The following is a 134425-nucleotide window of genomic DNA, read 5'->3' on the forward strand; positions in this document are numbered from 1 at the left end:
GTTCGTGCCTGATTATATCAGATAATCAGGCACAAACAATGCAGGATTATTGGTTCACCTTTTTTATTAAACTGATTATATTGCTTAGATTGCAGGTTTATAGTGTGAACCTCATACCACTGAAAGGAACAGCATTGATAGAAAATGTGACATATGTCTACACTGAAGATTTCATATTGAGCTCAGAAGATACTGAAAATGAGTTCAGAGAGTGACAAATTCTTCAGGCGAGTGTGTGTCTGTAAGTGAGAGAAAGTCAGAAAGAGGTAGAGAAACAGGTAGAGAAAGCTGTTGCCTTCTTTCAGCTCTGTCTATCTGAACGAGATTCATGGAATCATAACTTGATCCAGACTTGTTTGTAAAATAATGAAGATAAGTAGATGCCTCCAGTGAAATCTTTTTTTACCTAAACTGTCAATTCTGACTTTGAATAGTTAATAGTTAACTAAATGAATAGTTAACAATAACTACACAATCCATGTTGTCTTGGTCTTGACTCTCTTTGGTCTCGGTCTTGTCTCGGTGTGGAACATAGCGGTCTCAATGGGAAAACAGCGCATCCTCACAGAACAATATCATTTTTTATTACGCGCCTAAATTCAAATGCAACTATTGTAACATTTTCTTAACAGACACTGCCAGCACGTCACAGTCTACACAAATCATACACATCGCATACACAAGTTGAAAAACTTTTGACATGGGTGGCATCACAGACATCTGCAAAAAACATCTGCACGGATTTCTAATGCACTTTTGTGCCTGTCTGTATGCCTATTTTGTAGAAAAGTAAGATAATTGCCAACTAGACTAATTGCAAAATCATCGACTAGCTCTGCGTTTTGTGTCGTCAAATCTCCTAGAATGAAGAATGTCGTGTGTGCACACAGTCGTCTGTTCTGGGGGGGAGCTACATCACTACTATGGAGCCCCTGTACCATGAAATGTGTGCACAAGTTAGTGAAAGTGAAGTGATTGTCATTGTGAAACACTGCAGCACAGCACATGGTGACACTATGAAATGTGTCCTCTGCCTTTAAGCCATAACCTAAGTGAGAAGTGGGTAGCCATGAAAGGTCCCTGGGGAGCAGTGTGTGATGATGGTACCTTCACCAGCGGCACATTGGCAGTTTGGGATAAAACAACTTTCTATACCAGAATGTGTGGGCGCAAGTTTAGAACATTTATTTAATGTTTCTAAAGCTGACCCCTCATAACCCAAAATGGCTTAATATGATTCTAACGTCTTCTTTTTAAAAACACAATTCTCTGCACTTTGTGAACATCCACCTACAACAATGCATGTTCCCAGGACCTTGTAATTGTTCCTGGATGAAGTCAATAACATGACCTATGTCTGTGTAGACCTTCCGTCGACTCAGCCTGTTATCTTTCAGTATGCACAGAAAACGAGAAAAGTTTTCTCAGAAAACGAGAAAACTTTGTGTTTGTGTGCAAGAGCAGCAGTAATTTCATTGTATGACATTCCAAAAGGTAAATTAAACTTGATTAGCTGAGAGCTCTCCATCATTTAGAGATGTAAATGAACTTAGGGTAAATTATTTTAAATTATTTGTGCATAAATAATTTGTTCACCATAGTTCATGGTACTTTAAGGGCTCTGTACACTACCATTTGTTAAGTCTGTGAACCAGCATCAGTGAACCAGCACTGACTTACTAATATTTATTTGACAAATTCGCTAGAAGATAATGTATTTAAGAGTGAGAACCAAATGTCCATTGTCTTCAATTCAAAACAAGGGATCAATACATATTCATAGCGTACCCAAGGCCTCTGTCCCTGGTGTAAGAGACTTACAGTTTTTCTCAAATGCTAAAACACATTTCATAAACGTTTCCTCCATGTTCCCCAATGTCTAAACACAACATCCTTTTCTAAAGCTAGATAAACACAACCACACCTTCTCACTTCGAGACTCAAACTTTCACACCAAAAGAGCAGCTCGAAGCTTTCAAAAGTGTAAACACTATACACATCATTACACACTACAGCAAAACAATTGAAAACACAATGCTCAATTTGTGAGAAGGTTCTTTGTTTCATAACTGCCAATGCAAATTTTTAGAAACTTTACAGCAACGGAACTTCTGAGATCTCTAGAGGATTAGGCATTTAGATTTGTGAGTTTCATATGAAGAGTATAAATCTATAGAAAATTCTGCATGTACACTACTGTAACACAACTCAATGCAAAAACAGAATCTATTGCACACAACAGTACTCTTGAAAACATGATCAGTGTGTGAAATTTTTTTATTTACTTTATTCACACCACCCACACACCACAATCACTGTCGCTTAGCTGCATCAGGCCACATCACAGGCTATATTATCTCTTGCCAGGCACCGCGGGAAAAAACGCCCTGGAATGGCCTCCATGTGGATGTCAACACAGGCCAGCTCCATTGCCCTTAGGAGGTTCTCTCTAGTGTATGGTTGTCTGTCATAAACCTTCCATCGTCATGATTAGAAGAGCTCCTTTATAGGGTTCAGGAAAGGGGAGTAGGGTGGCAGACAGACTTTTAAAAAGTGGTTACTGTTGGTGGTGAACCACTCTCTGATTTGGTTTGTTCTGTGGAAGCGGACATTGTCCCAAATGATCACATAGGATGGTGTTGTTGGTGGTCAAGGAGGATGTCTTTTAGCTCCTCTAAGAAGTGAGGAGATGTTGGGTGTTGTAAGACCCAAGGACAGCATGCAGGTGGACAAGCCGCTCGAACCCATGGCCGCACAAAGAGTAATATTACCCCCCTCCCGTTGGCCAGGAACCTCAGTGATTGCTCTTTGACCAATGATGTTATGGCCTCTTTGCCTTCGTTTCTGCAGGTTGAAGCCAGAATCATCCAGGAAGAGGAACTCATGAGGTCTGGCCATTGCGTCCAACTGTAAAATCCTCTGTGAAAATGTGAAAGTGCACAGGTGTTCAGTCCAGCACAGTATTGTCCAGAAGTAATGTAGGCCACTGAGGGACACAGTATGTCCACTAACTTTGCTGTGAACATGGTTGTATACTTACTTGTACATACTCGTAACGCAGGTCTTTGTGTCGCGCAGAGTTGCGCTCCAAGGGAACCTTATAGACCTGTTTCATCCGCATATTTTGGCGCCAGAGAACTCGGTCTATTGTAGCCAAGCTGACATCAATGACTTTGTCTCTGATCTCCCAGAGTATGATGAGGTTGTTCTCACAAACCAAATCCACAATGAGGGTAAATTGTGCCGCTGTAAATATGGCAACCCTCCCATCTCTATGTGGCATTCTTTCAACTCTAAAGAAAAAACTTGCGTTGTCAATTGACATGTTTTACAATAACAACAGATTTGAAACCAACAGACCACTTTCACAGGTTTGTAAAACTGTATTGTGACAAAGAAAGCAATAGAGTACAATACCTGTTATGTTGTCCGAATACCCTGATAATGGTGGCCACGATGAACCTACCTGCTTCAGCCATTGTCATGCCATGGACAATGACATGGTCAATGACCATTGCTCGGGTCTCGTCCGTAATGATGGTGCGAGGTTGTCTTGCTCTCCCTCCTGGAACTTCTCCTCTCCCTTTTCCGCCCTTTTATACATGTGGTCAAAGCATTAGCAACAAGGGTCTTCAATTTTGAGTCGTTGTGTGTAATGAATGACGCCGGGTGTGTTCATTGTGTTCAAATATTGCTGACTGTGGCAAGAATGTTGCATCATATGAGCTTTCATTTGAGAATATGAGCAGAGTTCTTTTGCAACTTGTGTTTTAGCAAGGAAAAATGTGTTTAGATTTATGAGAATGTGTCAGGATTGCCTGCAGCTGGGCTCCACACCGGAACCCAATCCTGACGCCCCATAAATGCCGGAAGTTTCCGCCCGTTCGGGGTCGCTGGCATTTTCGTGGACTCTCTGCACGAACTTGACCTGGTTTAGTTTCATGTGTTTTTGAGTTCTGGCAATCGCCACACGCCTACGGGTTAGTTTATGTTCTTTATTTAAGTTAAATTCGTTTTCGGCCACCGCGCCAGTCTTTATTTGTATTTCTTTGTTTATTGTTAATAAAACCCCGTTCCCAGCATGTCAGACCTCTGCGCTTCCTTCCCCCGTAAGTCCGTAGTCGTGACAGAATGCCAGCGACCCACCCAAAAGCGCAGAGGTAGAAAGCAGAGGAGAAGAAACGCCGCGAAGGACGCAGCCCGGCGCGGCGAACGCGGACGCCAGGGGAGAGACGCGCCGCCCGTTCTGGTGGAGCGTTTTCTCCCCGAGAAGCCGTGGTACGCGGCGCCGCGTGATGACGTCACCCCCGGGAAACTCCGCGAAACCCGGAAGCGACAACGTCGGCGGGTGAGGGGGCGGAGCGAGGACGTTGGCGTCGGCAGCAGCGAGGAAGTGACGTGGGCAGCGAGCGCAGAAGATGCGACCCCCACGATCTTCGCCATGTCGAGCCAAGAACTCTGCGCTCTGCTGGCAAGGCTCCCCGTGGACGACACGGACGACGACGAGAGCACGGGAGACGAGAGTTGGGCTCCGCCCATCGCACCAGTCTGCGATCGTCGCAAGGTCCGTGGGGACCCACGTCACTTCCAGGGGGGTGAGAAGCGGCAACAACAACGGCGGCGTTCCTCCAGCGAGGAGGTGGGCAGCCTCCAGCCCGAATGGCCAGAGTACTGCCCATGGGAGCTTATCGCGCCATGGGTCCAGGATGTCTGCAGGGTGGACGACCCTTGGAGTCACCGGTGGGAGGACACGGATGACGAAAGCGATGATGACGTGGATTTTCGGTGGGCGGTCGGTGCCGGGATGGCTCCGCCCAGCGTGCGCGTCCGAGATCATTGCGGCGTCCGTGATGACCCATGTGACTTCCGGGGGTACGAGGTGGACACGGACGACGACCAGGATGACGCCATTTGGGCAGTCGGTGCCGGGATGGCTCCGCCCATCGCGCCCATCCAGGATCGTCACGAGGTCCGTGGAGACCCACGTCCCTCCCAGCAGTGTGAGGAAAGCTGGTGGAAGAGGGCGACGGGAGGTCGCCAGCCAGCAACTGCGCTGCCGGGACTGCCTCGCAGGGAATCCTCCATTCCTGCTCCAGTCGCCGACCCGCCTTCCCTCTGCCCGGACGTTCCCCAGCAAAATGGCAGCGCAGCACCAGCGTCCACACCTGCTGGAGAAGACGTCCACCCCCCTCCACACCACACACCTACCACCATCTCCAGCGACGTGCCCAGCCCCGTGTGGGACCGCCCAATTGTCCCGGGACCCTTCAGTGGGGCAGCAGACACAGACGAGATCACTACCATCCTCACGTGTCTGACTGGATCAGCATGGGGCTGGAGCACAACCCTCTGGCAGCAGGGAGAGACAGACAGGAGTTTTCGGGACTTCCAACAGAGACTGAGGGCGGAGTTTGATCGGCCTGAGCCAGGGATCGAACTCTGCCCCTCCACCACATCCAGTGCCAGTCAGGATCCGGGGCAAGAAGACCCAGCCCTGGTGGGCGACGAGAAGGTCGCTCCTCCCGAGATCCTGGCTGTGCCCCCTGAGGAGGTCCCGGAGAGCCCAGAGAGGGAGCCAGACGACCCTCTCTTCTGTCTGTCTCTGTCTGTGTGTGTCTGTGTGGCATATGTGTCCGTATGTCGCCCCCACTTCCCCTCTTTGTGTCCACCAGATGGCGACCCAGCCGCGGAGCCGAACCCCAGGGAGGAGGTTCCTGACCCGAATGTGCTGGTCCAAGGCGAGGTGGACAAGCCCCAAGGTACCCCTAAGTCCAGCCGGGGGGGGCGCTCCCCCAAAGAATTTTTTGGGGGGGTGCAGTTCGGGTTGGGGACTCCTCCTGAGGGGAGGGGAGGTGGGGAAGCGATGGAGCTGGGTCCTCCGGTAGCCAGTGAGGAGGGCGGGCCAGGCATGGGCCTGCGTCTGCCTCCAGAGGGGTGGAGCGCCATAGAGCCCCCGGGTAGGCATGAGGACCCAGCTGGGACAGGCAGGAAGAGGGCCTGCTTGTCCCAACGGACGCAGAAGGGGCTAGCCGGATGGTCTGGCAATGCCCCCCCCTTGGCACCAGGGCCGTGCAGCGAGAGGGGCTGCATAGTCCCAGAAGGCACCAGCCTGGGGTGCCTGGAACAGTCGCCGGAGGCTCTGGGACAATCTCCCTGCGCGGTGCAGGGGGTGACACAAGAAGTGTCAGAGGGGACGTGTGGAGACAGGGCCCACATGTACCCAGATGGATCGGCCCTGATTATTGTGTGCAGGTACGGGAGTCCGGGGCCGCCATGCGGGACCACGCCGGGGGAGCCAGGCCGAGGGTCCGGGGCCGCCACGCGGGACCACGCCGGGGAGCCAGGCCGAGGGTCCGGGGCCGCCACGCGGGACCACGCCGGGGAGCCAGGCCGAGGGTCCGGGGCCGCCATGCGGGACCACGCCGGGGAGCCAGGCCGAGGGTCCGGGGCCGCCAAGCGGGACCACGCCGGGGAGCCAGGCCGAGGGTCCGGGGCCGCCAAGCGGGACCACGCCGGGGAGCCAGGCCGAGGGTCCGGGGCCGCCAAGCGGGACCACGCCGGGGAGCCAGGCCGAGGGTCCGGGGCCGCCACGTCTGACCACGCCGGGGAGCCAGCTCGAGGCACCGGGGCCGCCACGCCTGACCCCGCCGGGGAGCCAGCCCGAGGGACCGGGGCCGCCACGCCTGACCCCGCCGGGGAGCCAGCCCGAGGGACCGGGGCCGCCACGCCTGACCCCGCCGGGGAGCCAGCCCGAGGGACCGGGGCCGCCACGCCTGACCCCGCCGGGGAGCCAGCCCGAGGGACCGGGGCCGCCACGCCTGACCCCGCCGGGGAGCCAGCCCGAGGGACCGGGGCCGCCACGCCTGACCACGCCGGGGAGCCAGCCCGAGGGACCGGGTCCTCCAAGGGGAGGATACAGCAGGGCAGGAGCCCTGTGGTTGCCGCCGTCCGCCCCGCCGCCTCCACTGATGGTACTGTTGGGGCTCCGAGGACGTAGCCCTTGGAGGGGGGGCTCTGTCAGGATTGCCTGCAGCTGGGCTCCACACCGGAACCCAATCCTGACGCCCCATAAATGCCGGAAGTTTCCGCCCGTTCGGGGTCGCTGGCATTTTCGTGGACTCTCTGCACGAACTTGACCTGGTTTAGTTTCATGTGTTTTTGAGTTCTGGCAATCGCCACACGCCTACGGGTTAGTTTATGTTCTTTATTTAAGTTAAATTCGTTTTCGGCCACCGCGCCAGTCTTTATTTGTATTTCTTTGTTTATTGTTAATAAAACCCCGTTCCCAGCATGTCAGACCTCTGCGCTTCCTTCCCCCGTAAGTCCGTAGTCGTGACAGAATGGAGGATTGTGTTTAGTGAATTGTGTCTTCATGTGAAATGTATTTATGATATTGGAAAATGATGGCTAGATTTAGTAAATGTGTTTAGACAACTGGTCATTGGTTTAGAGGATTGGCTTTTGTGTTTTAGCGTTTGAGGAAAAACTGTAATATGAACATTTTTCTGGTACACTTTTGCATGACAAGGTCTGATAAAAGGATTAATGAGAATATTATTTTTCCTTCAGGTCTCGTAACTATGACAAATGTGGAGGATTTTAAATAAGAGATATATATGGACAATATAATTGAAAAGATGATTGGAATTATATTGAGTTATGACACTTTCTTGATCTTGATACGTGTGTAATGTGCTACACTGTGGTTTTTAAACCAATAGTAACCGTCCACATTCTTAACTTCAGGTGGGCAAAAGAGTGAAGGATTCCGCTGTTACAGCCGGGCTGCTGTGTGTCTGGGGCTGCTGGCTTTGGCCCTGTTGGGCGTCACCGCAGGTCTCTGTATAAAGCCTGAAGATTTACTCGCCAACTACTCAGTCCAGCTAGAGACCAACTACTCAAGCCTGGTTAAAGAGAGAGACCAGTTATCCAGTCTAAGAAGCAGGTTAGAAGCTAAAGTCACCCAACTTGGTGAGCAAAAATCTTTTTTACATTTAAACTCTACAAGGGTGTCTTCTTGTGTTTGAAGATTGATCTTGGAGGAGCGTGACGTACCTGGTTAGGATGCTTCATGTTCATGGCCGGAATCTGTTGAAGGAGGTTGCTGCAGTTCTCAATCCTGTTGCTTCAGCATCTCTTCACAGAATCTTTTTTATTCCAGACTTAAATGAATCAGGCTCAGCTGATCATTAATAGACTAATAATAAACAAAGCAGGGTGAACGTGGGATTAAATTGAAACGTTCAGGCAGGAGGTTAAGAAAGAGTTCTGAGGTGAGAAATATTTGCAAAGAAATATTTGCTGATAATTGCACTGAAATGTGTCATTACAGAACAACCACTTGAGTTGAAGTGTCTAATTTTCTTTTCTGTTACTAAAGTCACGTGATGTGATCCATACATGATGTTGACGGTGGTGATGCTTTTTATCACCATGTTTTTTTTGTGTGTGTGTGTGTGTGTGTGTGTGTGTGTGTGTATATATATATATATATAAATAAAATTTCATGATGAATCTACACTTTTTTTAACAGAGGAAGAACTAAACAGATTAAATTGTCCAATTTTCATCTCTGCTACTAAAGATGTGTGGAATGCGAGCAGAAAGTATTGTAGAGAGAAAGGAGGAGACCTGGTGGTAATAAACAGTAGAGAGAAGCAGGTGAGAGTGGACATGGACACGAGACAAACATGACACTTTTTCATATCATCCTGACTGTTAGTATTTATGATTCAGGATGCCATTACTAAGATGGGATGGAACGGATGGATCGGCCTCAGTGACGAATCTGAAGAGGGAACGTGGATATGGGTGGATGGAACCACACTGACTGTAAAGTAAGATTCTTTTCCTCTTTCTGTTTAAACAAAATTGATATACTGTTTTATATATATTAATATACTGTTTTTAGATATTAGGATAAAGGACAGCCCAACAATAAGAATGAAGACTGATGTTTCATTCCAAAAAAGACAACATGCTGTTAACCTGGCAGGATTACCCATGTTCTAGCAAACACCTTGCCTTCTGTGAGCTTTTCAGTAGGGCATAAGAAGATTAATGATTGTCACGGCCAATACTCCTCTAGCACACCAGAGAGCGCCAGACCAGTCAGAATCGGAAGTGAGAGCAGGCAGCGCCATCGTCTGCTGAAAGAAATCCAGACCCGGCCAACATCAGGGGCAAGCGCTCGAGTGACATTGTCAACATTGACTCGTCTGCCTCGAGCCCAACCATGTGGAAACCATGATATTCTACCTAACCACAACTCCCCATGACCCCATAGTGTTAGGTTACCCATGGCTGACCACCCACGAGCCCCACATTGACTGGACCATGGGCACCATCAAACAGTGGGGAATGCATCCACCACCAATCCTGTCAGGCCACCGCATTGGGTTCACACACATAGCAACAGTGAGACTTGGCTACACCCCTCAACCCATGCCAAGCTCCCTGCCTAGGCCCAAAACCGCAGTCCACGACTGCAACCACCATGCCCAGATTCCAGCTAAAGGCAGGACTGACCATACCCACGGGCCGCAATCTGCCCCCTATTCAATCCAGCCCCACGTCAACCATTCTTCCAGGTGCCACCATGGCCAAACCACGCCCACCGAACGTCTTTGATAAGGACAAGGTGGTGGAGTTGCCCCCCCATAGGCCTTATGACCTGGCGATCAACCCGCTCCTGATGCCTTACCACCACGAGGCCGGCTGTACTCGCTTTCGCTTCCGGAGCGAAAGGCGATGGACAAGTACATTACAGCATCCCTGGCTAGTGGCATAATCCGTCCTTCCACGTCTCCAGCCGCTGCCCCATTCTTTTTTGTGGGGAAGAAGGATGGGGGACTGCGACCATGCATCGATTACCGGAAACTGAACGCAGTAACCAAGAAGAACCGTTACCCCCTCCCACTCCTGACTACTGCATTTGAACTCCTGGCAGGAGCCACCGTCTTCACAAAACTGGACCTCCGAAATGCATACCACCTCTTTTGGTTACGGGAGAGGGACAAGTGGAAGACAGGCTTCATCACACCGTCGGGACACTACAAATATCTGTTCATGCACTTTGGCCTATCCAACAGCCCAGCTGCCTTCCAGGCGCTCGTCAATGACATCCTCAGGGACATGTTAGACCGGGTCATGTTCGTCTATCTAGACGACATCCTCATCTACTCACCCAACCTCTCGACCCACATCTCGACGTCACTGCCAAAACACCTCCAGCTCACCAGAGAGCACCAGACCAGCCGGGGAGACGTCAATGCAGTGAGGACAACTGTGGTGTAATATGGACATTTACATACATATTCTCCACTGCCAAGACGTTTTGTCATTACATGGACTGCTATGGCATGGTAATCATGGATGCATGGCTAACTCCATCTATCTCCGCCAAGGCTATAGAGCTAACAGGCCATGTAGCACATCGAGCTGACAGGACAACATTTACTTTTACATTTATGGCATTTACCAGATGCACTTATCCAGCTTCCAGTCTCTGGTGACCAGGCACTATCCGCCCAGCCTGCTGAGGTTCCACTCACACTCACACAGAAAGCAGCCAACCCTGACGGTAAGCTTATGGGAAAAGTAGCAGCATCGATGGAACTTCTGGTCCAGACCACTTTCTGACAGGATGGCGCCACTGCCCACCTCTGAAAAGTAATTTGAAGGCTTGAATGGGGTCAGGAGAAAGAGGCGTGAGGACAGCTTTGTGAGAGCAGTGAAGGGAGCAACCACTGTACTGAAGCCGTGGATGAAGCATCTATAGATGGGTTCGCAAACCTAAGAAACTGTTGCAGCTATGTGGATTGGGGCCATGAAGCCACTGCCTCCAGCTACATGGGCTCCATGGCCACACCCTGGGAAGGGATGGTAAAACCCAGAAAAGTGGTAAAGCGCTGGTGGAAGGTGTAATTCTCAAAGTTGGTCCATCACTTTTTGACCTATAAAGCCCTAAATGGTCTCACCCCACAGAACCTGAGTTTTATTTACGACCCGCCATGCCCCCTTCGATCAACAGGTGTGGGGTCTCTACTTGTACCCAAAGTACACAAGGTCACAGCTGGGAGCAGATCCTTCTCTTATAGAGCTCCACAGTTGTGGAACGGCTTGCCAGTTAGTGTCCAGGACTCTGACACAGTTTTAGTGTTTAAATCTAAACTGAAAACACATCTGTTTTCTCCGCCCTTCTGTTAAAGTCCTGGACACATTGTCAATTATTAAGTCCACTTTATCACACAGTCACCCTGTTAAGCACAGACAGTGTTAAATTCACCCTAGTTAGGCTGTCCTAGTTAGGGTACCAGGACGCTGTAGCACCAATATACCACTTGTAAGAATGGACATCGCGGGAGCCTGCTTTGTCTTGCATAACAGATGTCTGCAGGGGGAGGTGTAACATTCCTGTGTCGACGGTTGTGGGTGAAGATTCGACACCCCGGTTTTTACATGTCTTTTGTCCGACGTCAACGCGCGAAGTAGCAGCCGTCAGGACCGCCCACCCTCTTTGTCTTCACCAAATGGGAGGCACCGGGGGCGTGACATCAGAAACAACAGGTTCTGATTGGTCAGTGACAACTTCCTTTAGGCCAGTGACAACTTCCTGTAGGCCAGGGGTATAAAAGTCTGCGCACATGTGAAAAAGGGACTCTGGGCTCTCTTGCTCAGAGGGTTTTCCATCGGAAACCGGAAGGTTTCTGAGTCTTTCTCTCCTCCTCTTTTTCACTTCTCCCTCTTTACTCTTTCTTCTCATTTTTACTTTCTCTGTAACCTTGGTACCTTTTTACATTCAATATTCACATGTAACCACAATAATTATTTACCGGTGTTAATAAATTAGAAACTGTTCATTTTTAACCTCTATTGTGCCATGCCTCTTTCTGCCAGGTAACATCAAATTGGAGTGGTTGAATACAGTGCTTTGTGTGGAGGGAGAAAGAGTTTTTTCTACACACTCTTTCTCTTCTCCAACACCACATGGTCTTCATGGTCTTTTTTACAAATGGTGATCCCGACGTGATACCTTTGCTCGGATGTGGATCTGTGACCGTAAGTCTCTTTTATCTGAATTTTACTGCATAGGGAGGAATAGAATCTATGTGCTTTAATTGAAATAAAAAGGATCTACATATCCTAAAAAGCCCGGGACCGTAGAAACCGAGGCATTTCTAAATCCAGATCCAGTCCGACAAGGTATAAAATGAACATAGACTAATTACTGTATCACTTACAATGTGGTATGTAGATATGGCTGGCACAATAGATGAACCCACAAACCAAACTGTAACCAGTAATAACCAGGATTTGTGACATTTTAGATTACTGGTATTACATTGAACATCATAAACCATGTCCCACGGTGAACAATTTGATAATAACTGATCAGGGATTGGAAATTGCACTGTTAAACTTAATTGTTTTTATTTTAAATTCATGTTCAGTATGATCAACATGTTTAGGATCAGAATTTAAATTTATGTGAAACTGTTTCTCTCTCTGAACACCTCAACAATGCCATAATCTCAAATAATAGCTTTTAGTGATAAAGGTGTAATTCTCTAATCACATGGCAACAAGCGGGATTTTATTTGTGTTTATTTTTCCGGCCACTGTTGTTGATTGAACTTCGTTAAGCCGATGCAAATTCGCAGAGTTATGAATTCCCTAATAAAGGTGTAATTCTCCAATCACATGGCAACAAGCGGGACTTTTTTATTTATTTATTTGTATTTATTTTTCCGGCCACTGTTGTTGATTAAACTTCGTTAAGCCGATGCAAATTCGCAGAGTTATGAGTTCCCTAATAAAGGTGTAATTCTCCAATCACATGGCAACAAGCTGGACTTTTTTATTTATTTATTTGTATTTATTTTTCCGGCCACTGTTGTTGATTAGACTTGATAAGCCAGTGCAAATCTGCGGAGTTATGAATTCCCTGATATCATTTTAAGCCTCCCACTATATTTACATGTTTTTTGCATTACAGTATCTGATCATTGTTGTCATTTGTTTTTCTGGTTTGGTTTTAATGTACGATGAACACTGTTTTTCTACATGCACAATCTGTATGCAAACCTCATCACACTCCAGACAAAGAACCCAACCAAGTGTGAAAAGCCCTGGATCAAGTTGAATATTCTATGTATGCTGCTGTGTTTGATCTATGTCAAGAAGGCAGGTTTCCCTACAAGGGTGACCTCAGACGCCTGAGGATCACAAAGGACACAGAACCACAACTATCGGCTACATTTGAATTCCCGACTGACCAGGAAGCAAGCAGATACACAATCATGACCCAATTGTGATCCCCTTGGACCCTGAATACTCGAGTGCCCCAGGGGATCAACCGGCCATCTGTAAGAATGGACATCGCGGGAGCCTGCTTTGTCTTGCATAACAGATGTCTGCAGGGGGAAGTGTAACATTCCCGTGTCGACGGTTGTGGGTGAAGATTCGACACCCCGGTTTTTACATGCCTTTTGTCCGACGTCAACGCGCGAAGTAGCAGCCGTCAGGACCGCCCACCCTCTTTGTCTTCACCAAATGGGAGGCACCGGGGGCGTGACATCAGAAACAACAGGTTCTGATTGGTCAGTGACAACTTCCTGTAGGCCAGTGACAACTTCCTGTAGGCCAGTGACAACTTCCTGTAGGCCAGGGGTATAAAAGTCTGCGCACATGTGAAAAAGGGACTCTGGGCTCTCTTGCTCAGAGGTTTTTCCATCGGAAACCGGAAGGTTTCTGTGTCTTTCTCTCCTCCTCTTTTTCACTTCTCCCTCTTTACTCTTTCTTCTCATTTTTACTTTCTCTGTAACCTTGGTACCTTTTTACATTCAATATTCAATATGTAACCACAATAATTATTTACCGGTGTTAATAAATTAGAAACTGTTCATTTTTAACCTCTGTTGTGCCATGCCTCTTTCTGCCAGGTAACATCAAATTGGAGTGGTTGAATACAGTGCTTTGTGTGGAGGGAGAAAGAGTTTTTTCTACACACTCTATTCTCTTCTCCAACACCACATGGTCTTCATGGTCTTTTTTACACACTTTTCTGGTTTCTGGCAACTTCTTACTGAGGACTTAGCAAGAAACGAACCAGAGGGTCACCACAGTTACCAGCAGCATAACAACTAAAGCTTCAGGGATCCAAATGATCCATGATGCCGTTAGTGAGGCATTCCAGAGACATGTTGCGGTGAAGTGTGAAGGAGTGGTTGATGAAGTTCCACGCTGAAGTTCCCTATGCTTTTATGGGGTAGTGTCTATCTGGGGATTGGTTGACCTTTACAATAATCAACCTAGAAGTCAACCCAAAAGGCAGCCACACTCCATGCTGACACATACGGATTTGTAGAGAACTGTAGATAATGAACTGTACACAATACATTTTTTTGACAAGGAAAATACTTTATATTTTAGGTATAATATGAAAGATGAGCATCCATTTACCTGCTTATTTGGAAAAATAACTATAGACTGGGCAGGTCCATAATCCATACAGACATGGGGCAGTGGTGGCCTAGTGGTTAAGGAAGCGGTCCTGTAATCAGAAGGTTGCCGGTTCAAATCCCAATCTGCCAAGGTGCCACTGAACAAAACACCGTCCCCACACACTGCTCCCCAGGCGCCTTGCCATGGCTGCCCACTGCATCACTAAGGGTGATGGTTATCACAGTGACAATCACTTTCATGAACTGCAATATATACAGGTGCCAATACAATGTGTCTTTCCTTTATGATGGGAATAGCTGTAAAAGATCTATAGACAATGAACCATGTTGAGAGGCTGAATGCGACATCTAGTGTTTTTATTTATGTGCTGCAGCAACTGAAAAACCTACATGTTTGTTGAAGTTCACAGATATACATTACTTTGTCAAAGTGGACATTTCAACGTTTTTGTTTAATGAATAAGATCTGTTTGGTCTGTGGCAACATTTTGGGGAGTCAAATGCTGAGTATAAAAGAGTATCTCTTGAAGGCTGTGGTCTCTTCTTTTCCTCCTCCATCGTGGGCTCAGGGGTTCTCCCCCAGCTTCTGGGCCTTTCTCTCTCCCCCGTTTCCCTGCTTTCTCTCTCTTCCTCTTTTCTTTTTGGTTTTTCTGTAACGTTGGTACCGTTTTTACATACAATATTTACATGGACCTGCAATAGTAACCTATCTGTGTTAATAATTTAGAAATTATTGTGCCATGCCTTTTTATGTCCAGGTAACATCAGATGAGTTTAAATACAGTGATTTTTACAACTCATTTTAACAAGCTGGTCCTCTGTGTGCTCTGTACTCTCGTTCATTTTCATAAACTAATGCCTCGTGCTGCAAGTGGGCGTGGTTTCTAGCTTGTGAGGTGGATGTTTCTGCGCTAGGCTGGTATAATCAAAATCTCTTCCATTGGACCAATTTATTTCGCATACCGTTTATACCGCACAGGACTAGGAAGACCCAGGTTCAAACATTTTTGGTCAATATAAAATTTAACAGACAATACTGGATCATTTTCTAGTAAACAATATAATGCACATTCATTTCTAATGTATTATTTATTTATTAATATCTCTCTCGCATATATATCAATATATATTTTGAATAACACATTTTTTCCATTTCATTGTAGATTCTGGGATGCAGGGCAGCCCAATAATAGGGATGAACAGGATGAAGACTGTGTTGTATTTGAACCCAACAGACAGAATCCACTGTTATCCTGGCATGATTACCCATGTTTAAGCAGACAACATGCTATCTGTGAGAAATCAGCTTTTTTGTAAGGCTTTTATTTGAGCACCTTCAAATTAAAAGCACACAGTAACTTGAAAACGAACGTAATGTATCTCAGCAGGTGTGTGCTGGTTTAATATTTTAAAGCTTTGTTCTTAATTTCTGTTTTTCTGTCATTTCTATTGAAACAATTTCGCACAATCTAAATCTTAGTTGTTATTGCTTACTTGAAGCTTTTGATAAAAGTGTCTCCTGAATTAAGTCAATAAAGCCATTTCTTATAACTTTTTGGCAGAAAGTTGCAGGACCAGTTGAATTTCTCTCTGTCCCACAGAGAAAGTTTTTTTATTCAGAGGACATACATGTATTGTCACGTGACTCCGGTTGCATGACAGGTGAGAACTGCATGGTGCTCCGTCATTGTTTCTCGCGTCACAGACTCGGCTCAACCCAAGTTCACAAAAAGCGTAATGTAAGACGGGAAATTCCATATTCAAGGCATTTTGTGTTTTTTTTGTCTTTGGTGAAGAACCCCAACTTGTGTCTTTGTCAAACTGCGACCTCCCCCAAGCAAGAGCAGTCAAAAGGCAGCAAATGGCCTGAGGTGCCACGAAGGTAAAAGTCTTGTCGGGGGAGGATGACCACTCACCATCTTCCTGTATCTGTTTAGACAAGTCAGAGAGGTTTTGAGGTTTTTCTGCAACGTTGGTACCATTTTTACCAATCTTTGCATATAATTGCAATAGTAATCTACCTGTGATAATGAATTAGAAACTGTGCATGTATCGTCTATTGTGCCATGCCTCTTTATGTCCAGGTAACATCAGATTTTTTTACAGTAAGACGGATTCTTGGTCCCATTCCTCTCTGTCCATCTTCCCGAACTCTGTCTTTCTGGTACCTGGTTTTCTTACACGAGTGTCATCATCAGTGTTACAGCGTCTGCAACACCCAGTGATGGAAACTTTTTGTGCCGCACCACAATTGGGTCACTCTCTGCCTCTTCTCTGGTCCCCCCAGCGCGACATATGAAATCACTTATCAAAATAAATGCTTTGTAATCCAGGATGTATTTTCCACAAATGCCTCCTCATTATCATTTAAAGCCACACACACTTCCTGGGTAATTCTCATTGTGTGACTGGATCAAAGTGGCTGTAATTCTGGAATAAGACGGAATTTCGGAAAGAGACTACAGACACAGTATTAGGGGACCACTAAGACCGAGATAAAGACTTTTAATAATGAACCACCAACCTGGAGTACATGATCAGTGTCTTCTTCCTGTACGTATCAGAGCATGCTCACAGCACTGATCTAAAAAAAAAAAAAAGTGAAGTGATTGTCACATGTGATACACAGCAGCACAGCACACGGTGCACACAGTGAAATTTGTCCTCTGCATTTAACCCATCACCCTTAGTGAGCAGTGGGCAGCCATGACCGGCGCCCGGGGAGCAGTGTGTGGGGACGGTGCTTTGCTCAGTGGCACCTCAGTGGTACCTTCTGATTACGGGGCCGCTTCCTTAACCGCTAGGCCACCACTGCCCCCTGATGAGAACCAATCACATGTGGCCAGAATTACAACAGACAATATCAACTTCTTACTTTTGAGGTGTAAGTAAACGGAGGAGACCGGTGCAGGGACAGACTGTTCTTAAAAAAAATAAAAAGATTTTATATTGTAAATATGATCATGATGGATAGTGACATATATGGAAATACAACAACCAGCGACAAGAAGATGACTACTACATCTCAGCAGCCTGGTAAATTATGAATTCTCCCTCCCTCCCTTTATAAATGTGTAATCATGTTAGAAGATGCTGAAGAAGATAATTATTTTCATTAACTCAGTAAAACACAAGTAAAAAGAAGCCACCCAAAAAATTACTGTGAAAAAAAATGACTCGAGTACTGAAAAACTAATCCACACAGGAGTGTTACCTTAAATGTTGTCATCCACATGGAGGCGCAATCTGTACATACCTGTAGGTGGCGCTGTAACTCCCCGTTGTCCTTGTTTGGTAGCTAGTTCTCCTCCATGGTGAGTTAAACACGTCGTTATTCTCCAGTCTCGTCTTTTCATTAGAAATGTGCACCGTAGAGAGGATTTCCAGTAGTTGCTGCAGTGATTGTTGTACATGTTGTACACGCTTTGCCGTCCACACGGAGACATGGAATAGGGAAACTCACCCGTTTCAGAAAATAACCATTCTGGGTCCCTTGAAATGCTGTTTCCATCCAATCATTGTTGTTTCACCATCCACTCTCACAGGGATGGCATGGCAGCAGTTGATCCAAAATGCTTTTGAACAGAGCAACTGTGGAAATAAAACAGTGCGTTGTTCTCTTAGGCACAAAAAATGTACCAAAAATTAAGCCGTAGCCCAAAAGAGACCGCACCGTAAGGACCGCACCGTGGTATTCCTGTACCGTTGTACCCAATAAAGATGTTAGACAGTTTTATATTGAAGCTGAAGAATGCAGATTTTCATTACATTCTTCTGGCAAGTATGTCCCAGCACTTAAGTTCATTTAAAAACAGGCCATGAATTATGACCTTTTTCAGATTGCACCTCATTTTAGTCTGATAACGTGGAACACCGGATGAGCACGAATATTGGGTGGCAGTTGAAGATGGTAGGTGAGGGGAAGATGGCCGGCTGAGGATTTGAAGCGAAGCACCGCAGGTATCGTCCCAGCTGTTGGTTGGGTCTCTCCACCTTGGTCTGAGGGTGGTACCTTTTCACAGGAAACTGCAATAATAATTTACTGGTGTTAATAAATTAGAAACTGCTCATCCTTTTCACCTCTATTGTACCACGCTTCTTTCTGCCAGGTAACATCAAGTTGGAGTGGTTTGAATACAGTGCTTTTGTTGTAGAGAGAGTTTTTTGCTCTGTTCTCCCTGGTTTTTACACAGGGAACATGCAGACGGAACCTTGGATCGTTGGACATTGGACATTCATGCTCTATCTCCGTTGATGAAGGAGATTGGGTCCACACTTCAGGACACAATGTTTTAATTCCAAACACATCTTTAGAAGGCTTTGATCATGATTTTTAGTAATAAATATTGACAAAAATCTCTGCTCAAAAAAATCTAAAAAAAAAATAATCTCTACTCAACATCCCACTATGTTTCTAGTCTGGGTCCAGTTCTGTTTGGATCCTGCTCTGTTCAAAGTTGTTCAAGTTACGCCAAAGAACCCAATTTATTTCTGTTCTTCAATATGATCAATATTAAAGATGCTGTGCACCTGTACCTCCTGCTCTCCTTGTGGCATTTCAGTGGGTGTGTTGCATGATAAGAGAAGGGAGGAGACCTGGTGTTTGTAAAGAGCAGAGAGAAGCAGAGAATAGTAATGAAGTGAAAGTGAAGTGATGGTCACTGTGCTATATGGAGGACAGCTAGAGATGGGGATGAACATAAAATGCTTGCACATACATCACTTTTCCACAGTTTTGCGAGGAATTTGGCAGGAACTCATCATACTTTTGCTAACAGACTTGTGTGTTGTGCTGAATTATTCTATAAAATGTCATTTGCCAGAAACCCCTTCCTGTGTTTATCAGAGCATGTTCATAGCATGGCTTAGAACCCACAACCCTCAGCCCATCTATTGTTAGCAGTTAAACCAAGATGACACAGATATATAAATACTTCCTCCTTCCTACATCTTGCAGTGTTTCTGTATGTGCCGTGTTTCACAAGTGTTCATGGTTAAAAAATCTACGCAAGTAAGGATATGAACATGAATAACAAAATCTATGCAAATGTAACAGCCAGCAACCTGAGGACAACCACTGGAGCTCTGCAGTCTGGTAAATTCTACAGACTTTTCTTTCTGCCTCGGTTTCTTCTCAGCATATCAGATAATCAGGCACGAACAATGCAGGATTAATGATTTACCGTTTTATTAAAATGAATGAGGTTTATAGTGTGAGCCTGATACCACGGAAAGGAACAGCATTGATAGAAAATGTGACTAATGTCTACACTGAAGATTTCATATTGAGCACAGAAGATACTGAAAATGAGTTCAGAGAGTGACAAATTCTTCAGGCGAGTGTGTGTCTGTATGTGAGAGAAAGTCAGAAAGAGGTAGAGAAACAGGTAGAGAAAGCTGTTGCCTTCTTTCAGCTTTGTCTATCTGAACGTGGTTCATGGAATCATAACTTGATCCAGACTTGTTTGGAAAATAATGAAAATAAGTAGATGCCTCAAATTAAATCAATTTTTACCTTATTTTTAACTACACAGATCCATGTTCAACAGATTAAACAGGAACTTCCACTTTGGAGGAACTGGTTTATACTGAAGTGATATAGTTCTTGCGACCGGTTTTGGTCTCAATATTAATTTTTTTCTGGTCTCGACTCTATTTGGTCTCGGTTTTTCAAAGTGAAGTGATTGTCACTTGTGATACACAGCAGCACACCACACGCTGCATTTAAATAAGCAGTGGGCAGCCATGACAGGCGCCCGGGGAGCAGTGTGTGGGGACGGTGCTTTGTTCAGTGGCATCTCAGCGGCACCTTGGCAGATCGGGAATCGAACCAGCAACCTTCTGATTACAGGGCTGCTTCCGTAACCACTAGGCCACCCTGGTCTTGTCTTGATTTTGGACATAGCGGTCTCGATGGGAAAACAGAGCATCCTCACAGAACAATATCATTATTTATTATGTGTCTAAAGTCAAATGCAAGACTGCTTATCTGAAGTCTGGTTCCTGGCTTTTCTCTCTCTTCTTCTATCCCTCTTTCTTTTTTATTTGAGGTTTTTCTGCAACGTTGGTACCATTTTTAGATACGATCTTTACATGGAACTGCAATAGTAATCTACCTGTGATAATGAATTATAAACTGTTCATTCTTGTATCCTCTATTGTGCCAGGCCTCTTTATGTCCAGGTAACATCAGATTTATTTACAGTAAGACGTATACTTGTTCCCATTCCTCTGTCCATCTTCCCGAACTCTGTCTTTCTGGTACCTGGTTTTCTTACACGAGTGTCAACATCAGTGTTTCAGCATCTGCAACACTGACTGATGGAAACTTTTTGTGCCGCACCACAATTGGGTTACTTTCTGCCTCTTCTCTCTGGGTTTCTCTCGTCCCCCCAGCACGACGTATGAAATCACTTATCAAAAGAAATGCTTTGTAATCCAGGATTTATTTTCCACAAATGCCTCCTCATTATCATTTAAAGCCACACACACTTCCTGGGTAATTCTCATTGTGTGACTGGATCAAAGTGGCTGTAATTCTGGACCAAGACAGAATTTCGGAAAGAGACTTCAGATACAGTATTAGGGGACCACTAAGAGCGAGATAAAGACTTTTAATAATGAACCACCAACCTGGAGTACATGATCAGTGTCTTCTTCCTGTACGTATCAGAGCATGCTCACATCAGAATTTCTTGTGGTCTATTTAGCTTGTGTTTAATAATGGTTGAAGTAAGATAAGATAAGACAAGATAATATCTTATCTTATTTCTTGTAGTCTATTTAGCTTGTGTTTAATAAAGGTTGAAGTATCGATATGAAACGCTGGGTCTTCGATATTCTTTCTGTAACCATTGTTTTTAAGCAATGGAGACAGTCGCATCTCCCACCTGGCAAAGTACAGAAATATTCTTCATTTCAGGCGCAGAACAGGGAGATGGATTCCGCCGTTACAGGCTGGCTGCTGTGTGTCTGGGGCTGCTGGGTTTGGTCCTGTTAGGCGTCGCCGCATTTCTCTGTATCAAGTACAGGACAGAGAGGGACCAGGTACTCGACAGGTACACAGGCCTGCATGAAGATTTACTCGCCAACTACTCAAGCTGTGAAAAGCAGAAAGTCCAGCTAGAGACCAACTACTCAAGCCTGGTTAAAGAGAGAGACCAGTTATCCAGTCTAAGAAGCATGTTAGAAGCTAAAGTCACCCAACTTGGTGAGTAAAGTGCATTTTTACTTTAATTTTACTTCATTTAAATGACTTTAAATTGCTCTTAAAGGAACATAGTGGTTCCAAACCTCAAGTCAGGATGTTTTACTTTCATAGTTTTACTTAATCAGGCTCTAATGATCATAAATAAAGCAGGTTTATGGCGCGTTAATAAAAATATTCAGGTAGGAGCTTTTCAAGGAAGAGGATTGAGAACCATTGGTTTTGCTCTGTACTCTACTCCATGCCAGAATTGTCAGAACTACACAGCAATATGAACCTGTAGTCATTGTTCATTACAGAGAAACAATTTCAGGAGCTCAACTGTCGAATTTTCCAATCTGCTACTGAAGACATGTGGAATATGAGCAGAAAATATTGTAGAGAGAAGGGAGGAGACCTGGTGATGATAAAAAGTAAGGAGAAGCAGGTGAGTGTGTGAAAGGGAAAGAGAATACGAGAGAAACATGGTTCTGTTTGAAATAATCCTGACTATTAGCATTTCTGGTCCAGACCGTCCTTAATGAAATGAGGCTCAATGGATGGATCGGCCTTAGTGATGAATCGGAAGAGGGGAACTGGACATGGGTGGACACCACCACAGCTAACCAAACGTAAGACATACAGTTTCACCACGAATTCTCCCTCAAACTACGGAATCATCTGTGCTTTTTGAGTCATACAGGGCGGAATTTGTCCTGCATTTCATCTTGTCCACATTTTGTATGTGTCATGGGGTTAATTTTTTTAAGGTTCTAAGGAAATTTGAGTTGAAATGGAGTTCAAAAGGAAGCCAAGAATGTAGTGAAGATATTGCAGGAGTAATATGACGAGTACTGTGCAAACATTTCAGGTAGGGAGTATCTAAGAGTGTAAAACACACTCTTAAAAGGCGAACGTGGTAATAATGTTGATGTTGACATGTCGAGATGTTCTAGAAGACCTGGGTGTCGCTCTCTCCCAACTCTGTAAAGTAGTGAATGATGGATCTACAGATGGAGAACAATTTTGTGTTGCTGCTCAGCGAACAACAGGAGGACAGAAGTCTCTTTCTCTACACGCATCATGTCATTGTTTTATGAAAATAAGGAAATTATTCTGCAATAAACGCTTTAGGTAGATCAATATTTGATCAAAGTTTGCTTTCAGTTTGTATTGGTGTCTTTTGAACAGTGATGGACAAAAACATATATGACTATATTCCATATAATAATAGAGTAAAGTAAAATACGTTTTATTTTAGATTCTGGGATGAAGGGCAGCCTGACAATTGGGGTTCAGTGGATGAAGACTGCGCTGTATTTCATTCCAAAGATGACAACCCACCGTTAACCTGGCATGATCATGAATGTTCAAGCAAACACCTTGCAATCTGTGAGAAATCAGCTTTTCAGTAGCACTTTTATTTCAGGCTCTTCAAATGAAAATATACGTGTGTGTGTGTGTGTGTGTGTGCCTGTGTATAAAACATAAATTGATAATGTGTCTCAGCAGGTTTGTGATTATGATTTTATTTTAATTTCCAAAGCTTTTTATGTACTACTGAATAATTTTAACACACACCTAGGTCTCTAGTTCTTTTGAATTGTAATTGGTATTGCTTACTTGTAAGATGCTTTAGATAGAAATGTCTCCTAAATGAATGTATTATGAATGTATGAATGTCTGTGTTTTAGTTGAATGTTGCATAAGCATCTTTGTAAAATCTATTGTCTACACAAATGCTTTGAAATCTAGTCACTGTCAACTGCTGATCAAATCAACATCTGTAGTAAAGAACCAAGTGTCCCACACAGCCACTTAATCTGGACTTTAAACTGTTATTAAGGGAAATGAATGTGTTAGTTATGCAAACTGCATATTTATTTTACTTTGTGTTTTATATATCTGATGTTTAAGGGTGCAGTGGTACCCAGTAACATATTAGGCCCTGTTCATACGAGAACGCGAAAAACAGGTTTTTAAAAAATGTATCCACACAGGAGAGTTATCTGAAATGTTTTTATCCACATGGATGTGCACACATGTACATACCTGTAGGTGGCGCTGTAACTCCCCGCTGTCCTTGTTTTGTAGCTAGTTCTCCTCCGTGGTGAGTTAAACACGTCGTTGTTCTCCAGTCTCGTCTTTTCATTAGAAATGTGCACCGTAGAGAGGATTTCCTGTAGTTGCTGCAGTGATTGTTGTACATGTTGTACACGCTTTGCCGTCCACACGGAGACACGGAATAGGGAAACTCACCCGTTTCAGAAAATAACCATTCTGGGTCCCTTGAAATGCTGTTTCCATCCAATCATTGTTGTTTCACCATCCACTCTCACAGGGATGGCATGGCAGCAGTTGATCCAAAATGCTTTTGAACAGAGCAACTGTGGAAATAAAACAGTGCGTTGTTCTCTTTAGGCACAAAAAATGTACCAAAAATTAAGCCGTAGCCCAAAAGAGACCGCACCGTAAGGACCGCACCGTGGTATTCCTGTACCGTTGTACCCAATAAAGATGTTAGACAGTTTTATATTGAAGCTGAAGAATGCAGATTTTCATTACATTCTTCTGGCAAGTATGTCCCAGCACTTAAGTTCATTTAAAAACAGGCCATGAATTATGACCTTTTTCAGATTGCACCTCATTTTAGTCTGATAACGTGGAACACCGGATGAGCACGAATATTGGGTGGCAGTTGAAGATGGTAGGTGAGGGGAAGATGGCCGGCTGAGGATTTGAAGCGAAGCACCGCAGGTATCGTCCCAGCTGTTGGTTGGGTCTCTCCACCTTGGTCTGAGGGTGGTAGCCAGAGGAGAGACTGCAGGTTGAACCAATTAGGCGGCAGAATGCCTTCCACACACCTGAGACAAATTGGGGTCCACGATCGGAGACAACGTCCTGTCCCAATGAACCCATGAAGGACATCCTGGAACACGAGGTCAGCAGTTGTGTCTCTCATTTTGGTTTTCTCTATAACATCGGTACCTTTTTACATACAATATTCACAGGAAACTGCAATAATAATTTACTGGTGTTAATAAATTAGAAACTGCTCATCCTTTTAACCTCTATTGTACCACGCTTCTTTCTGCCAGGTAACATCAGGTTGGAGTGGTTTGAATACAGTGCTTTTGTTGTAGAGAGAGTTTTTTGCTCTGTTCTCCCTGGTTTTTACACAGGGAACATGCAGACGGAACCTTGGATCGTTGGACATTGGACATTCATGCTCTATCTCCGTTGATGAAGGAGATTGGGTCCACACTTCAGAACACAATGTTTTAATTCCAAACACATCTTTAGAAGGCTTTGATCATGATTTTTAGTAATAAATATTGACAAAAATCTCTGCTCAAAAAAATCTAAAAAAAAAAAATCTCTACTCAACATCCCACTATGTTTCTAGTCTGGGTCCAGCCTCTGTTTGGATCCTGCTCTGTTCAAAGTTGTTCAAGTTACGCCAAAGAACCCAATTTATTTCTGTTCTTCAATATGATCAATATTAAAGATGCTGTGCACCTGTACCTCCTGCTCTCCTTGTGGCATTTCAGTGGGTGTGTTGCATGATAAGAGAAGGGAGGAGACCTGGTGTTTGTAAAGAGCAGAGAGAAGCAGAGAATAGTAATGAAGTAAAAGGGAAGTGATGGTCACTGTGCTATATGAAGGACAGCTAGAGATGGGGATGAACATAAAATGCTTGCACATACATCACTTTTCCACAGTTTTGCGAGGAATTTGGCAGGAACTCATCATACTTTTGCTAACAGACTTGTGTGTTGTGCTGAATTATTCTATAAAATGTCATTTGCCAGAAACCCCTTCCTGTGTTTATCAGAGCATGTTCATAGCATGGCTTAGAACCCACAACCCTCAGCCCATCTATTGTTAGCAGTTAAACCAAGATGACACAGATATATAAATACTTCCTCCTTCCTACACCTTGCAAAGTGTTTCTGTATGTGCCGTGTTTCACAAGTGTTCATGGTTAAAAAATCTACGCAAGTAAGGATATGAACATGAATAACAAAATCTATGCAAATGTAACAGCCAGCAACCTGAGGACAACCACTGGAGCTCTGCAGTCTGGTAAATTCTACAGACTTTTCTTTCTGCCTCGGTTTCTTCTCAGCATATCAGATAATCAGGCACGAACAATGCAGGATTAATGATTTACCGTTTTATTAAAATGAATGAGGTTTATAGTGTGAGCCTGATACCACGGAAAGGAACAGCATTGATAGAAAATGTGACAAATGTCTACACTGAACATTTCATATTGAGCTCAGAAGATACTGAAAATGCGTTCAGAGAGTGACAAATTCTTCAGGCGAGTGTGTGTCTGTATGTGAGAGAAAGTCAGAAAGAGGTAGAGAAACAGGTAGAGAAAGCTGTTGCCTTCTTTCAGCTTTGTCTATCTGAACGTGGTTCATGGAATCATAACTTGATCCAGACTTGTTTGGAAAATAATGAAAATAAGTAGATGCCTCAAATGAAATCAATTTTTACCTTATTTTTAACTACACAGATCCATGTTCAACAGATTAAACAGGAACTTCCACTTTGGAGGAACTGGTTTATACTGAAGTGATATAGTTCTTGCGACCGGTTTTGGTCTCAATATTAATTTTTTTCTGGTCTCGACTCTATTTGGTCTCGGTTTTTCAAAGTGAACTGATTGTCACTTGTGATACACAGCAGCACACCACACGCTGCATTTAAATAAGCAGTGGGCAGCCATGACAGGCGCCCGGGGAGCAGTGTGTGGGGATGGTGCTTTGTTCAGTGGCATCTCAGCGGCACCTTGGCAGATCGGGAATCGAACCAGCAACCTTCTGATTACAGGGCTGCTTCCTTAACCACTAGGCCAACCTGGTCTTGTCTTGATTTTGGACATAGCGGTCTCGATGGGAAAACAGAGCATCCTCACAGAACAATATCATTATTTATTACATGTCTAAAGTCAAATGCAAGACTGCTTATCTGAAGTCTGGTTCCTGGCTTTTCTCTCTCTTCTTCTATCCCTCTTTCTTTTTTATTTGAGGTTTTTCTGCAACGTTGGTACCATTTTTAGATACGATCTTTACATGGAACTGCAATAGTAATCTACCTGTGATAATGAATTATAAACTGTTCATTCATGTATCCTCTATTGTGCCAGGCCTCTTTATGTCCAGGTAACATCAGATTTATTTACAGTAAGACGTATACTTGTTCCCATTCCTCTCTGTCCATCTTCCCGAACTCTGTCTTTCTGGTACCTGGTTTTCTTACTCGAGTGTCAACATCAGTGTTTCAGCATCTGCAACACTGACTGATGGAAACTTTTTGTGCCGCACCACAATTGGGTTACTCTCTTCCTCTTCTCTCTGGGTTTCTCTCGTCCCCCCAGCACGACGTATGAAATCACTTATCAAAAGAAATGCTTTGTAATCCAGGATTTATTTTCCACAAATGCCTCCTCATTATCATTTAAAGCCACACACACTTCCTGGGTAATTCTCATTGTGTGACTGGATCAAAGTGGCTGTAATTCTGGACCAAGACAGAATTTCGGAAAGAGACTTCAGATACAGTATTAGGGGACCACTAAGAGCGAGATAAAGACTTTTAATAATGAACCACCAACCTGGAGCACATGATCAGTGTCTTCTTCCTGTACGTATCAGAGCATGCTCACATCAGAATTTCTTGTGGTCTATTTAGCTTGTGTTTAATAATGGTTGAAGTAAGATAAGATAAGACAAGATAATATCTTATCTTATTTCTTGTAGTCTATTTAGCTTGTGTTTAATAAAGGTTGAAGTATCGATATGAAACGCTGGGTATTCGATATTCTTTCTGTAACCATTGTTTTTAAGCAATAGAGACAGTCGCATCTCCCACCTGGCAAAGTACAGAAATATTCTTCATTTCAGGCGCGGAACAGGGAGATGGATTCCGCCGTTACAGGCGGGCTGCTGTGTGTCTGGGGCTGCTGGGTTTGGTCCTGTTGGGCGTTGCCGCATTTCTCTGTATCAAGTACATGACAGAGAGGGACCAGATACTTGAGAGGTACACAGGCCTGCATGAAGATTTACTCGCCAACTACTCAAGCTGTGAAAAGCAGAAAGTCCAGCTAGAGACCAACTACTCAAGCCTGGTTAAAGAGAGAGACCAGCTATCCAGTCTAAGAAGCATGTTAGAAGCTAAAGTCACCCAACTTGGTGAGTAAAGTGCATTTTTACTTTAATTTTACTTCATTTAAATGACTTTAAATTGCTCTTAAAGGAACATAGTGGTTCCAAACCTCAAGTCAGGATGTTTTACTTTCATAGTTTTACTTAATCAGGCTCTAATGATCATAAATAAAGCAGGTTTATGGCGCGTTAATAAAAATATTCAGGTAGGAGCTTTTCAAGGATTGAGAACCCTTGGTTTTGCTCTGTACTCTACTCCATGCCGGAATTGTGAGAACTACACAGCAATATGAACCTGTAGTCATTGTTCATTACAGTGAAACAATTGTTGAATGTCCAGTGTACAGAGTTCAACTGTCGAATTTTCCAATCTGCTACTGAAGACACGTGGAATATGAGCAGAAAATATTGTAGAGAGAAGGGAGGAGACCTTGTGATGATAAAAAGTAAGGAGAAGCAGGTGAGCGTGTGAAAGGGAAAGAGAATACGAGAGAAACATGGTTCTGTTTGAAATAATCCTGACTATTAGCATTTCTGGTCCAGACCGTCCTTAATGAAATGAGGCTCAATGGATGGATCGGCCTTAGTGATGAATCTGAAGAGGGCAAGTGGACATGGGTGGACACCACCAGAGCTCACACTAGGTAAGATATACTTTCAGTTTCACCACAATTTCTCCCTCAAAGTACGGAATCATCTGTGCTTTTTGAGTCATACAGGGCGGAATTTGTCCTGCATTTCATCTTGTCCACATTTTGTATGTGTCATGGGATTAATTTTTTTAAGGTTCTAAGGAAATTTGAGTTGAAATGGAGTTCAAAAGGAAGCCAAGAATGTAGTGAAGATATTGCAGGAGTAATATGACGAGTACTGTGCAAACATTTCAGGTAGGGAGTATCTAAGAGTGTAAAACACACTCTTAAAAGGCGAACGTGGTAATAATGTTGATGTTGACATGTCGAGATGTTCTAGAAGACCTGGGTGTCGCTCTCTCCCAACTCTGTAAAGTTGTGAATGATGGATCTACAGATGGAGAACAATTTTGTGTTGCTGCTCAGCGAACAACAGGAGGACAGAAGTCTCTTTCTCTACACACATCATGTCATTGTTTTATGAAAATAAGGAAATTATTCTGCAATAAACGCTTTAGGTAGATCAATATTTGATCAAAGTTTGCTTTCAGTTTGTATTGGTGTCTTTTGAACAGTGATGGACAAAAACATATATGACTATATTCCATATAATAATAGAGTAAAGTAAAATACGTTTTATTTTAGATTCTGGGGAAAAAGGCAGCCTGACAATTGGGGTTCAGTGGATGAAGACTGCGCTGTATTTCATTCCAAAGATGACGACCCACTGTCAACCTGGCATGATCATAAATGTTCCCGCAAACACCTTGCAATCTGTGAGAAATCAGCTTTTCAGTAGCACTTTTATTTCAGCCTCTTCAAATGAAAATATACGTGTGTGTGTGTGTGTGTGTGTGTGTGTGTGTGCGTGTGTATAAAACATAAATTGATAATGTGTCTCAGCAGGTTTGTGATTATGATTTTATTTTAATTTCCAAAGCTTTTTTATATTATGTACTACTGAATAATTTTAACACACACCTAAATCTCTAGTTCTTTTGAATTGTAATTGGTATTGCTTACTTGTAAGATGCTTGTAAGATGCTTTAGATAGAAATGTCTCCTAAATGAATGTATTATGAATGTATGAATGTCTGTGTTTTAGTTGAATGTTGCATAAGCATCTTTGTAAAATCTATTGTCTACACAAATGCTTTGAAATCTAGTCACTGTCAACTGCTGATCAAATCAACATCTGTAGTAAAGAACCAAGTGTCCCACACAGCCACTTAATCTGGACTTTAAACTGTTATTAAGGGAAATGAATGTGTTAGTTATGCAAACTGCATATTTATTTTACTTTGTGTTTTATATATCTGATGTTTAAGGGTGCAGTGGTACCCAGTAACATATTAGGCCCTGTTCATACGAGAACGCGAAAAACAGGTTTTTAAAAAATGTATCCACACAGGAGAGTTATCTGAAATGTTTTTATCCACATGGATGTGCACACATGTACATACCTGTAGGTGGCGCTGTAACTCCCCGCTGTCCTTGTTTTGTAGCTAGTTCTCCTCCGTGGTGAGTTAAACACGTCGTTATTCTCCAGTCTCGTCTTTTCATTAGAAATGTGCACCGTAGAGAGGATTTCCTGTAGTTGCTGCAGTGATTGTTGTACATGTTGTACACGCTTTGCCATCCACACAGAGACACGGAATAGGGAAACTCACCCGTTTCAGAAAATAACCATTCTGGGTCCCTTGAAATGCTGTTTCCATCCAATCATTGTTGTTTCACCATCCACTCTCACAGGGATGGCATGGCAGCAGTTGATCCAAAATGCTTTTGAACAGAGCAACTGTGGAAAAAAAACAGTGCGTTGTTCTCTTTAGGCACAAAAAATGTACCAAAAATTAAGCCGTAGCCCAAAAGAGACCGCACCGTAAGGACCGCACCGTGGTATTCCTGTACCGTTGTACCCAATAAAGATGTTAGACAGTTTTATATTGAAGCTGAAGAATGCAGATTTTCATTACATTCTTCTGGCAAGTATGTCCCAGCACTTAAGTTCATTTAAAAACAGGCCATGAATTATGACCTTTTTCAGATTGCACCTCATTTTAGTCTGATAACGTGGAACACCGGATGAGCACGAATATTGGGTGGCAGTTGAAGATGGTAGGTGAGGGGAAGATGGCCGGCTGAGGATTTGAAGCGAAGCACCGCAGGTATCGTCCCAGCTGTTGGTTGGGTCTCTCCACCTTGGTCTGAGGGTGGTAGCCAGAGGAGAGACTGCAGGTTGAACCAATCAGGCGGCAGAATGCCTTCCACACACCTGAGACAAATTGGGGTCCACGATCGGAGACAACGTCCTGTCCCAATGAACCCATGAAGGACATCCTGGAACACGAGGTCAGCAGTTGTGTCTCTCATTTTGGTTTTCTCTATAACATCGGTACCTTTTTACATACAATATTCACAGGAAACTGCAATAATAATTTACTGGTGTTAATAAATTAGAAACTGCTCATCCTTTTCACCTCTATTGTGCCACGCTTCTTTCTGCCAGGTAACATCAGGTTGGAGTGGTTTGAATACAGTGCTTTTGTTGTAGAGAGAGTTTTTTGCTCTGTTCTACCTGGTTTTTACACAGGGAACATGCAGACGGAACCTTGGATCGTTGGACATTGGACATTCATGCTCTATCTCCGTTGATGAAGGAGATTGGGTCCACACTTCAGGACACAATGTTTTAATTCCAAACACATCTTTAGAAGGCTTTGATCATGATTTTTAGTAATAAATATTGACAAAAATCTCTGCTCAAAAAAATCTAAAAAAAAAAATCTCCACTCAACATCCCACTATGTTTCTAGTCTGGGTCCAGCCTCTGTTTGGATCCTGATCTGTTCAAAGTTGTTCAGTTTATGCCAAAGAGCCCGAGTTTATTTCTGTTCTTCAATATGATCAATATTAAAGATGCTGTGCACCTGTACCTCCTGCTCTCCTTGTGGCATTTCAGTGGGTGTGTTGCATGATAAGAGAAGGGAAGAGACTAGGGGTGTTGAATTTAATCGTATAATCAATGCATCGCGGTGCAGACGTGGACGATATTGCATCGATGCAGTGCAGAACATAATCGATTATATTATAATGGTGATTTTCTTGTTAAAAAGTAGTGCCGGTAGTGACTGTGGCGGCCTGAGTACAGCGCGGCTCCAGGTACGAGTTTCACGCTGCACGGTGTAAAACCCCACATGAAGACCATGTGGTGTGGGAGATGAGAATAGAGTGTGTAGAAAAAACTCTTTCTCCCTCCACACAAAGCACTGTATTCAACCACTCCAATTTGATGTTACCTGGCAGAAAGAGGCATGGCACAATAGAGGTTAAAAATGAACAGTTTCTAATTTATTAACACCGGTAAATAATTATTGTGGTTACATGTGAATATTGAATGTAAAAAGGTACCAAGGTTACAGAGAAAGTAAAAATGAGAAGAAAGAGTAAAGAGGGAGAAGAGAGAAAGAGGAGGAGAGAAAGACTCAGAAACCTTCCGGTTTCCGATGGAAAAAACCTCTGAGCAAGAGAGCCCAGAGTCCCATTTTCCACATGTGCGCAGACTTTTATACCCCTGGCCTACAGGAAGTTGTCACTGGCCTACAGGAAGTTGTCACTGGCCTACAGGAAGTTGTCACTGACCAATCAGAACCTGTTGTTTCTGATGTCACGCCCCCAGTGCCTCCCATTTGGTGAAGACAAAGAGGGTGGGCGGTCCTGACGGCTGATACTTCGCACGTTGATGTCAGACAAAAGACATGTAAAAACCGGGGTGTCGAATCTTCACCCACAACCGTCGACACAGGAATGTTACACCTCCCCCTGCAGACATCTGTTATGCAAGACGAAGCAGGCTCCCGCGATGTCCATTCTTACAGACGGCTGGTTGATCCCCTGGGGCACTCGAGTATTCAGGGTCCAAGGGGATCACAATTGGGTCATGATTGTGTATCTGCTTGCTTCCTGGTCAGTCGGGAATTCAAATGTAGCCGATAGTTGTGGTTCTGTGTCCTTTGTGATCCTCAGGCGTCTGAGGTCACCCTTGTAGGGAAACCTGCCTTCTTGACATAGATCAAACACAGCAGCATACATAGAATATTCAACTTGATCCAGGGCTTTTCACACTTGGTTGGGTTCTTTGTCTGGAGTGTGATGAGGTTTGCATACAGATTGTGCATGTAGAAAAACAGTGTTCATCGTACATTAAAACCAAACCAGAAAAACAAATGACAACAATGATCAGATACTGTAATGCAAAAAACATGTAAATATAGTGGGAGGCTTAAAATGATATCAGGGAATTCATAACTCTGCAGATTTGCACTGGCTTATCAAGTCTAATCAACAACAGTGGCCGGAAAAATAAATACAAATAAATAAATAAAAAAGTCCCGCTTGTTGCCATGTGATTGGAGAATTACACCTTTATTAGTGAATTCATAACTCTGCGAATTTGCACCGGCTAACGAAGTTCAATCAACAACAGTGGCCGGAAAAATAAACACAAATAAATAAATTAAAAAGTCCCGCTTGTTGCCATGTGATTGGAGAATTACACCTTTATTAGGGAATTCATAACTCTGCGAATTTGCATCGGCTTAACGAAGTTCAATCAACAACAGTGGCCGGAAAAATAAACACAAATAAAATCCCGCTTGTTGCCATGTGATTAGAGAATTACACCTTTATCACTAAAAGCTATTATTTGAGATTATGGCATTGTTGAGGTGTTCAGAGAGAGAAACAGTTTCACATAAATTTAAATTCTGATCCTAAACATGTTGATCATACTGAACATGAATTTAAAATAAAAACAATTAAGTTTAACAGTGCAATTTCCAATCCCTGATCAGTTATTATGAAATTGTTCACCGTGGGACATGGTTTATGATGTTCAATGTAATACCGGTAATCTAAAATGTCACAAATCCTGGTTATTACTGGTTACAGTTTGGTTTGTGGGTTCATCTATTGTGCCAGCCATATCTACATGCCACATTGTAAGTGATACAGTAATTAGTCTATGTTCATTTTATACCTTGTCGGACTGGATCTGGATTTAGAAATGCCTCGGTTTCTACGGTCCCGGGCTTTTTAGGATATGTAGATCCTTTTTATTTAAATTAAATCACGTAGATTCTATTCCTCCCTATGCAGTAAAATTCAGATAAAAGAGACTTACGGTCACAGATCCACATCCGAGCAAAGGTATCACGTCGGGGTCACCATTTGTAAAACCCCACATGAAGACCATGTGGTGTGGGAGATGAGAATAGAGTGTGTAGAAAAAACTCTTTCTCCCTCCACACAAAGCACTGTATTCAACCACTCCAATTTGATGTTACCTGGCAGAAAGAGGCATGGCACAACAGAGGTTAAAAATGAACAGTTTCTAATTTATTAACACCGGTAAATAATTATTGTGGTTACATGTGAATATTGAATGTAAAAAGGTACCAAGGTTACAGAGAAAGTAAAAATGAGAAGAAAGAGTAAAGAGGGAGAAGAGAGAAAGAGGAGGAGAGAAAGACTCAGAAACCTTCCGGTTTCCGATGGAAAAAACCTCTGAGCAAGAGAGCCCAGAGTCCCATTTTCCACATGTGCGCAGGCTTTTATACCCCTGGCCTACAGGAAGTTGTCACTGGCCTACAGGAAGTTGTCACTGACCAATCAGAACCTGTTGTTTCTGATGTCACGCCACCCCGGTGCCTCCCATTTGGTGAAGACAAAGAGGGTGGGCGGTCCTGACGGCTGATACTTCGCACGTTGACGTCGGACAAAAGACATGTAAAAACCGGGGTGTCGAATCTTCACCCACAACCGTCGACACAGGAATGTTACACCTCCCCCTGCAGACATCTGTTATGCAGGACAAAGCAGGCTCCCGTGATGTCCATTCTTACAACGGTGAGGCACCCGCTGGCCTTGTTCTCGCACCGCAGTCAAAGTTGAAACTTTATAGAATCCAAGCAGGCGAGTTTCCTTTCTGCCACTTCGAAACACACACACGAAGCTGGAACGGAGGAAAATCGGATCTACAAACCGACATTTTCGTCTTACCAGGAGTCTAGAAAAGCATGCTGACTTTTTGCACTGAGCCATGAAAAGCGGCTTTAGATTTTCTACAATGTGCAGAAAAGCGGTCTGTGTTCAGTCCGCACTCACCTGACGCCACGGACATCTTTACCAGGTGCTTTTCTGCCGTTTATGGCTTCAGTTTGTAACGGATTTCCTCCACTACACACAAATCAGAGAAATGCAGAGAAAGGTGTACATACAAGACTGTTACAAGGTGAGCGAGGACTAAACGGAGAGATTATCTGCTCATGGTTGCAAAGACCTTAACTCTGAAAACATTGTGTGACTGTGTAGAAAATGTATGGCATGCATCGTGATGCATCAATATCGAGGCACTGATAATCGTAATCGAATTAGCAGCGAATACTAATGAAGTAAAAGGGAAGTGATGGTCACTGTGCTCTATGAAGGACAGCTAGAGATGGGGATGAACATAAAATGCTTGCACATACATCACTTTTCCACGGTTTTGCGAGGAATTTGGCAGGAACTCATCATACTTTTGCTAACAGACTTGTGTGTTGTGCTGAATTATTCTATAAAATGTCATTTGCCAGAAACCCCTTCCTGTGTTTATCAGAGCATGTTCATAGCATGGCTTAGAACCCACAACCCTCAGCCCATCTATTGTTAGCAGTTAAACCAAGATGACACAGATATATAAATACTTCCTCCTTCCTACACCTTGCAAAGTTTATCTGTATGTGCCGTGTTTCGTAAGTGTTCATGGTTAAAAAATCTACGCAAGTAAGGATATGAACATGAATAACAAAATCTATGCAAATGTAACAGCCAGCAACCTGAGGACAACCACTGGAGCTCTGCAGTCTGGTAAATTCTACAGACTTTTCTTTCTGCCTCGGTCTCCTCTCAGCATATCAGATAATCAGGCACGAACAATGCAGGATTAATGATTTACCGTTTTATTAAAATGAATGAGGTTTATAGTGTGAGCCTGATACCACAGAAAGGAACAGCATTGATAGAAAATGTGACATATGTCGACACTGAACATTTCATATTGAGCTCAGAAGATACTGAAAATGCGTTCAGAGAGTGACAAATTCTTCAGGCGAGTGTGTGTCTGTATGTGAGAGAAAGTCAGAAAGAGGTAGAGAAACAGGTAGAGAAAGCTGTTGCCTTCTTTCAGCTTTGTCTATCTGAACGTGGTTCATGGAATCATAACTTGATCCAGACTTGTTTGGAAAATAATGAAAATAAGTAGATGCCTCAAATGAAATCAATTTTTACCTTATTTTTAACTACACAGATCCATGTTCAACAGATTAAACAGGAACTTCCACTTTGGAGGAACTGGTTTATACTGAAGTGATATAGTTCTTGCGACCGGTTTTGGTCTCAATATTAATTTTTTTCTGGTCTCGACTCTATTTGGTCTCGGTTTTTCAAAGTGAAGTGATTGTCACTTGTGATACACAGCAGCACTCCACACGCTGCATTTAAATAAGCAGTGGGCAGCCATGACAGGCGCCCGGGGAGCAGTGTGTGGGGATGGTGCTTTGTTCAGTGGCATCTCAGCGGCACCTTGGCAGATCGGGAATCGAACCAGCAACCTTCTGATTACAGGGCTGCTTCCGTAACCACTAGGCCACCCTGGTCTTGTCTTGATTTTGGACGTAGCGGTCTCGATGGGAAAACAGAGCATCCTCACAGAACAATATCATTATTTATTATGTGTCTAAAGTCAAATGCAAGACTGCTTCTCTGAAGTCTGGTTCCTGGCTTTTCTCTCTCTTCTTCTATCCCTCTTTCTTTTTTATTTGAGGTTTTTCTGCAACGTTGGTACCATTTTTAGATACGATCTTTACATGGAACTGCAATAGTAATCTACCTGTGATAATGAATTATAAACTGTTCATTCTTGTATCCTCTATTGTGCCAGGCCTCTTTATGTCCAGGTAACATCAGATTTATTTACAGTAAGACGTATACTTGTTCCCATTCCTCTGTCCATCTTCCCGAACTCTGTCTTTCTGGTACCTGGTTTTCTTACACGAGTGTCAACATCAGTGTTTCAGCATCTGCAACACTGACTGATGGAAACTTTTTGTGCCGCACCACAATTGGGTTACTCTCTTCCTCTTCTCTCTGGGTTTCTCTCGTCCCCCCAGCGCGACATATGAAATCACTTATCAAAAGAAATGCTTTGTAATCCAGGATTTATTTTCCACAAATGCCTCTTCATTATCATTTAAAGCCACACACACTTCCTGGGTAATTCTCATTGTGTGACTGGATCAAAGTGGCTGTAATTCTGGACCAAGACAGAATTTCGGAAAGAGACTTCAGATACAGTATTAGGGGACCACTAAGAGCGAGATAAAGACTTTTAATAATGAACCACCAACCTGGAGTACATGATCAGTGTCTTCTTCCTGTACGTATCAGAGCATGCTCACATCAGAATTTCTTGTGGTCTATTTAGCTTGTGTTTAATAATGGTTGAAGTAAGATAAGATAAGACAAGATAATATCTTATCTTATTTCTTGTAGTCTATTTAGCTTGTGTTTAATAAAGGTTGAAGTATCGATATGAAACGCTGGGTCTTCGATATTCTTTCTGTAACCATTGTTTTTAAGCAATGGAGACAGTCGCATCTGCCACCTGGCAAAGTAAAGAAATATTCTTCATTTCAGGCGCGGAACAGGGAGATGGATTCCGCCGTTACAGGCGGGCTGCTGTGTGTCTGGGGCTGCTGGGTTTGGTCCTGTTGGGCGTTGCCGCATTTCTCTGTATCAAGTACAGGACAGAGAGGGACCAGATACTTGAGAGGTACACAGGCCTGCATGAAGATTTACTCGCCAACTACTCAAGCTGTGAAAAGCAGAAAGTCCAGCTAGAGACCAACTACTCAAGCCTGGTTAAAGAGAGAGACCAGCTATCCAGTCTAAGAAGCATGTTAGAAGCTAAAGTCACCCAACTTGGTGAGTAAAGTGCAGGATGTTTTACTTTCAGAGTTTTACTTAATCAGGCTCTAATGATCATAAATAAAGCAGGTTTATGGCGCGTTAATAAAAATATTCAGGTAGGAGCTTTTCAAGGATTGAGAACCCTTGGTTTTGCTCTGTACTCTACTCCATGCCGGAATTGTGAGAACTACACAGCAATATGAACCTGTAGTCATTGTTCATTACAGAGAAACAATTGTTGAATGTCCAGTGTACAGAGTTCAACTGTCGAATTTTCCAATCTGCTACTAAAGACACGTGGAATATGAGCAGAAAATATTGTAGAGAGAAGGGAGGAGACCTTGTGATGATAAAAAGTAAGGAGAAGCAGGTGAGCGTGTGAAAGGGAAAGAGAATACGAGAGAAACATGGTTCTGTTTGAAATAATCCTGACTATTAGCATTTCTGGTCCAGACCGTCCTTAATGAAATGAGGCTCAATGGATGGATCGGCCTTAGTGATGAATCTGAAGAGGGCAAGTGGACATGGGTGGACACCACCAGAGCTCACACTAGGTAAGATATACTTTCAGTTTCACCACAATTTCTCCCTCAAAGTACGGAATCATCTGTGCTTTTTGAGTCATACAGGGCGGAATTTGTCCTGCATTTCATCTTGTCCACATTTTGTATGTGTCATGGGATTAATTTTTTTAAGGTTCTAAGGAAATTTGAGTTGAAATGGAGTTCAAAAGGAAGCCAAGAATGTAGTGAAGATATTGCAGGAGTAATATGACGAGTACTGTGCAAACATTTCAGGTAGGGAGTATCTAAGAGTGTAAAACACACTCTTAAAAGGCGAACGTGGTAATAATGTTGATGTTGACATGTCGAGATGTTCTAGAAGACCTGGGTGTCGCTCTCTCCCAACTCTGTAAAGTTGTGAATGATGGATCTACAGATGGAGAACAATTTTGTGTTGCTGCTCAGCGAACAACAGGAGGACAGAAGTCTCTTTCTCTACACGCATCATGTCATTGTTTTATGAAAATAAGGAAATTATTCTGCAATAAACGCTTTAGGTAGATCAATATTTGATCAAAGTTTGCTTTCAGTTTGTATTGGTGTCTTTTGAACAGTGATGGACAAAAACATATATGACTATATTCCATATAATAATAGAGTAAAGTAAAATACGTTTTATTTTAGATTCTGGGGAAAAAGGCAGCCTGACAATTGGGGTTCAGTGGATGAAGACTGCGCTGTATTTCATTCCAAAGATGACGACCCACTGTCAACCTGGCATGATCATAAATGTTCCCGCAAACACCTTGCAATCTGTGAGAAATCAGCTTTTCAGTAGCACTTTTATTTCAGGCTCTTCAAATGAAAATATACGTGTGTGTGTGTGTGTGTGTGTGTGTGTGTGTGCGTGTGCGTGTGTATAAAACATAAATTGATAATGTGTCTCAGCAGGTTTGTGATTATGATTTTATTTTAATTTCCAAAGCTTTTTTATATTATGTACTACTGAATAATTTTAACACACACCTAAATCTCTAGTTCTTTTGAATTGTAATTGGTATTGCTTACTTGTAAGATGCTTGTAAGATGCTTTAGATAGAAATGTCTCCTAAATGAATGTATTATGAATGTATGAATGTCTGTGTTTTAGTTGAATGTTGCATAAGCATCTTTGTAAAATCTATTGTCTACACAAAAGCTTTGAAATCTAGTCACTGTCAACTGCTGATCAAATCAACATCTGTAGTAAAGAACCAAGTGTCCCACACAGCCACTTAATCTGGACTTTAAACTGTTATTAAGGGAAATGAATGTGTTAGTTATGCAAACTGCATATTTATTTTACTTTGTGTTTTATATATCTGATGTTTAAGGGTGCAGTGGTACCCAGTAACATATTAGGCCCTGTTCATACGAGAACGCGAAAAACAGGTTTTTAAAAAATGTATCCACACAGGAGAGTTATCTGAAATGTTTTTATCCACATGGATGTGCACACATGTACATACCTGTAGGTGGCGCTGTAACTCCCCGCTGTCCTTGTTTTGTAGCTAGTTCTCCTCCGTGGTGAGTTAAACACGTCGTTGTTCTCCAGTCTCGTCTTTTCATTAGAAATGTGCACCGTAGAGAGGATTTCCTGTAGTTGCTGCAGTGATTGTTGTACATGTTGTACACGCTTTGCCATCCACACAGAGACACGGAATAGGGAAACTCACCCGTTTCAGAAAATAACCATTCTGGGTCCCTTGAAATGCTGTTTCCATCCAATCATTGTTGTTTCACCATCCACTCTCACAGGGATGGCATGGCAGCAGTTGATCCAAAATGCTTTTGAACAGAGCAACTGTGGAAAAAAAACAGTGCGTTGTTCTCTTAGGCACAAAAAATGTACCAAAAATTAAGCCGTAGCCCAAAAGAGACCGCACCGTAAGGACCGCACCGTGGTATTCCTGTACCGTTGTACCCAATAAAGATGTTAGACAGTTTTATATTGAAGCTGAAGAATGCAGATTTTCATTACATTCTTCTGGCAAGTATGTCCCAGCACTTAAGTTCATTTAAAAACAGGCCATGAATTATGACCTTTTTCAGATTGCACCTCATTTTAGTCTGATAACGTGGAACACCGGATGAGCACGAATATTGGGTGGCAGTTGAAGATGGTAGGTGAGGGGAAGATGGCCGGCTGAGGATTTGAAGCGAAGCACCGCAGGTATCGTCCCAGCTGTTGGTTGGGTCTCTCCACCTTGGTCTGAGGGTGGTACCTTTTCACAGGAAACTGCAATAATAATTTACTGGTGTTAATAAATTAGAAACTGCTCATCCTTTTCACCTCTATTGTGCCACGCTTCTTTCTGCCAGGTAACATCAGGTTGGAGTGGTTTGAATACAGTGCTTTTGTTGTAGAGAGAGTTTTTTGCTCTGTTCTCCCTGGTTTTTACACAGGGAACATGCAGACGGAACCTTGGATCGTTGGACATTGGACATTCATGCTCTATCTCCGTTGATGAAGGAGATTGGGTCCACACTTCAGGACACAATGTTTTAATTCCAAACACATCTTTAGAAGGCTTTGATCATGATTTTTAGTAATAAATATTGACAAAAATCTCTGCTCAAAAAAATCTAAAAAAAAAAATCTCCACTCAACATCCCACTATGTTTCTAGTCTGGGTCCAGCCTCTGTTTGGATCCTGATCTGTTCAAAGTTGTTCAGTTTATGCCAAAGAGCCCGAGTTTATTTCTGTTCTTCAATATGATCAATATTAAAGATGCTGTGCACCTGTACCTCCTGCTCTCCTTGTGGCATTTCAGTGGGTGTGTTGCATGATAAGAGAAGGGAAGAGACTAGGGGTGTTGAATTTAATCGTATAATCAATGCATCGCGGTGCAGACGTGGACGATATTGCATCGATGCAGTGCAGAACATAATCGATTATATTATAATGGTGATTTTCTTGTTAAAAAGTAGTGCCGGTAGTGACTGTGGCGGCCTGAGTACAGCGCGGCTCCAGGTACGAGTTTCACGCTGCACGGTGAGGCACCCGCCGGCCTTGTTCTCACACCGCGGTCAAAGTTGAAACTTTATAGAATCCAAGCAGGCGAGTTTTCTTTCTGCCACTTCGAAACACACACACACGAAGCTGGAACGGAGGAAAATCGGATCTACAAACCGACATTTTCGTCTTACCAGGAGTCTAGAAAAGCACGCTGACTTTTTCGCACTGAGCCATGAAAAGCGGCTTTAGATTTTCTACAATGTGCAGAAAAGCGGTCTGTGTTCAGTCCGCACTCACCTGACGCCACGGACATCTTTACCAGGTGCTTTTCTGCCGTTTATGGCTTCAGTTTGTAATGGATTTCCTCCACTACACACAAATCAGAGAAATGCAGAGAAAGGTGTACATACAAGACTGTTACAAGGTGAGCGAGGACTAAACGGAGAGATTTTCTGCTCATGGTTGCAAAGACCTTAACTCTGAAAACATTGTGTGACTGTGTAGAAAATATATGGCATGCATCGTGATGCATCAATATCGAGGCACTGATAATCGTAATCGAATTAGCAGAGAATACTAATGAAGTAAAAGGGAAGTGATGGTCACTGTGCTCTATGAAGGACAGCTAGAGATGGGGATGAACATAAAATGCTTGCACATACATCACTTTTCCACAGTTTTGCGAGGAATTTGGCAGGAACTCATCATACTTTTGCTAACAGACTTGTGTGTTGTGCTGAATTATTCTATAAAATGTCATTTGCCAGAAACCCCTTCCTGTGTTTATCAGAGCATGTTCATAGCATGGCTTAGAACCCACAACCCTCAGCCCATCTATTGTTAGCAGTTAAACCAAGATGACACAGATATATAAATACTTCCTCCTTCCTACACCTTGCAAAGTGTTTCTGTATGTGCCGTGTTTCACAAGTGTTCATGGTTAAAAAATCTACGCAAGTAAGGATATGAACATGAATAACAAAATCTATGCAAATGTAACAGCCAGCAACCTGAGGACAACCACTGGAGCTCTGCAGTCTGGTAAATTCTACAGACTTTTCTTTCTGCCTCGGTTTCTTCTCAGCATATCAGATAATCAGGCACGAACAATGCAGGATTAATGATTTACCGTTTTATTAAAATGAATGAGGTTTATAGTGTGAGCCTGATACCACGGAAAGGAACAGCATTGATAGAAAATGTGACTAATGTCTACACTGAAGATTTCATATTGAGCTCAGAAGATACTGAAAATGCGTTCAGAGAGTGACAAATTCTTCAGGCGAGTGTGTGTCTGTATGTGAGAGAAAGTCAGAAAGAGGTAGAGAAACAGGTAGAGAAAGCTGTTGCCTTCTTTCAGCTCTGTCTATCTGAACGTGGTTCATGGAATCATAACTTGATCCAGACTTGTTTGGAAAATAATGAAAATAAGTAGATGCCTCAAATGAAATCAATTTTTACCTTATTTTTAACTACACAGATCCATGTTCAACAGATTAAACAGGAACTTCCACTTTGGAGGAACTGGTTTATACTGAAGTGATATAGTTCTTGCGACCGGTTTTGGTCTCAATATTAATTTTTTTCTGGTCTCGACTCTATTTGGTCTCGGTTTTTCAAAGTGAAGTGATTGTCACTTGTGATACACAGCAGCACACCACACGCTGCATTTAAATAAGCAGTGGGCAGCCATGACAGGCGCCCGGGGAGCAGTGTGTGGGGACGGTGCTTTGTTCAGTGGCATCTCAGCGGCACCTTGGCAGATCGGGAATCGAACCAGCAACCTTCTGATTACAGGGCTGCTTCCTTAACCACTAGGCCAACCTGGTCTTGTCTTGATTTTGGACATAGCGGTCTCGATGGGAAAACAGAGCATCCTCACAGAACAATATCATTATTTATTACATGTCTAAAGTCAAATGCAAGACTGCTTATCTGAAGTCTGGTTCCTGGCTTTTCTCTCTCTTCTTCTATCCCTCTTTCTTTTTTATTTGAGGTTTTTCTGCAACGTTGGTACCATTTTTAGATACGATCTTTACATGGAACTGCAATAGTAATCTACCTGTGATAATGAATTATAAACTGTTCATTCTTGTATCCTCTATTGTGCCAGGCCTCTTTATGTCCAGGTAACATCAGATTTATTTACAGTAAGACGTATACTTGTTCCCATTCCTCTCTGTCCATCTTCCCGAACTCTGTCTTTCTGGTACCTGGTTTTCTTACACGAGTGTCAACATCAGTGTTTCAGCATCTGCAACACTGACTGATGGAAACTTTTTGTGCCGCACCACAATTGGGTTACTCTCTTCCTCTTCTCTCTGGGTTTCTCTCGTCCCCCCAGCGCGACATATGAAATCACTTATCAAAAGAAATGCTTTGTAATCCAGGATTTATTTTCCACAAATGCCTCCTCATTATCATTTAAAGCCACACACACTTCCTGGGTAATTCTCATTGTGTGACTGGATCAAAGTGGCTGTAATTCTGGACCAAGACAGAATTTCGGAAAGAGACTTCAGATACAGTATTAGGGGACCACTAAGAGCGAGATAAAGACTTTTAATAATGAACCACCAACCTGGAGCACATGATCAGTGTCTTCTTCCTGTACGTATCAGAGCATGCTCACATCAGAATTTCTTGTGGTCTATTTAGCTTGTGTTTAATAATGGTTGAAGTAAGATAAGATAAGACAAGATAATATCTTATCTTATTTCTTGTAGTCTATTTAGCTTGTGTTTAATAAAGGTTGAAGTATCGATATGAAACGCTGGGTATTCGATATTCTTTCTGTAACCATTGTTTTTAAGCAATAGAGACAGTCGCATCTCCCACCTGGCAAAGTACAGAAATATTCTTCATTTCAGGCGCGGAACAGGGAGATGGATTCCGCCGTTACAGGCGGGCTGCTGTGTGTCTGGGGCTGCTGGGTTTGGTCCTGTTGGGCGTTGCCGCATTTCTCTGTATCAAGTACATGACAGAGAGGGACCAGATACTTGAGAGGTACACAGGCCTGCATGAAGATTTACTCGCCAACTACTCAAGCTGTGAAAAGCAGAAAGTCCAGCTAGAGACCAACTACTCAAGCCTGGTTAAAGAGAGAGACCAGCTATCCAGTCTAAGAAGCATGTTAGAAGCTAAAGTCACCCAACTTGGTGAGTAAAGTGCAGGATGTTTTACTTTCAGAGTTTTACTTAATCAGGCTCTAATGATCATAAATAAAGCAGGTTTATGGCGCGTTAATAAAAATATTCAGGTAGGAGCTTTTCAAGGATTGAGAACCCTTGGTTTTGCTCTGTACTCTACTCCATGCCGGAATTGTGAGAACTACACAGCAATATGAACCTGTAGTCATTGTTCATTACAGAGAAACAATTGTTGAATGTCCAGTGTACAGAGTTCAACTGTCGAATTTTCCAATCTGCTACTGAAGACACGTGGAATATGAGCAGAAAATATTGTAGAGAGAAGGGAGGAGACCTTGTGATGATAAAAAGTAAGGAGAAGCAGGTGAGCGTGTGAAAGGGAAAGAGAATACGAGAGAAACATGGTTCTGTTTGAAATAATCCTGACTATTAACATTTCTGGTCCAGACCGTCCTTAATGAAATGAGGCTCAATGGATGGATCGGCCTTAGTGATGAATCTGAAGAGGGCAAGTGGACATGGGTGGACACCACCAGAGCTCACACTAGGTAAGATATACTTTCAGTTTCACCACAATTTCTCCCTCAAAGTACGGAATCATCTGTGCTTTTTGAGTCATACAGGGCGGAATTTGTCCTGCATTTCATCTTGTCCACATTTTGTATGTGTCATGGGGTTAATTTTTTTAAGGTTCTAAGGAAATTTGAGTTGAAATGGAGTTCAAAAGGAAGCCAAGAATGTAGTGAAGATATTGCAGGAGTAATATGACGAGTACTGTGCAAACATTTCAGGTAGGGAGTATCTAAGAGTGTAAAACACACTCTTAAAAGGCGAACGTGGTAATAATGTTGATGTTGACATGTCGAGATGTTCTAGAAGAACTGGGTGTCGCTCTCTCCCAACTCTGTAAAGTTGTGAATGATGGATCTACAGATGGAGAACAATTTTGTGTTGCTGCTCAGCGAACAACAGGAGGACAGAAGTCTCTTTCTCTACACGCATCATGTCATTGTTTTATGAAAATAAGGAAATTATTCTGCAATAAACGCTTTAGGTAGATCAATATTTGATCAAAGTTTGCTTTCAGTTTGTATTGGTGTCTTTTGAACAGTGATGGACAAAAACATATATGACTATATTCCATATAATAATAGAGTAAAGTAAAATATGTTTTATTTTAGATTCTGGGGAAAAAGGCAGCCTGACAATTGGGGTTCAGTGGATGAAGACTGCGCTGTATTTCATTCCAAAGATGACGACCCACTGTCAACCTGGCATGATCATAAATGTTCCCGCAAACACCTTGCAATCTGTGAGAAATCAGCTTTTCAGTAGCACTTTTATTTCAGCCTCTTCAAATGAAAATATACGTGTGTGTGTGTGTGTGTGTGTGTGTGTGTGTGTGCGTGTGCGTGTGTATAAAACATAAATTGATAATGTGTCTCAGCAGGTTTGTGATTATGATTTTATTTTAATTTCCAAAGCTTTTTTATATTATGTACTACTGAATAATTTTAACACACACCTAAATCTCTAGTTCTTTTGAATTGTAATTGGTATTGCTTACTTGTAAGATGCTTGTAAGATGCTTTAGATAGAAATGTCTCCTAAATGAATGTATTATGAATGTATGAATGTCTGTGTTTTAGTTGAATGTTGCATAAGCATCTTTGTAAAATCTATTGTCTACACAAATGCTTTGAAATCTAGTCACTGTCAACTGCTGATCAAATCAACATCTGTAGTAAAGAACCAAGTGTCCCACACAGCCACTTAATCTGGACTTTAAACTGTTATTAAGGGAAATGAATGTGTTAGTTATGCAAACTGCATATTTATTTTACTTTGTGTTTTATATATCTGATGTTTAAGGGTGCAGTGGTACCCAGTAACATATTAGGCCCTGTTCATACGAGAACGCGAAAAACAGGTTTTTAAAAAATGTATCCACACAGGAGAGTTATCTGAAATGTTTTTATCCACATGGATGTGCACACATGTACATACCTGTAGGTGGCGCTGTAACTCCCCGCTGTCCTTGTTTTGTAGCTAGTTCTCCTCCGTGGTGAGTTAAACACGTCGTTGTTCTCCAGTCTCGTCTTTTCATTAGAAATGTGCACCGTAGAGAGGATTTCCTGTAGTTGCTGCAGTGATTGTTGTACATGTTGTACACGCTTTGCCGTCCACACAGAGACACGGAATAGGGAAACTCACCCGTTTCAGAAAATAACCATTCTGGGTCCCTTGAAATGCTGTTTCCATCCAATCATTGTTGTTTCACCATCCACTCTCACAGGGATGGCATGGCAGCAGTTGATCCAAAATGCTTTTGAACAGAGCAACTGTGGAAAAAAAAACAGTGCGCTGTTCTCTTTAGGCACAAAAAATGTACCAAAAATTAAGCCGTAGCCCAAAAGAGACCGCACCGTAAGGACCGCACCGTGGTATTCCTGTACCGTTGTACCCAATAAAGATGTTAGACAGTTTTATATTGAAGCTGAAGAATGCAGATTTTCATTACATTCTTCTGGCAAGTATGTCCCAGCACTTAAGTTCATTTAAAAACAGGCCATGAATTATGACCTTTTTCAGATTGCACCTCATTTTAGTCTGATAACGTGGAACACCGGATGAGCACGAATATTGGGTGGCAGTTGAAGATGGTAGGTGAGGGGAAGATGGCCGGCTGAGGATTTGAAGCGAAGCACCGCAGGTATCGTCCCAGCTGTTGGTTGGGTCTCTCCACCTTGGTCTGAGGGTGGTAGCCAGAGGAGAGACTGCAGGTTGAACCAATGAGGCGGCAGAATGCCTTCCACACACCTGAGACAAATTGGGGTCCACGATCGGAGACAACGTCCTGTCCCAATGAACCCATGAAGGACATCCTGGAACACGAGGTCAGCAGTTGTGTCTCTCATTTTGGTTTTCTCTATAACATCGGTACCTTTTTACATACAATATTCACAGGAAACTGCAATAATAATTTACTGGTGTTAATAAATTAGAAACTGCTCATCCTTTTAACCTCTATTGTACCACGCTTCTTTCTGCCAGGTAACATCAAGTTGGAGTGGTTTGAATACAGTGCTTTTGTTGTAGAGAGAGTTTTTTGCTCTGTTCTACCTGGTTTTTACACAGGGAACATGCAGACGGAACCTTGGATCGTTGGACATTGGACATTCATGCTCTATCTCCGTTGATGAAGGAGATTGGGTCCACACTTCAGGACACAATGTTTTAATTCCAAACACATCTTTAGAAGGCTTTGATCATGATTTTTAGTAATAAATATTGACAAAAAACAGCCTCTGTTTGGATCCTGCTCTGTTCAAAGTTGTTCAGTTTATGCCAAAGAGCCCGAGTTTATTTCTGTTCTTCAATATGATCAATATTAAAGATGCTGTGCACCTGTACCTCCTGCTCTCCTTGTGGCATTTCAGTGGGTGTGTTGCATGATAAGAGAAGGGAAGAGACTAGGGGTGTTGAATTTAATCGTATAATCAATGCATCGCGGTGCAGACGTGGACGATATTGCATCGATGCAGTGCAGAACATAATCGATTATATTATAATGGTGATTTTCTTGTTAAAAAGTAGTGCCGGTAGTGACTGTGGCGGCCTGAGTACAGCGCGGCTCCAGGTACGAGTTTCACGCTGCACGGTGTAAAACCCCACATGAAGACCATGTGGTGTGGGAGATGAGAATAGAGTGTGTAGAAAAAACTCTTTCTCCCTCCACACAAAGCACTGTATTCAACCACTCCAATTTGATGTTACCTGGCAGAAAGAGGCATGGCACAATAGAGGTTAAAAATGAACAGTTTCTAATTTATTAACACCGGTAAATAATTATTGTGGTTACATGTGAATATTGAATGTAAAAAGGTACCAAGGTTACAGAGAAAGTAAAAATGAGAAGAAAGAGTAAAGAGGGAGAAGAGAGAAAGAGGAGGAGAGAAAGACTCAGAAACCTTCCGGTTTCCGATGGAAAAAACCTCTGAGCAAGAGAGCCCAGAGTCCCATTTTCCACATGTGCGCAGACTTTTATACCCCTGGCCTACAGGAAGTTGTCACTGGCCTACAGGAAGTTGTCACTGGCCTACAGGAAGTTGTCACTGACCAATCAGAACCTGTTGTTTCTGATGTCACGCCCCCAGTGCCTCCCATTTGGTGAAGACAAAGAGGGTGGGCGGTCCTGACGGCTGATACTTCGCACGTTGATGTCAGACAAAAGACATGTAAAAACCGGGGTGTCGAATCTTCACCCACAACCGTCGACACAGGAATGTTACACTTCCCCCTGCAGACATCTGTTATGCAAGACGAAGCAGGCTCCCGCGATGTCCATTCTTACAGACGGCTGGTTGATCCCCTGGGGCACTCGAGTATTCAGGGTCCAAGGGGATCACAATTGGGTCATGATTGTGTATCTGCTTGCTTCCTGGTCAGTCGGGAATTCAAATGTAGCCGATAGTTGTGGTTCTGTGTCCTTTGTGATCCTCAGGCGTCTGAGGTCACCCTTGTAGGGAAACCTGCCTTCTTGACATAGATCAAACACAGCAGCATACATAGAATATTCAACTTGATCCAGGGCTTTTCACACTTGGTTGGGTTCTTTGTCTGGAGTGTGATGAGGTTTGCATACAGATTGTGCATGTAGAAAAACAGTGTTCATCGTACATTAAAACCAAACCAGAAAAACAAATGACAACAATGATCAGATACTGTAATGCAAAAAACATGTAAATATAGTGGGAGGCTTAAAATGATATCAGGGAATTCATAACTCTGCAGATTTGCGCTGGCTTATCAAGTCTAATCAACAACAGTGGCCGGAAAAATAAATACAAATAAATAAATAAAAAAGTCCCGCTTGTTGCCATGTGATTGGAGAATTACACCTTTATTAGTGAATTCATAACTCTGCGAATTTGCACCGGCTAACGAAGTTCAATCAACAACAGTGGCCGGAAAAATAAACACAAATAAATAAATTAAAAAGTCCCGCTTGTTGCCATGTGATTGGAGAATTACACCTTTATTAGGGAATTCATAACTCTGCGAATTTGCATCGGCTTAACGAAGTTCAATCAACAACAGTGGCCGGAAAAATAAACACAAATAAAATCCCGCTTGTTGCCATGTGATTAGAGAATTACACCTTTATCACTAAAAGCTATTATTTGAGATTATGGCATTGTTGAGGTGTTCAGAGAGAGAAACAGTTTCACATAAATTTAAATTCTGATCCTAAACATGTTGATCATACTGAACATGAATTTAAAATAAAAACAATTAAGTTTAACAGTGCAATTTCCAATCCCTGATCAGTTATTATGAAATTGTTCACCGTGGGACATGGTTTATGATGTTCAATGTAATACCGGTAATCTAAAATGTCACAAATCCTGGTTATTACTGGTTACAGTTTGGTTTGTGGGTTCATCTATTGTGCCAGCCATATCTACATGCCACATTGTAAGTGATACAGTAATTAGTCTATGTTCATTTTATACCTTGTCGGACTGGATCTGGATTTAGAAATGCCTCGGTTTCTACGGTCCCGGGCTTTTTAGGATATGTAGATCCTTTTTATTTAAATTAAATCACGTAGATTCTATTCCTCCCTATGCAGTAAAATTCAGATAAAAGAGACTTACGGTCACAGATCCACATCCGAGCAAAGGTATCACGTCGGGGTCACCATGAAGACCATGTGGTGTGGGAGATGAGAATAGAGTGTGTAGAAAAAACTCTTTCTCCCTCCACACAAAGCACTGTATTCAACCACTCCAATTTGATGTTACCTGGCAGAAAGAGGCATGGCACAACAGAGGTTAAAAATGAACAGTTTCTAATTTATTAACACCGGTAAATAATTATTGTGGTTACATGTGAATATTGAATGTAAAAAGGTACCAAGGTTACAGAGAAAGTAAAAATGAGAAGAAAGAGTAAAGAGGGAGAAGAGAGAAAGAGGAGGAGAGAAAGACTCAGAAACCTTCCGGTTTCCGATGGAAAAAACCTCTGAGCAAGAGAGCCCAGAGTCCCATTTTCCACATGTGCGCAGGCTTTTATACCCCTGGCCTACAGGAAGTTGTCACTGGCCTACAGGAAGTTGTCACTGGCCTACAGGAAGTTGTCACTGACCAATCAGAACCTGTTGTTTCTGATGTCACGCCACCCCGGTGCCTCCCATTTGGTGAAGACAAAGAGGGTGGGCGGTCCTGACGGCTGATACTTCGCACGTTGACGTCGGACAAAAGGCATGTAAAAACCGGGGTGTCGAATCTTCACCCACAACCGTCGACACAGGAATGTTACACCTCCCCCTGCAGACATCTGTTATGCAGGACAAAGCAGGCTCCCGTGATGTCCATTCTTACAACGGTGAGGCACCCGCTGGCCTTGTTCTCGCACCGCAGTCAAAGTTGAAACTTTATAGAATCCAAGCAGGCGAGTTTCCTTTCTGCCACTTCGAAACACACACACGAAGCTGGAACGGAGGAAAATCGGATCTACAAACCGACATTTTCGTCTTATCAGGAGTCTAGAAAAGCATGCTGACTTTTTGCACTGAGCCATGAAAAGCGGCTTTAGATTTTCTACAATGTGCAGAAAAGCGGTCTGTGTTCAGTCCGCACTCACCTGACGCCACGGACATCTTTACCAGGTGCTTTTCTGCCGTTTATGGCTTCAGTTTGTAACGGATTTCCTCCACTACACACAAATCAGAGAAATGCAGAGAAAGGTGTACATACAAGACTGTTACAAGGTGAGCGAGGACTAAATGGAGAGATTTTCTGCTCATGGTTGCAAAGACCTTAACTCTGAAAACATTGTGTGACTGTGTAGAAAATGTATGGCATGCATCGTGATGCATCAATATCGAGGCACTGATAATCGTAATCGAATTAGCAGCGAATACTAATGAAGTAAAAGGGAAGTGATGGTCACTGTGCTCTATGAAGGACAGCTAGAGATGGGGATGAACATAAAATGCTTGCACATACATCACTTTTCCACGGTTTTGCGAGGAATTTGGCAGGAACTCATCATACTTTTGCTAACAGACTTGTGTGTTGTGCTGAATTATTCTATAAAATGTAATTTGCCAGAAACCCCTTCCTGTGTTTAGAGCATGTTCATAGCATGGCTTAGAACCCACAACCCTCAGCCCATCTATTGTTAGCAGTTAAACCAAGATGACACAGATATATAAATACTTCCTCCTTCCTACACCTTGCAAAGTGTTTCTGTATGTGCCGTGTTTCACAAGTGTTCATGGTTAAAAAATCTACGCAAGTAAGGATATGAACATGAATAACAAAATCTATGCAAATGTAACAGCCAGCAACCTGAGGACAACCACTGGAGCTCTGCGGTCTGGTAAATTCTACAGACTTTTCTTTCTGCCTTGGTTTCCTCTCAGCATATCAGATAATCAGGCACGAACAATGCAGGATTAATGATTTACCGTTTTATTAAAATGAATGAGGTTTATAGTGTGAGCCTGATACCACGGAAAGGAACAGCATTGATAGAAAATGTGACTAATGTCTACACTGAAGATTTCATATTGAGCTCAGAAGATACTGAAAATGCGTTCAGAGAGTGACAAATTCTTCAGGCGAGTGTGTGTCTGTATGTGAGAGAAAGTCAGAAAGAGGTAGAGAAACAGGTAGAGAAAGCTGTTGCCTTCTTTCAGCTCTGTCTATCTGAACGTGGTTCATGGAATCATAACTTGATCCAGACTTGTTTGGAAAATAATGAAAATAAGTAGATGCCTCAAATGAAATCAATTTTTACCTTATTTTTAACTACACAGATCCATGTTCAACAGATTAAACAGGAACTTCCACTTTGGAGGAACTGGTTTATACTGAAGTGATATAGTTCTTGCGACCGGTTTTGGTCTCAATATTAATTTTTTTCTGGTCTCGACTCTATTTGGTCTCGGTTTTTCAAAGTGAAGTGATTGTCACTTGTGATACACAGCAGCACACCACACGCTGCATTTAAATAAGCAGTGGGCAGCCATGACAGGCGCCCGGGGAGCAGTGTGTGGGGATGGTGCTTTGTTCAGTGGCATCTCAGCGGCACCTTGGCAGATCGGGAATCGAACCAGCAACCTTCTGATTACAGGGCTGCTTCCGTAACCACTAGGCCACCCTGGTCTTGTCTTGATTTTGGACATAGCGGTCTCGATGGGAAAACAGAGCATCCTCACAGAACAATATCATTATTTATTATGTGTCTAAAGTCAAATGCAAGACTGCTTCTCTGAAGTCTGGTTCCTGGCTTTTCTCTCTCTTCTTCTATCCCTCTTTCTTTTTTATTTGAGGTTTTTCTGCAACGTTGGTACCATTTTTAGATACGATCTTTACATGGAACTGCAATAGTAATCTACCTGTGATAATGAATTATAAACTGTTCATTCTTGTATCCTCTATTGTGCCAGGCCTCTTTATGTCCAGGTAACATCAGATTTATTTACAGTAAGACGTATACTTGTTCCCATTCCTCTGTCCATCTTCCCGAACTCTGTCTTTCTGGTACCTGGTTTTCTTACACGAGTGTCAACATCAGTGTTTCAGCATCTGCAACACTGACTGATGGAAACTTTTTGTGCCGCACCACAATTGGGTTACTCTCTGCCTCTTCTCTCTGGGTTTCTCTCGTCCCCCCACCGCGACATATGAAATCACTTATCAAAAGAAATTCTTTGTAATCCAGGATTTATTTTCCACAAATGCCTCCTCATTATCATTTAAAGCCACACACACTTCCTGGGTAATTCTCATTGTGTGACTGGATCAAAGTGGCTGTAATTCTGGACCAAGACAGAATTTCGGAAAGAGACTTCAGATACAGTATTAGGGGACCACTAAGAGCGAGATAAAGACTTTTAATAATGAACCACCAACCTGGAGTACATGATCAGTGTCATCTTCCTGTACGTATCAGAGCATGCTCACATCAGAATTTCTTGTGGTCTATTTAGCTTGTGTTTAATAATGGTTGAAGTAAGATAAGATAAGACAAGATAATATCTTATCTTATTTCTTGTAGTCTATTTAGCTTGTGTTTAATAAAGGTTGAAGTATCGATATGAAACGCTGGGTATTCGATATTCTTTCTGTAACCGTTGTTTTTAAGCAATGGAGACAGTCGCATCTCCCACCTGGCAAAGTACAGAAATATTCTTCATTTCAGGCGCGGAACAGGGAGATGGATTCCGCCGTTACAGGCGGGCTGCTGTGTGTCTGGGGCTGCTGGGTTTGGTCCTGTTGGGCGTCGCCGCATTTCTCTGTATCAAGTACAGAACAGAGAGGGACCAGATACTTGAGAGCTACACAGGCCTGCATGAAGATTTACTCGCCAACTACTCAAGCTGTGAAAAGCAGAAAGTCCAGCTAGAGACCAACTACTCAAGCCTGGTTAAAGAGAGAGACCAGTTATCCAGTCTAAGAAGCATGTTAGAAGCTAAAGTCACCCAACTTGGTGAGTAAAGTGCATTTTTAATTTTACTTCATTTAAATGACTTTAAATTGCTCTTAAAGGAACATAGTGGTTCCAAACCTCAAGTCAGGATGTTTTACTTTCAGAGTTTAACTTAATCAGGCTCTAATGATCATAAATAAAGCAGGTTTATGGCGCGTTAATAAAAATATTCAGGTAGGAGCTTTTCAAGGAAGAGGATTGAGAACCATTGGTTTTGCTCTGTACTCTACTCCATGCCGGAATTGTCAGAACTACACAGCAATATGAACCTGTAGTTGTTGTTCGTTACAGAGAAACAATTTCAGGAGTTCAACTGTCGAATTTTCCAATCTGCTACTGAAGACACGTGGAATATGAGCAGAAAATATTGTAGAGAGAAGGGAGGAGACCTTGTGATGATAAAAAGTAAGGAGAAGCAGGTGAGTGTGTGAAAGGGAAAGAGAATACGAGAGAAACATGGTTCTGTTTGAAATAATCCTGACTATTAGCATTTCTGGTCCAGACCGTCCTTAATGAAATGAGGCTCAATGGATGGATCGGCCTTAGTGATGAATCTGTAGAAGGGAAGTGGACATGGGTGGACACCACCACAGCTAACCAAACGTAAGACATACAGTTTCACCACGAATTCTCCCTCAAACTACGGAATCATCTGTTCTTTTTGAGTCATACAGGGCGGAATTTGTCCTGCATTTCATCTTGTCCACATTTTGTATGTGTCATGGGGTTAATTTTTTTAAGGTTCTAAGGAAATTTGAGTTGAAATGGAGTTCAAAAGGAAGCCAAGAATGTAGTGAAGATATTGCAGGAGTAATATGACGAGTACTGTGCAAACATTTCAGGTAGGGAGTATCTAAGAGTGTAAAACACACTCTTAAAAGGCGAACGTGGTAATAATGTTGATGTTGACATGTCGAGATGTTCTAGAAGACCTGGGTGTCGCTCTCTCCCAACTCTGTAAAGTAGTGAATGATGGATCTACAGATGGAGAACAATTTTGTGTTGCTGCTCAGCGAACAACAGGAGGACAGAAGTCTCTTTCTCTACACGCATCATGTCATTGTTTTATGAAAATAAGGAAATTATTCTGCAATAAACGCTTTAGGTAGATCAATATTTGATCAAAGTTTGCTTTCAGTTTGTATTGGTGTCTTTTGAACAGTGATGGACAAAAACATATATGACTATATTCCATATAATAATAGAGTAAAGTAAAATACGTTTTATTTTAGATTCTGGGATGAAGGGCAGCCTGACAATTGGGGTTCAGTGGATGAAGACTGCGCTGTATTTCATTCCAAAGATGACGACCCACCGTTAACCTGGCATGATCATAAATGTTCAAGCAAACACCTTGCAATCTGTGAGAAATCAGCTTTTCAGTAGCACTTTTATTTCAGGCTCTTCAAATGAAAATATACGTGTGTGTGTGTGTGTGTGTGTGTGTGTGTGCCTGTGTATAAAACATAAATTGATAATGTGTCTCAGCAGGTTTGTGATTATGATTTTATTTTAATTTCCAAAGCTTTTTATGTACTACTGAATAATTTTAACACACACCTAGGTCTCTAGTTCTTTTGAATTGTAATTGGTATTGCTTACTTGTAAGATGCTTTAGATAGAAATGTCTCCTAAATGAATGTATTATGAATGTATGAATGTCTGTGTTTTAGTTGAATGTTGCATAAGCATCTTTGTAAAATCTATTGTCTACACAAATGCTTTGAAATCTAGTCACTGTCAACTGCTGATCAAATCAACATCTGTAGTAAAGAACCAAGTGTCCCACACAGCCACTTAATCTGGACTTTAAACTGTTATTAAGGGAAATGAATGTGTTAGTTATGCAAACTGCATATTTATTTTACTTTGTGTTTTATATATCTGATGTTTAAGGGTGCAGTGGTACCCAGTAACATATTAGGCCCTGTTCATACGAGAACGCGAAAAACAGGTTTTTAAAAAATGTATCCACACAGGAGAGTTATCTGAAATGTTTTTATCCACATGGATGTGCACACATGTACATACCTGTAGGTGGCGCTGTAACTCCCCGCTGTCCTTGTTTTGTAGCTAGTTCTCCTCCGTGGTGAGTTAAACACGTCGTTGTTCTCCAGTCTCGTCTTTTCATTAGAAATGTGCACCGTAGAGAGGATTTCCTGTAGTTGCTGCAGTGATTGTTGTACATGTTGTACACGCTTTGCCGTCCACACAGAGACACGGAATAGGGAAACTCACCTGTTTCAGAAAATAACCATTCTGGGTCCCTTGAAATGCTGTTTCCATCCAATCATTGTTGTTTCACCATCCACTCTCACAGGGATGGCATGGCAGCAGTTGATCCAAAATGCTTTTGAACAGAGCAACTGTGGAAATAAAACAGTGCGCTGTTCTCTTTAGGCACAAAAAATGTACCAAAAATTAAGCCGTAGCCCAAAAGAGACCGCACCGTAAGGACCGCACCGTGGTATTCCTGTACCGTTGTACCCAATAAAGATGTTAGACAGTTTTATATTGAAGCTGAAGAATGCAGATTTTCATTACATTCTTCTGGCAAGTATGTCCCAGCACTTAAGTTCATTTAAAAACAGGCCATGAATTATGACCTTTTTCAGATTGCACCTCATTTTAGTCTGATAACGTGGAACACCGGATGAGCACGAATATTGGGTGGCAGTTGAAGATGGTAGGTGAGGGGAAGATGGCCGGCTGAAGATTTGAAGCAAAGCACCGCAGGTATCGTCCTGCGACTGCAGGTGGAACCAATGAGCCGGCAGAATGCCTTCCACACAGCTGAGACAAATTGGGGTCCACGATCGGAGACAATGTCCTGTCCCAATGAACCCATGAAGACGGATGACGTCCTGGAACACAAGGTCAGCAGTTGTGGCAGAGGAAGGTAGGCCGGACACGGTGGCCAGGTGGGCCACCTTGGAGAAGCGATCCACTATGGTCAGGATGGTGGTCATTCCGTTGGCTTTGAGGAGAACGGTGATGAAGTCCAAGGCGAGGTGGTTCCAGGGACAACGGGGAATTGGAAGAGAATGCAGGGGACCAGGGGGAGTGTTGGGATGGTTTTGATGGTCATTCCAGACCAGAAAGGATGCATCCACTTCCTCTGATGCATCCACTTTCACAACAAAAGTGAAGGTGTCAGGGGAAGTGAAGGGTCTGGATGTTGGAGGACAGGGGCGGTGGTGAAAAGATGGCACAGGGACTTGGAGGCATGGATGCCATCTGGTGTCATGTGAAAAGGGTGTGCTGAGGGTTTGGTGAGAGCAGTGAGTGGGGCTGCGACTGTACTGTAGCCATGGATGAAGTGACGGTAGAAATTTGCACACCCAAGAAACCGTTGTAGTTGTTCCAGCTTATTGGGCTCCATGGTCACATCCTGGGGCGAGATGGTAAAGCCCAGGAACATGGTGGAGCGGCAGTGACCGAGCGGCTGGCAGCTTCAGGAGTCACATTACTTCATCTCCGTGTTGCTCCCGGTCACATGGATGGAATCATGTGACAGATCTACAGTTTCTTATATGCAGAGATCCTTAATGAAAAGCACAGGAAACATACAGAGTTTGTGAATCAGAGTTTGCTGAGGCATTTGTACAAGACGGTCAATAAAGAGCAAAAAAAGGTTCACTACGATACTAAAAACAGTTGCTAATAAGCATATTCTTAATTTCGAGCAGGTGTAAGATGGGACGTCTTGACATTTCTGTGCCTTTGTTGTGCATGGAGATTCAACACCTCAGTTTTTGCATGTCTTTGTTGAACGGCATTGCAACATTTCAAGTTGGAGTGGTTTGAATACAGTGCTTTTGTGAGAGTTTTTTGCTCTGTTCTCCCCGTTTTTTACAAATGGTGACCCCCGACGTGATACCTTTATTCGGATGTGGATCTGCGTCTTTTTTATCTGAATTTTACTGCATAGCGAGGAATAGAATCTATATGCTTTAACTTAAATGAAAAGGATCGACATATCCTAAAAAAGCCAGGCAATGTGGCATGTAGATATGGCTGGCACAATAGATGAACTCACAAACCAAACTGTAACTAGTAATAACCAAGATTTGTGACATTTTAGATTACCGGTATTACATTGAACATCATAAACCATGTCCCACGGTGAACAATTTGATAATAACTGATAAGGGATTGGAAATTGCACTGTTAAAATTTACAGTTTAAATTCATGTTCAATTTGATCAACATGTACCAGGATCAGAATTTATATTTATGTGAAACTGTTTTTCTCTCTGAACATCTGCAGAGTTATGCATTCCCTAATAAAGGTGGAAATTCTCTAATCACATGGAAACAAGCGGGACATTTTTTATTCGTATTGATTTTCCCGCCACTGTTGTTCATTAGACTTAATAAGTCGATGCAAATTTGCAGAGTTATGAATTCCCTGTTAAGCTTCTTAGTATATTTACATGTCTTTGCATTACAATATCTGATCATTGTTGTCATTTATTTTTCTGGTTTGGTTTGAATGTTCAATGGACACTGTTTTTCTACAAGTACAATATGTATGACCTTTTGACTTCATCAGACTCCAAACAAAAAACCCCACCAAGTTTTCAGACTCCAGACAAAGAACCCAACCAAGTGTACAGAGCCTTTGATCAAGTTGAATATTCTATGTATGCTGATGTGTTTGATCTCTGTCAAGATGCCAGGTTTCCCTACAAGTGTGATCTCAGACACCTGAAGATCTTAAAGGACACAGAACCACGTCGCGGAGCCATGACATTTCTGCGCCTTTGTTGTGCATGGAGATTCAACACCTCAGTTTTTGCATGTCTTTGTTGAAAGGCATTGTAACATTTGCCGGCCCTCCCCCGAGCCAAACGTGTGAGGTGCTGGTCATCGGGACCGCCTACTCTCTTTGTCTTCACCAGACGGGAGGCACCGGGGGTGTGACGTCAGAAACAACAGGTTCTGGTTGGTCTGTGACAGCTTCCTGTAGGCCAGGTATATAAAGATCTGTTCACGTGTGGGGGAGTGGCACCTTATTTTCCCAGCTGTTTTCCATCGAAACAGGATTTTCCAGTTTTCGAGTCTTCTCTCTCCTCTCATTTTTCTCCTGGATCAGGTGATGTCTCGGTTCTGGCTGTACTGTCTTTTTCTATCTTTTCCTCCTCTCTCTCTCATTTTGGTTTTCTCTGTAACATTGGTACCTTCTTACATACAATATTCACATGTAACTGCAATAATAATTTACTGGTGTTAATAAACGGCTCATCCTTTTAACCTCTATTGTGCCATTCCTCTTTCTGCCAGGTAACATCAAGTTGGAGTGGTTTGAATACAGTGCTTTTGTGTGTAGAGAGAGTTTTTTGCTCTCTTCTCCCCAGTTTTTATACAGGGAACAGGCAGACGGAACCTTGGATCGTTAGACATTGGACATTCATATTCTATTTCTGTTGATGAAGGAGATTGGGTCCACACTTCAGGACACAATGTTTTAATTCCAGACACAACTTTAGAAGGCTTTGATGATTATTATTATTAGTAATAAATATTGAAAAAGAAATGATCTGCTGTGTCCTCTCTGTGTCCACCATTACCCTGTAATGACTTATGTAAATTATACTCAACATCCCACTATGTTTCTAGTCTGGGTCCAGTTCTGTTTGGATCCTGCTCTGTTCAAAGTTGTTCAGTTTATGCCAAAGAGCCCGAGTTTATTTCTGTTCTTCATTATGATCAATATTAAAGATGCTGTGCACCTGTACCTCCTGCTCTCCTTGAGGCATTTCAGTGGGTGTGTTGCATGATAAGAGAAGGGAGGAGACCTGGTGTTTGTAAAGAGCAGAGAAAAGCAGAGAATACTAATGAAGTGAAAGTGAAGTGATTGTCACTGTGCTATATGGAGGACAGCTAGAGATGGGGATGAACATAAAATGCTTGCACATACATCACTTTTCCACGGTTTGCGATGAATTTGGCAGGAACTCATCATACTCTTGCTAACAGACGTGTGTTGTGCTGAATTATTCTATAAAATGTAATTTGCCAGAAACTCCTTCCTGTGTTCATCAGAGCATGTTCATAGCATGGCTTAGAACCCACATCCCTCAGCCCATCTATTATTAGCAGTTAAACCAAGATGACCACAGACATAAATACTTCCTCCTTCCTACATCTTGCAAAGTGTTTCTGTATGTGCCGTGTTTCACAAGTGTTCATGGTTAAAAAAATCAACGCAAGTAAGGATATGAACATGAATAACAAAATCTATGCAAATGTAACAGCCAGCAACCTGAGGACAACCACTGGAGCTCTGCAGTCTGGTAAATTCTACAGACTTTTCTTTCTGCCTCGGTTTCCTCTCAGCATATCAGATAATCAGGCACAATACATTTTTATTAAAATGATTATATTGCTAAGATTGCAGGTTTATAGTGTGAGCCTGATACCACTGAAAGGAACAGCATTGATAGAAAATGTGCCCAATGTCTACACTGAACATTTCATATTGAGCTCAGAAGATACTGAAAATGCGTTCAGAGAGTGACAAATTCTTCAGGCGAGTGTGTGTCTGTATGTGAGAGAAAGTCAGAAAGACGTAGAGAAACAGGTAGAGAAAGCTGTTGCCTTCTTTCAGTTCTGTCTATCTGAACGTGGTTCATGGAATCATAAATTGATCCAGACTTGTTTGGAAAATAATGAAGATAAGTAGAAGCCTCCAATGAAATCTATTTTTACCTTATTTTTAACTGTCAATTCTGACTTTTGTTAAGAAACGTGACTGACAATAAGACTGATAAGTTCTCATTTACTTTTCCTGGGAAATGAATAGTTAACAATAACTACACAGATTTGTGTTCAACAGATTAAACAAGAACTTCCTCTTTGGAGGAACTGATTTATACTGAAGTAAAATTGCTTTTGCAACCGGTTTTGGTCTCAAGATAATTTTTTTTCTGGACTCTATTTGGTCTCGGTCACTTGTGATACAAATCAGCAGAGCACATGGTGCACACATTGAAATTTGTCTTCTGCATTTAAATAAGCAGTGGGCAGCCATGACAGGCGCCCGGGGAGGACGGTGCTTTGTTCAGTGGCACCTCAGTGGCACCTTGGCAGATCGGGAATCGAACCAGCAACCTTGTGATTACGGGGCCGCTTCCGTAACCACTAGGCCACCTCTGCCCCGGTCTTGTCTTGATTTTGGACATAGCGGCCTCGATGGGAGAACAGAGCATCCTCACAGAACAATATCATTATTTATTATGTGTCTAAAGTCAAATGCAAGACTGCTTCTCTGAAGTCTGGTTCCTGGCTTTACTCTCTCTTCTTCTATCCCTCTTTCTTTTTTATTTGAGGTTTTTCTGCAACGTTGGTACCATTTTTAGATACGATCTTTACATGGAACTGCAATAGTAATCTACCTGTGATAATGAATTATAAACTGTTCATTCTTGTATCCTCTATTGTGCCAGGCCTCTTTATGTCCAGGTAACATCAGATTTATTTACAGTAAGACGTATACTTGTTCCCATTCCTCTGTCCATCTTCCCGAACTCTGTTTTTCTGGTACCTGGTGTAAGATTGGGCGTCGCAGGACCATGCTTTTGTCTTGCATAGCAGCTGTCTACAAGAAGAAATGTGACATTCCTGTGCCAATTGTTGTGCATGAAGATTCAACACCTCTGTTTTTCATGCCTTTTGTCGGACGGCAACGTGTGAGGTGTCGGCCGTCAGGACCGCCCACTCTCTTTGTCTTCCCCAGATGGGAGGCACCGGGGGGGCATGACATCAGAAACAACAGGTTCTGATTGGTCTGTGACAACTTCCTGTAGGCCAATGACAACTTCCTGTAGGCCAGTGACAACTTCCTGTAGGCCAGGGGTAAAAAGGTCTGCTCACATGTGGGGAAGGGACTTTTATTCTTTTCTTTTCCTTCCCAGCTGTCTTTCCATCAAAACCGGATCTTCTGGTTTTCGAGCCTGCTCTGTCATCTCATTATTTCTTCCCATGGCTCTGCCTCTTTCTCTCTCTCTCTCCCCCTTTACTCTTTCTTCTAATTTTTGTTTTCTCTGTAACCTTGGTACCTTTTTACATTCAATATTCACATGTAACCAGTGTTAATAAATTAGAAACTGTTCATTTTTAACCTCTATTGTGCCATGCCTCTTTCTGCCAGGTAACATCAAGTTGGAGTGGTTGAATACAGTGCCTCGGAATACAGTGTGGAGGGAGAAAGAGTTTTCTACACTCTGGTCTCTCCCTACCACGCTCTTTTTTTACACTGGTTTTCTTACACGAGTGTCAACATCAGTGTTTCAGCGTCTGCAACACCCACTGATGGAAATGTTTTGTGATGCACCACAATTGGGTCACTGTCTGCCTCTTCTCTGTGGGTTTCTCTCGTCCCCCCTGCGCGGCGTATGAAATCACTTATCAAAAGAAATGCTTTGTAATCCAGGATTTATTTTCCACAAATGCCTCCTAATTATCATTTAAAGCCACACACACTTCCTGGGTAATTCTCATTGTGTGACTGGATTAAAGTGGCTGTAATTCTGGACCAAGACGGAATTTCAGAAAGAGACTTCAGACACAGTATTAGGGGACCACTAAGACCGAGATAAAGACTTTTAATAATGAACCACCAACCTGGAGTACATGATCAGTGTCTTCTTCCTGTACGTATCAGAGCATGCTCACAGCACCGATGAGAACCAATCACATGTGGTGTAAGTAAACGGAGGAGACCGGTGCAGGGACAGACTGTTCTTAAAAAAATAAAAAGATTTTATATTGCAAATATGATCATGATGGATAATGATTTTTTTTCCATATATATTTTCAGATAGAAAAAATCAAATGTGCTAATTCTGGTATTTCCTAATAATAACAATGATAATATTTTATAACTTATTAAAGTACGATGTGTAGTGAATAATGGACGAAATCCCAGCCAGCATCGATCAGCGTGAGAACAGGAGATGGCAGCAGACCAACGCTGCTGCATTAATGTGGACTCGGTCTTACGTTCCTGTATGCTGGTTTTGTTCTTGTGAACTGACACACACCGGCGGGGGTTTCATTTAGGCTTTTGTGGTTCACTCAGTCGTGACGCCTATATATGTTAATTACCGTATATGTGTTAGAACTTATATATAAAAGGAAACGCCACTAATTCCTTCCTGTAGAGAGAATTAGCTTGTGTTTAATAATGGTTGAAGTTTCGATATGAAACGCTGGGTATTTGATATTCTTTCTGTAACCGTTGTTTTTAAGCAATAGAGACAGTCGCATCTGCCACCTGGCAAAGTACAGAAATATTCTTCATTTCAGGCGCGGAACATGGAGAAGGATTCCGCCGTTACAGCTGGGCTGCTGTGTGTCTGGGTCTGCTGGGTTTGGTCCTGTTGGGCGTCGCTGCAGGTCTCTGTATCAAGTACAGGACGGAGAGGGACCAGATACTTGAGAGGTACACAGGCCTGCATGAAGATTTACTCACCAACTACTCAAGCTTTGAAAAGCAGAAAGTCCAGCTAGAGACCAACTACTCAAGCCTGGTTAAAGAGAGAGACCAGTTATCCAGTCTAAGAAGCATGTTAGAAGCTAAAGTCACCCAACTTGGTGAGTAAAGTGCATTTTTACTTTAATTTTACTTAATTTAAATGACTTTAAATTGCTCTTAAAGGAACATAGTGGTTCCAAACCTCAAGTCAGGATGTTTTACTTTCAGAGTTTTACTTATTCAGGCTCTAATGATCATAAATAAAGCAGGTTTATGGCGCATGTTAATAAAAATATTCAGGTAGGAGCTTTTCAAGGAAGAGTATTGAGAACCATTGGTTTTGCTCAGTACTCTACTCCATGCCAGAATTGTCAGAACTACACAGCAATATGAACCTGTTGTTGTTGTTCATTACAGAGAAACAATTTCAGGAGTTCAACTGTCGAATTTTCCGATCTGCTACTGAAGACGTGTGGCATGAGAGCAGAAAATATTGTAGAGAGAAGGGAGGAGACCTGGTGATGATAAAAAGTAAGAAGAAGCAGGTGAGCGTGTGAAAGGGAAAGAGAATACGAGAGAAACATGGTTCTGTTTGAAATAATCCTGACTATTAACATTTCTGGTCCAGACCGTCCTTAATGAAATGAGGCTCAATGGATGGATCGGCCTTAGTGATGAATCTGAAGAGGGGAAGTGGACATGGGTGGACACCACCACAGCTCACACTACGTAAGATATATTTTCAGTTTAACCACAAATTCTCCCTCAAAATACAGAATCATCAGACACTGAGTCATACAGGACAGAATTTGTACTGCATTTCATCTTGTCCACATTTTGTATGTGTCATGGGGTTCATTTTTTTAAGGTTCTAAGGAAATCTGAGTTGAAATGGAGTTTAACAGGAAGCCAAGAATGTAGTGAAGATATTGCAGGAGTAATATGAAGAGTACTGTGCATAAATTTTAGACAGAAGTGAGAACATTTCATGTAGGGAGTATCTAAAAGTGTAAAACACACAAATAATCCTGATTAAAAGGCGAACGTGGTAATAATGGTGATGTTGACATGTTGAGATGTTCTAGAAGACCTGGGTGTCGCTCTAGTGAAGTAGTGAATGATGGATCTACAGATGAAGAACAATTTTGTGTTGCTGCTCAGCGAACAACAGGAGGACAGAAGCCTCTTTCTCTACACGCATCATGTCATTGTTTTATGAAAATAAGGAAACTATTCTGCAATAAATGCTTTAGGTAGATCAATATTTGATCAAAGTTTGTTTTCATTAGTTTGTATTGGTGTCTTTTGAACAGTGATGGACAAAAACATATATGACTATATTCCATATAATAATAGAGTAAAGTAAAACACGTTTTATTTTAGATTCTGGGGAAAAGGGCAGCCTGACAATTCGGGTTCAGTGGATGAAGACTGCGCTGTATTTCATTCCAAAGATGACAACCCACTGTCAACCTGGCATGATGATAAATGTTCAAGCAAACACCTTGCAATCTGTGAGAAATCAGCTTTTCAGTAGCACTTTTATTTCAGTCTCTTCAAATGAAAATATACGTGTGTGTGTGTGTGTGTGTGTGTGTGTGTGTGTGTGTGTGTGTGTGTGCATAAAACATAAATTGATAATGTGTCTCAGCAGGTTTGTGATTATGATTTTATTTTAGATTCCAAAGCTTTTTATATTATGTACTACTGAAGAGTTTTAACACACACCTAAATCTCTAGTTCTTCTGAATTGTAATTGTTATTTCTTACTTGTAAGATGCTTTAGATAAAAGTGTCTCCTAAATGAATGTATTATGAATGTATGAATGTCTGTGTTTTAGTTGAATTTTGCATAAGCATCTTTGTAAAATGTATTGTCTAAACAAATGCTTTGTAATCTAGTTACTGTCAACTGCTGATCAAATCAACATCTGTAATAAAGACCCAAGTGTCCCACACAGCCACTTAATCTGGACTTTAAACTGTTATTAAGGGAAATTAATGTGTGTGTTTTTAGTTATGCAAACTGCATATTTATTTTACTTTGTTATTTATACATCTGATGTTTAGGGGAGCGGTACCCAGTAAAATTTTAGGCCCTGTCCATACGAGAATGCGAAAAACAGGTTTTTAAAAAATGTATCCACACAGGAGCATGCCGGGCCTTTTTCACCAGGGTGTTGATGTGACAGGACCATGACAGGTCCTGCGTGATATTAACACCGCGGTAACGGAAGCTGTCCACTCTCTCCACTGGGCTCCTGTTGATGACAGGGGTCTGGTAGTTCCTCTCCTGCTTTGTACTGAAGTCCAATATTAACTCCTTTGTCTTGCTGATGTTCAGGTGGAGATTGGTCCTCTGGCACCAGTTCACCAGATTTCCAACCTCCTCCAGGTAGGCCGTCTCCTCGTTGTCGAGGATCAGGTCCACCACGACAGTGTCGTCAACAAACTTGATGATAGTGGTGGAGTTAGTAGTGGCTGTATAGTCGTATGTGTACAGGGAGTACAGCAGGGGGCTCAAAACACAGCCCTGGGGGGCTCCGGTGCTGAGAGTGATGGAGGCTGAGACATGTCCGCCATGCAGATTTTTATTACCTTCGTCTGGTAAGTATGCTCACAGCACATAAGATAATTTAAAAACACATAAGAATTTTTTTTTAAATTAAGGCTATGAATTATGACACTGCAGAGAAGGCAGGATTACAACAGACATCATACTAAGAACTTCCTACTTCGAGTTGAAAATGTATTTGTGAACGGAGGACAGCGGTGCAGTGACACAGTGTTCATAGACATTAGTGTTCATGTTCAGAAAATGAGCAAAAATCAGGACATGATCATGGAGGATGAAATATATGCTAATATTAGCGACCAGAAGATGACTACTGGGTCTCAACAGCCTGGTAAATTCTATGTTTTTTTTCTATCTTTCTTGGTTCCAGTACTGCATACAAGTTTTCTTTAATTTAATTTAAAAATAAGAAAAATGTACTTTACTTTCTGACTGCAGTTAAGAAAAAATGATATATTTAGTACTTCTGAAGTTCTAATAGTCTGGTCAGAAGATATTTCTTTGCTTGCTGGCTTCTTTCAGATCTGTCTTTATCTGTAAAATAATAAAAAGAATAATTTTTTTATTAAGCACAATTTCAAAAACAGTTCACCAAAGTGCAGTGCAGAGAATAATAATAATTCACAAAACAATGGGTGAGGACAATAGTTAACTACAATAAGTAAAAAACATTCGGTGCGTCTAGAGCTGGAGCGGTAGTTTAGCCTAAAGTGTCAATTCTGAAGAAACATGACCAGTAATAACACCGACAATTTCTCATTTCCTTTATTGGAGAAATGGGTTCATAACTACATACATCTGTGTTGAGCAGATTAAAAAAGAACTTCTTCTTTTCTGGTTTCTACTTCATCATGATGAGAGACACACACTGCCGTGTACTCTAGAATGGGAGACGAAGTCTCGTGTTCCCAGTATGTAGTTATCAGTACCAAGAATGAACAGGTTGTGTTCACTGGAAACCTGTACAATTTGCCCCGAAAATGCTAAAAAAGGGGGTCTCTGTGATTCTCTTGTAATAAACGTAACCCATCCTCTATCTCTCACGTTCTTCATTTCAGCCGGGGAACAAAGTGAAGGAATCAGCCGCTACAGACCGGCTGCTGTGTGTCTGGGGCTGCTGGGTTTGGTCCTGTTGGGCGTCGCCGCAGGTCTCTGTGTCAAGTACAAAGTGGACAGAGAGCAGCTACTCAACAGGTACACAAGCCTTCAAAAGCAGAAAGACCAGCTAGAGACCAACTACACCAGCGTGGTGGAAGAGAGAGACCAGCTATCTAGTCTAAGAAGCAAGCTTGGTGAGTAAAGAGTTTAAATTCCGCTTGGGTGTCTTCTTGTCTTGTGTTTGAAGAGAGATCTCATGGACATCAGGCTAAGACAATCGTTAATAGATTAATAATGAAGGAGGCCATTTGAAAGAAGTGGGTTGATTGTTGTAATTGTCCGAATTTTATATATATATCATGATGAATCTACACTTTTTTTTTTTACAGAGGAAGAACTAAACAGATTAAATGGTCTAATTTTCATCTCTGCTACTAAAGATGTGTGGAATGCGAGCAGAAATTATTGTAGAGAGAAAGGAGGAGACCTGGTGGTAATAAACAGTAGAGAGAAGCAGGTGAGAGTGGACATGGACACGAGACAAACATGACACTGTTTCATATTATCCTGACTGCTAGTATTTATGATTCAGGTTGTCATTAATAAAATGGGATTGAACGGATGGATCGGCCTCAGTGACGAATCTGAAGACAAAACGTGGAGATGGGTGGATGGAACCACACTGACTGCAAAGTAAGATTTTTCCCTCTTTCTGTTTAAACAAAATTAATATACTGTTTTATATATTAATATACTGTTTTTATTAGATACTGGGATAAAGGACAGCCCAACAATATGAATGAAGACTGTGTTGTGTTTCATTCCAAAAAAGACAACACGCTGTTAACCTGGCACGATTACCCATGTTCTAGCAAACAGCTTGCCATCTGTGAGCTTGTCAGTAGGGCATAAGAAGATTAATGATGTATTTGCACTGAACTATGAATATGAACCAAAATTTCTAATTGAATGTAATGTTCACACCCTTGGCCACAGGGTGTCACCACCAGTTCAGGACTGTGGGTGCTTTGCCTTTGACAGTCGGGGTGCTTATTAGTTCCACCTTTAACCCTTTCACTTTCAGCTGGGTTCTTCTCAGTTTAATTCAGATGCGTGGTGTAAAGAACAAAAATACCCAGTTCTGTGTTTTGATGGTGCAAAAAAGTTTTATTTCTCTGCTACCTAAAAAGCTGAAAATATTGCAGAGCGAAGGGGGAGGACCTAGTAGCTTTAAACAGAAAAACAAGTTAGTGGAAAAGAGATCTGGTCTATTTGAGTCTATTTTACTGATCAGCCACTGAAGGCCTACCGGGAGGTAGATACATGATTTAAAAACAGTCCATTTGCCACGTCCTCTAGCTGACAGGGGAATGAAGTGCAGAGGCGGGACATGCTGGGAATTAGATTAATTAATGACAAACACAAAGGAAAATAGCACGAGGGCCAAAACAGAGGAAATCAACAAAAACAAACCCGTAGGCATGTGCCGATTGCCTGGAACTGAAAACAGGCATGACGTAAGTAACAGGGTCCACATAAAAATGTCTGCTGGCCAACAAGTCCTTATAACCGGCCACACCTGCCCATGGCTGGAGCCCTGCTGTCAAGCAGATTGGTGCCAGCTGCGTCCCCAGCTGCACCCAATCGTGACACCATTTTAAATAGACGCAGGAACCTGCATGCTCTACAAACCCGTCGCTATTCTTTGAGTCCTGTGAATTTGCATGACTTTTGTTCTTCATTTAACATGAAGCCACAGACTTTTAGAACTTCTGCCATGTGGCTGATGATACAGAAGACGACACAAGAACAGTTTCTTTGCCCTCATTGTCACCCTGTTGAGCTGTTACGATGCTAATCACCTACAACATTACTAATGCATGTTATGTACACTGCAATTTTTCTGTTTTTCTGTATATAAAATGTTTACTATATTGTATAATGTTGTTGTCCTTTACACTCTGGTTGAGAGACACCATCGACCGGAATCAAATTCCTTTTATTCGCTCATGAACGGGCAACAACCAACACAACACTGGACAGGACTTCTGCTCATCTTTCTCCACTTCCTCCTCCTCATCGAGCTCCAAGTCCATGTCTCTCAGGTCGAAGCCTCCTTAATTGCCCTCTGGACATGTATGATGGTGCAGTAGGCGGAGTCAGCAAATTAGCAGCTCCACTCATCTAGTCGCCTAAAAGAAAAAGCACTCATACACAGACACATATAGAGCATACATTTCATACATTTACAGCATTTACCAGACGCCCTTATCCAGAGCGACTTACAATCAGTAGTTACAGGGACAGTCCCCCTCAGGAGCAATTTAGGGTTAAGTGTCTTGCTCAGGGACACAATGGTAGTAAGTGGGATTTGAACCCGGGTCTTCCGGTTCATAGGCGAGTGTGTTACCCACTAGGCTTCTACCACCCTATGAGCACCCTAGAGCAAAGCGTAACACTATGGACATAACAACTACCAGTCAAAGGATTGGACGCAACTTGTTGGTCTTGCATGTTACATATTATAGTGAAGTGAAAGTGACGTGATTGTCATTGTGATACACAAGCACAGCACACGGTGCACACAATGAAATGTATCCTCTGCATTTAACCTATCACCCTTGGTGAGCAGTGGGCAGCCATGACAGGTGCAGTGAGCAGTGTGTGGGGACGGCGCTTTGGTCAGTGGCACCTTGGCAGATCGGGATTTGAACCGACAACCTTCTGATTATGGGGCCGCTTCCTTAACCGCTAGGCCACCACTGGCCCAGAACAAAGCTGAAGACACAGGGCTATGAAATAACATGCAGGGTTATGTAATAAACAACAACAAAAAAATAGCAAGCATGGGTTTTGCTGTGATGGCAGTTTGCAACAGTCCTGAAGGTTCATGCTGAACACTTTCTCAACATTCACTCATGTTAATGAGCATCCCGTCACGCGGCTTTTGATGATGACAACAGTAAACTAAGCACCCGACTTAGAGGAGACTCTGAAAAAACTGATTCATCCAACATGCTTCACTTTCTCGTGATACAACAAACACTAAATATGTTTCTTGCGTTGGATTCTTGGAAATGGCTCCATCTTATTCTCCACAACCAACACAGAGTAGGGGCGTCCAAGTGTTTGACTGGTACTGTGTTTAAATATATAAAATAGGATGGAAGAATAAACAAAGCTAAAATCCTTATTATTTATTGTTGAATACTAGGACCTTGTGTAGGAAATTGTTGCAACACCAGCAGCAGATGTAAACCGTAGGGCTTCCTCTTTATAAGTAAATGGTTTTCTGCGAAAGCCCCACTGACTTCAGGGAAATGGAGCTCTCTGAGGATCTCTACACAAACCTGGATGCTGACAACATGAACAACGATCACGTATACGACAGAATAGTGCCCTGCAACCCTCAGGGAACCACCGGATCTCAGCAGGACGGTACATGTCGCTTTCTGGTTCAGTGTGTCCTGATGGAAGAGGCGTAAAACACTCATACGTGGACAGATAAAAATTAGCTTTTTGCGACAGATAAAAAATTGTGTTTTCTTGACACAGCAATGACTTTATTTAATTATGGGTTCTGAAATTGCATTTAGTCATTTAAAAATCCATCATTGTCTGAGGTACAAGTGGTACAGCTGTACAACAAAGGGAAGGGAACCGCCAGAACAGCAAAGTCTAATGACAGGTGATAAGCACCCCATACTGTACTTCCAGGAGGCAGTAACGGCGGGAGAAGTTTCTCCAGATGGGCTGCGGTGTGTCTGGGACTGCTGTGTATTGTCCTGCTGGGGCTCGTCGCGTGGATGACCATCAGACACACAGCGGAGAAGGAGGAGTTACTCGCCAGCAACAAGCTCCTGGCTGAGGACAGGAACCAGTCAATAAGTGACCTTCAAAACAGAGCTACGTTTTTTGGTGAATAAAGTGTTGTGTTATAACTCAGATCTTAAGATAGATGACGTTGACTCATGTATGACCTCATTTCAGAGAATCAGTGGTTCCAGAAATTATTCCGCACTACTTATCCACAGACTTGGAATGAGAGCAAAAAGTATTGCAAAGAGAGGGGTGGAGACCTAGTGGTTATAAGGAACAAATGGGAACATGTGAGTAACACTTGCGTTGAAATAAGAGGGGGAGAGGAAAATTTGATAATTAATTTTTTTGTCTCTGATTTAGATGCTACTTACAGAGAAGCGTATGACTGGATGGCTCGGTCTGACTGACCAAGGTCATGATGGAACTTGGAGATGGGTGGATGGTTCCGCACTGACTCTTCAGTAAGATTTTTTTAATGCAATAAATGCATTAAAATACATATAAATACAGATGTCCTTGGTTCTCAAATGGAGGCATCATGTAGTGATGACTAGGGTGGTAGTAGCCTAGCGGGTAACACACTCGCCTATGAACCGGAAGACCCAGGTTCAAATCCCACTTACTACCATTGTGTCCCTGTGCAAGACACTTAACCCTGAGTGTCTCCAGGGGGGGACTGTCCCTGTAACTACTGATTGTAAGTTGCTCTGGATAAGGGCGTCTGGCAAATGCTGTAAATGTAAATGTAGTGATACAATTGGGAATGCTTGAGCTGCTGTGTATCTTAACACAATTTAGTTATTATCCTTAATATGTGATGCAACCTGACATTTGTGCATTTTAATGCTTGTCATGCATGCAGGATGCTTTATGTCAACAAGTCATATCCTAACAAGAAGTCTGATTTTTTGTAGATTCTGGCGTTATGGACAACCTAGGATCAACAATGGACGGGATGACTGTGTCTTCTTACATTCGAATAAACACAGCCCTGAGTCTAATCTGACCTGGAATTATTATGATTGTTCAACACAATATGGTGCTGTTTGTGAGAAGAAATGTTAGTTAGATAGGGCGCTTTGTCAGATAAACTGTAGTCACAATCACACAACTCACAACAAACGTACTAATAAATTTGATGCATTGTACCACTCTTCCTGTATCACAATATGTATGTTTCATCTAACAGTTTCGTTAGGTAAATAATGTCAGACCAGTCAAATAATCAAAATATATATTTGCTTGTTTATGAAATTTATACATTGGGGTAAAAAAGTATTTAGCAGGCACTGATTGTGCAAAGTTGTCCCACTTAAAAAGATGAGCGAGGTCTGCAATTTTCATCATAGGTTTACTTCAACTGTGAGAGACAAAGTATAAAAAAATCCAGGAAATCACATTGAACAATTTTTAAATAATTTATTTGTATAATGGTGAAGAAAATAAGTATTTGGTCAATAACAAAAGTTCATCTTAATACTTTGTAATGTCACCTACAGGAGTCAAACATCTCCTGGAGGTCTTCACCTGGTTTGTCCACACTGTAAGTGGAATTTTGGGCTTTTCTTCTGTAAAACGTGTGGTGGGGTGAGAGAACAGAGTATATAAAACTCTTTCTCCCTCCACACAAAAGCACTGTATTCAACCACTCCAACTTGATGTTACCTGGCAGAAAGAGGCATGGCACAATAGAGATTAAAAAATGAACAGTTTCTAATTTATTAACACCGGTAAATTATTATTGCAATTACATGTGAATATTGTATGTAAAAAGTACCAATGTTACAGAGAAAACAAAAATGAGAAGAAAGAGTAAAGGGGGAGAGAGAGAGAAAGAGGCAGAGCCATGAGAAAAAATGAGATGATAGAGCAGGCTCGAAAACCGGAAAATACGGTTTCGATGGAAAGACAGCTGGAAAAGAAAAGTCCCTTCCCCACATGTGAACAGACCTTTATACCCCTGGCCTACAGGAAGTTGTCACAGACCAATCAGAACCTGTTGTTTCTGATGTCACGCCCCCGGTGCCTCCCGTCTGGGCAAGACAAAGAGGGTAGGCGGTCCCGATGGCCGACACCTCACACGTTTGGCTCGGGGGAGGCAAATGTTGCACTGCTGTCTGACAAAAGGCATGTAAAACAGAGGTGTTGAATCTTCATGCACAACAAAGGCACAGGAATGTCACATTTCTTCTTGCAGACGACCGCTATGCAAAACAAAAGCATGGTCCTGCGACGCCCCATCTTACACTTCCATGCAGAATTTCTCAAGAGCTGTGGTGTTTTGGGGCAGTTGTTGGGCACAGATTCTCTTTTGAATTGAAGTCTGGAGACTGGCTAGGCCACTCCAGAACCTCGTTATGCTTTTTACGTAGCCTTCATTTGGGATCATTGTCATGGTGGTTTTTGCCAACAACAACAAAAAAAAAAACATGGCCCCACTTATCCTTTACTTTATATGGATCAGTCGTCCTGTCCCCAAAGCATAATGTTTCCACCCCCATGCTTCACAATGGGTATGGTGTTCTTGGGATGCAAGTCAGCATTCTTCCCCCTCCTATTCTATTTTGGTCTCATCTGACCACACAACATTCTCCCAATCCTCTTCTGGATCATCCAGACTACTTTTGTAGGGTATTGTCTATTCTACAAAAAAAAAAAAAAAACACACACCACTGCTTTCACTCCTCTTCCTCACTCCAAAAAGGTCTCAGAATTCCTCTCTCAGAAGAGCTCCACACAATTGTACTTGTTCATGATTCCTTTCCACCAGTGACTCCTCTAATCAGAGAGCATGTCCTCTCAAGATTTACTGCAAACTCTATTGGAACGGCGCACATCTGCCTTACTACCTCAAGTTCATCTCGTGTGATCATATCTCCTGTAGCTCGTATGCTTGACTGCTGTTCAAATTGTAAGTCACTTTAGATTAAAGCATCTGCCAAAAGTCTGATCATGCTTAATGAAAGGAGACAGAAAGGATGGATGCATTGGTGATGAATCTGAAGAGGGGAAGTGGAGATGATACCACAGGGACCACTAAAATTTCACTCTCTTTCTCAGGATAAATGTCTGAATAGGTACACACACTATTTAAATACCCAATCAATCGATCTTCATTTGTGAAGTGATTTTACTATGTAAGCTGGCATAATGTACCTAATGTGAGCATGACAATCCTGTCGTGATCAAGCCATGAAGTGAGGATAATCTCCCATTGAGTGCTGGAAGAAATCTTGAGAGGAACCGAGACTCAGAAAGGGAAACTGATCCTTCTGTGGTCAGCACTGGTTTTTTGTTTCTAGTACTACATAAATCCAGCAATCACACCCAAGGAAATCTACCATATAATAACTGATTTAATAAAAACACAAGGCCTAGAGGGTAACACACTCTCCTATGAACCAGAAGACCCAGGTTCAAACCCCACTTACTACCATCGTGTCCCTGATCAAGACGCTTAACCCTGAGTGTCTCCAGGGGGACTGTCCCTCTAACTACGCTCTGGATAAGGGCGTCTGGTAAATGCTGGAAATGTAAATGCTTTCTAAACTAGTTACTCTTTATATGTTATAAAGAACCAAGTGCACATGATACATGATGCTGCACAGTATTGCATTCATGCTGAAAAGCGTCTAAATTTCTCAGTGTCGTCTTCCTGTGCGTAGCACTGCTGAGAGACCACCTCACACGAAGAACTTCCCACTTCGAGTTGGAAGAGTATTTGTGAACGGAGAAGACCAGTGCAGTGACTGTGTTTATTTAAAAAAAAACATGGATGATCAAGGTGAAGGCTTGGTCATGGATGACGGCGTTTGTGCAAATATAACAGCCAGCGAACTGTGGAGAACCACTGGATATGGTAAATTTGGCAAATGTTCTTTCTCTCCTTTGGATTCCTGTGTGTATGTCAATTGTGCAACAAAATTTATCTGCTGCAACAATAACATTTTCAATTCTCTATACACGTTTACCTTTAAATTGCATGCAAATTAATGTTTTATGAATATTATATTATATATGCTATTATGTGTGCAGGATTTCTCAACATTCTGTGAGATTAAAAGAAAATCGGACCAATTATTGCGACATATGATTACTCATGTAACACAAAATTAGTAAACTTGAAAACACAACTACAATTGAAATAGGGTTTAGAATCTGTTCCCTTTAATGGAAGCACATGGAATGCAAATGATATTGAATTTGAGAAAGAAAGACATGGTTGTGGGAATTAACATTGACTGTTTTACATGCAGTCTCTGTAAAGTGCTGATGTAAAAAAAGCTATGGGTGAATGCTTTAAAAATGACAGACTCACTGTTTGTGCATGGAATAGAGGTAGATGTCTCTGCATGCCTTGTGCATTTTTTTATTGTTTTATTGATCAAACATCTCAACATTACAATCAGTCCCAAACATTTACACACTCACCCACACCTACAAGTGCAAGCCTGCATACATGCATGAAGAGTCTCCATCTCCAGTTACTATGATGCTCATATATGGCTCCCAGAAGTTTAGAAAGTCCCTTCGTTTGCCCCTTCCATCCCCCAGCTTGAAGCAATCCAAAGTCCAGCAGTTTAGCCTCTTTCTCTGTTTGTTTAAACCCCACTGGATAAAGTCCCAGCACACATAGTTGAACCTTGTTTTTTTAATGAAATAGCTCCGTCAGGCATTTGATAACATCTTTCCACATACGTCTGTGCTCAGCAGATTCAAGGAGGACTTCCTCTTAAGAGAGAAACTGGTTTCTGTTATGTCACGAGCAGAGATACACACTGCAGTGCGCTCTAGAGTGGTTCGTACCATCCACAAGTGGACCAAGTATGGACGACTAGTAAACTGGCAACCGGATGAATGTGGACAGCACATTCTCTTGTTTACTCTGCAACTTGTACCAAATGACCACATTTTGCCCAAATAATGCATGATAACAAAAAAGCTCTTTAATGCAGGATACCACCTCTGTAAACTCTGGAACATCTCCTGCTGCTTTGAGAAGAGAGGGTGGAAGAGGGCGTGGAAGTGGCTTGGGTATCGCCTCTTCAAAAAAAAAAAATGTCCCTCAACCCAACCCACATTTGAAAAATACCACCTAACATCACTGCTTCCACCCCTGTCTAAAAAAACAAGTCTCAGAAGAGCTACACACGATTGTTCTTGTTCATGGCTCCTTGCCACCAGTGCACCGAGTGAACAAAATTACGTTGTTGTCAAGTTCAAGTTGAAAGTTCAAGGGTGGTAGTAGCCTAGTGGTTAACACACTCGCCTATGAACCAGAAGACCCAGGTTCAAACCCCACTTACTACCATCGTGTCCCTGAGCAGGACTCCCCTGTAAATACTGATTGTAAGTCGCTCTGAATAAGGGCATCTGATAAATGCTGTAAAATGCTGTAAAGTTGAGCTTTACTGTCATTTCAGCTACATACATGTTAGATGGTGCAACGTTCCTCCTGAAGCAGAATATTGTGTACATAAATAAGTACCGTCACAGGTCAAAAACCCCATGCAGGAAGTAAACACAACACAGCTATGATTAAAATGTGTTCATTTTAACAGCAAGGAATAAGCGTCCATGTTGTTCATTTCAGGCAGAGGACGGCGAAAAAGAACGAGCTGCAGCAGACGGGCTGCCGTGTGTCTGGGGCTGCTGGCTTTGGTCCTTTTGTCCGTCACCACAGGACTCTGCATCAAGTACAGGACAGAGAGGGACCAGATCCTCAACAGGTACACAGGCCTGCCTGAAAATGCAATCGGCAACTATTCAAGGATGGAAAGACTGGAAGTCCAGTTAGAGACCAGTTACACCAGCATGGCTGAAAAAAAAGACCGGCTAAAGGCCAACTGCACCGCCACGGCTGAAGAGAGAGACCAGTTAGCCAGTGATAAACGTACCCTTGAAGCTAAAGTCACCCAGCTTGGTGAGTAACTGCGCCTTTATTGGTCATTTATTGTAGGGGAGGGTGTCGTGTTTCGACCTGGTCTGTGTTCAAGACCACAATCTGTTGAACGAAGTTGGGCTGGTGGAGTGGTTTTCCATCCTGATGCTTTAGCCAGAATGTTTTCAGTCATCATGAACAGGTTTGTGATGAATGAATCAGGTTGAAGGATGAGGATTGAGAGCCATCTCTGATGGGATATTGTGATTTTTGTTCTGTGATTGTCAGGATCATTGTTAAAATATATATATGTATGTATTTTTTTTTTAACAGAGAACCAATTGAAGCGATTAGATGGACAGATTTTCCACTCTGCCACTAAAGATGTGTGGCGTGAGAGCAGAAAATATTGTAGAGAGAATGGAGGAGACCTGGTGGTGATAAACAACAGAAAGAAGCAGGTGAGACTGGAGAAGAGAACCAGAACATGAGCGAAACATGAGTCCTTACTATATAATATAATATAATATAATATAATCCTGATATTAGTATTTATGATCCAGTTTGAGATTAATGAAATGAGCCAGAATGGATGGATCGGCCTTAGTGATGAATCTGAAGAGGGAAAGTGGAGATGGGTGGACGGCACCACACCAACTGATAAGTATGAGACTTCCTTTTTCAAGCTTATTTTCTTCACAAATACAGACATGATGCAGGCACATATCAGGCTTTATTTGTGCTTTTTACGTGGTGCTTGGTGTCAACAAACCTAGAGAGGAAACAAAAATCTCAGCATGGGGAACCCATCCTGCTGTGGTCAGCACTGAATCACCCTCTCTTCTCAAGTTAAGCTACAAGTCAACTACAAGTGATCCTGAAAACATGGAATAGCACTGGTTGCTGCAAAATCCAGTTTTTGGAGTGGAGGGGCAGAGCAGGGAGCAAAGTCAATCAGAGCAAACAGGGTCGAAGCTGGACAGAAGCTGGTCAATCGTAACAGAAAGGTTGCGAGAGAGAGGAGTTAACACAGGCAAGTTCAAGCTGGGAAATCGATCATTTACATATATACATTTCCAGCATTTATCAGACGCCCTTATCAAGAGCGACTTACAATGTGGGTAACACACTCACCTATGAACCAGAAGACCCAGGTTCAAATCCCACTTACTACCATTGTGTCCTTGAGCAAGACACTTAAACCTCAGTGGCTCCTGGGGGACTGTCCCTGTAAATACTGATTGTAAGTCCCTCAGGATAAGGGCGTCTGGTAAACGCCATAAATGTAAATATTTTCACAACGGTCGTATTCTACTTTGTTTGCTGGGGTTTGGAATTGCTCTCTTGGCTGTCACGTCCCTGTCTGGGGGTTGGGAAAAGTGACAACGAAGGAGAGGGATGTGTGAGGCGGGAATACACATGTACCAGATCGAAGTGAAAAATTGTGCATTTATTTACAGTGAGAAGTGAACAACCAACCAAAACCTAGAATGCTGTACATAACAACAACAATCGACAACACACACACAAAAGGAGAAAACCGCAACTAACCACAACACTGACCACACTAACACACAGAACAGGCTTTTCTCCAACACTCCAAAACTCTCCTCTCTGTCCTCCTCCGGCTCCACAACAAGGGCACCGTCTGGTGGCTGGAGTTGTCCTGAAATGCTGCTGTCTGATGAGGGAATAGGTAGGCGGAGCCACCAGTTCCCAAACTCCACCCATCAAACAGCCTAAAAGGGAAACACAGGCACGAAAACCACTCTACGGCCCACAATTGTCCCAACAGTCCTGAAGGTTCATGCTGAACACTTTCTTATCATTCACTCATGTTAATGAGCATCTCATCAAGCGGCTTTTGACGATGACAATAGTGAACAAAGCAGCCGTGAAGGTAAAAAAAGTCGAAAAGATTCATCAATCATGCTTCACTTTCTCCTGCTACAACCAATACTAAATATGTTTCTTCTATTGGATTCTTCAAAATGGCTCAATCTTAGTCTCCATAACCACCGCAGTGTAGGTGCATCCCAACTTCTGACTGTTGGTGTGAAAACACATGGAAAATGTACCATACTATGAGTGAACTGAAACACATAGCTAATATCATAAAATTCCTATTTCAGATTCTGGGACAGAGGGCAGCCTGATATTTGGGATGAAGTGGATGAAGACTGTGTTGTATTTCATACAAATGTCAACAACCCACTGTTAACCTGGCACGATCATGCATGTTCAACCAAACACCTTGCAATCTGTGAGAAATCCGCTTTTCAGTAAGATTTTACATGGGCGTCTTCAAACTGTAAATGTATTGGAAATAAAAAGAGATCGTATCTCAGCAGATGTATACTGAACCATTTTAACAGTCTCATACGTCTCCAGTTCTGAATCTGAATCTTAGTGGTTATTGCTTGTAAGTTGCTTTTGACAAAAGTGACTCCTAAACAAATATAAAACGTGAACTCTCACTTAAACCCATATCAAATCTTCTGATCAAGTCTTCACCTTTGATAAAGAATCAGGTTCACACAGCCAATTTGGGATTAAAACCGTCTTTGCAGTTTCGTAATAAGTGCGTGTCTATTATGTATGCAAAACTGCACATTACTTTACTTTGCATTTCATGTATATGAAGTGCATTATTATATTAATACTGAAATATAATTTTTCAGTGTCTTCTTCCTGTACGTATGTACACAAAGACTAAAATCACAAGGGGTCAACAAAATGTGTGTGTGTGTGTGTGTGTGTGTGTGTGTGTGTGTGTGAAGGGCAGCTCAACAATAACAATGAAGACTGTGTTGTATTTTATTTCAAACAAGACAACCCACTGTTAACCTGGCATGAATTACCCATGCAGACACCATGCAATTTGTTTAATTTTTTTGAAGTCCATAAATAAAGATTAATGATAAATAATTTTTTCCTTTCTTATTCCTTATTTATTGCTTTCTAGCAGAAATGTGCTCATGTCAGCAACCGAACAATTTACTTCTAGATGAAAATATTTTTGCAGCCCTACTTATTGCATCATACTGCTTTTCACATTTCACATTTCTGCTTTTCACATATATATATATAAAAGTTCTATTTGCTATTAGAGGTCAAGTCAGGATGATCACAGATAAAGTTCTTCCTGTTTTCTGAACAGTTAGAAGTGTGTGTGTGAACAGAAGAGATCAGCGGAGTGACTGTTCACATTTTGAGTATTCACTTATTAAAATGAACTTCAATGACAACATGGCCATTGACGATGACATTTATGCGAATATGACAATATGCAACCCGAAGACAAGCACTGGAACTCAGCAGTCTGGTAAATTTTAAAGTTTTCTCTCTCGCTTGGTCTGTATACAGAACAATTATATGTGGACAATACAATAATGCAATAAAAAGTATTAGTTAGCTTTCCTGGTTGCAACATTCAACCTTAATATTTCATATTTATCTTTTTTACATTAAATACCAACACTTGAACACTATTACTTTATAGGGAATGCTGTTGAAGAATATGCCGAGAATTTCTAAACTTTTCAATTTCAATTCCATTTCAGATGCAATTTGCAATTATTTGCTATGCTAAAGTCAAAGTCAACTTTATTGTCATCTCACCATATACAAGTACAGAGAGAGATGAGATTGGGAAAATGTTAAGGATGAAATCGGAAAAACATCTACAAATGAAAGACATTTGCTATTCTCAAAGCTACAGAACTAGTCAACTCGAAGCCACAACAATTCACTCATTTCTGCTGGGCTATATCTTTATTTGCAAAAGCAATGTGCTGCAATAATTTATTCATTCAAAAAGTAACATTTTCAACGTGTTCTGAGTGAAACGTGTCACACAATGTTGTTATCTGTGTTGGTCTTGTGTAATATGCAGTTGTTGCAACAGCAGCAGATGGAATCAGAGGGGCTTTTAAATGTCTGTTCATCATGAATAAGACACGCATGCATATGCACAAGAAATTATTTCAAAGAATTTCTGCAAATGAATTTAAATTCAAAGTCTACTTATAAATGCAAATTTGTGATTATAGTTGCTTTTTTGCTGTCATGCTAGTTATAACCATTCTATTAAATAAGAGATGGGTGTAATGTTTTAGTTCCTGCAAATTATACATGATGACTCTGGACAACAGACTGACCAAAAGATTAAGTGAACATCCTAGAACCTCATGAGGTTTATAATGAAAGCTAGTGTAATATCTGTGAAGGTTCTCAGTCATACAGGTCAAACAAAATGGTTATTCCAGTGGAAACTGCACTTGTTTTGGTTCCTTGACAACGTTTCACCCTGACGGACTGGTCGGAGTACAAACCCTGTGGAAGGTGGTAACGTTGACTCAGGATGGAGGTGGAGGCGTGTGTGCTGGAGTATATGCTTGGAGGTGTGTGTGCTTGACAGTCTTCAGTGGTGCAGCCCCCCATTTCAATAGCCCTGCACTTGTTTGAGCAGCTCCCCATGCCTTGGGACACGGCTTCCATGCCTGTAACTGGTGGTGGCAACTTCCCATTCCAAAGAGCATAGGTGGAGTTTTGTAGCTGCTTCGCGGCAGAGCAGGCCAGCACTTTGTTTCCTGAAAAAACGCAGAGTCATCTATCCTTAAGGAAATGCTCTTAACGCAGTGTTTAAATCCTTTAATCAGGCTACAAAATGCTATATATTTTAAAGCAGGAAATGTGTTGCTCTGGCAAAAAGTGAATAATATTTCATCTAAAAAAGTAAAAAGTCCCACAACAACTCTCACTGGTGTTAACCAGAGGATCACTGAAATGATCTCAGCAGGTCCTTTTGTGGCAGTTTTTTTTTTTTCTTTTTTTTTTCATTTTCGCGGCAAAGAAGACTTTGCAATTCATCTGAACTCTCTTTATAACATTCTGGAGTAGATGCAAATTGCCATAATAAAAACAGAAGCAGCAAAACCAGAATTTGTGTCATTCTCAAAACTTTTGGCCACAACTGTGTTTTCAGGAGGCAGTAATTGTGGGAGAAGTTTCTCCAGATGGGCTGCAGTGTGTCTGGGACTGCTGTGTATTCTCCTGCTGGGGCTCGTCGCATGGATGACCATCAGACACACAGCAGAGAAGGAGGAGTTCCTCGCCAGAAATAAGTTCCTGGCTGAGGACAGGAACCAGTCCATCATTAACCAGCGTGACCTTCAAAACAGAGTCACAGATCTTGGTGAACAAAGTGCTATATTATGACCAGCCAGGATGATAATCTGAGATATTATAATCTAAGATGGGTGAGTTTTTACTCACATATGTCCTCATTACAGAGAACCGATGGAAAAAGTTCCACAAATTATTCCACTCCACTTCTCCACGGACTTGGAATAAGAGCAGAAAATATTGTCAAGATAGGGGTGGAGACCTAGTGGTCATAAGGAACAAATGGGAACATGTGAGTATGAGAGGAGCAAGATTTTGTATAAGAGGGAGAGTTTCATAATTAAATTTAATCTTTTATGACTTAGATGCTCCTTAATGAGAGGCGTCTAGATGGGTGGCTCGGTCTAACTGACCAAGGTCAAGATGGGACCTGGAAATGGGTGGATGGTTCCCCACTGACTCTTCAGTAAGATTTCATTTTGTTTTAAGATAAATGCATTAAAATACTTTACAGATGTCCTCAGATGTCAGAAAGGTGGCACTCATGCTTCCTCTAGTGGTGAACGTCAGAACTGCAGTGTGTTTAAAACAGTGCAGTACTTCTTAACAAGCCGGATATAGCTATAATACTGAGCGGAATGAGCGTAGGTAAAGGACAGAAGTGCAGTGATACAACAGAAAACAGACAAATCTACAAACAGGATGAGGCCTGTAAAAAAGAGATTGTCAGCGTCTCACCTGAGGAAGTCAGTTTAAGGAGACATACTCACAATGTCAATCAGACAATATCATTAATGTTATCAAGACTTATACTAATAAGAAATTCATTTTATTTTAGATTCTGGAACTCTGGAAAACCTGGGATCAGAAATGGTCGGAATGACTGTGTTGTATTACACTCTAATCAACAACATCCCGAGCATACCTGGAGTTATTATGACTGTTCTGAAAACCATTACGTTGTTTGTGAGAAGAACTGATAGATAGAAGCGAACAATATGTTCTGATTAAATGTCAGCCCTTCTGTAACAGAAAGCAGTTTATGGAATTTGTGCAACAACTTCTCCACTATCATGTATCAGAATTGTATTTAACATAATACCCTTCAAATTATTATCTGCACAGGACCAGAAGAGACACAACCACTCATTTATTAGATTAGATTAGATTCAACTTTATTGTCATTGCACATGTACAAGTACAGGGCAACGAAATGTAGTTTAGGTCTAACCAGACCATTTATACTTATAAAATAAATGAAACCAGTCTCATGGATTTAGTGTCTGTGTATTAATTTCAGTTTAGGTGTCAGTGTGACACACAGTAGCACTGCACACAGTGCACACAGTGAAATGTGTCCTCTGCAACGTGTCCGCTGCATTCCTCTCCATCACCCTTGGTGAGCAGTGGGCAGCCATGACAGGTCTCCGGGAGCAGCAACCTTCTGATCATGGGGCCGCTTCCTTAACCGCTAGGCCACCTCACACCCATATTATAGACTGTTTTTTGAAACCATACCCCCTATTACCAAAGTTTTCTGGTGAACAGCTACTTGGTAATATGTTCTGTACTGTAATTTGATGGAGTGGTTTTGACAAAGCATCTTCATACACCAATTTTTGTCTTTTCCAATACGTCACACAACCCACTTTTCATATTTTTGTTTTACATTTACATTTACAGCATTTATCAGACACCCTTATCCAGAGCGACTTACAATCAGTAGTTACAGGGACAGTCCCCCCCTGGAGACACTCAGGGTTAAGTATCTTGCTCATAGACACAATGGTAGTAAGTGGGATTTGAACCTGGGTCTTCTGGTTCATAGGCGAGTGTGTTACCCACCATGCTACCACTCAGATGAGTGTACAAATCAGTTGTGAAATATTTCACACTTCTTTTTTCTGAAGCCCCACACAGACAGCCAGTCTTGCACTGGAAAATGAAAAAAGAACCAACAGATGTGATGCCAGATCTGGAAACTTCAGCGTCCCCACACACTGCCCCCCAGGCGCCTGTCATGGCTGCCCACTGTCCCCAAGGGTGATGGATAAATACAGAGGACACATTTCACCGTGTCACCGTGTGCTGTTCTGCAGAGTTTCACAATGACAATCACTTCACCTTCACTTGTCCACAGAGAGCAGAAGTTATTATCATCAGTTACCAACACTCTGGTTAAATTATATTTACATTTGATGACATGTAACACTGACTTGGTGTAGTTTACGGATCTTTGTCACGGCGTTGGTAAAAAACTTGAGGGGAGGTTCTGCAATTGTGTTTATACAAGTTATGTAAATATGAAATCTGTAATATGAAATATGTTCTAATATGAAAATATATGAGTTATTTCATTTTGTTTCACTTATAATGATTACTGCACTTATTTAAATGCGCAGCTCCTATATTTTGTTCTGTAATATATCTGTATTCTGTCAAAACAGAGGTCAGTGAAATGAAGGGCCTTCCTAAATATCCTACATAGGTACAGTACAGGCCAAAAGTCTGGACACACCTTCTCATTCAATGTGAAGGCATCAAAACTAAGAATGAACACATGTGGAGTTATGTACTACAACAAAAAGTGGAGACCTGGCCTCCACAGTCACCGGACCTGAACCCAGTCGAGATGGTTTGGGGTGAGCTGGACCCCAACAAGTGCTAAACACCTCTGGGAACTCCTTCAAGACTGTTGGAGAACCATTTCAGGTGAAGACCTCTTGAAGCTCATGGAGAATGCCAAGAGTGTTCAAAGCAGTAATCAGAGCAAAGAAACTAGAATATAAAACATGTTTTCACTTATTTCACCTTTTTTTTGTTAAGTACATAACTCCACATGTGTTCATTCATAGTTTTGATGCCTTCAGTGAGAATCTACCAACGTAAATAGTCATGAAAATAAAGAAAACACATTGAATGAAAAGGTGTCCAAACTTTTGGCTTGTACTGTACTTCTTGTTACACTGAATGCCACGGCCGGCAACACGATGCTGCTGGGCCAGCAGAGGGCGGGCATGGACGTTGACCAGGGGTTATCTAGAGGGTGGTAGTAGCCTAGTGGGTAACACACTCGCCTATGAACCAGAAGACCCGGGTTCAAATCCTACTTACTACCATTGTGTCCCTGAGCAAGACACTTAACCCTGAGTTGCTCCAGGGGGGGACTGTCCCTGTAACTACTGATAGTAAGTCGCTCTGGATAAGGGCGTCTGATGTTATCTTAAACATCGCCTGCTCAACTTTATTTCACATTGTTGCTTGCCTTCTTTAGCCACAACTGACCCTGAATCAAGCCAATCGCCTGGATTACGACCTGTCTTTTGGATTCTCCTTGACCGACCACTTGATTTGCCCATGACCACTCTCTTATCAAGCCCACAGAAAGCCCAGTTGCTGATGCCCTTGAGCCACGCCACCCGACCACGATCCAGCATTCTGTCTTCGGCAACCCTATTTCCCCCCTACTCCTCCTGTGCATCCCCTCCCGCTCCTCCCACGAGCGTCCCCGCTCACCTCGGTTCCACTGCCTCCTGTCCTACCCTGGCTTCTCGTCCTCCTCCAAGTGCCCCCAGGCTTCTGCTATCATACTGAATTGTTGCACTTGGAGAAGCAGTGCCTTTAAACACACGGACGTTAAAGGATTTATGCCGAGGTGGTCGTGGAACAAGCTACCATCCTCCATCACTTGAAGGCCAACCTCTGCAGATATAATCATAATGTACTGATATTTTCTGAAGTGATTTTCACTGTTAAGGCCTCCCGCCTGATTTAGGATTGACAATGTTTTTCCCAATACCACCCATGTTTCCGGTTTTGCTAAGAACACAGAGAGATCTCCATTTGCTGCTGGGCAACAATATGGCACAGTGGGTCTTTTCTTTGTGACACCCCAGATAAAGGAAGTTGTGCCGTGTCACAACAGATGTGTTCATCGGTTGTGACACGGCACAACTTCCTTCGTCAGCGATCCCTTGCTCGCTTGCTGACGACGATTCCGGCCACCCCTCCGGCACGTCTGCTCTTGCCGATGCCAAACCCTGCCGTCGACCTGTCTCTCAGCAGCTCGTTTCCACTGCCCCCAAGTCGTCCCCCAGAGACCGTTCCTCCGACTCCACCGAGGTTCGCCTGCCGCTGCCGGACGGTCAGCCGAGCTCCCAGCACCCAAGCCCTCGCTCGGTCTCTGTTTTCCCTCGCCACTCCAAATGCCTCCACGGCATGTGGTGTGTCCGGTGTGCAAGTCCTCGCTTTCGCGTTATTCCAGTCCCAGTGCCTTTTCCGCGGTTTTGTATTGTATTTTAGTTTAAAAAAATCATTTTGTCCTCTCATCTGCGCCTGGATTGTCGCGACAAACTCGGACACTTACTGTAATTTTACTGTTATTTTCATCTATGCAATGTGAGCATTTTCAATTCCCTGGTCACCTCCTACCCTGTACCCTGATTTCTGGACCAGGAAGGGGACAGAATAAGATATTTATGCATCTTTTCTGTGACCTAGACCTATAATACAGCATGTTCGTGTTTTTGGACACTTTGCTTCCTAGAAAAGCCATCAATGCCACCAAATATCACCATCTTATACTTGTTGATATGCGCTGTACAGAGTATCAGTATTTAAATCCTACTTCTACAGTCAAGCCTTTAACAACACTCCCCTCACCATTACTTAACACTGCAGTAGTTAGTTCTCTGTTCAGTCATTTTTGCAAACTCATCACTGCCTCACTCTTCTCTCTTCTTTATCCTTCACAGTCCACTTCACTGTGTAGGGCCCTGTGAAATCCGTTTTATTTTTGCCTGAATTTCCATATTTGTTGACCTAAAAACTATGTGATCACCATCCATGCCTGACACAACCCGCAACCTAGATGTGCACACTACAGGATTGGGACCCGGGAACCTGAGCCTAGCCGGGATGCAAGAATAGTCCCCCTATTCAGGGGACTTGGGGGGCGGAGCCGGTGCTAACGTGACTTTTTTTTGACAAAAGTCTGTATGAAGAATGTGCCATGTTTGAACACAATGAAGGCCACCCAGAACCAACCTAGCACGATTACCCATGTTCCATCAAACAAAATTACATCTTTACAAGTGATTTATCAGAAGTAGAACTAGAAGTATTCTCTTTAAGTAAATGTCCGAAAAAAACATTTGCGACTTTAAATGGTAACGCAACTAATGGCTGGTATCTAACAAAAATGTCAAAGGTAGCTTTTAACTGACCATATGGAAAAAGTGATTTCATGTTGGAAAAGTGCGGCTGAAGCCTAGTTTGTGTCACGACGCAGCCAGCACCAAGCAGCGTGACAGCGGGGCTCTGATCACGGACATCTCGGGCTGATTAGGTGTCCGTGATTTAGAGGCCTGTAGAAGGAAAGAGACTGCATCAGGACAACGCTGCTGCATTACTGTGGACGGAGCTGTTCCCTCGTGTTTCCTTTGTTCCTGGTCTTCGTACTACACGCCTTTGGGGTTAGTGTGTTTGTTTATTCCTTTCTTTTGTCAGCCCTCGTACGCCACATTTCGTGTTATAATATGTCTCAATGTCCGGCTTCTGTGCCTTCGTCACCCCCACATCGTCGGTAGAGCAATTTTAACTTTACATCTGAGAGTCACAGACACCATATTACAAACACCGACTGTGGCCCCGTTATTAAACTGTTAGGTACCCATACATCTTATTATACCTTATAGATGAACCACTGTGTCCACAGTAAACAGTCCAGACACACACACATACAAATCCTGTAGTCAAGTCAAGAAGCTCTTAGAAGCTGAGCATTTTACGCCCAACATTTTGGGGGAAAAATAAAGAAATCTCCAGTCATGACATTCTTTCTAATGCTCTTCCTTTTTTCTAAGGTTGCGTTTGGAGGAAACCACAAGTGTGAAAGCACGAAAAGACTGCCACGAACAGCATTTTTCGAACTTGAGAACTGTGGTCTGAAGGAATGCGGCAGTCATTAGAAGATTTGAGCATGAAGGGGGGTGACAGAAAACGCATCAATACAGCAACCAATGAATCTAAACACTATGGTAAATCATATTATTTTTCATTATCTTTCTTTTGTGTTGCTGTGTAAAAATTATTCTTAGCACTCATTCCATGTTACTGTTACTGTTTTTACACATGAGAAATGCTTATATATGGAGTGTTAACTGGTGAATTGTTCTTGTTCTTGACTAAAATCACAAATACTGAGATATCTAGTTATATATTTAAATACATTCCATGTTTTTACTGAGGATCTAATATTAATTGGTCATGCTTTGCATATTCCAATGATAATATTTTGAGAAATAAAGAGCTAAAGAAATGACTTTACCAACTTAAATACATTTTCAGCTGGACACATTAAGGACAATTCAAGATTGGAGACTTTATTCGTCACATACATAAATGAATAGAACAGAACAGGAGGAAAATATAAAACAGAATAAAAGAGGAGTAAGGCTAGCAAAAAGACTCAGCAAGCTAAAATGCAAAAATGCAAGCAAATATTTATGTTCGAGGACAACATAAGGCAGAGACAGACATCACTGGCCAGGGACTATGGATACTGCACTCACAGTATAAAGCAGGATTAAAGTGCATTGTGCATTGATTGAGCAAACACCAGTGTAGCCGATTACAGGTTAGTGATGAACTTAAAAGGTTGGGGTGTGAGGTGTAGTGACATGTCCTGGTTCGGCGGTCTAAGGCAGAGAGACATCACTGACATCACCAGAGACATCACCAAGACCCGGGTTCAAGTCCCGCTTACTACCATTGTGTCTCTGAGCGAGACACTTAACCTGAAGTTGCTCCAGGGGGACTGTCCCTGTAACTACTGATTGTAAGTCGCTCTGGATAAGGGCGTCTGGTAAATGCTGTAAATGTAAATGTAAATGTAAATGTAGGAGAGGAACTCATCCTGGCCAATGTGTGTAAAGCAGGTAAGACCTGGTCCATATTCTCCTTTCAGGACGTTGCGGTGGTGAGAGCCGGTGGTTCAGATGGGTTACTGTTTGTCTGGGGCTGCTGTGCCTTGTTCTGCTCGTAGTCCTCATTAGGCTGGGTACCAGTTACATGACAGAAAAACACCAGTACTCAATCCTGGCGGAAAAAAATGCCCAGCTGATGGCCAGTTACTCAAGCTTGGCTGAGGAGAGAGACCGTTTACTCAATAATTCTGCCAGCCACAAAGGTATGTTTAAAAGAAGCACAGATGACCTTCAAAGTCACTTTGCAGAATGTGATTACATATGACTGCACCACATTGGTAGTTCTAAAAGTCAGTTTCTCTTCTTTCAGACAAACCGTGTGATCCAGGCTGGAAACAGTTAAACTGCAAATGTTATTTCTCCATATCTGCCGTGACTTGGGATGAAGGCAGACAACACTGCAAGGAGAAAGGAGGAGACCTGGCGGTAATAAACAGTAGGGAGGAGCAGGTAAATTATGTGTGTGTTTGTGTGTATGTATGAAAGAGGAACATTGTTCAGATGTTTGACTAGTCTTCTGTGTTCCAGGTCCTACTTATTGAATGGAATATGACAGGATGGCTTGGCCTAAGTTTTTGCGAAAAGGAGAAATGGAAATGGGTGGACAATAGCCCACTGACTGTTCAGTAAGAAAACGCAATTGCAAAACAAATGAAGCGAAAAACTTAAATGTTCCTTTATTTAATATCAATGATATACCCTTGTCTTTTCAGGAAATACCTAGTCTTTTGGCCTAATAAATAAGGCAATGAAAATTCTTGAGGGGTACCTCAAGGCTCTATTCTTAGAGCCATTTTTAAAAGATTATTTTACAGTATTGAAATAATGTCAGTATGATATATAAAACACATTGGACATTAAACCCAATTTGGTTGAATTTGGTTGAAGTATATAAACAATTTGGATATTAAAATTGACTCAGTTAAAATACTTTACTTGACATTGTTTTTGCCATATGTGCCCTGAGATTTGCAATAATCCTGCCCCTTATTCATAATTTTTCTGTCTTCACACTTTATTTATAGATTGTGGGACATAGGTGAGCCTGACAAGAGAGAAGGAGCCAATTCGTACTGCGCAGGATTTTATGCTAATAAAGAAAAGCCAGATCAGTCCTGGCATGATTACCCCTGTTCCAGAAAGCAATGGGCAGTCTGTGAGAAATTTGATTAACACATAGGGTGTACAGTGTGAAAACAGGTGGGTTAAGTTGGGTAAAAAATACCGTTCCTCATTGTCTCTGCATGTGGAATCCAATGACCTTTGCTTTGAAAATTACTGATAAAAAGTTATGCTATGGTCTTCTTTTTTATTTTCTTCATTTTTGGCCTGGACTCTTTAACTGAGCCATTTTTGTATTTTATCTTATCTTCTCATCTGACATGATTAATGCTTGGCAGTCAGTATCTGTTTGAAAACCTCTCTGTGAAAGCTTCTTTTCGAGACCAAATTGTTCATAGGCCTGATGTGTTCCACTGTACTCCATTGCTTAACTACATTCATTAAAATGTCTGTACTTGTGTGGTTCTAGTTTATATGTAAAAATTTGGTGCTTAAGAATCATTATGTATAATACAAACAAGCTTAGAGCCATGACTAAGAGCACCCATCTCAAGGTCTGGGTAGTATTCATTAATCAAGATAAGAATCAAACCACTTTTGTGGTTACGTCAGCATGTCTCTGAAAGAGACATGTGAAAAAGCCCACTGATGAGGAGAACTGATATTTCTGACTCAAAACAAACTGCACTATATGCACACGTATGCAACTTTTCTAAAAAGGGTGTCATGAATACCATCAGTTTATTTGTGGAGAGTAGAATGGAGCCACGTGAGAGCTTCTATGGAAATCTGAGTAACTAAACCTGCTGCGTAACTTTCAGCACTGATGGTGCTTTTCCAGATGTTTAGTCCAGAGGAACTCGGTATCTGTGGTTTCCAAGAGTAATTTTGCAATTGGACCACAGAAATGTTCAGAACGTATTGTGATCCTTCCCAAATACACTGAACAAAAATATGCTGAACTGACTATATGCATCTGAAGCATTTTCTACATACAAAAGACTCTCAAATAATGTTTAAATCTGTGTTAGGGAGCACTTATGAGGCTCTCTCAGCATCAGATCATCATGCTTCATAGCATTAGATGACATCAGGTCGTCCAGCTTGAGCAAAGCGGCGTCCCCACACACTGCTCCCCGGGCGCCTGTCATGGTTGCCCACTGCTCACCAAGGGTGATGGGTTAAATGCAGAGGACAAATTTCACTGTGTGCACTGTGTGCTGTGATGCGTATCACAAGTGACAATCACTTCACTTTCACTTCACTTCAACAAGGTGCTGATTCGACTCCACGATTATTGCATAGATGCCTTAGACTACCCACACTTAAAGGCCATTCTGAAATGTGAAGTTTGAACACACAGCAAAATGAGGGTTCTTACACCTTCTCACAAAATAATTTCTAGGACTTTTCCATCACTTTTCAATTACTCTAAGGCAATTTTTCATGACCATATGTTCTCTGAAACTAGTTGTGCTAGTTTTAAACGTTGTTTCTCGCAAAGTCTTACAAGAAAATATGTGCTTCATTATGCATTCATGTGTCGGTGGGGCAGTGGTGGCCTAGCGGTTAAGGAAGCGACCCCGTAATCAGAAGGTTGCCGGTTCGAATCCCGAGCCGCCAAGGTGCCACTGAGGTGCCACTGAGCAAAGCACCGTCCCCACACACTGCTCCCCGGGCGCTGGTCATGGCTGCCCACTGCTCACTCAGGGTGATGGGTTAAATGCAGAGGACAAATTTCACTGTGTGCACCGTGTGCTGTGCTGCTGTGTATCACATGTGACAATCACTTCACTTCACAATCAGATTTCAATGACTTTTTCATGACTTTATACTGACAAAACTTTTCGAGACCTGGAAAATGATCTTTGCAGATTCCATGACTTTTGCAGGTTTTTAATGACCGGAAGAACCCCGCACAATGCCACAGATGTCACATCTTTTGAGGAAGTGTGCAATTGGCATGCTGACTGTAGGAATGTTCGTCATCCTCATTGGGGTCTGGACTTGACTGCAGCAACCTGATCATTTCTAGGCAACAGAGATGTGTTGAGCTGCATGAGGCAAACTGTGGCCACACCAGATACTGACCTTGACCTTGACTGACACCACACTCACCCTGATATGCCCCATCTGTGAGGTGAATGTCCTCCCCGGCATGTCCACTGTTGGGTATGTCTTGTTTTGGGATTAAACCCCCATTTGTTCCCTGGTGTCGTGTGATTGCATACCTGCACCACACTGCCATGACAAGCGGAGATAATGAAACAATAAAAGACATAAGTGAAACTGTGACTAACATGTATACAAGCCGTTTGTCTTATTTCAATAGAACTCTAGGATGATGTCCTGTCTCCATCTATGGCTCTCACAGCATCAGATCATCATGCTTCGTAGCATCAGATGACATCAGGTCGTCCAGTGCTATATTGCACAGAACCACACAGGGTAAAATAAGGGGCAGGGTAAAATAAAATGGTGGCCTAGCGGTTAAGGAAGCAGCCCCATAATCAGAAGGGTGCTGGTTCGAATCCCAATCCGCCAATGTGCCACTGAGGTTCCACTAAGCAAAGCACTGTCCCCACACACTGCTCCCCCATGGCTGCCCACTGCTCACTCAGGGTGATGGGTTAAATGCAGAGTACAAATTTCACTGTGTGCACCGTGTGCTGTGCTGCTGTGTATCACATGTGACAATCAATTCACTTTACTTCAATAATGTTAATAAAGCAGAGTTCCTCCAGCTGGTCCAACACAGCGCTCCACTGTGGCTCGTGTGTGGCTGTGTATGTGATGTTGTATCCCCTTTCCCATTTTAAAACGGTGCCAGATCCACCATGGCTGAATGTAATTACTGTCATCGCTCTTATTTAAGTATGATTTTTCGAGAGATTATGATATAATTTATCCTGGATATGTTAGTTTTCTTTGACTGCTGTACGGGGCAGCCGTGCACCCCCTTCTGGCCCGGAGGACGTGTTGGCAACTGTGACAACACACAAAAAAGTACTTGTGAGAGAAATATAATATAATTCATTTCAAATTCTATGCAGTCTGTAACCTTACAGTGAGATAAGTTGAGAAAGAAAGTTAATCATATATAGCCAATAACAAACATCACCTGGGTGGTAGAAGCCTAGTGGGTAACACACTCGCCTATGAACCAGAAGGAGGTTCAAATCCCATTTACTACCATTGTGTTCCTGAGCAAGACACTTAACCCTAAGTTGCTCCAGGTGGGGACTGTCCCTGTAACTACTGATTGTAAGTCGATCTGGATAAGGGCGTCTGGTAAATGCTGTAAATGTAAATGAAATTCTGCCGGCTTAACATAGTTTAAAAGTAGCTATGATGTAATTTATTCTCTGTCACAGCTTGACAGGGGATTATTTTCTGAGAAAAACAGCTACCCTTTTTTCCACTGTGCGGTAAGTGTACTTACGTTCGGACTGTGTGTTTGGTACGGAAAATGTGCTTCCTCAGAAAGGAAGGAGCTACACATAAATTGGCTGGCTCTTCCTCACGTTGCCTAAAAAAAGCAATAGACATTTCACCCATTACACCCCGGTCATTGCCACTTCCAGCTTAAATAAGATTTATCTTAATATTTATCTGATTTGATCCTATTTCCTCAGCTGCAGCGTGGGTCTGCACTGACAGATCGTGCACGATCTGAGAGCAGCCATTAACTTCTGCGTACCGCACATTTGATAAATGAGTGTACTCAATGGAGTGTTAAATCCTCCCACCTGAACTCATGCCAATGATGCCTTCCCCAACACGCTACACAACCCAGACATCAGTCATGACACATCACGACTTCCTTCTTTCAATTTCCACACACTGTGCCTGGCATAGTTGTCTGGCAGCAAATGGAGATCCCTCTGCGTCCTTATCAAAATGTTCAGGAAGGTGACAGAACCAACAGTGGTGAAGCCAGGCGAGGCGCACAAACGACCGGTAAATCTTTATCTCTTACCAACTAGATGCTTCGGTGAAGATATGTCTCCATTTGGTGTGATTTACTTATCTCAGTCAGGAGGGTCTGCAACTGGGTTGCTATGTGCTTGGGAGTGTTCTGTGTTCTCCTGCTGGCCCTGATGAAGTGGATGTGCCTCAGACACTGTCTGGAGAAAGCCCATGTTCTGACCAATCACAGTACGGCCGAAGAGGTGGACCAGTTATGGACAAGGCTGCTCGAAGAGAGGGAGCAGCTGGAGACCAGTTACCAGAGACTGGCTGAGGAGAGAGACCAGTTACTGACCCATTGCCGCCAGTTGGAAGCTGACATTCGCGACCTTCAACTAAAAGTCACTGATGCTGGTGATTAAAGTCTTGATAATTCTTCCTGTTTTTTAGTTATGCGGTGCTTTCAGTGACTTTACTTTTGTTACAGAAAACCTCTGGAAAAAATTCAACAATTTATTCCACTCTACTGAAATGAGGACTTGGCATGAGGCCAGAGAATATTGTAAAGGGGGGGGGCGGAGACCTAGTGGTCATAAGAAACAGAGAGGAACATGTGAGTATGAAAATAGCCCGGGATATGATGTTCATGTGCACTATTTCAACATCAACCTCATGTGATTCAGATGCTTCTTAATTCGAGAGTGTTGGATGGATGGATGGGCCTCACTGACCAAGGACAAGACGGGACCTGGAGATGGGTGGATGGTACCCCACTGACTATTCAGTACGTCTTTTTTAATGCTATAAAGGCATAAAATACACACATTTACATGATTCTTAATAAAGGGTGCAAACAACACAGTATACAAGCATAAAAGAATAATCATTGCAAATATTGATATCCTGTATACTGAAGTGAGCAACCGATTTTATTCTGAAAATATTGGCTGCATTTTGGCTTTTGGTCAATTTGAATTTCTTTAACAAATATCAGCCAGTCAGAAAAATGGACAATATGTAAAACATATGTTGTGCTGTCTTGTGCTGCTACTCGATATCGCTAATCGATATGCCTATTTACAACATTTATTTCTCATACAGCCTATAATCACATACAGTATGTCTCAATGGGCTTTGACAGGCCCTACAGTTGACACCCATCACACGTGAGCCTTCTGCACACAGGGAAAAACTCCACACACACACACACACAAAAAAAAAAAAAAATAGCAAAGAGGAAGGAGTGATACAGAGAGGGACCCTCTTCCAGGGTAGAGTGAGCCTGCAATTGGTGTCAGTGCAGGGTTGGTGATGATTTGTCCAGGAAAAGAAAAAAGTCCAACAGGTTAAGTGGTGGAGTCCAACAGGTTAAATCCAAAGTGCAGAATGGAGCACCTCTCCATGTTTGGAAGTACTGGACAGTGTAGAGTAGGTTTTAGTCCTGTGTCATGGTGCACCAGAAGATGCTACAATAGCAACAAAAATTTCGGCCTGTCTCTCAGACATATCGGCATGGATGTCTGAGCGACACCTCCAACTCAACCTATCCAAAACCGAGATTCTGATCTTTCCAGGCAACAATTCCCCTCAGCAAAAACTTTGCTACTGTTAACACCCACGGCATCTGCAAAAAGCCTTGGAGTTTGGATAGATGACAAACTGAGTTTGAACCATCATGTTGCTGCGATCTCCAGATCCTGCAGGTTCACTCTCTACAACATTCGCAAGATTCGGCCTTTTCTCTTGCATCAGGCTACGCAGCTCCTCGTCCAGGCAACGGTCATCTCCAAACTCGACTACTGTAACTCTCTCCTGGCTGGAGCCTCTGCAGTCACCATAAAACCACTCCAGATGATCCAAATTATGGCAGCCCGTCTCATTTTCAATCAGCCAAAATACACCCATGTTACACCTCTTCTTACCTCCCTCCACCGGCTCCCGGTAGCTGCTCGCATTGAGTTCAAATCCTTGATGCTTGCCTACAGGGCTGTAAATGGAACTGCGCCCTCCTACATCAACACACTACTACCTAGCTACACTCCTGCACGCTCTCTCAGATCGGCAAAGGAAAGGAGACTAAAAATTCCTTCTTCACGGGGTCTCCGATTCCAATCATCTCTGTTCTCCGTTGTTGTCCCTGGCTGGTGGAACAACCTGCCCTCCTCCACACGACTAGCCGAGACTATCACCACTTTTAAGAAGCAGGTGAAAACCCTCTTGTTCAAAAAATATTACAGACAAATCTAACACTTACACACGCACATGTGTACACATTGCACAAACAATACAAAAATGTATAAATACATTATAATTTTTCTTCGTCTAGCACCTAACAATCTCTGAGCATGCTCCTCGCTGACAAGTTTACATTTACAGCATTTATCAGACGCCCTTATCCAGAGCGACTTACAATACGTAGTTACAGGGACAGTCTCCCTGGAGCAATTTTAGGGTTAAGTGTCTTGCTCAGGGACACAATGGTAGTAGGTGGGATTCGAACCCGGGTCTTCTGGTTCATAGGCGAGTGTGTTACCCACTAGGCTACTACCACCCTTATCAGGCTCAAATTAAACGAGAATTGCTGGTGTCTTCCTATTCCTCGCTTTGGATAAGAGCATCTGCTAAATAAAGTAAAGTAAAGTAAAGTAAAGTACATTGCATACATAATGTCCATTATAATGCTACTGGTCCATTTGAAGATCCCTGAAGGTTTAGCTGTTACAGTGGCGGTGGCTGTGGTTTTTTTATCATGTCAGCTGTATACATGTTAGATGGTACATAGTGAAATGAAACAACATTTCTCCAGAAACCTGGTGCTACATGTAACAATTAAACAAAGTTACATACTGACATAAAGTGCACGTGTGTGACAGCGACAGACTGGGCTGCATAAAGTGCAAACAGGGGACACAGGCAGTGCAATTTAATAAAAGCATTAATTTAATATTAGCATTTAATAAAAAACATGTAGACCACAATGAGACAGACAGCGCTGAACTAGGGAAACGAATAATAAATCTGCAAAGTAAAATAGGGCAAAAACGGAACGGTGCATTATACAAGCAGCTGTTAACAGGGACAGTGTAATTCCACCACAGGTGAGAGAGGAATAGTCGGACAACATAGTGAAGTTTATTATACAAATGATTACTGGAAGAAAGGGAGGGCACCCATAAAAATGGACAGCCTTGTTTCAAGGTGGTTAAGGGTGGAGGCTCAGATCAGGTGCTGAGGAGGTCGGTGGAACACACAGAGACCATGAGGCTTCTGGCAGATCAGCACCCTTGCAAAGACAGGTTGTCCATTTTGTACCAACATGACATGCTATACGAAGCAGCCCGCAACAGAACAGGACATCGTTCTAGACAAAAACTGATCAATGACAGCAGACGTCGGCAAGCACCCGGGCATCCCTGCCAACATCACTGTCATCATACTCAGAACCAACATCATCCTATGGTCGACAGTGGAGAAGCGTGTTCTTCTACTTGAACTGACATCGAAGAAGCACTTGAGAGGAATCTCCTGGCCTAGTGGCAGAATACCAAGAGAAAGGCTGGAGAACCAGTCAAAGTTGGCCGTGGCTTTGTGATCCTCTAAACCAGTCGCATCCTGAAACAAGTTGAAGGGATAGAAGGGATGCTTTGCTGAGAAGAAATGATAAGAGTCGAGGGAAGCATGAGGCTACGTGTTAACCTGACTGCGGCTGCAGGGAGACGTCCCTCTTCAGCTGCCCTACCATCCTGAGATGTTCTGGGGATTAAAAGGTCGAAAGATCTGTGGGGGATGGCTTCCAGCTGAAGACACTGCAGCTGCTAATCTGGCACACATCTGCCGGTTAACAACTCAGTGTGTTGCTCAGGGACAATGTTAGTAAGTGGGGTTTAAACTTGTCACTTTCAATTTTCAAAGATTATTGGTAAGTGAAGGCCCACATAACACATCTGTTCACACCCTGAACACCCACCCTTTTAACCCAGCCCTTTTACTAGTTATTCCATTTGTTCTGATATTGGCCCTGAACATCAGAATCGATGCGTCCATATTGTAAATGATGAACTATGTAATTTTTCTTCCTGTTATTTTATTTAAGATACTGGAACGTCGGAGAGCGTCTCATCAAATTCCCAAATGGCCGGGATGACTGCGCCGTTTTACATTCTAATCATCGAAGCCCAGAGTACACCTGGTTTTCTTACAAATGTTCTGAAAAACATTATGTAGTCTGTGAGAAGAACTGATTTATCAGTAAAGCAGGAATGGCATGTTATTACTGCGATCGTCTGTTAACAAATGACATGACTTCTAATGTATGTAAAGTGTATATGTTACTGGTAGACATGTTCAGAAGACATCTTAATTAGATTATTAATTGGATTATGAATGTCACATCAAAAAAATACATGTTAACATTATGCCATTTATCAGACATCCTTATATAAAGCCACTTACGATGTGTTGTGTTGTGCTGTTTTGAAGACCGCACAGAATAAACCTGACTTGAGTAAAACAGTAATACTCTGTTTAATGTGTTTAAATGCAATTCAGTAAAGTGTACATGTGGCGGACCTGAACCCAATCCAGAAGGTTTGGGATGAGATGGACCGCAGAGTGAAGGCAAAGGGGCCAACAAGTGCTAAACACCTCTGGGAACTCCTTCAAGACTGTTGGAGAAGCATTTCAGGTGACGACCTCTTGAAGCTCATCGAGAGAATGCCAGGAATGCAAAGCAGGAATCAGAGCAAAGATGTTTTCACTTATTTCACCTTTTTTTGTTAAGTACATAACTACACATGTGTTCATTCATAGTTTTGACGCCTTCAGTGAGAATCTACCAACGTAAATGGTCATGAAAATAAAGAAAACACATTGAATGAGAAGGTGCGTCCAAACTTTTGGCCTGTACTGTATACATTTTTATTTCATTTGATTTCCTTTTACTTAATTAAATGACATTATGTCAAAATTATTTTAATATTCAAAAAGTGTCTCTCAAACCACGAAAACGGTCCAAATGCTGAGTAATTGGGCCATTAGAAGATTGTAATATTAAAAAGATGTAGTATTGTCATGTATTGGGGTCGGTAATTATGTTATGTTATGTCATTTCATTTAGCTTAGATGATTAATGCTTGGCAGGTAGTATTTATGCTTGGCAGGTAGAAAAGTACTCTGCATTCTGTGGGTCTGGTGTATGTTTCTTTTCCTGTTGTACTGACAGGTTCCAATGTTTGACGTGAATTCCTATCAGTGTTACTTCCTTTTGCTCATGATGTGTGAAAGCACCAGTTACAACAAATGGCAGTCCTGCTTCTTCATAGGCATGATTGCTGATTTTTTCATAGGCATGATTGCTCACCAATATCCTCAAACTCCACTGCTAAAGTAAATTATTAAAAAACAACTAGGTGCTTCAGAAAATTCATGGATAAGGTTTGGTGAAAGTATGGGATAGAGTTGGGTAGTTGAGTTCCCAAAGTTTTTTTAAGAAAGACTGCATTATTTAAGAAAAATTGCAAAAAAAGTTCATTTGAATTTACATTTATGGCATTTATCCAGAGCAGCTTACAGTCAGTAGTTACTGGGACAGTCCCCCTGCAGCAACACACGATGGTAATAAGTGAAGTTTGAACCTGTGATTTTGTGGTCTTCTGGTTCTAGGCTACTATCACCCTCACTTACTGAAAATGAAATGTACAAAGGGGCCACACACAGCCAACGTGTAATGTCAAGGGTAATGAGTGAAGGCGAACGAAGCAGGTTCACATTCACAATGTCACAAAAATTCCAAAAGAGAAAATTTCCAAAAACAAAATATACAAAAGAACACATGGACCGAGGCACGTAAAACGTACTGCCAGCTTGTGAGAGTTGGAACCCAAGGAAGAAAGGAAGGCAGATTAATAATGTTCAACACTCTTACAGTTCAACACAATGTTCAACACTCTCATAATTTGTCACAGTTTACACAAACCAAACAGAAAGGTGTGGGCAGGAGCCAGAGGGAGAAAGCGAGGCAGGTTAAAGTTTAGCACTCACACAGTCTGTCCGACGAGCACGGTTACATAAAAGAAATTACATGTTGAAGTCCGAACATGTGCATGTGTGCGTGGTACAGGGCCTCAAAGATGCAGAATAGCGATGTTGCGAACGGGGTGAACCTGTGAAAAGGGGTAGTGTAGAAAAGGAATCGGTCATACTTTATTCAGAAGAGCTGGGTGAAGAAGAAATTTGGGGGAATGAATGAAATGCTTCCGCCTTCCCAGATGATCTCACACAAAAGTAAAAAAACAAAAAAGTTTTTTTCAGGAGTGCCTCAGGGCTCTGTCCTTAGACCCCTATTGAAACAATGACAATATGACAGATAAAAAAAATTATTGGATATTGGACCTAAGAAGTTCTAAATAATTATTTGGTATTTGATACCTTTGATTAATGTCAAGGTATTCTTTTACTGTGAAAAACATTAAAAAACATTTAAATTCTCTTGTTTTTCTTGACTCTTTGGCTGCACCTTTTTTTTGTTTTCACTTGTAATTATGTCATTTCATTTAGCTTAGATGATTAATGCTTGGCAGGTAGTAATCTGTAAGAAAAGTACTCTGCATTCTGTGGGTCTGGTGTATGTTTCTTTTCCTGTTGACAGGTTCCAATGTTTAATGTGAATTCCTATCAGTGTTACTTCCTTTTTCTCATGATGTGTGAAAGCACCCGTTACAACAAATGGCAGTCCTGCTTCTTTTTAAGAAGATTTTTTCATAGGCAAGATTGCACACCAATATCCTCAAACTCCACTGCTAAACTAAATTATAAAAAAAAAGAAAATTCATTATGTACGTTGCAAACAAGTTTGTAAAGAGCACCCTTCACAAGATTTGGGAAAAATTGATTTATCAAAACTTCCCAAGAAACCACTTTGGCTTGAGCAATAGATTTTTCAGCACATCTCTGTACCAAAGAGGCATCTCAAAAAGCCTACTGAATAAGAAAACTTACATTTCAGGCCCAAAAAAACTGCGTTACATGCACAGGGGTTGGCCTAGCGGGTGAGGAACCCGTCATCAGAATGTTGCTGGTTTGAACCACTGAGGTGCCATTGAGCACAGCACCTTCCCCACACACTGCTCCCTGGGCGCCTGTCATGCCTGCCCACTGCTCACCAAGGGTGATGGGTTATAAGCAGAGGACACATGTCACCATGTCCTGTGTTGTGTTTCACAGTGACAATCACTTCACGATCGCAGATGTATTTAGAACTTCTTCTTTTTGAGGCCATTTGTTTATTTGTGTGCTGAGGAGAATGGAGTTAAGTGAGAGCTTGTATGAAAATATAGGCAACAAACCAAGTAACCAAGATGACGGTACATATGGCAACATAACAACCAGCAATCAAAGCACAACCGCTGGACCTCAGCAGTCTGGTAAATCTAAGATTTTCTTTCACTTTCTTGGTTTCTCTCATTTAAGCAAATAACACAACTTGAGCAGGACATGCAATTAATAAATTAGAAGCATCAAGCGTGGGTCATTTCGACTTTGTAGGTAGGGTCTGCTCTTCTTTTTAAGAACAAACATTTGGGAAGCTTTTGGATGTGCAGATGTCCAAAGCCGCTTCATGAGATGCTCCTTAACATGCGTGAATGATGTGAAAGTGTTCAGCATAAACCTTCAGGGATGTTGGAAAGGAGGTGGAGAGAAGACAAGTGTATAAAATGCTGCCATCACTGCAAAAGCTCCCTGACTTGGAGCCTTGCAAGTTTTTCTATAACCTCATGTGTTTTATTTCATGGTCCTGTCACTTCCGTTTTATTCTGTAATGTAACAAGACGCATAAATCAGTAGGCGTGTCTGTTACTGGTATAGTCTATATATGATACACAGTTCATGATTCCATATTTACCGAATTCTGAAATTCCAGAAAAGGTTCCACAGTGTTTTCAGGCTTTTGTTGCCTTCACTGAAGGCGTGGCTGCCACTGAATGAGGTAATATTTTAACTAAATAGTGGAATGTCTCACTTTGTATGTTTTCATTTTGTGTTGATTTATATTTAAAGTTTGGCTTAGTGCTTTTTGGGAATTGGCTGCACCACGGATGGGTAAAAAGTGTGGCAAAGGAATATAAATTAAGTTTTTTTTTAATGTCTCTACCTCAAGCAGTGTTCAGTTAAAGGAATCAACATAACTTTACTTTACTTTACTTCACTTTACTTGGCAGACGCTTTTTTTTTTTTCCAAAGCGACTTACAAGAGGACGACACCAGGAATTCCCATTCGATTTTGATTTTGAGTTACAAAACTAAGAGCCCTGATGAGGCTCTTAGTTCCATGTCAGGAATAAAACATGCTGGGGAATTCTTAAGTGCTAGACAACTACACAAGTCTGGCCAGGGACAGAGACATGTCGAAGGAGAGGGACCGACTTCTGAGCACGCTTGCAGGGATCGGTGAGAGCATCGGCTCCAACGCCGTTGGAAGTGTGCACAGAACGGGAGAAAAATGTTTCTCTGTTCCAGGGAACCCATGTTCCCCAGGTTGGCATAAGATGAACTGCAAGTGCTACCTCAACAGCACCGCTCCAATGGCTTGGGCCGAGGCCAGAAGATATTGCCGCGAGAGAGCCGGCGAGCTGGTGGTCATAGGGAGCAGAGAGGAACAGGTGAGCGTGTATGAGCGTGAATAAAGGCTGAGAGTGACGATGACCACCAGACTTCCACGCTCCAGGTTCTACTCGCTAATGAGAAAATGAACGGATGGATCGGCCTCACCGACAGTAAAAACGAGGGGACCTGGACGTGGGTGGACAGCTCCCCCTTGACCCAAGAGTAAGATTTTTTCCTCTTCTCGGATTTCAGCTACTAAAATGTAAAGAAACTTCACTGTAAAGTAAAAAAAAATTAATATTTGTTCTAGATTTTGGGCAAAAGGTCAGCCGGACAGCAGAGGAGGCCTTGACGAGGACTGCGCTGTATTCCAGTCTGACGCACAAAGCGCAATGTCATCTTGGCACGATTACGAATGTTCCAGCAGACACGCAGCGATCTGCGAGAAATTCGCTTCTCGGTAAAGACCAGACGACAGGACCTCAGTTTCACAAGGGGTGTAATGAGATGTTGAAATAAAAAAATACGATGAAATATTCGCACTCTCATGTTTACCTTTCTTACATTCTAAAATGTTTCAGCAAATGTGCTGTGCTGCAGTGTTTCACAATGACAAAAACAATCACTTTCTTTATTGCAACTTTTATTACATGTAAGCTGCTAGAACACCCCATAAAGTGTATCAATATGAAATGATAAAACTGTTCAGTTAAGAGAAGAGATGCAGGTTAGAAGCAAATTTACCTCACGTTCACGATTAGATTTGTTACACACTGTTACACATATTTGCACATTGGTTCAATTTAATATTTGCAATATTGAGGTCTATAGCAGTCGCAGAAAAGAATTTCACGGCATATAATACCATGTTTGACTGTGCATGTGACAAATAACATTTGAATATTTAAAATGCAGGGTGACCTCATCAGATGAAAATGATAAGAACATCTTCGGGTAGCTTTTTGGTGGCGCCTGTCTTATTTGGCCCTTGGTGAAGGAGCTCTCCGAAGCTGTGGATGTAAATGACATCACCTTTACCAACACTTTCCCCACCTTTAATGTCACCAGTAACATCCGCAATTCAACTGGAAAAGATTGAAATGTTATTATTACATAGAAACATCAGCCACCGATTCATGCACAGAGAAGAAAGCACATTCTGTAGGGTTTGGCATTTCTCACCACCAACACAACCCCACTTCCAAAACTGCAACTGATCAGCATGATTCTGGGGCTGGTAGTAGCCTAGTGGGTAACACATTCGCCTATGAACCAGAAGACCCAGGTTCAAATCTCACTTACTTCCATTGTGTCCCTGAGCAAGACACTTAACCCTAAGTTGCTCCAGGGGGGGGACTGTCCCTGTAACTACTGATTGTAAGTCGCTCTGGATAAGGGCATCTGATGAATGCCATAAATGTAAATGTAATCACTTATCCCACCAAGAACCTACTTCCTGCTGCATGTGTGTATTAGAGCACGTTGCTTCCTGCTCACAGTTGCAGACGGAGGGCACGTTCGTCTCAGTTGTTGGCCACGTCGTGCTAATTCACTGTTACGGAGACCTTCGCTGGTAAAATTCTCAAAGGGGAACGATTACAAATAGTTGCAAAGTAGGGGAAAACTCTCTTGGTGAAAGTGTGTGTGAGAGTGCACAGGGGTGTGTTATCAACAGGATCACAGAATGTCACTTTGCCCCTGTCCCAGTCCAGCTGAACTCTGACCTTCTGCAGAATCTTTTCAACACCGAGGACGGTCACAGACTGGGGCGTAGAACGTGCTTCGTATTTCTCGTCGCTGAAAACCAAACACCAGATGCCACCCCTGCTGTAAACCTCCCCCTTCGGATTGGCCGACTCGGCCATCAAACCCAGGACCCAGCCTGTGTTGTCCCCGACCTCGACGTCCCAGCAGTGTGTTCCTGAGTGAAAGCCTTCACTGCCCAGAACAGCATCGTACTCATCGAACCTCTCGGGGTTGTCAGGGAGCCGCTGGACCTCGCCGAGGCTCACACTGGTCAGGTCCTCAGACACGGTGAGTTGTGGGTGTGCGGTGGTGGGATTCAAGGTGACAGGAACTGGATGGGGAAAAAAAAGTGTGCATGTGTGTCTATTATACCACAGAAAGTTCCAGCATTTTCTGGAGCATTTGAAAGTGATTGTTTTTGCACAGAGAAGTAAGTGGGAGCGATTCTGATTCTGATGATTAAACATCACCGATAATTGTCAAAAATGAGGGGCTACCAGCTATGATTCATTTAGAATATTTGACACATTCAGTCAAAAACTTGGCTGTGGTTTGTCTACTTTATGCTCATCGTTTCAATGTGGGCATGTCTGATTGGCCAACACACTCTGGAAATTTGCATAAATGGATTTGCTTGGCTTTCTGCCCTAAGCAATTTAAAGAGCGACAGACCCACAATACAGTTCGTTGGCACCATTGTACGTGCTAGGGGAATGTTACGGCCTGAGTCTCTTTCCTACACTTTCCTCTGCCATTGTTTTAAATATTATACCAAGCTTTATATCTAAGAATTAAATCACACATAATTATTTACTAAATGTGTGACTAATTAGTAGCCCTAATTAGTAACCCTAATATATACATATTGTTACAATTAATTGTGGTGCATGGCTATATTTTTAAGTGCCTGTACTCACAGTATTGAACTATGTCTTCAGGCATCTTCTCCCAGACTCTGAACTTCAGGTTTCCCAGGTGCTTCTCCACGTGGATCAGGGCCCCTGAAAGCCTCTCTGGATTCTGCAGCGTGCACTGGGCTCTGGAGAAACATTCGGGTGAACGGGGGTTGGGCTCAGAACCAAGGAGAGAAACAAAAAATTTAAATGAAGGAGGAGCTCACTTACCTTTCGACTGTGTCTCTGTACTTCTGAAACAACGAAAGCACATAATACACTTAACAACTTTCAAATTCTGTAATTATATCAGTACAAACAAGTCTCCTTATAACATTCTGCAAAACCCTGAATCCCATTAAGGTGATGCAACAGTTTTTTTTTTTAACCTCTGGTTTTTCTAAGCACTGTAGATTAGTAGCATGTGAGTTATGTGACTCTGGACAGTAAAAGTGATATTGGTGTCAGACTAAAACCATTAATGTACCTGAAAACTGGACATCTTTCTGTATGGAGAGAAATAGTCCAGTGAAACTCTAGGATTTTTTTTTTTATTATTTCTTTATCTTCTCCAAGCCTTTTTGTACACCAGGGCAAAGATGTTCAAAAGGTCACATTGGATAACAGATTAGATTGAATCTTTAAAGTGGGTTGTTCAATAGGAACAGAGGTACTCTGTTTTTTTTTATTTGGATATATTTGGTCCAAAGAAAATCTTGATGCCAACACAAAGGTGTTGATTAAACATCAGTGTGAGGTTTGTCCAATCTGAACACTGATCCAATCTGGTGTTGCTTTGAAAAAGATAACTATAAAAGTAAAAGGAATGACCAAATCCTGTTTGAACATATGGGCCCAAGATATCCAGATTACCTGCAGAAATAAGATGTCTTCAGCTTCCATCTCCTCTTCTAAAACTTGGATTTTGTCTGAAAGGGATGCAATCTCCCTGCTCATTTTCTTAATCTTCTTTTCCATCATCTGACTCTTCTGCAAGTTTTCCTCCCTCAATGCAGATATCCTGGCCCCTTCTTCATCTCGGAGAAACTGGTGCAGATTCTCGAACTCTGCCTTAATCTGCATCTCAGTGTGCTGGGCCTGATTCTGGAACAGAATGGATCTTGATTCGGATTTCTGCTTTTACAAGCCGCGCAAGATAAAACAGCAACGTGTCTGCTGGGTTGCATCAACTGAGTCGCGGTATCCTTTCACCATAGTCCCACATTCATCAAGCTACACAACAATTTTATTTTAATTTATTTTTATCCCATTTACTTTTATTATCAATTATAAAATGTCATTTTAGGTGGTAACAGTTGATATTTGGCACATGTTATGCTGAAAAACAGGAAGTGAGAATCATGAATTGTAGTGAAACGCACGTTGACCCTTGTTCAAATCTGTTCAACGTTTGCTCTATTTTTTTAAGAATAAGGACGTTGTGCACCAGGAATGAGATGAAGAGTCTGTGCATCACGTTGTTTCTCACATTAGCAGCATGCAGCTTTCTAGTGAAATGCTGCTCCCTACCGGCTGCAGCTAAAATTGCAGCGTCTAGAGCTGTAATTCTCGGGTCCGGGTGCGTGAGTCAATTGACTCGGTATGTCCGGCCAGAAGAACCGACTCGGTGACTCGGGTTATGAGCCATTCAGTTTCAGATGGTGCAAAGAAACTGTAAATTATGCCATTTGTATGGTAGTACATGACGTTTTAATGATTATAAGATGTATTCATGCGACGGAGATTACAGTTTAGACATGGTGTAGTTAGGACTCAAAGGATTCGGTTCAATTGAGACCTCAGACTCGTGACTCTTGAGTTATTTAATGGATCCGGGTGATTCACCTGGGTGAGTAATGAATCACAAAGCCTTTGAAGGGTTTAAATTACAGTTCAATATCAGACATTCGCACCGAGATTCCAGATCGAGAGAAGGAGGCCATACCTTCGTGTGTTCCGCACTTTGAACGCACACCAGTTTAGCTTCACTGAACATCTTCAGCTTCTCCTGCAAGGACGTCACTTTCACCTTAAGTTCTTTCTGAAACAACACCACGACTTTTACTGCCACTTGTCGTTGAGATGCACCATCATTGCATTTAGAAGGTTTCTCACCTTGAGACGACGCGCTACTTCCTCCACCGGGCTGAACTTGTGGTTTTCATGGAGGACCGAGTCCCGACACACCAAGCACACGGGCTGCTCGTCCTCCAGGCAGAAGAGTTTGAGCTTCTCGCCGTGCGGAGCGCAGCAGTGCGCCATGCCCTCCTCCTCTTCCTCACTCCTGCCGCGGAGGAGCGACTCGCACAGGTTCTTCAGAGCCCGGTTCGCAGGACAGTCCTCCTTAGCGCAGAGCTGCCCGCAGACGGGACAGCGCAGGGACCCGTCCCGGCCCGGCGGGTCCAGACAGACCTTACAGACGTTGTGGGTGCAGGTCAGGAGGACGGGGTCCCTCAAGATGTCTTTGCACACGGGACAGAAAAAATGGGGGTCTGGGGCCAGTTTCGAGGCCATTATTTAGAAATAAAATGAAAGTTGAACTCACTTCCTCTTCCGGTTGCAGGTGAGTCGGTGGGAGGGGCTTCTCCAAAGGAAATATATATATTTTTTTATTAACCTTTTATTCAGTGTTACAAATTACAAGGCACATTTCACATATTAAGGAATGTCTTCCGAACATTATAAACTGAGCATAAATAGTACAAAATATTACAACCAATATCACCACAACAAGAAATTAAAAATAAATACATAAAATAAAAAAAAAACAGCAAAACCATTCAATGAAGAAACATAGCTTAATATGAAAAACAAAAACACTGATAGTTGTTGCTTACAAGACAACTTCCAGTTCTTATATTAACTTGTCTATATACTGGTATAATAATTGGGCTTTAGTATTTTTACAGTGACTTAGCACTTCCTTGAATAAATTTATTTCATTTGCAAAAATTTTGAAAACGGGGATGATTTTTAGAAATCGAGACATATGAATAAAAAATTTGGCCATAAGAATTAAGTTATTATTACAGTATTCTGATTCTTCATCTCCTATCAGACCAACCCTTATTAGCTCAAAGGTGGAATAGATTTTTTTACACATTATCCAATTTTGAAAATCATTCCAAAAAATATGTGTGGCATTGCAAATAAATAAGAGGTGTTCTAATGTCTCAATATTAGAGTTACAAAAAACACAGGAATTGTCATTTTTACCAAATTTCTTTTGCAGAAGATCATTACAGGGATATATGTCATACAGGGATATATGTCATAAAATGGATTTATTTAGCTTTCTGTGGTATACGAAAAGAGAGGTATTTAGTTCTAATTTTCTTTAAAGACATAACATCATAATCTTCAAACAAATGTTTTCTTCTTAAGGTGGCTGGAAACAATATTGAAGTTAGATTGTTTCTTATTAATTTGTTATTACATTTTCTGTCTATAAATTCACATCCATTTATAGTCATAGATGGTTCTTTTGGAATAATTACTGAATATGTTATTATGCCTTTAATTAATAAAGTCACAGTAGAAGGAATTGCCTTTAATACAATTTAGTTATTGTACATGTTAACGTGTATTTTCCAATAAAGTCTTCATATGATAAGAAACTACCATCAGCTTCCATAAGATGTAAGATGGACCAAATACCTTTTTCAAACCAATCTTTGTAAAAGAATGACTTGCGTTTGATCAAGATGTGTCTGTTGTTCCAAATCAGAGTTCAATGTGGTGAAAAGTTGTGTTTGAAAATGAGTTTCCAATATAGCAAGACTTGTTTATGAAAGTCTGATAGTTTTACTGGTTCTCCAAAGGACAGTTGAGCTCGCTTCCTCTTCCAGTTGCAGGTGAGTTGGTGGGAAGGGCTTCTCAAAATGAAAGTTGAACACGCTTCCTCTTCCTGTTGCAGGTGAGTCGGTGGGAGGGGCTTCTCAAAAGGAAAGTTGAACTTGCTTCGATGCAGGGCCTCAGCCCACCATCCTCCTTCAAGACAAAGAAGAACCCTGCCACGGCCAGTGAGGTGGATGGGCCGATGGTGCCGTTCTGGAGCGCCTCTGCCACAAACTGCTCCATGGCCAATTGCTCTGCTTTAGATAGTAAGTGAAGTGATTGTCACATGTGATACACAGCAGCACAGCACACGGTGCACACAGTGAAATTTGTCCTCTGCATTTAACCCATCACCCTGAGTGAGCAGTGGGCAGCCATGACAGGCGCCCGGGGAGCAGTGTGTGGGGACGGTGCTTTGCTCAGTGGCACCTCAGTGGCACCTTGGCGGACCGGGATTCGAACCGGCAACCTGCTGATTACGGGGCCACTTCCTTAACCGCTAGGCCACCACTGCCCTCAATAGGGAGTAGAGATGACCTCTAGGTGGCATGGTTCCCATGGCCACCCCAGGCGGCTAGGTTGTGGTAACAGGCAGGGACGTGTCTAGGACGGGACGTGGTGGTTCTGATGTCAACATGGAGGATGGAGAGGGCCGTGAAAGAAGACAGTGTTGATGAAAATGCTCTCCCCACTCCAACACCAGGCCCTATGACCAAGAGAGGTGCGGTTCGTGGATGGCCAGCCAGGGGAACCCGAGAAGGAGTGGTGAGATGATGATGGTGGTTGTCTTCGATGTGGAAATCAACACGGAGCCACAGAGCCACCGTGCGGTGAGTGATGGGTCCTGAAGAAATGGTCTGACCATCCACAGAGGTGATGGTGAGAGGAGATGAAAGGGGTTCTAGTAGGGGTGGTAGTAGCCTAGTGGGTAACACACTCGCCTATGAACCAGAAGACCCGGGTTCGAATCCCACTTACTACCATTGTGTCCCTGAGCAAGACACTTAACCCTAAATTGCTCCAGGGAGACTGTCCCTGTAACTACTGATTGTAAGTCGCTCTGGATAAGGGCGTCTGATAAATGCTGTAAATGTAAATGTAAATGTTCTGTGTGGATTTGATACAGTCTGACGAAGGTATGGTCTATGAAGTTCCCAGCCACAAAAGCGGTGGTGGAGACTACATGCTGGTTCCACTCCAGGACGGCTGAGAGGGTGAGTCGGGATGTCGGCGTCAATAACGGAAGAGGAAGAGACCGATTTGATCGCGGCGCTCCAATCAACTGGGTGCCCCGTTTCCCAGACGAATAGGGCAGACTGTGTGAAGGTGAAGGTGAAGCGCAGTATGCACACAGGCCCTCCCGAAATCGCTGCTCTCTCTCCTGATCGGTGAGGGCTGCCCGCCCGAGCTGCATGGGTTGCCTGGATGAGTGACAGCGGGTCGAGGTGGCACGACTGGAGTTGAAGCGGTGGTTCTCAGGTGAGCCAGCAGGTGGCGGTCGATGCGTAGCAGCAGTTGGATAACTGGCACAGATGGTAGGGCTGCGATCCTCCAAGCCATCCGGATAGCAGAACATAGTTTTTAATTCTGCCACTAAGGCTGGATACGCCAGCGGCGTAGGCGGGGCCGGTCAACAGCGAGAGCAGGAGGGCGATCTGCCCCGGGGGCAGGCAGGATGAGAGGGAACTGGTTGGGGGTGCATTTACATTTATGGCATTTATCAGACGCCCTTATCCAGAGCGACTTACAGTCAGTAGTTACAGGGACAGTCTCCCTGGAGCAACTTAGGGTTAAGTGTCTTGCTCAGGGACACAATGGTTGTAAGTGGGATTTGATCCTGGGTCTCCTGGTTCAGAGGCGAGTGTGTTACCCACTAGGCTACTACCACCCCAGGAGCCGAGTCGAGTTGACGGATGCCAATAAATGACTGAGTCACGTTACCTCATCTCACCACCCAGGATTCCCTGGTAAATTCCAGTCCTGTAGTGTGCACTTGACGTTACATCTCGCACTTCCGGGTTATGGGTTCCTACTCACATTCCCCTCCCGTTTTCCTTCTGCACGGATAGCGATTCTCACAGGTGTGATGAGCGTCGGAATTATCCTGTGGGTTTCGGAGTCTGCAGAGCCGATATCCACTACGCTTCCCGAGGTCTCTCCACTGTTCCGTTTCCTCACGTTTGGTCTGTGCCTCAACTGTTTGTTTGTGTGTGTGTTCGGATACAGGATCGAGCGCAGCCCGCGGAGGTTCCCCGGGCAGGACTGGGGACAGATTGTCCTAACCCAGGCATAGGACTGGGAGCAGGTGACAGAGGTCCTGCAGGACCAAGCAGGAGGACCAGTGGTTTTTCTGCACTCAAGGCGTAAGACCTGTAAAGTGAAATATAAAAAAAATAGGCATGGCCATGGTCAAAAATTCATATGACAAGTAACAAAAAGGGAAGTTTAAGAAGTTCATCAAACACTCTTGTCACTGTTACAATAACTGTGCCGCTCCGGAAGCCTGTTTTCCCTACGATAAGAGCAACTTCCTTCTTCCAAGACTGAACGGAACCAAAAAAGATTCATTATCAGGTGCCATGACTGGAGACACAGACTAGTAGTCAGACGAGCGGAGGAGAATGAATGCAAGAAGCAAGGTGAAGAAATCAGGTACATTATCTACACACACATATACAATTGTGTTTGTTTCAACGAGTGTAGGAAAGAAGAAATCTGGAAAGGATTAAACATGAACAATAATTGTGTTATGTGTAATTATTTAGCAGGTATCTGTCAGTGTAGAAAAATGACGTTCTTTTTTCTCACATTCATATTTTAAATACAACATCAGTGTCTTCAACTTGGTGGATATGCCGTAATTTAGAGGATCATTTTCCACAATTTTTGAAATTCTTGCGGGATGGTTTATGGTTTAGAAACACTGATGTAGTGTGATCCGTAGTTTGCATTTTATACATAGATACACACTCATAAACAGGGAAATGGGCTAAAATGAAATAAAATTTCAGGGTACGGAGGCAGTGGCCAGGCTGCTGTGTTTTTGGGGCTGCTGTGGTGTCTCCTGCTGGGGGTCTCCACAGATCTGAGCAGCACCGCGGATGAAGATGAGGTTCTAAGCAACAGCCTGGATGAAGACAGATTCAAGAGAGATCAAGGAAATAACCAAGACAATGATGTCCACCTCACAAAACTGGATCAGTGTAATGTCCCCTAACCAATTCTGCTCATGAATGTGATGGGTGGGTGCAGACCTGGTGATCATAAACAACAGGACAGAGCAGGTCAGTGTGTGTGTGTGTGTGTGTGTGTGTGTGTGTGTTGTTCCATTAACTGACTATGTCATTCAGAGCCTTCATTCGGAGCCTTCATTCAGAGCCTTCATTCAGAGCCTTCTTAATTTCATTGGATGGCTGGGCCTGAGTGACCAGGCTTATGAGGGCAAATGGATCTGGGTGGACGGCTCCCCAATGACTCTCCAGTAAGAAAGAAACAAAATCTTAAAAATAAGAATTAAAGTGACAGAGTGACAACGTCTCACTATTACCCGCACTGCAACTAAAACCAATCGTCTTATTTCAGATTCTGGGACCGTTGGCAGCCCGAGAACAGTAAATCGAATAAGGACTGTGCCGTGTCACACACTAACGAGCACAAACCGGAACATACCTGGTACGACTACCCCTGTTCCGCTGCACACTATGTCGTTTGTGAGAAAACCAATTATAAGTAGATGCAATATAAGTTGCATGCCAGTGGAAATGTGACAAAAAATTTCAGATAACAAAAGCATGAAACTAAATAAATAAATAAACAGAAATACATCTAATAATTTTTTTTGTGTTTGTATTTTTTTTTTTAGAAATCATATAATATTAGTGAAAGTTGCTGTTTATTTCATTGTGAACACACTGCACCACAGTGAAAGGTGTCCCACCAACCACATGGGGATGTTACCTCCAATCACCACCCCATTCATAATAAATTAATAAAAAGCAGTACTCGGCAAAGCTGATTTCTCCTGCTTTACAGGTTTTGGGTTGTTGTTTTTTTCTATGATTTCAGTCATTTCAGCTGCTTTGACGGTTTGAGAAGTGCAGCAGAGAACCATAAGAAGTCAGATTGTCAGCTCAATACTGTCAGCTCAATATTGCCATCTGCTGGTGAATCGGTGGGAGGGGCTTCTCCAAAGTAATGTTGAACTCACTTCCTCTTCCTGTTACAAATAGTGACTTGTCTTTTGTGCTGAACCTACTTATAGTTTATGGTAAGTTTTTTTTATTCATAGATGTAAATATAGTAACAAAAAACCCTCTTTACATTTATTTTGTGCAGATTTCAAATGGTGGTAGGAGCCTAGTGGGTAACACACTCGCCTCTGAACCAGAAGACCCGGGTTCGAATCCCACTTACTACCATTGTGTCCCTGAGCAAGACACTTAACCCTAAGTTGCTCCAGGGAGACTGTCCCTGTAACTACTGATTGTAAGTCGCTCTGGATAAGGGCGTCTGGTAAATGCTGTAAATGTAAATGTAAATGTTACCTTGGTACTATTAGTGGTTCTTCCAACCGGAAGGCAATAAAAAACATATGCATTTTGAACAGAGGTGTCAAAAGTATTCACAGACAAAGTAGAAGTGGTGAGATGGTGAGATGAAGCCTCATGAGGCATCACACCACTTGAGCAAAATGGTTCGAGAAAGGGTTAATTTCTCCAAGTTTGATGTACACATGACATCACCTACTGGCCAGGTGTAATTACAAACCATGTATGACCAATCAATTTCTAATTTTATTTTTGTCACTTACACAGTCGTACACGGTATGACATGCGGTAAAATGCTTTAATTGTTCTACATTAATGATTACATGTGTATAATAAAATACTGTTTGAGTGTATTCTCTGTGAATATTTTCACGAAATGTTAGTACTATATGATATGGCAAGTTGTGTAACTTGTACGACGATGTACAGAACGGGGATTTTTATCCATTTTTATTCATAAATAACAGTTTCACACCAACACACCAACAGTTTTTGGTTTCAAGCAATTCCTTCTTTTTTTTTGACACTCCGGCCTTTGAAAACACCCCTTCACGTGGCACAGAAGAAAAACTTAAGATCATACAAATTGGGGTACAGTCCTTTTTGCCAGTACTCCAGAGGGCTTTCTAGCCTGCTTATATTTGGCTCTGAAAGGTAGTGCTGGACCCCCACAGTGGCATCTGCCTCAGTTTGCTACCTAAGAGGAAACCACAGATCACGTTAGTAAGTGTTCTAATAGGAATAGGCTGTGTATCCTTCACTATCATGCAGTCAAGGGCTTTATCCAGCTCTTGTTTCCTGGTGGCTGAGAACAAATACGTTGCCTGTTACCTGTCTTTTTTTTTGTGCACAAGAAACAAGTCAACATGGACAAATTGTGCATTAGTAATATTGTAATTAATTACCTTGTGTGGGTGAAGTTTCAGTTTCCTCTTTATTCTCATGTAAGGCACAATAATGCCTAAGCCTAAGCATGTTTGAGGTGTTATTATTGTACCCCAACTCCTTGGAACACAATAACCATCTCACCGTTGAATAAAATAAGAAACAGTGGAAAAAGTTCCTTAAAAGCAAACATAATGCACCTGAAATTCTTTTAAATTTAGCTTACCTTATTATGAGTTATCTGCTCAAAAAAAAAGTTAAAAGTTATTCAAACTCTCTCTCTAAACTCTCTCTAAACTCTCCAAAATATCTCGAAACTATCAAAATTTCATGCAAACTCTGAACTGACCGGAACTCTCCATCAAAAACCCACTTTTGAATGGAGCCTGTGGGGTTTATATTGCCTCAAACCTCGCAAAATCTGAACCCCGTCCCGAGGCAGTCACGTGGTACAGCCGGCAGCGAGGCTTCGGACGTCATCATTGTAGGCTCCTCCCCTAAATGAAGCAAGCCTCGATACGCGCTTCGCTGAAACGCCCCCCTCCACTACTCGATACACGCGCCAAAGCCTCGGTCCCGTAACATCACTACAGTAGAATTCAATTCAAGCTTTTTAATAAAAGTAAAAGTATAAAAGTACTGGATTTCAAACTACTTAAAGTATAAACATAAAAGTAATGTAAGGGGGAAAATACCAATAAGGACAAAAGCTTAGGGGCCACAGTGCACTATAATGCACTAACCCACCTCCCTTTTTTTTAAGGGTGATATCATGACTCTAATGTTTTATTAAAATGTAAAATCTGTTTTAGTCACACGTCCATCTTAGTACAATGCAAATATATTAAAGAACCTTATATGTGTACTACTCATTATTAACATGTATTTCATGGAGTGGAATACTTAAATACTTTAAGGCATTTAGTCGTTATCAGTCAATATTATAAATATTATAACTTCAGAGGCATGTTAGCAACAACCTTTATTGGAATATAATCAAAGCTTAGCTGCAGGAAACGGTAAGAACAACGTAGGTAACAAAATTATTGTACGCAGGGGAGGCTTGAATTGTTTACAGATATTATAAATGCCCAAATGAACAATTAATGATTAATCTAATTCCTAATTTGGTATGCTCAATTCTATAGCTAAATGGCACATGAACAAATTTGATGGAAGAAAAAAAAAAATTCAGTCAAGCACAGGTTATGTAACAGAGTAACCAATAAGCTTTGTTCAGCCTCAAAAGCATCTGGTTCTTTGAGCCAATGCGTGCCCTTCTTGGCCTGAAGATCAGCCCTGCAACACTAAACAGTCTTTCACAGGCTGCTGAGGCAGGGAGTGCTGTATTAAGCTTAAGTGATAGCTGGCACACAGCTGGGAAGGACTTCAGCACCTCTACTGTGTCTCCTGGGCACCCCAGGTACGCGTCTAACTGCTGAGTTGTTTCAAGCGAGCCGGCCTTCTTCAAGGAGGAAGACATTTACCAAGTTTGAGGATATTTCGGTCACTTGTCCAGCAGGTCTTAAATTTGGGTACTAGAATAGCTGCGGCTATCGGCTCTGAATCTGCCAGCATCTCTCCGAATCATTTTTCAAGGCCTGAATGAAGGGCAGCAATCAAAGGCTCACAGAACTTGGAGATGGTCCTGAGTAGAGTTATGGTGGGCACCAACCATCCCATCTGTACACTGGTTTCTCCCTGAATAACATTAAGTGCCTTTGCAACTGGGCTCGTTGTTTTCACGTATTCGGCAAGAAATGAAATTTCCACCGGAGTAAACCTGAAAAACTCAGCATGGAACATTTAGCCTACTTAATGTAGAACCTTCAACTGAAGGAACTGATGCGATGAATCACATCCATAGTGAATATGTTGGCTGCAAATCTTGCATACTTCTACAGCATTTGAGGTATACAACTGTGACAATTTATTGTTAATGGCATCACTAACTGAATGGCAGGAAAACAAACACTTAGGTAGTTCACTGCGGACAGCTGCAAGGGATGCTTCACCATGTTCTCTCGTTATTCTCACTATTCTTTCTATGGCTGAGAAGAGCGAATTCCACCTGGTAACAACAGGCCTTAAGAGTTGGAGTTTGCAGTGGTCTTCTATTACTTCAGATGCACTGGTTGATCTTGAACTTTTGTTCCACAGGCTAAAGCATTTGGCAAGTGTGGACCTTGACAAGCACTTGTCCAGTGCGGTTGACCTCTGCTTTTGAAGCATCAACTGTAGACACTAAACTAAGTAGGTGGCAGGCACAGCGATGGTGCTTGAGAAGCTGGCATTCCAAGTAATCAACTTTGTCCAAAAGGGCTCCGGTATCAACAAATTCAACACCCTTTCCTCTTCTTCATCATAGTCATCATTTTGGCCACCATCGATCTTTTGTTCCACCATCAAGGATTGTTGTTCTTGTCAATCTGTCCATAAACTCTGTAAACTCCATTGTCAGTTGTAGTGCAAATAATCTTCTCTCTGATATTGAATTCTGTGTGAATGTCCCTTTAAGTCACCAAGATCACAAGATCTCTGCATGGTCTGGGAGTGACACCAATGAAAGTGAAGTGATTGTCACTGCAGCACAGCACACGGTGCACACAGTGAAATTTGTCCTCTGCATTTAACCCATCACCCTTGGTGAGCAGTGGGCAGCCATGACAGGCGCCCGGGGAGCAGTGTGTGGGGACGGTGCTTTGCTCAGTGGCACCTCAGTGGCACCTTTGGCGGAACGGGATTTGAACCGGCAACCATCTGATTACGGGGCCGCTTCCTTGACCGCTAGGCCACCACTGCCCCTAAACTGTGATGGTCTGCCGTCCAGCAGTCTCACTATTTTCATTTCAACAGAGGCGTTTGTGACTTTGTTCACAAAGGCCTTACGTGTCATGACATTTGTATTTGGTTGAAGATGTTGCACAAGATCGATGAAGCCCTGTTGCTGAACAATGTGTGGTGGGTGCAAGCTTTGAACATTCAGTGGAGGACATTCAAGGGCTGCTGAGGTAAGGTGTGTGTATCTCTGTAGACGAGTGGGGTGTAACCATTTCTTTATTTATAAAGCTGAAAAGTGGAAATGTATTAGACAAACATAAAATATGCCATTGAAAAGTATTTACTGTTATGGTCAGCAACAGATTCCATCACTTAGTTAAAATAAAAAGTAGCCTTGCACAAGGAAAAAAACAGCATTTTCAATGACCCTCTTCCTGATTAGGACAAACAGGGTAAAAATTCAATGGATGTGGAGTCTTTTGACACTGAGAGCAGCTTGGTTGCTGGCAAACATGCTGTCGGAATTTTAGGCAGATAAACTTTTCTAATTTCTAAGCATGAGAAATGCCATGTGTGGCCTGTGAGCATGTGAATGTGTTGGGGCAGTGGTGGCCTGGCAGGTAATGAAGTGGACCCATAATCGGAAGGCCTCTGATTCCAGCCCCGAATCGCCAAGGCCACTGAGCAAAGTTCGGTCCCCAGTGGCACCTCAGTGGCACCTTGGCGCTCTAGGATTCGAACCTTCTGATTAAGGTGGCAGCTTCCCTAACTGCTAGGCCACCACTGCACCCTGAATACCAGGCCCTTCAAGAAGTTCATCAAACACTCTTGTCACTGTTACATTAACTGTGCCGCTCCGGAAGCCTGTTTTCCCTACGATAAGATTAACTTCCTTCTTCCAAGACTGAACGGAACCATAAAAGATTCATTATCAGGTGCCATGACTGGAGACACAGACTAGTAGTCAGACGAGCGGAGGAGAATGAATGCAAGAAGCAAGGTGAAGAAGTCAGGTAAATTATATACACACAAACACACACGTACAATCAATCGTGTTTTTTAATGAGTGTAGGAAAGAAGAAAACATGAATAATAATTGTGTTACGTGTAATTATTTAGCAGGTATCTGTCAGTGTAGAAAAGTGACATTCTTTTTTCTCACATTCATATTTTAAATACAACATCAGTGTCTTCAACTTGGTGGATATGCCGTAATTTAGAGGATCATTTTCCACAATTTTGCAATTCTTGCGGGATGGTTTATGGTTTAGAAACACTGATGTAGTGTGATCAGTAGTTTGCATTTTGTACATAGAGACACACTCATAAACAGGGAAATGGGCTAAAATGAAATAAAATTTCAGGGTACGGAGGCGGTGGCCAGGCTGCTGTGTTTTTGGGGCTGCTGTGGTGTCTCCTGTTGGGGGTCTCCACAGGTCTGAGCAGCACCGCGGATGAAGATGAGGTTCTAAGCAACAGCCTGGATGAAGACAGATTCAAGAGAGATCAAGGAAATAACCAAGACAATGATGTCCACCTCACAAAACGGGATCAGTGTAATGTCCCCTAACCAATGAATATTCTGCTTATGAATGGGGGGGCTGTAGTCCCACTACGGCGATTAAAATTCTTTGGATCTTTCCCCCAGCATCCAGTTGCCCTGGATGGAAGATGAATTGCAGATATTACCACTATACAGTTCCGATGAGTTGGCAACAGGCTCGAGCGTTCTGCAGACGGATGGGTGCAGACCTGGTGATCATAAACAACAGGGCAGAGCAGGTCAGTGTGTGTGTGTGTGTGTGTGTGTGTGTTGTTCCATTAACTGACTATAAACCCTCTGTCATTCAGAGCCTTCTTAATTTCTTGCACATGGCTGGATGGCTGGGCCTGAGTGACCAAGCCTACGAGGGCAAATGGATCTGGGTGGACGGCTCCCCATTGACTGTCCAGTAAGAAAGAAACGAAATATTAAAAATAAAAATTAATGTGACAACGTCTCACTATTACCGGCACTGCAACTAAAACTGATCGTCTTATTTCAGATTCTGGGACCATGGGCAGCCCCAGAAGAATAATGGGAATGAAGACTGTGTCGTGTCACACACTCAGGAGCACAAACCGGAACATACCTGGCACGACTACCCCTGTTCCGCCGCACACTGGGTCGTCTGTGAGAAAACAGATTATAAGTAGATCGTGTAGCTGTACAATATGAGCTGCACACTTGTGAAATAAAACTTCAGATAAGAAGAGCATGAAAAAAAAAAAAAAAATGAAATAAATAAACAGAAATACATCTAATAAATTTTTTGTGTTTGTGTTTTTTTTAGAAATCACATAATATTAGTCAAAGTTGCTGTTTATGTGAACACACTGCACCACAGTGAAAGGTGTCCCACCCACCACATGGGCATGTAACCTCCAATCACCACCCCATTAATAAAATAAAATAATAAGAAACAGTACTCGGCAAAGCTGATTTCTCCTGCTTTACAGGTTTTGGGTCATTTTTTCACCGATTTCAGCCATTTCAGCAGCAGAGAACCATATGAAGTCAGATTGTCAGCTCAATATTGTCAGCTACTGGCTGAAATTAATAAGCTTCTATATACCCTATATTTAAGGCTTCTTTAAATTGAAGCGTCATTGGTTGAGGATTTCTGTCAATGTTCTAGACTATTAGCACCCTAACCTATGATGAAATAGTTTTTAAATAATACTATTAATCTGCAAACAAACCCAACACTGGGTATAAAAGGCAGTGTGATAAACTGTTCTGAACAAACTGTATTTGGTGTTTGCATTTTTCTCCCGTGCCTGCTGACCCCATCGTGAGCTCAGTTGAGTTGCAGGGGAAGTTCGACAAGTACAAATCATCCTGTTGCATCAGGAATGTTGAAAATATTAATCTGCAATGACTGTGTCACCCAAGCTGGGTGATAAGAAGCAAGGTCGTGCTAAGGAGGTCGTGCCAAGGTCGTACATGGAGCAACGCCGGTAAGTGATGCATACTCTACCCCTCAAGTCATGAGGGTGGACACAGGACAGAGACACAACACAAGAGGTTTAGGATCCAGGTGCAATTCCAGGTTGGTATTTTTCAGACATGAGCATATCAGAAGGTTGCCGGTTCGAATTCCGAGCTGCCCAGGTGCCACTGAGCAGAGCACCGTCCCCACACACTGCTCCCCGGGCGCCTGTCATGGCCGCCCACTGCTCACCAAGGGTGACGGTTAAATACAGAGGATACATTTCACTCTGTCACCATGTGCTGTCACTTCACTTTCATATACACAGGAAACATGATGTGTACAACAAACAGGGTCAGTGGGAAAGAAAGACATGGTAACTGGGACGAGACCCAGGGAGACGGCCAACCTGGAAGGGTTAACACCGAGTGGCTGAGCAGCAGCCTGGACGACCAGCGAGTCAGGAGGGCTGAAGGAGATAACCATGGAACCCCCACCCAAGGCTCCAATGACCCACTTGTAGGATCATGTGAGTGTATTTATTAATTTTTTTTGGCTTCCAGGTGAACATTATTATTATTATCAAAGATATTTTTACTTTACCATTCGCATGACATGGCATGAGGGCATGAGTGCCAACAGATGGGAGCAGACCTCGCGATCGCAGACAGCACAGAGGAACAGGTCATTCTAACTTCCTTTGTAAAAAGTTGGGAACACTGAGATTAGGGAATATTGAGATGTGGGGTAGGGTTAAAAGTGGAAAATATGTTATTCTGGATAATCTTTTACTGTTCAGATGCTTCTTACCATGAGGGATATGGCCTGATGGATTGGTCTGACTGACCAGTAACAGCGACCCAGTGGAGTTGGGTTGATGACCTGCCACTGACCACCGAGTAAGAACAACAACATGATTAACCTAACATGCAAAGCCAAGTGCTGAAATATTTGCATTGCAGTTTTATTGTTTCTTCATTTTTAAGATTCTGGGACGTCAAACAGCCTGGCGACGATCCATCAGGAAATGAGCTCTGCGCCGTTCCCGTTCTCATCCTGGCACGTCTTCCCATGTTCCAGCAAACATTGGGAAATTGTCTCAGTAGAAAAAGTGGTACATTTACTGAGAAAAAAATTATAAAGAGTCACAGATTCAAACCCCACTTTTTTTTTTCTTATTAACATTTTGTCCTTGAGCGAGACACTTAACCTGGCAGAGAAAAGTTATTCCAGTTCAAACAAAAAGGAATCAGATTTTGCACAAGCAAAAAATATACAGGTAAAATAGACTATTGACATTAAAATTGAGGTGGAAGGGCATTGTTTTTTATTCTTTTCACTTTTTGTACTTTCCACTTGTCCATCAATTTTTGGTTTTCAAAAAAATGCCGGGTCGTGACCTTTAGGTATCTGCACTCAATCAGGTAATCAGGGACACAGTGGAGCACACCAACGAGCCCCCTCCTCCTGACACGTCCCCTGATCGCATGTCCGTACCAACGGCCATCTGACCCCAGGTGCTGCAGTGGGGCCACCATGATTCCCTTGCAGGGCACGCCGGAGAGACCTGGCCACCAAAAGACGCGCTGAATGATCTCTTGGTGCGCTGGCGGCCGGGTCTCTCCTGACGAAGTCACGCAGAACGTGTGTTCCTGCTCCACCTGCACCGCCCACAAGGCAGACATATTGCGACCCCAGGGACTCCTGCTTCCCTGGCCATGGTCCCATCACCAGACTGTCCACGTCCCAAGGCCATACCACGGTTCCGGTAATGCTTGACCACTTCACCAAGAAGGCTCGATATGTTGCCCTCTCCGGCCTCCCTACAGCATCCGGGACCCACATCATCCAGGAAGTCGTCTGGCACTACGGCCGTCTGAAGACCCCAATTCATCGCTCGGTTCTGGTGGCACTTTTGGCACTTTTTGAATACATCAGGAACTCGAACAGTATCTGCACTGTTACTGCTCCAGCAAACCCACCACCTGGACTAGGGAACCTCTTCCTTGCAGCGCTTGCCCATAATCAACGTGTCAATTGCCACAGGCCACCAGTGTGGTCCCCCACTCCTACCATTGAGTGGACTCTAGTACACCGGGCCCTGACTACATAGTCGACTCCATGAAGAAGCAAGTGGACCGGCAGAGACATTTACATTTACATTTACGGCATTTATCAGACGCCCTAATCCAGAGCGATGGAGACACTCAGGGTTAAGTGTCCACACACAATGGTAATAAGCAGGATTTGAACCTGGTTCTTCTGGTTCATAGGCGAGTGTGTTACCCGCCATGGTCTTCCATCCAGGTTTCCACTATGGTTCCGGGCTGTAACATACTGGAATTTACTAAGAAGGTAACCAAAGCACAGCTAAAGAGAAATACCACACTGTCCCCAAAAACTATAACCTCATACTTCACATTCTGTTATCATTAGATGTAATGGAATTTAATATAATTTTCCTCAGTTATGGATTGATCATGTTTCATGAATGAAATTCAAGAATTTAATTCTATGAAATATTACAGCGTGCATCTGTCAATTCAGATCTTTCACATTTTTTTCTACTGGCAAAGTCACACATAGAAGATTCACGCTTGTAAATTGCTAAAGTGTTTTTTTTTTTACTAATTAAAAATAAGTTCATTATGACTTATAAATTAGTTTTATTGGTACACATACACTTTCTAAATGACATTATATGTTGTTTATTACATACTCAATGTTGTATTCTACTGTACAAAGAATGAAATAACCTTGCTGTCACGGCGGGCCGGACATGGCAATGAAGGAGGACGCATACGCACGACGTAACAGGACAGGGGTTTTAATACATAACACGAGACAGGGGAACATTACCACGCAATGACCTGACAGTGAACAGACACGAACAGGAAAGCTTTATACACTTCTATAATTGTGCTCAGGTGAACACGATCAGGGAACATTGCACAAGACTAACATGAAACTCCGGACCCAGAGTCACCCCTGCCAGACCGGATCAAGACACTTGCATTTAAAATATCCATTATGAGTAGGTGATTAGGAGCCCTTCCCACAGTCCTCTGCCATGCTTTGACTAATGTGTGCTGTGTATATGACTTTAGTTTTTGTGCTTTCGTCGAGTGTGTTTCCCCCTACAGGTTTCACAAAGTGTTTGCTTCTTCCATTTTTAATATGGCAACTTGCATATACTCCAAAATGTTATGAAGAGCGATCAGATGAAGTCCCTTTTTGCAATTTCCTCCCCCACCAATGAAGCCAACTCAATTACCAGGTGCTGGTCAATTGATCATGTTTAAAAAAAAACCATTATAAACATTTTATGTCAATTAAATCAATGTTTAAAGCTGTTTTTCACCTTCTTGATTTAAAATATAAGACCTAGTTCACATTATAGCTGTTTTTTCTTGCTTATTGTCCAAAACCTCCTTTCACTTGCAGGTGAGTCTCAGCTCAGGGAGTCGGAGCATTTTTTTGGAGGAATTGGTCTATGCAGGTTCCACATGACCTCCACACGTTCCACTAATAAATGGTGAAGAAAACCATGGTGATTGGTGATCCACTTCAAGCAAAGCGAGTTACTTTAATTAGAAGTAGTGAAACTCTATTTGTGTGGTTTATTGTGTAAGATGACATTCTGCTGTGGGCTTGAGAGACATTTCCCAAGGTACAGAGTTGGAAAATCTGACTTCTGGTTCCCATTATGTATTGAGTGCAACATTACAAGGCTTCACAAACTGAAATATACCGAAAAACATTCTAAAAAAAAAGTAGGAAATGATGTCATTTCCACTAGGCATCAGCTATCACCACAAAGGACATGGTGGTGGTACAAGTGCAAATATAAGAATAATTTATTAATTATTATATTTACATTTGATAACACTGTAAGGCTCAATTAAATTAGATATTATTTGGAACATTCAAGTGTTCTGTGCTGATGAGTGGCTTCCAAAAAGTTGGCTTCCTGGGATGAAAAAATTAAAACAGAATTGTTTTTTTTACATTTGACAGCTTTTGGTAATTCAGACCAACCACAGCGATAAACCTCCAAGTAAAACCTCCAAACTTAACACTATACAGACTAGAATCAACATGATGCAGTTACGTACAATGTTTTTTGTGAAACTATAATTTATCTTTAAAAAAACTCCTATAAATGTTTCAGAAGTAAAAATTTAAAGCTGAAAGCAGAAATGTGATTAAATATACATTTTGGGTGCGATGAGAACTTACTTACTTACTTACTTACTTACGAAAGATCCAAAAACCCTCATTAGAGACATTGCAGTTAGTAGAGAGAACGGTGCTTATCTAAGGGAGTTTATTTGAAAAAAAAAAACCTGGAGATGGACGACACCCCACTGAATGCTGTGTAAGAAAACTAATGCAAATTATATTGTATATTACACTGATACACGTTCCACAAGTCTTTAGTTTATGAAAGGTTAGGTGACATGACAGAAGTATGCTGTTTTGTAGTAATATATAAGTGTAAAAAGTCAATTTGAAGAAAGCTAGTATGATTTTGAAAGTGCTTCGTAAAATGATTTTTAGCTCTCAGGACGGTGTCAGCTCTGAAAACGGCGCTTCATTACACGCTGCTAACACCAACATAGTGTTTTGTAGCAAACATCATGCAGTCTGTGAGAAGGCTACATAAAACAGGGTTACACTTTTAAATATACATATAATAATTGAGATGACAGTAAATGCGCAAATTCAATTTTTTTTATTCAATAGTCAGGCATGTCGAGTGCTTAGGCATATTTATGTGTCTCAGATTTTAATGTCCATTCTGAAATAATATGTTTTCATCTAAAAGCTCTTATTAGTACTTTTTTGTACTACATTTTTCCCAAGTGGTATAAAAACGTTATTTCTGTGTCCAGTAGTCTGAATGTGAACAGTCTGTAAAAACACAACTCTGCCATGTTGATGGTAAAAATAAACGAATTATCTAAATTTTTTTACCTTGACTCTGCGGGGTACTTTTTCTCGTGGGCAAATCTAATACTATGGTTCCAGGCTGTAACATACTGGAATTTACTAAGTAGGTAACCAAAGCACAGCTAAAGAGAAATGCCACACTGTCGTCCCCAAAAACTATAACCTCATACTACACATTCTGTTATCATTAGATTTAATGAAATTCAATATAATCTTATAATTTTCCTCAGTAATGGATAGATCATGCTTAAAATGGATATCAGATTTATACACATTTATAGACACATGAATAGTTTAATGATTTTATATAGTAGAAGCCACAACGGAAGTTAAAAGAAGGCTTGTCTCGCATGCAGCAGTTTCAATGTGAAGACCACATGGCCACAAACCCTGCTCCCCCCATGTCCTCATTAGATGCAAACTTGGCAGTGAACCTGGGGGTGAATTCATGAGCTGAAGAAAATGAAGAGAAAAGAATGCATATATACCAATACGGCAAACAGAAAAGGTGGACCTCAAAAATCCGGTAAAAGATAAATATTCACGCTTTGAAATATTACAGCATGCGTGGTGTCTGTTGATTCAGGTCTTTCACATTTTTCTACTGGCAAAGGCACGCATAGAGATTCACGCTTGTGCATTGCTTTCTATTTCCTTTGAAGTGTTTTTCTCTTGTATGCTAATTAAAAATAAGTTCATTAGTTTCATTGGCACACATAACAGGCCTTTCTAAATGACATTATATGTTGTTTATTACATACACAATATTTTATTCTATTTTATAGCTTATTACATAATTTTCCATTTAATACATCAGTTAGAAGAAGGATAATTCGGAGCCTTTACCTTCACTCTCTGCCTTGCTTTGACTCATGCGTGATGTGTGTATGAATTTTGTTTTGTGTGTTTTTGGCGAGTGTGTTACCCACTAGGCAACTGCCACCTTACAATTTCACCCTATATTTTCACCATGTTCTGCGCTTTAGTCTCGTCATTACAAGAGGGTTCTGCGGTACCACCTGCAGAATAGTTTATTACATTTACATTTACATTTATAGCATTTATCAGACGCCCTTATCCAGAGCGACTTACAATCAGTAGTTACAGGGACAGTCCCCCCCCTGGAGCAACTTAAGGTTAAGTGTCCTGCTCAGGGACACAATGGCAGTAAGTGGGATTTGAACCTGGGTCTCTTGGTTCACTAGGCTACTACCACCTTGAGTCATACAGAGCCAGAGTTTATGCATGGCTTGCATACACAGTTGAACTCGGCAGACATATTGTGCATTTTGGAGTATTGTGTTCATGTTAATGCTTTATCTTAATATAATATAAATGGTTTTGCCAAATTAAAATGCTATTGGGTAATAATGCAGAATTAAGTGAGATAATTAATATTTGTCACACTGCAGTAAAACATTTCTGTGTGATATGGACATAAAAGCTAATTTCCTTCTTCTGCCAGGACTCTGCCAGGCTGGCAGGCACCGGTACTGTAAATGGACTATCGTGCTTCTGGTTCTACTCTGTGTACTTCTGCTGGTGCTTCTAATTTGGCAGAGTATCTCCAGGAACCAGCTACTGACCAGCTGCAGGAACCTCAGTAAGGAGGTAGAGGACCTGCAGGCCACCGTTGATAAACTGGTAGCAAAGAGAGATCAGCTGAAATCCGATACAGACAAGCTTCCCAACACACTTGGTGAGATTGCGGGAGAATTGTCCAGCAGAATTCAAATAACAGGTCCATGAATCAGGTCTGTTTTATTCCTCAGAACGGGAGAAAATGAATCGCAAGATTTCCTCCTCTCCTGAAGTGCAGACATGGGAGGAAAGCAGAAAATACTGCATGGAGAAGGGAGAGGATCTGGTCATTATAAACAGCAGGGAGAAACACGTCAGTGTGTGTGTGTGTGTGTGTGTGTGTGTGTGTGTGTGTGTGTGTAATGCCATAATCTGACTATTGGCTCTGTATGACTCAGGATGTTATCACTGAAAAGAATCTGACTGGATGGATCGGTCTTAAAAAGGAATGGAAATGGGTGGACAGTACGTCAACATACAACATAGAGTAAGAATTTAGTTTTAAAGATTGTTTTAATGTAAATATGCAAATATAATGCTTTATAGGATGTAACCACCAATTGCTAACAAAGGTTTTTAGTCATTTACATTAATGGCATTCAGTAGATGTCCTCAGTAATTACGGGGACAGTCTGCCTGGAGCAACTCAGGGTTAAGTATCTGAACCTGTGACTTTGCGGCTGCCTGGTTTTTTACCCACTAGGCTGCTACCACCCTGAAGATAGTCACATAACTCAAATTCACTCAGGTGAACACCAATTCATTAAGATAAACTTGACCTAATTTGGCCACACAATGATCACCACACTAGGAGATTTGTGTGAGTCTCTGAAATGGGTGTATTCATCAAACAAACTGTCAATCAATTATTGTGAAAAAGCAGAATTTTAACTGATGTGTGTTCGTTTTAGATTTTGGGCAGATGGGCAGCCTGACAGCAATCGGGGTGCAAATGAAGACTGCGTAGGAATTCCCCAAAATCTTCCCCATAAATCCTTGCATGACTTCAGATGTTCAGAGAAAAAAAAAGCAATTTGTGAGAAATGAACCAATCATCAAACTGCACAAATAATGCAAATAAAATGCCAATAAAAAAGTGTTGCACATGTATTGTAAAAATCCTTACCTCACCAAGATTGTCTGTCTGTCCATTATTTCTGAGCGAAGTAGTTTTTTTTGTACACGTTTTAAAGGCCCCTATTATGGAAATTGAAGTGAAGTGATTGTCACTTGTGATACACAGCAGCACAGCACACGGTGCACACAGTGAAATTTGTCCTCTGCATTTAACCCATCACCCTGAGTGGGCAGCCATGACAGGCGCCCGGGGAGCAGTGTGTGGGGACGGCGCTTTGCTCAGTGGCACCTCAGTGGCACCTTGGCGGATCAGGATTCGAACCGGCAACCTTCTGATTATCGGGCCGCTTCCTTAACCACTAGGCCAACACTGCCCCAAAAAGGATTGCCTCCCTGTCAGGGAATCGAACCCCTGTCTCCCGCGTGACAGGCGGGGATACTAACGAGGAGATTGGACGAGGAAATTGGACTTTGTGAGATGACTTAACATTAATAGGAGTTCCCCCAGCCTGTCTATGGTCCTGCAGTGGCTAGAAATGGTGATTGGTGTAAAGAGTGTGTTGGTAATTCTGCTTCGCCGTTCAGAGAGCAGCAGCTCAGACAGTCGAATCTGGAATTTGTCCCCTTATGACGTCATAAAGGGAAATCTTACCTCCCATTTCTCATGCTTTTTCCGCCCAGAGAATTTTCCACCTCTCCCCTAAAACATGATCTCCATCAACCATCATTGCTTCCAAACATGATTGGTGATTGGATGTAAAAATGAGCACAAATGTATTTTTTTGGAAATCTATTTGTGGGACTGGATCAAAGTGGTTGTAATTCTGCACCATGGCTGAATTTTGTAAAGATACTTCAGATATAGTATTAGTATTACAAAAGCAAAAAGAAATTTCATGATCAAGAACCTTTAAGGGTTTCTTTGTCCACAAGCCACAAATTCACCAAATCTGGCAACACGGAATGCAAGATCATTTCTTCTCCCTACTGCTCTGTTTACCCCTGGATTCTGTTCTTACAAATATACTTGCTCAATAATCATCTATAATAATCATCTCAGTACCAAATTGAACATGAAATATTAGTGACATATAATATGTGTTAGTGACCCATAAAATGACATAAAGCCAGGTCAAAAGGGTGGTAGTAGCCTAGTGGGTAACACACTCGCCTATGAACCAGAAGACCAAGGTTCAAATCCCACTTACTACCATTGTGTCCCTGAGCAAGACACTTAACCCTAAGTTGCTCCAGGGGGACATGTGCTGTAATGCTACACATTTACACTGGTTCAGTGCTGCATTCAAATATGATTTAATACATTTTGGTTTTGAAATTATTAAATGAAATGAAATAAAGCTAAATTTCTTCTGGTCAACACAAACGTTTTATGTCTGGTCTCTGGCTGGACCATTCCAAAACATTCTTTTAATGGTTGGGGTGTATTCTTGTCATTGTTGTGGTAAAGGTGAAATTCACCAAAAAGGTTAGGCCTAATCCATACGAGAATGATTTTTCTCTAAAACGGGAACATTTCTGAGAACTAGACACCAAACAAAGAGAGCACTTTGGGTGTGACTGGGGTGTTACAGCACCACTTACAGGTGTGGAGGTAGGTTAAAATTGCATTCGGGCCTCTCCGACAAGCGCCTGTCATGGCTTTGTGCAGCTGGGGACACAGCTGGCACCAATCTGCTTGACATCAGGGCTCCAGCCATGGACGGGTGTGGCTGATTAGGCGTACATGACCGGAGCCCTGTTATAAGGACCCGCTGTACAGCAGACCAATGCTGCAACATTAAAGTTGACCGTTCAACTTGTGTGTGTAGATGTTTTTCAGTTCTGATGCGGGTAACTCTAAGTTCTTTGTTCTGTTTCCTTTTCGACCATCGTGCCTGTTTTGTTTTAAGCAACTTCCTTTGGGATTAATAAAGTTTTTTTCTGATTTTGTTTTTTTTTGGTTATAAATCATTGTTTCCGCTATGTCCCATCTCTGCACTTCCTTCCTCCTCCTGTCTCTTCATCAGATATTTACAGAGAAATCCAGTTCTTGGCAACGTCACTGTTGTCCCATATTTTGTGTGTTATTTGATGACTCTGAACCATGGCTTTTCAGCAGGCAATTTTCCAAATGCCAGGAAAATTCTTCAAGGATGTACACACTTATGTAACCAGCTCATTATAAATGTATCCTCTAATAGTTTTGCTTGTTAGTCAGCTGAACAGTAAATCTGACGTCTTTTTTTAAACAGGGATGTGCACACTGCAAATTCTGAATTCTAAACTGTCATATCACTTTTGAATGACGCATCTGTGCTCACCTCTGGTTCATGGTATACTGGTGTTTGCCACAGGGAGTTCAGTTTTATATTTACAGGTGCATGAACATGAAACACATTTCTTACCACATCCTCTGTAGTCAGCCTGCTGTAAGCCACAGATTTACCCTCAGCAGCACTGCATAATGCAAGATTTAGCATGTAACGTTCATAACACATTCACAATAATCAGCAAACCTGCCCAAATTCAATTGTTAGGACATTTGTTTGTTTGAGGTGTGTTTAAAGGCTCGTATTAATATGTGCATTAATTTAAATGTTCAACGATGGTGATGAAGTATGTTATGAACAAAAATGGTGCCCATGTCTGTGAAGATTCTCAGTCATCCAGGTGAATTTGTCTGAAAGTTGAGTCGTGGCAACTGGACTTTCTTTCTTTAATGTAGAGACCTTTCATTGCATCCACAGAACTTTGTCAATCTGAGGGAAGTTGGCTTGTGCCCACAAATTTATCCTCCAGGTTGGTTTCACCTCACTCCTGCCTTGAATAATCTTGTTAAGTAAAATAAAGGCAGGGGAGGGGGTGGGTAGATGTGACGGCCCCGCCCTGGCAGCTCCTCCTGCCCCCATTAAGTGGGCCCCCATTAAGTGGGATGTGTGAATTGGGCCTGATTTTCCTGGGGATGGATGAAAGGGCAGCAAAATATGTTGGAGATAAGTTGTGCAACTTAAGTTGTGTAACACAACTTTTCTCCAACCTATAATGCTGCCCTTTCATCCATCCCCAGGAAAATCAGGCCCAATATTAACGACAAAGTTCTGTGGATGCAGAATGAAATGTCTCTACATAAAAGAAAGAACATCCAGTTGCCATGACTCAACTTTCAGACAATGGTACCCATGGGTTCCAAAATATCTTGAATATTTCAAGACTATTTGTGAGCCCTGCAGAGAAAAACAGATTGACATCATCATTCATGTATGGAAGACTGATGAAGAAAATGTTTTTCAACTTTTGACACCAAAAATTTGCATTATGAATTGTACTTGATTGATGCCTCATTATGTATGTTTCTGACAGATTTCATCCCCTTTTAGTGTCCCACTGCGCATAGACACCTTGAAGCAGCGTCTTTTTCAGGTTGTCTTTGCACGTTGGGGCAGTGGTGGCCTAGTGTTTAAGGAAGCGGCCCCGTAATCAGAAGGTTTCCGGTTCGAATCCCGATCCGCTAAGGTGCCACTGAGGTGCCACTGAGCAAAGCACCGTCCCCACACACTGTGTGTGCACTGCTGTGTGTGCTGTGCTGCAGTTTCACAATGACAATGACAATCACTTCACTTCACGTCCACTGAAGGTGCAGACTGTGACGCCAGATGATTCATGAAGTATTCACCTCCGTATAAGGGCTCAATCCAGTCCAAATTAGGTGGTTGTAAACGTCTTTTCTACATAAAATTTAACTCATTTTATATATAATTTTACAGGTCTACTTTTTCTAGGCTCTGTGCATAGCTGTATCGCCATTTCAGGAGATGGTGTACTGATCAAGTTTATTTTCCTAGAGCTTCATTTGATTTGAAATGGAAATGCTTTGTATCTAGGTATGCATAAGCATTTTAAACTTATTTTTATTTTAACAGTTCCTCCACCCTCTGGAAATACAGTCATACATGTTATACACATCATGCTTTACCAAGACGAAAAAAAACAATGCCCACTCATTTCGTTTTTATTAATTCCATCCACCAACTATATCCAATAGTATATATAATACAAAAGAACAGTCCTGAGAGACGGCTGTGTGTCCTTCACATCTTTGTGGTGTATTCTTCAAATGCTCTGAAGCCCACACCCTTATAAAGCACTCTAATAAATAAAGTGAAGTGATTGTCACATGTGATACACAGCAGCTGTCCTGTCATACGTCATGACTCCATCTGCACGAGTAGAAGAAGACGAGTGATCAGAAATATGAATGCAATCTGCAGTCATACACCAAGTCCCCAAGTAAAAACAGGTTGCCTAGGTATCCATTACCAATACTAGATTAATAAAAATGTCCCACTTTTCACATTGGCTAACCTCTTTATTTGTAATTAATTAACACACATTTAATTATAAGAACGTGTATCTTTTAGGTTCTGGGACCAAGGGCAGCCCAACACCTCTGCAGGTGGCAGCGCGAGTTGTGTTGGATTTCAGTCATCTTGCCGCAACTACAGATGTTCTGAGAATTATAAACCAATTTCTGAAAACTTGTACCTAATGAATTACTAGGTTATTAAGCATTTGTCACAATTCCCTCACAATTTAACAATGTTAATACGTGTTACAATATACTTTCTTGAAACTAAATTATCATTTAAAAATAAATGTGATAGCCTCATCAATATAGGCCAAAAGGTGTGATTTGAAATGAAGACTTGCATTGCATAAATCACCATGTGAATTTTGTCTGTACAAATTTCTGTATAAATTGCATTTTTTTGTATAGTATAATAATATTTCAGCATTAATTCAAGAGTTCTCACAGCATAATGATATATGATTACTTTGGCTTTCTAAGGACAAACTATATTAACTGCAATAGGGTCTTAAATAAACATATCACTAGTTATTGGCCTTAGACCACTGTTGATTCATTCAATTAACTGTAAAAAAAAAAAAGAAACAACTACTATGTACTATGTTTTCTTATATATTGTATTTATGTCATGTGTTGAGTTGGCACCCGTCAGTGGGTGAGGCTCTGCTTCCTTCTCTGCTGTACAAACCCCAGGATATTTAGGTGATTTGTTTGTCTTCTCTTTGTTTTCTTTAATTGTAAGATGCTGGTCAGAAACTGTTTTTTCTTTTATATTGGTCTTATTGGTCCCTTAAAACTGTATCTGAAGTCTCTTTCTGGAGAGCGGCCTATAAAATTTGAGGGGACATTCGCGGAAATGACGTCATCAACACCATTTACCAACCACAATGTTTGCTGCAGACAGGATGTCGTGTCTGCGTTATTACAGAAAAAATAAAATTAACCCGCCATTTCTACAGAGTTTCGCGTTTTTTCACCTCCAATCACTGAGCAGCTGCGATGCTTTGCATGTTATCAAGTTGGTGGAGATAATGTTATAGGGGAGGGGTGGGTAATTATCTGTGTGGAAAAAGCATGAGAAACGGCATGTAACTTTTCCCCTTTTGACGTTATAAGGGGACAAATTCCAGATCCGACTGTCTGAGCTGCCGCTCAATGAACAGCGAAGCAGAATTACCAACACACTCTTTACACCTATCGCCATTTCTAGCCACTGAAGGACCATAGACAGGCTGGGGGACTCGTATTAACGTTAACTTGAATGATTTTCATGATCCTGTAACATTATGAGAAAACGTAAGCAGTCTCTACTGGGGCTCTGACTGGGGGCCTGAGTAATCATCCTTCTGTGTCCCCCCACTGTGATGCCCATACATGTTCCTCTTAACTTGATGTTTGTAATAAACTGATCTTTTCAACATGGGCGGCTTGTCTGGTTTCTCAAAATAAAGACTGACCATGGAGACGTCACATGTGGTTCAAGCCACACGTGGTTCAAGCCACACGTCCTGTTAAATAGCTTCATGTTAAATCCCCTTCATTGTGGTGCGCACTGCAGTGTCCCCGTGAACCACAGAGAATGGTCCTTTAAGAGAATGAACTGTGTGTTCCTGACTTTGAAGATAACAGGCAGTTCGAGACTAACTACAGTACTGCAAATGGGACACCTTCTGGATCCCATTGCTGTGGTGAATTTAATTGATTCCTCTTCTAGTGCTTTACCTTGCTTAAGAAAATTTTTTATTAATACTAATATAACTATTAATACTATTAATAGTTTCCCGCATGGATTAAGCCTAAGCCATTTATGGCATTTATTAGACACCCTTATCCAGAGCGCCTTATAATCAGTAGTGACAGGGACAGTCCCCCTGGAGACACTCAGGATTAAGTGGGTGGTGGTAGTAGCCTAGTGGGTAACACACTCGCCTATGAACCAGAAGAACCAGGTTCAAATCCCACTTATTACCATTGTGTCCCTGAGCACGACACTTGGGATTCTCCAGGGGGGACTGTCCCTGTAACCACTGATTGTAAGTCGCTCTGGATAAGGGCGTCTGGTAAATGCTGTAAATGTAAAGCCTCTTGCTCAGGGACACAATGGTACAAAGTGGGGTTCGAATTTAATCAGAAAAAATATATGTTTGCACAAGCGCCGATTTTATTCGCAATATGAATTAATTGTTTTTATTGTTTGCCATCCAGAAGTGACAAATGTATTTTAACTTGGTACTTATTCCATTTCCTTATATTCTAAAATAACATTTCCATTGTACCGCTAGAGGGAGCCCACGTCCCAACGCGGTTTGAGCGCAGACGCCTTGAGTCTTGGTCCTACTATCCGGTCGTGTTCGATTTCTACCGATGCCACACAGGCCCCTGCCGGTGTTCCTCTGTGCACTCCATCCGAGAAACCGGACGGTTTCGGTGCGCCGCACGGGTGCGCGCTGATTGGTCGAGGGGAGGTGGCCCCACAGTATCACTTCCACGCCTTTGTGTTGTTATCCCGGCGTCAGATGGGTTGCCAGGTCCTCTATTTACCTGCGCAGTTGTCAGTTGTCAGATTTAAACTATCTAGCTAGATAGATAAAATAAACTAAGATCATCCTTTATTAGTCCCAC

General features: G+C 42.2%; 8 protein-coding genes and 1 long non-coding RNA gene across 12 annotated transcripts; 8 read left to right on the forward strand and 1 right to left on the reverse strand.

Moving 5' to 3' along the window:
- Window positions 1-53465: 53465 nt before the first annotated feature.
- On the forward strand, window positions 53466-54458 carry LOC114796966 (CD209 antigen-like protein E). Its single transcript, XM_028991529.1, has 4 exons — window positions 53466-53623; window positions 53915-54042; window positions 54126-54226; window positions 54365-54458. The coding sequence occupies exons 1-4, from the start codon at window positions 53596-53598 to the stop codon at window positions 54369-54371; spliced, it is 264 nt and encodes an 87-aa protein (XP_028847362.1). The 5' UTR covers window positions 53466-53595; the 3' UTR covers window positions 54372-54458.
- A 5339-nt stretch (window positions 54459-59797) lies between these two features.
- On the forward strand, window positions 59798-68637 carry LOC114796811 (uncharacterized). The gene is made up of 11 exons (XM_028991302.1): window positions 59798-59922; window positions 62936-63223; window positions 63522-63649; window positions 63733-63833; window positions 64488-64618; window positions 65692-65711; window positions 65797-66010; window positions 66738-66971; window positions 67167-67294; window positions 67370-67470; window positions 67545-68637. The coding sequence occupies exons 1-11, from the start codon at window positions 59817-59819 to the stop codon at window positions 67687-67689; spliced, it is 1596 nt and encodes a 531-aa protein (XP_028847135.1). The 5' UTR covers window positions 59798-59816; the 3' UTR covers window positions 67690-68637.
- A 5631-nt stretch (window positions 68638-74268) lies between these two features.
- On the forward strand, window positions 74269-79408 carry LOC114796964 (CD209 antigen-like protein C). The gene is made up of 5 exons (XM_028991525.1): window positions 74269-74458; window positions 76193-76522; window positions 76814-76941; window positions 77044-77144; window positions 78613-79408. The coding sequence occupies exons 1-5, from the start codon at window positions 74371-74373 to the stop codon at window positions 78764-78766; spliced, it is 801 nt and encodes a 266-aa protein (XP_028847358.1). The 5' UTR covers window positions 74269-74370; the 3' UTR covers window positions 78767-79408.
- A 202-nt stretch (window positions 79409-79610) lies between these two features.
- Window positions 79611-102391, forward strand: LOC114796812 (uncharacterized). The gene is made up of 12 exons (XM_028991303.1): window positions 79611-79805; window positions 81468-81677; window positions 81775-81899; window positions 81973-82073; window positions 82446-82585; window positions 85533-85830; window positions 93497-93615; window positions 93691-93978; window positions 94052-94177; window positions 101926-102039; window positions 102097-102221; window positions 102287-102391. The coding sequence occupies exons 1-12, from the start codon at window positions 79712-79714 to the stop codon at window positions 102389-102391; spliced, it is 1845 nt and encodes a 614-aa protein (XP_028847136.1). The 5' UTR covers window positions 79611-79711.
- On the forward strand, window positions 86917-90113 carry LOC114796965 (collectin-12-like). Of its 2 annotated transcripts, none has more exons than XM_028991528.1 (5): window positions 86917-87645; window positions 88653-88796; window positions 88904-89043; window positions 89122-89219; window positions 89619-90113. In XM_028991528.1, exons 1-5 carry the CDS (start codon window positions 87561-87563, stop codon window positions 89764-89766), a joined length of 615 nt encoding a protein of 204 aa, XP_028847361.1. In that variant the 5' UTR covers window positions 86917-87560; the 3' UTR covers window positions 89767-90113. The 2 variants fall into 2 exon arrangements, with proteins under 2 accessions (XP_028847361.1, XP_028847360.1); XM_028991527.1 differs by having other exon boundaries at window positions 86954-87645; window positions 88575-88796.
- Window positions 102392-102808: 417 nt separating the features above from the next.
- LOC114796477 (zinc-binding protein A33-like) lies at window positions 102809-107318 on the reverse strand. Its single transcript, XM_028990565.1, has 6 exons — window positions 106920-107318; window positions 106750-106845; window positions 105678-105908; window positions 105036-105058; window positions 104829-104950; window positions 102809-104242 (listed from the first exon to the last, which is right to left on the reverse strand). The coding sequence occupies exons 1-6, from the start codon at window positions 107316-107318 to the stop codon at window positions 103710-103712; spliced, it is 1404 nt and encodes a 467-aa protein (XP_028846398.1). The 3' UTR covers window positions 102809-103709.
- A 3804-nt stretch (window positions 107319-111122) lies between these two features.
- Window positions 111123-113031, forward strand: LOC114797240 (uncharacterized). 2 transcript variants are annotated; one of them, XR_003750831.1, is made up of 6 exons: window positions 111125-111293; window positions 111653-111925; window positions 111992-112122; window positions 112224-112313; window positions 112707-112832; window positions 112977-113031. It is a non-coding gene; the product is annotated as an uncharacterized LOC114797240 (long non-coding RNA). The 2 variants fall into 2 exon arrangements; XR_003750830.1 differs by having other exon boundaries at window positions 111123-111293; window positions 111653-112122.
- Window positions 113032-117036: 4005 nt separating this feature from the next.
- On the forward strand, window positions 117037-119162 carry LOC114797143 (C-type lectin domain family 4 member E-like). Of its 2 annotated transcripts, none has more exons than XM_028991817.1 (6): window positions 117037-117084; window positions 117758-117867; window positions 118219-118410; window positions 118503-118636; window positions 118706-118806; window positions 118900-119162. In XM_028991817.1, exons 2-6 carry the CDS (start codon window positions 117837-117839, stop codon window positions 119048-119050), a joined length of 609 nt encoding a protein of 202 aa, XP_028847650.1. In that variant the 5' UTR covers window positions 117037-117084; window positions 117758-117836; the 3' UTR covers window positions 119051-119162. The 2 variants fall into 2 exon arrangements, with proteins under 2 accessions (XP_028847650.1, XP_028847651.1); XM_028991818.1 differs by having other exon boundaries at window positions 117071-117089.
- A 6033-nt stretch (window positions 119163-125195) lies between these two features.
- On the forward strand, window positions 125196-127407 carry LOC114796815 (hepatic lectin-like). Its single transcript, XM_028991306.1, has 5 exons — window positions 125196-125305; window positions 126245-126478; window positions 126552-126673; window positions 126759-126847; window positions 127272-127407. The coding sequence occupies exons 1-5, from the start codon at window positions 125242-125244 to the stop codon at window positions 127405-127407; spliced, it is 645 nt and encodes a 214-aa protein (XP_028847139.1). The 5' UTR covers window positions 125196-125241.
- The last annotated feature ends 7018 nt before the right edge of the window (window positions 127408-134425 follow it).

Source organism: Denticeps clupeoides, chromosome 9, assembly GCF_900700375.1.
Source record: "Denticeps clupeoides chromosome 9, fDenClu1.1, whole genome shotgun sequence".
Classification (NCBI taxonomy): Eukaryota; Metazoa; Chordata; class Actinopteri; order Clupeiformes; family Denticipitidae; genus Denticeps; species Denticeps clupeoides.

Coding starts and splice junctions, on each gene's coding strand:
- LOC114796964 (XM_028991525.1), top strand. CDS start 74,371: ATGGATGATCAAGGTGAAGGCTTGGTCATGGATGACGGCGTTTGTGCA. Junction 74,459..76,192: donor GTGGAGAACCACTGGATATG/GTAAATTTGGCA, acceptor TGTTCATTTCAG/GCAGAGGACGGCGAAAAAGA. Junction 76,523..76,813: donor AGCTAAAGTCACCCAGCTTG/GTGAGTAACTGC, acceptor TTTTTTTAACAG/AGAACCAATTGAAGCGATTA.
- LOC114796965 (XM_028991527.1), top strand. CDS start 87,561: ATGCGGCAGTCATTAGAAGATTTGAGCATGAAGGGGGGTGACAGAAAA. Junction 87,646..88,574: donor CAATGAATCTAAACACTATG/GTAAATCATATT, acceptor TTCTCCTTTCAG/GACGTTGCGGTGGTGAGAGC. Junction 89,220..89,618: donor AATAGCCCACTGACTGTTCA/GTAAGAAAACGC, acceptor CTTTATTTATAG/ATTGTGGGACATAGGTGAGC.
- LOC114796966 (XM_028991529.1), top strand. CDS start 53,596: ATGTTAGAAGCTAAAGTCACCCAACTTG. Junction 53,624..53,914: donor AGCTAAAGTCACCCAACTTG/GTGAGTAAAGTG, acceptor TGTTCGTTACAG/AGAAACAATTTCAGGAGTTC. Junction 54,043..54,125: donor TAAAAAGTAAGGAGAAGCAG/GTGAGTGTGTGA, acceptor TTTCTGGTCCAG/ACCGTCCTTAATGAAATGAG.
- LOC114796815 (XM_028991306.1), top strand. CDS start 125,242: ATGAAGAGAAAAGAATGCATATATACCAATACGGCAAACAGAAAAGGT. Junction 125,306..126,244: donor AGGTGGACCTCAAAAATCCG/GTAAAAGATAAA, acceptor TTCTTCTGCCAG/GACTCTGCCAGGCTGGCAGG. Junction 126,479..126,551: donor CAAGCTTCCCAACACACTTG/GTGAGATTGCGG, acceptor TTTATTCCTCAG/AACGGGAGAAAATGAATCGC.
- LOC114797143 (XM_028991817.1), top strand. CDS start 117,837: ATGAATGCAAGAAGCAAGGTGAAGAAGTCAG. Junction 117,868..118,218: donor AAGCAAGGTGAAGAAGTCAG/GTAAATTATATA, acceptor ATAAAATTTCAG/GGTACGGAGGCGGTGGCCAG. Junction 118,637..118,705: donor TAAACAACAGGGCAGAGCAG/GTCAGTGTGTGT, acceptor TCTGTCATTCAG/AGCCTTCTTAATTTCTTGCA.
- LOC114796811 (XM_028991302.1), top strand. CDS start 59,817: ATGGTTAAAAAAATCAACGCAAGTAAGGATATGAACATGAATAACAAA. Junction 63,224..63,521: donor AGCTAAAGTCACCCAACTTG/GTGAGTAAAGTG, acceptor TGTTCATTACAG/AGAAACAATTTCAGGAGTTC. Junction 67,295..67,369: donor TAAACAGTAGAGAGAAGCAG/GTGAGAGTGGAC, acceptor TTTATGATTCAG/GTTGTCATTAATAAAATGGG.
- LOC114796477 (XM_028990565.1), bottom strand. CDS start 107,318: ATGGCCTCGAAACTGGCCCCAGACCCCCATTTTTTCTGTCCCGTGTGC. Junction 104,951..105,035: donor TACAGAGACACAGTCGAAAG/GTAAGTGAGCTC, acceptor ATGTTTCTCCAG/AGCCCAGTGCACGCTGCAGA. Junction 104,243..104,828: donor TGAAGACATAGTTCAATACT/GTGAGTACAGGC, acceptor TTCCCCATCCAG/TTCCTGTCACCTTGAATCCC.
- LOC114796812 (XM_028991303.1), top strand. CDS start 79,712: ATGAACTTCAATGACAACATGGCCATTGACGATGACATTTATGCGAAT. Junction 82,074..82,445: donor GGTTCCCCACTGACTCTTCA/GTAAGATTTCAT, acceptor ATTTTATTTTAG/ATTCTGGAACTCTGGAAAAC. Junction 93,616..93,690: donor GCGAGGCGCACAAACGACCG/GTAAATCTTTAT, acceptor TACTTATCTCAG/TCAGGAGGGTCTGCAACTGG.